The 144179-nt window shown below is 45.5% G+C and overlaps 6 protein-coding genes and 17 non-coding genes across 28 annotated transcripts in view; 13 read left to right on the top strand and 10 right to left on the bottom strand.

Annotated features, from left to right (window-relative positions):
• SNAPC2 (small nuclear RNA activating complex polypeptide 2) overlaps positions 1–815 on the bottom strand; it is a 5229-nt gene extending 4414 nt beyond the window's left edge. The window contains exons 1-2 of the mRNA XM_075276005.1: positions 785–815; positions 277–469 (exon numbers count right to left, since the gene is read on the bottom strand). Of these exons, the coding sequence (XP_075132106.1) occupies positions 277–459 (183 nt within the window). The 5' untranslated portion in view covers positions 460–469; positions 785–815. The remainder of the gene's footprint in view (positions 1–276; positions 470–784) is intronic.
• Positions 816–1223: 408 nt separating this feature from the next.
• Positions 1224–1305, bottom strand: TRNAL-AAG (transfer RNA leucine (anticodon AAG)). The gene has a single exon. It is a non-coding gene; the product is annotated as a tRNA-Leu (tRNA).
• A 339-nt stretch (positions 1306–1644) lies between these two features.
• Positions 1645–1716, bottom strand: TRNAW-CCA (transfer RNA tryptophan (anticodon CCA)). The gene has a single exon. It is a non-coding gene; the product is annotated as a tRNA-Trp (tRNA).
• A 2761-nt stretch (positions 1717–4477) lies between these two features.
• TRNAW-CCA (transfer RNA tryptophan (anticodon CCA)) lies at positions 4478–4549 on the bottom strand. Its single transcript has one exon. It is a non-coding gene; the product is annotated as a tRNA-Trp (tRNA).
• A 187-nt stretch (positions 4550–4736) lies between these two features.
• On the bottom strand, positions 4737–4808 carry TRNAP-CGG (transfer RNA proline (anticodon CGG)). The gene has a single exon. It is a non-coding gene; the product is annotated as a tRNA-Pro (tRNA).
• Positions 4809–8363: 3555 nt separating this feature from the next.
• On the bottom strand, positions 8364–8445 carry TRNAS-GCU (transfer RNA serine (anticodon GCU)). The gene has a single exon. It is a non-coding gene; the product is annotated as a tRNA-Ser (tRNA).
• A 415-nt stretch (positions 8446–8860) lies between these two features.
• Positions 8861–8993, top strand: LOC142205409 (U8 small nucleolar RNA). The gene has a single exon (XR_012716415.1). It is a non-coding gene; the product is annotated as a U8 small nucleolar RNA (small nucleolar RNA).
• A 488-nt stretch (positions 8994–9481) lies between these two features.
• Positions 9482–15516, top strand: AURKB (aurora kinase B). Of its 2 annotated transcripts, none has more exons than XM_075276003.1 (9): positions 9482–9563; positions 9782–9821; positions 9905–9992; positions 11773–11827; positions 12770–12967; positions 14374–14512; positions 14613–14761; positions 14847–15021; positions 15100–15516. In XM_075276003.1, exons 2-9 carry the CDS (start codon positions 9786–9788, stop codon positions 15271–15273), a joined length of 1014 nt encoding a protein of 337 aa, XP_075132104.1. In that variant the 5' UTR covers positions 9482–9563; positions 9782–9785; the 3' UTR covers positions 15274–15516. The 2 variants fall into 2 exon arrangements, with proteins under 2 accessions (XP_075132104.1, XP_075132105.1); XM_075276004.1 differs by having other exon boundaries at positions 9508–9563; positions 9785–9821.
• A 6324-nt stretch (positions 15517–21840) lies between these two features.
• On the top strand, positions 21841–49463 carry VAMP2 (vesicle associated membrane protein 2). Its single transcript, XM_075272457.1, has 5 exons — positions 21841–21937; positions 45258–45372; positions 45464–45622; positions 46343–46394; positions 48054–49463. Coding segments are annotated over exons 1-5 (345 nt in total). The 5' UTR covers positions 21841–21935; the 3' UTR covers positions 48071–49463.
• A 16085-nt stretch (positions 49464–65548) lies between these two features.
• On the top strand, positions 65549–95076 carry PER1 (period circadian regulator 1). 4 transcript variants are annotated; one of them, XM_075272448.1, is made up of 23 exons: positions 65549–65881; positions 79565–79857; positions 79956–80054; positions 80851–81005; positions 81694–81815; positions 81982–82183; positions 83767–83818; positions 86333–86475; positions 87518–87596; positions 87684–87790; positions 87892–88045; positions 88172–88280; positions 88543–88668; positions 89126–89234; positions 89318–89471; positions 89569–89684; positions 89775–89966; positions 90156–90365; positions 90461–91197; positions 91376–91532; positions 92297–92522; positions 92616–92766; positions 94543–95076. In XM_075272448.1, the coding sequence occupies exons 2-23, from the start codon at positions 79628–79630 to the stop codon at positions 94675–94677; spliced, it is 3765 nt and encodes a 1254-aa protein (XP_075128549.1). In that variant the 5' UTR covers positions 65549–65881; positions 79565–79627; the 3' UTR covers positions 94678–95076. The 4 variants fall into 4 exon arrangements, with proteins under 4 accessions (XP_075128549.1, XP_075128551.1, XP_075128548.1 ...); XM_075272447.1 differs by lacking the exon at positions 65549–65881 and adding an exon at positions 73375–73733; XM_075272449.1 differs by lacking the exon at positions 65549–65881 and adding an exon at positions 73376–73733 and having other exon boundaries at positions 92336–92522.
• Positions 95077–96435: 1359 nt separating this feature from the next.
• Positions 96436–113143, bottom strand: CTC1 (CST telomere replication complex component 1). Of its 2 annotated transcripts, XM_075272445.1 has the most exons (24): positions 113067–113143; positions 112882–112997; positions 110994–111252; positions 110713–110912; positions 107781–107916; positions 107387–107674; positions 107099–107227; positions 106805–107031; positions 106562–106730; positions 106324–106473; positions 104569–104680; positions 104331–104412; positions 103956–104250; positions 103781–103870; positions 103040–103141; positions 102891–102952; positions 102707–102810; positions 102221–102383; positions 98534–98605; positions 97941–98085; positions 97807–97868; positions 97569–97731; positions 97369–97495; positions 96436–97292 (listed from the first exon to the last, which is right to left on the bottom strand). In XM_075272445.1, exons 1-24 carry the CDS (start codon positions 113094–113096, stop codon positions 97138–97140), a joined length of 3438 nt encoding a protein of 1145 aa, XP_075128546.1. In that variant the 5' UTR covers positions 113097–113143; the 3' UTR covers positions 96436–97137. The 2 variants fall into 2 exon arrangements, with proteins under 2 accessions (XP_075128546.1, XP_075128547.1); XM_075272446.1 differs by lacking the exons at positions 110713–110912; positions 112882–112997; positions 113067–113143 and having other exon boundaries at positions 110994–111167.
• A 389-nt stretch (positions 113144–113532) lies between these two features.
• TRNAL-AAG (transfer RNA leucine (anticodon AAG)) lies at positions 113533–113614 on the top strand. Its single transcript has one exon. It is a non-coding gene; the product is annotated as a tRNA-Leu (tRNA).
• Positions 113615–113874: 260 nt separating this feature from the next.
• Positions 113875–113946, bottom strand: TRNAP-UGG (transfer RNA proline (anticodon UGG)). The gene has a single exon. It is a non-coding gene; the product is annotated as a tRNA-Pro (tRNA).
• Positions 113947–114102: 156 nt separating this feature from the next.
• On the top strand, positions 114103–128647 carry LOC142204697 (CD276 antigen-like). Its single transcript, XM_075276002.1, has 3 exons — positions 114103–114203; positions 124614–125003; positions 128128–128647. The coding sequence occupies exons 1-3, from the start codon at positions 114146–114148 to the stop codon at positions 128256–128258; spliced, it is 579 nt and encodes a 192-aa protein (XP_075132103.1). The 5' UTR covers positions 114103–114145; the 3' UTR covers positions 128259–128647.
• On the bottom strand, positions 125816–125887 carry TRNAP-UGG (transfer RNA proline (anticodon UGG)). The gene has a single exon. It is a non-coding gene; the product is annotated as a tRNA-Pro (tRNA).
• A 1126-nt stretch (positions 128648–129773) lies between the features above and the next one.
• TRNAP-UGG (transfer RNA proline (anticodon UGG)) lies at positions 129774–129845 on the bottom strand. The gene has a single exon. It is a non-coding gene; the product is annotated as a tRNA-Pro (tRNA).
• Positions 129846–130233: 388 nt separating this feature from the next.
• Positions 130234–130315, top strand: TRNAS-GCU (transfer RNA serine (anticodon GCU)). Its single transcript has one exon. It is a non-coding gene; the product is annotated as a tRNA-Ser (tRNA).
• Positions 130316–130865: 550 nt separating this feature from the next.
• On the top strand, positions 130866–130947 carry TRNAS-GCU (transfer RNA serine (anticodon GCU)). The gene has a single exon. It is a non-coding gene; the product is annotated as a tRNA-Ser (tRNA).
• Positions 130948–133100: 2153 nt separating this feature from the next.
• On the top strand, positions 133101–133182 carry TRNAL-AAG (transfer RNA leucine (anticodon AAG)). The gene has a single exon. It is a non-coding gene; the product is annotated as a tRNA-Leu (tRNA).
• A 742-nt stretch (positions 133183–133924) lies between these two features.
• On the top strand, positions 133925–134006 carry TRNAS-GCU (transfer RNA serine (anticodon GCU)). The gene has a single exon. It is a non-coding gene; the product is annotated as a tRNA-Ser (tRNA).
• A 1665-nt stretch (positions 134007–135671) lies between these two features.
• On the top strand, positions 135672–135753 carry TRNAL-AAG (transfer RNA leucine (anticodon AAG)). Its single transcript has one exon. It is a non-coding gene; the product is annotated as a tRNA-Leu (tRNA).
• A 755-nt stretch (positions 135754–136508) lies between these two features.
• Positions 136509–136590, top strand: TRNAS-GCU (transfer RNA serine (anticodon GCU)). The gene has a single exon. It is a non-coding gene; the product is annotated as a tRNA-Ser (tRNA).
• Positions 136591–141274: 4684 nt separating this feature from the next.
• TRNAL-AAG (transfer RNA leucine (anticodon AAG)) lies at positions 141275–141356 on the top strand. The gene has a single exon. It is a non-coding gene; the product is annotated as a tRNA-Leu (tRNA).
• Positions 141357–144179: the final 2823 nt, after the last annotated feature.

The following is a 144179-nucleotide window of genomic DNA, read 5'->3' as shown; positions in this document are numbered from 1 at the left end:
CTGTGACATCACTGTGTGTATTATCTCTGTACTGTGACATCACTGTGTGTATTATCCCTGTACTGTGACATCACTGTGTGTATTATCTCTGTACTGTGACATCACTGTGTGTATTATCCTGTACTGTGACATCACTGTGTGTATTATACTGTACTGTGACATCACTATCTGCCTCGGTACATCCGGCAGCTCTTGTTTGGTCAGTTAGTGTTACAATGCCCGGTCTGTGTGGTGTCATATGTGGTGCAGACATCATGGCGGCTGGCGCCCACTTACCTCGGCATCACTCCGCCCCTGGACTGTCACCTCTGGGGATTTTTCGTTGATCTGATCCTTCAGCCCCTTCAGCAGCTCCTTCTTCTCCCGCGTCGTCCACGCCAGGCGTATGTTGGCCCTATGTGCGGCCGCTGGAGGCTGATAGCGGCGGGGGGCCACACGTCTGCGAGTCGGGGGCTTCATGGTCTGCGGCCTGCCATAATGTATACGGATCAGTACATTATAATACACTCCTAACAGTCATGTGACCAAGGGAGCCCGGTACGGCGAGGACACTCTGGGTTCTGGGAAAGCTGGGTGACAAGGCAGTCTACACTCTTACCATACAATACTATATCAGTCACACAAATGCCAATGTTACACATCATCACCCCCAAACTACTCAGAGCAATGCTGGCACTTGTAGTTCTACCGATATACAGCGGCTGCAGGAGAACCACAAGTCCCAGCAGGCGCCTAGACCGCCCATAGACACACATGTACAGACATAAACACAGGCACAGCTTACCCTGCAGGCTCATGGCTGTCTTCTCGCGTGATTTGGTGAGATTTGAGCTCTTCGCTCCTTCCGACGCCCCGTACGATGACGTCACGGAAGGGCAGTGAAGCTGGAACTACTGAGGGCGGAAGTGGATTTTAATTGCGTGTTACAGCCTCAGATTGTGGGAAAACGGTGAAAAAAAGCGCTGCATTCACACGGAGTAAACGCTGGCGTTTTTTGTGTGTTTTTTGCACATAGCGCCGCGTTTACGCCGCGTAGCGCCGCGTTAACGCCGCGCTATTTAGCGGTGGCGTTGCCCGGCGTTAACGCGGCGTATACGCGGCGCTATGTGCAAAAAACACACAAAAAACGCCAGCGTTTACTCCGTGTGAATGCAGCCTTGTGTGGAACGTAATAAAGAAACAAAATAGATATAGATATACACATGACATAGGGAAAAAGTTACTGGCAGCGGTGGGATTCGAACCCACGCCCCCGAAGAGACTGGAGCCTTAATCCAGCGCCTTAGACCGCTCGGCCACGCTACCTGATGTTAGGTTATTGCCTAGACTCTGTAGAAATACCCGGACTGCCAGGAGTAGTAGTGTGATATGTGCTGAAGTACTACAAGTACCAGACTGCCCGTGTCAGGATCAGATATAGTATACCTGCCATATAGTATCACTACAGTAGTATAGTATATAGTATACCTGCCATATAGTATCACTACACATACACTGCTGTGTGGTAATGGGACCCCTGAGATGGAGATGATGAGAGATCTGCTCGTTATCTATAGACATCGGCAGACAGATCCGACAATCTTAGCACGAGGAGATTAGATGAGCAATAAAGAAAAAAAATAATAAATCGCAGAAGAAAAAGTTTGACCCCGACGTGATTTGAACACGCAACCTTCTGATCTGGAGTCAGACGCGCTACCGTTGCGCCACGAGGTCAGCTGTGAGGAATGGAGTCATCCCCATATCCAGCCTCTGGAGTGCCAGGCCTGGTGGACGTGACTGGGTGTGCAGGCTGGGGAGGGGGTGATGGTGCAGTAGACTGCCCCCCAGTGTCCTCCTCTGGTACTGACCTCAGTGGGGGGTTATGTAGTAGCTGCTGTATAATCATCACCCCCCCCTCCCATCTGCCCACTACGTCACATACACGAGGCCTAAGGGCCAGTTCACACCTTCTGCTTTACATACTGATTTTTCAGCTAACGTTACACAGACGTCCTCCATTACTCCACACTCTGCATTACAGTATATTATACTGCCGGGCCCCGACTAATATACATCTGCGTAATAGAAAGGGGCCCAGTGGTATGTGATGTTGTACATATTATACTGTGTGTCCAGCCACTGCGGAGGATACTATACTGTGTGGGGGGCACTGCGGAGCATATTATACTGTGTGGGACCACTGTGGAGTATATTATACTGTGTAGGGGGCCTCTCTGAAGCATATTATACTGTGTGGGGCCACTGCGGAGGATACTATACTGTGTGGGGGGCACTGCGGAGCATATTATACTGTGTGGAGGGGGCACTGTGCAGCATATTATACTGTGGGGGGACACTGTGGAGTATATTATACTGTGTGGGGGGCACTGCGGAGCATATTATACTGTGTGGGGCCTCTCTGAAGCATATTATACTGTGCGGGGGCCACTGTGGAGCATATTATACTGTGTGGGGCCACTGCGGAGGATACTATACTGTTGGGGGGGGCACTGCGGAGCATATTATACTGTGTGGAGGGGGCACTGTGCAGCATATTATACTGTGGGGGGACACTGTGGAGCATATTATACTGTGTGGGGCCACTGAGGAGGATACTATACTGTGTGGGGGGCCACTGTGGAGCATATTATACTGTGTGGGGCCACTGTGGAGCATATTATACTGTGTGCAGGCCACTGTGGAGCATATTATACTGTGTGGGGACCACTGCGGAGCATATTATACTGTGTGGGGCCACTGTGGAGTATATTATACTGTTTGAGGGCCGTTGTGGAGCATATACTACTGTGTACCCCCTCAGTACCCCTACATGCAGCATAATGACTCCTCATTACCCCCAAACACAGTATAATGCCCCCTCAGTTCCCCTACATGCAGTAAATTTGCCCCCTCATTGTCCCCATACGCCATATAATTCCCTCTACATGCCTTAGTAGAAACAACAGCGAAACAAGTCGCAACGTCAGAGGGCAAAAACAACCTGATGCTGGTGCGGTTGTCAAAAACACTACCCCTTCTGTATGGTCAAGTGGGTCATGTGACCTAAGTCACATGACACCAGGTTTGCACAACATAAGCCATTGGGCTGACCATATGAATACATGCTCAGCCATCCCTGCTCTCCCAATCCTCCATACACATGTACACCAGACTTAGCCGAGCATGCATGTGTTCTCAATCGGGTGAAGGAAGGAATCTGCTGCCAGACATCTCTGCTGGGGACTTATCCCCCTCGAGAACAAAGGATCAGACATATTGAAATCCATCCGTCCGATCCATCTCCCCCATATAGGTCCAGCCAACACTCCTCTAAAGTCTATGGCTCTCTGTGCTTAGTATAGGTCGTCAATGTTCAGAGCCAGAAGTGGACAGCTCCCCCATTGTGTAGTGGTCGTGTCAGGTTACTGCAGCTCAGCTTCCATTCACTTGAGTGGATTTGAGCTGCAGTTATAATGAATGGCCACTACTAAGTGGATGGCGCTATCTCCTCCTGATCCGTCCACAGTGTAGTTCCTACAGCCCCTAATCAGATCTCCAGAAGTTGCCCCAGTCATGGAGTCCAACTATGACTCTAAGGGGCTTTCCATATACCGATGACCAGTCCATAGGATAGATCAGCCATATGTGATCGAGGGCACCCAGGACCGCCACAGATCAGCTATTTGAAGAGGCCGCAACGTTCAGGTGAGCACTGCAGCCTCTTCCCTGAATACCAAGCACAGCACCGCACATTGTATAGTGGCTGTGCTTGGTATTGCAGGTCATTTTTTTTTTCTTGAACAGTAGGAGGTGCTGCTGTATCATGTGATCGCAGTAAGTGACATCATCAGCATAGTGAAGCGGTTGCACCGCTACTGATCAGTGGGTGTCCTGGTCTCAGCCCCCCACCGATCACATATTGAATATAACAAGTCAGACGGTCTACCATCACACCGATACGTTCTCTATACCCAGTGGAAGGGCAACTCACCAGCGCCCTCTGGAGAACCAAAGTGATGGGGGGCTGAATGTATCCAATTGTTAGTGAGTCCGAGGAGGTCGGTGTTGCTAGTACCCTTAAAGGGGTGGTCCAGGATCTGAAGACTTTTGATACCAATGACCTATCCACGCCAGTTCCATGCGTCACCACTAGAGCGTACGGGGCTCTGTACACTGTATACAGCTTTGGGTCCATACACCTGGAACTGCAGCCGCGATCCCATTCACTTGACTCTCTTATACTTAGTATACGGCTCCCACCAGCCGCATGAGCTGATCGGTTCGGGTGTCGGACCCCGTGGATAGGTCACCAAAATCTTCAGATCCTGGACAACCCCTTTAATATACATTAAGGGGATCCACGTAGACCTTTATATAGAGTGATGCCATAGAACCTGCAGATACAGGATAGCGGGTGAATGGGATTTCTAATTCAATGTTCTAAGAATAATAGAATAATGAGAGGCCTGTAATAAAAAAAAATAAAAAATACAATTGACCCCGACGTGATTTGAACACGCAACCTTCTGATCTGGAGTCAGACGCGCTACCGTTGCGCCACGAGGTCTTGTGCAGGAGTCTCTAGTCAGTGCTCTTACAGCCTGTGTCTCCATGCACTGCTCTGTCTGACTCTATGGGATAGTCATCCTGGTCACAATCTACACGGACGGTAATCAATGTAAACAGCAAAGAAACCGCAGCCAATAGAAACAAGCCGCACACACGTCATGTAAATACACACAAATAAAAAAATTGGGCTCGTCCGGGATTTGAACCCGGGACCTCTCGCACCCGAAGCGAGAATCATACCCCTAGACCAACGAGCCATGTGACTTCTCCTCTCGTCACCTGACTTCATAGCTCCTACGTCACAGACACATTGTATCCGATTTAGAACGTTGGGATTGTGAGAACGCTCTGAGCTCTGTGCTGGTGTGAATAGGGTGCTAGGAGGATGCGGATAGTGCACAGGGGGAGGGGGAGGGTTTCATCACATTGGGATATTTTGGCCTTTTCCAGCAAATTGTTTGTTGTTTTTATTTTTTTATGTATTTTTGTCTAAACCCTTCATAGGATCCCCTGCAGAAACTTCCATCACAACATCTATGACTGTATTCACACTCACTGTGACAGATACAAGAAATCCAGACTGACAGAACTCATAACAAATACTGACATAGTGACCGCCATAGAATACGGCCCCTCCCCCGCAGCTTGTAGGGGGGCACCGAGGCCATGGATTACCCCTGGACCATCGCAGCCAAAAACACCTCATGTGAACACGGCCTGAATACACTTTCTGGAAAACACCTTCAGTCTAGTGCGGCTGCTAAAGGGGTCGTACGATTAATGACCTGACCTCTGACCTATCCCCTATGTATGAGGTACGGCAGACCCCTCCTAATTCTCACCACCCAACATTCATGTGACAAGCCGCACCTCTAACCCTACACACGGCCCTGTGACCCCAACCAGTCTCTTGGAACCCCCCACAGTATAATTCCCTTTTAGAGTCCCCATATAATATCACGCACCCCAAGACAGTATTATGCCCCCTGTGACCTGAGAGGAAAGAGTTAACCAAAGATGAAGAACTCAAGGAGAACATTTTTGTCTTATCTGCTTTTTGCTATAGAAGAAGGTCACCCACGTAGGGCAAGGACTGATTAATAGTTTTTTGGCTTTGAACCACCAAGTGCAGATGGCTCGTTACCTTGAATATATTTTTGTATAATCAATCACTTATTGCATATTTTAGATAACGCTTAAGAAACTGTGTATAAATAAAGCATGAACCTTTTCTTAGGCGCGCACACGCCATCTTATGTGCAGATACAGTTGTCTGTGTCTTCATTTTAAGTATATGGTGAGGGAGTAGGGATCCGGACCCTAGACTCCAACTAATTTGGAAACAGTCAACAACAGCTGGCCTTCTTTAGGAAAGCCAACTTATCAGACCCACAAATAATATAATGCCCCCCGTAGTCCCCATATAGTATAACGCCCCCAGTGACCCCCCAACACTGTATAACATCCCCAGTAATACCCCACACAGTCTAATGTCCCTCAGTGATCCCCGCACAATATAATGTTCCCCAGTGGCCCCCAACCCTTGTGGCCCCCCATAATACAACGCCTGGTCTATTCTCGTCTAATCCGCTAACTCTCTTCTTGACCCCTTACAATCTGGTTTCCGCGCTCTGCACTCTACTGAAACAGCCCTCACAAAAGTCTCCAATGATCTCCTAAAGGCTAAATCCAATGGTGACTTCTCTCTTCTTATTCTTCTGGACCTTTCTGCAGCTTTTGACACTGTTGACCATCATCTCCTCCTCACTATGCTCCGCTCAGTTGGCCTCAATGACACTGCGCTCTCCTGGTTCTCCTCTTATCTCTCAGACCGCACTTTCAGTGTATCATTCGCGGGCTCTGTTTCTTCCCCTCTTGCTGTTGGGGTTCCTCAGGGCTCGGTCCTCGGCCCCCTGCTCTTTTCTCTCTACACAGCCCCCATTGGACAAACCATCGCCAGATTTGGCTTCAGGTACCATCTTTATGCTGATGACACCCAATTATACACATCTTCCCGTGACATCACCCCTGCACTCATACAGAACACCAGTGACTGTCTCTCTGCTGTCTCTAATATCATGTCCTCGCTCTATCTGAAACTAAATCTCTCTAAGACTGAACTACTACTGTTTCCACCATCTAACAGATCTGTCCCTGATATATCCATTGCAGTCTCAGGCCTTACTATAACTCCTAGGCAGCAAGCCCGCTGCCTCGGGGTCATGTTTGACGCAGACCTTTCCTTCACCCCTCATATTGAATCACTCGCACGTTCATGTCACCTCCACCTCAAAATCATCTCCAGAATACGCCCTTTCCTTACCAGAGATACACTAAAGACACTTATTGTCTCTCTGATTCATTGACTACTGTAACTCCTTACTAATCGGTCTTCCCCTCACTAAACTCTCCCCTCTACAATCTATTCTGAATGCAGCGGCCAGGCTCATCTATCAGGCTAGACGCTACAGCGATGCCTCTGGTCTGTGCCAGTCACTACATTGGCTGCCTATTCATTATAGAATAAAATATAAAGTTATCACTCTCCTCCACAAGGCTCACCATAATGCCGCACCTCCCTACATTTCCTCCCTCATCTCTGTCTACCGCCCAACCCGTGCTCTCTGCTCACTCAATGACCTAACACTCACATCCTCTATTATCAGAACCTCCCACGCTCGTATACAAGACTTCTCCCGAGCTGCACCACTTCTCTGGAATGCTCTACCCCGGACAATAAGATTAACTCCCAACTTCTACAGTTTCAAACGCAAACTAAAGACGCATCTTATCAGACAGGCCGATCACAATGTCTAACGTAAACCCTTAACCCTCCTCTGTCCCCACTCCCACATTACCCCACATGATATGAGGCCATCTCAGGCGGCTAATTTTATTTGTCACGGCCCATAAAGTCTTATGTTTGTGTAATGATAGTCACCTCTATTACAAAAGTGTCTGACCTCTGTATAAGTAATGCCGCCCCTGCTACCTCTTGTGTCACCCCCTCTACCTCATAGATTGTAAGCTCTTGTGAGCAGGGCCCTCAGTCCCATTGTGTGAAATGATTCTCTTTGTTATGTATCTTTCTGTCTGTATTTGAACCCTACAAATTGTACAGCGCTGCGGAATATGTTGGCGCTACAGAAATAAAATGTATTATTATTATATTATTACAATGCCCCCACCCTTGCTGCCCCCACACTGTACAATGCCTCCTTGTGACCCCCAGCACTTTATAAAGGTGGTAGTAACAGTATGGAGATATGATTTACCCCCCCCCCCCCCCCAATACCCCTATAAATGTCCTTTGCTTTGGAATCACAAGGCCCAGAGATGGCGCTATAGACATTTGGACACTCCAATATCCTGGTCCTGACACACCTACGACCACCTTCCTTCCAACCGCGACCAGGCTGTATAATCTACATCAGACCAAGCGAAGACACTCCGCACAGAGAACTAAATGATCCTGAGGTCTTCCTTCTTTCTTCTTCTCCTTAGCTGCTATGGACTCCTAGTATATCTTCTCTTCTCAGCTTATGTGTGTCCTGTAATATATTCCTGTGTATTATCCTGTATCTGTATTACTAGGCTGCTGTAACATACTGAGTATCCCCACTGTGGGACTATTAAAGGATTATCTTATCTTATCTTATCAGTAACTGTTTTATTTGACAACGTGATCCATTTCATGTGACCCGCTTGGCCGCTCGTACATTACTGGCAGGAGGGGGGATCATCTCTGGTAAATCTGATTTATTTCATCCAGTCAGTAAGAAAAGGCCATATAAAAAAAAATAAAAAACATCCGACGAGGATGGGATTCGAACCCACGCGTGCAGAGCACAATGGATTAGCAGTCCATCGCCTTAACCACTCGGCCACCTCGTCGCCATATAAGGTAATAGCCTTCTCTCATCCTGGTGTGGTTATTTATAAGGAGGTTCCGGGGCTACGACAAGATGGCGGCGGATCTAAGCCAATAGAAACTCAGTGCGGTAGCCATTTTGTTTTCTTCTTAGTCAAAGGGCTCTTGATAGAGAGCGAGAAGAGTGGGCGTGTCCGTGAGCATGTGACCAATCGGATGTCTCATCTATGCAAATGACCAGAGTGCATGCTGGGAGCGAGACGGCCGTTGTTATAAAGAGAAATATATGTTATGATTTTGCACAGTTACGGCTCTGGATCACGTGACTGATGACGTTGGCATACGGTGCCTCTCCGTGATGTGTATGGCGGGCGGCTCTCCCTCAGCTAGAGGAGGTGAGGCGGCGGTCCGGTCGTCCTCGGTGACTAATGCTAGTTATCATTAGTGAGGTTAATCCTTACCTGTTACTCCTCCGGGAGAAACAGACATGATGAATGGAGGAGGCTGATGTCTGATTACACCAACTCCCGCACCGCCCTGACTGACAACTCGGGGCGCGTGACATTCTGAGACCGCATCACTAATGATCACAAATTGTTCAAAAATAGACACATAAAGTTTTAAGATTCTAAGTCCTGCTATGTTCGGAGTCCCGTTATTAAATAAAGCTATACAAAGCTGAAGCATCCTGGGATATGTAGTTCATGGTCATTTACCCCCGGCGCTAGGACCCAGCGCCGACTCCCTTACATCGTGTTTACATCCCCAGTCTCATAACCTCCATTTCATTCAGCGACAAAATGGCGGCCGGCGCCCCCCCTTATCCTATAACAACAGCGGCGTCACAGCCTCGCCAACCAATCACGGAACAGGACGCCTCCCACGCGACAAAAGACACCAACCAATCAGCTTCGCCGACGTCACGTCTAGGAGGAGGAGGCGGAGCGCTGCTGAAGTTGGATTTAAACTGACGTCAACCAATCAGGGGAAGGGCTCGGTGTCGCCGTGCGGCCAATCACCGGCGGGAGGCGGGGTCAGGTGACCGGCAGGGGCTGTGGCGGTTTAGATTTGAATTTAGAGGGAGAGTTTAGTGTGCGAGCGGTGTCCGGAGAGAGAGGAGCGGCGGAGAGCGGACGTGCAGGTAAGCGGCCGGGGCGCGGGGGAGTGCTGCAGTATATGTATGTATACAGAGCCGTTATAAGCGGTGATACTATCCGATAGGGGGGGGATGTTATTATGACTGCCCGGGAGAGCTGGGTAGTCCCTGTTTATCCCCTATGGAGGGGGTCACTCAGCTTTCCCGGGCTCCTGCACGGCTCTCCCGCTCTGCTGTGTATTCATACTGGTCTTTGTCATCAGCAGGATGTCTTACAAGGAGAATCTGAACCCCTACTCCAAGGTGAGTGCCCCGGGGGTAGCTGCCTCTGTATCTGCCCCGGCCGCTCCCTTAATAACCCCCCTCCTCTCTCTTCGCCTTCACAGTTTGCCACCCCGACCAGCGCCCCCGGGCCCCAGAGAGTCCTGAGGAAGGAGCCCTACTCCGCCGCCACCTCCTGCGCCACCATCTCAGGTATGGAGCTCACCCTGCAGGCTGGACGCTGAGGTTCTGTCAGTGTGTCAGTCCGGGCCACATGCTGAGGTTCTGTCACAGTGTGTCAGTCCGGGCCACATGCTGAGGTTCTGTCACAGTGTGTCAGTCCGGGCCACATGCTGAGGTTCTGTCACAGTGTGTCAGTCCGGGCCACATGCTGAGGTTCTGTCACAGTGTGTCAGTCCGGGCCACATGCTGAGGTTCTGTTCCAGTGTGTCAGTCCGGGCCACATGCTGAGGTTCTGTTACAGTGTGTCAGGCCAGGCCACATGCTGAGGTTCTGTTACAGTGTGTCAGTCCGGGCCACAGGCTGATGTTCTGTTACAGTGTGTCAGGCCAGGCCACATGCTGAGGTTCTGTTACAGTGTGTCAGTCCGGGCCACAGGCTGATGTTCTGTTACAGTGTGTCAGGCCAGGCCACATGCTGAGGTTCTGTTACAGTGTGTCAGTCCGGGCCACAGGCTGATGTTCTGTTACAGTGTGTCAGTCCGGGCCACAGGCTGATGTTCTGTTACAGTGTGGCTGTCACACAGGATGGGCTCCCGCACTAATATCTCCAGTTAAAGGAGTTCTTGGGACTTGTTTGATGACTGGGGAGCAATGTGGTGTATATATAATGTATACTCTTCTGGGCAGTGACAGGAGGTATGTAGTGTATATAATGTATCTTCTACTGGTACTGACAGTAGGAGCCAAGGGGTGTATATAATATACTCTGTGCTGGTACTGACAGGAGGAGCTACAGTGCTAGCCAAAAGTATTGGCCCCCCTGCAGTCCTGTCAGATAATCCTCGGTGTCCCCCAGATAATGATCACAAGCACAAACTCTTTGGTAATATCTTCATTTATTTTTCTTGCAATGAAAAGACACAAAAGAGAATGAAAAAAAAAGTCACATCATTGATCATTTTACACAAAACTCCAGAACTGGTGCGGACAGAAGTATTGGCGCCCTCAGCCTAATACTTGGTAGCACAACCTTTAGACACAATAACTGCGCACAACCGCTTCCGCTAACCAGCAATGAGTTTCTTACAAGGCTCTGCTGGAATCTTAGACCCTTCTTCTTCGGCAAACTGCTCGCGGTCCCCCCTGAGATGTGAAGGGGGCCTTCTCCAAACTGCCACCAAGAGATCTCTCCCCCTCCCCCACAGGTGTTCTATGGGATTCAGGGCTGGACTCATTGCTGCCACTTTACAAGTCTCCAGGGCTTTCTCTCACCACCATTTTCTAGTGCTGACCTGAAGTGTGTTTTGGGTCCTTGTCCTGCTGGAAGACCTCTGAGGGAGACCCCGCTTTCTCACACTGGCAGTTTGGAGAAGCCCCCTTCACATCTCAGGGGGGATCTGGAGCAGGAGCCAAAGAAGAAGGGTCTAAGATTCCAGCAGAGCCTTGTAAGAAACTCATTGCTGGTTAGCGGAAGCGGTTGTGCGCAGTTATTGTGTCTAAAGGTTGTGCTACCAAGTATTAGGCTGAGGGCGCCAATACTTCTGTCCGCACCAGTTTTGGAGTTTTGTGTAAAATGATCAATGATGTGACTTTTTTTTTTCATTCTCTTTTGTGTTTTTTCATTGCAAGCAAAATAAATGAAGATATTACCAAAGAGTTTGTGCTTGTAATCATTATCTGGGGACACCGAGGATTATCTGACAGGACTGCAGGGGGGCGATACTGTATGTGCTGTATATATGTATCCTCTCCTGGTACTGACAGGAGGAGCCATGTGCTGTATATAACGTATCCCTTTCTCTCCTGTACAGTGACAGCGGGCCGAGTGGCGGTGACTGATAACCAGGCAGACAAGGCCATGGAATGGTAAGTGCCCGCTCTGTGTGGTATATGCTGTATACTCTGCGGGTAGGTAGGATGTACCCAGGGCGTATAACACGACACCTGTAACTATCCTGAGCCTTCTGGTCACACTGTATATGTAGTTGCCTCCAGTTATAGAGCACTGTGCACACTCATCTCTACACGTTACATGACACAGTCTAGTGGCAGTGCTCCTTGTATCCACTAGGGGCGCTAGTGCTGTAGTATCACCATGCAGGGGGCTGAGTAGTCTGCCATCTGCAATGTGGTCACTACACTATGGGATTGCTATGTAGCTGAGCCTTTTAGTCCTCATCACTACCTCAGGCCTATGGAGCGGACTAGTAGCCACAGACCGTAGCCCACTGCATTGCCCTATGACGCGGCACATGTTATTTTTTTTTGTTACTGGAGTTCGCAGTCACAGCTTCAATGCCGATCCAATCACTTAACTTGGTGAAGGAGCCTCAGGACAACACGGTGTCTGGCGGGTGTAGGTAACCTGCGCACTCATCGGTCTTCACTCTGCAGTTGTCAGCCAGGAAGTCTCATCCTATTATATGGCCTAGTGGTCAGAGTCAGAACTGCAGGATTTTTAGAACTTTTTTTTTTTTTTTTTTTCCCCCAAATGCAGATAGAAAAATTTGAAACTCACCAAAAATTCTTTAAAAATATGTTGATTTAGTGTATATACATTCCCTTTAATCTATAGTTGTGGCCCACCCTGGTAAAGTCTCTGCAACGTGTGAATAAGTTCTAAGGCTCTGTTCACATCTACAGCAGAATCTGCTTGAAATTGGTGGCTGAACAAACCCTGTACACACAAACGTTGCGTCCGGCGCTTTCAGCTTTAACAAACTGTGAATGGACTGTGTACGTGTCCATTGTTCTGATCCTCTGACTTGTGTCTGCCTTGGATTTATCCACACGCTTCTTGTCTCACAGCCCGAAAAGGAAATTTACCATTGAAGATTTTGACATCGGGCGCCCTCTGGGTAAAGGCAAGTTTGGCAATGTCTACCTGGCCCGGGACAAGCAGAACAAGTACATCATGGCCCTCAAAGTCCTCTTCAAGTCCCAGCTGGAGAAGGAAGGAGTGGAGCACCAGCTGAGGAGAGAGATCGAGATCCAGTCTCACCTCCGGTACGTCGTCCCCCTCCCCTTACTCTGTGGTCAGGGGTCTGCAGGGTCAGTGTGTTAGGTTTGTAGAAGGAGAGGGGGGGTCACCTGTACAGTTCTGGATGAATCCTTATCGGGGCTTGAACAAAGCGCATTAAAGTTCACCCCGAGTAGAAAATATTCCGGGACAGTCACTTTAAAGAGAACCTGCCGGGTCGATTTGGGACACTAAAGTGCGCACACATGTCTTTACAGTCAGGGGGAGTTAATGTTCCAAATCAGTGCGGGGTAGTATAGATATTTATTTTAATTCCAGCCCTGGGAGATTTAGGACACTAAACCCCCCACCCCCAATCTATAAGGGGGCTGTGGATGGTTTAGGGTAAGCTCACATGGTTTGGTTTTTTTTGGACCGGAACCTGAGGTGGAGGCCGCCTCAGGTTCCAGTCCAAAATACGGGTAGCCGCGACTGAATGCTGGTACACTGTACCGGCATCCAGTCGCGCACTCCGCTCCGGATTAGGCCCAATGAATGAGCCTGGTCTGAAGGAGGGAGTGTCTTGAGGCGAAACGTCCTGAAGAATGAGCACCTCTCTTCTTATTCCGAGAGCCGGAACAAACACCTGATTTCAATGGGAGACGACTTTTTGGTCAGGATTTTGAGGAAAATACGGCCTCAAAATCCTGACCAAAATAATTCGGTGTGAACTTGTCCTTACTGTTCGAAATTATCCTGACATTTTGCCATCTTGGTCTCGTGTCTGGAGCTGCCGTAGATGTAGAGAGATCGCTGGTTAAAGTGAAGCGGCGTATACTCACTCTCACTTCAACCAGCAGCTGACGGTGCAGGGGGAAGGCAAAAGGATTTTTATTCTCTTGTCCATTTAGATAACCCCAGGGGAGGGGGGACCATGGACTCCCGTTCATGAAATCGCCCCCTATTATTAGTCTGAAGTGTACCTGACAGTTAACCCCTTATGTGCCGCAGTCAATGCTGACTGCAGCACCTAAGTGGTTAGACAGAAAAATAAAGTACCCCAAAAATACAAAATCCTGTAAAGCTACGCTGAAATATGTTCCTGGTGTAAGGTTAAAATGTGTCCGCTAAAGGGTTAAAATGCACATAAGGCAGCGGAGTTATGTGTCAGGAATATTTACCCGAGACACCCTTTGGAGGGTTCCCCCCTCCCTATCAGAATGTCTTTGTAGTATGGAAGGAAATGCACGCAAACACGGAGAGAACATATAAACTCCTTGCAGATGTTGTTCCTTGTGGGATTCGAACCCAGGACTCCAGTGCTGCAGTGCTAACCACTGAGCCACCGTGTTGCCCCACTTTTTGGAGGGTTTTTGTAATTTTTATTGTGAGTCCAGGGGTTGATGTCCTAAATCCACCAGTGTATAATCTTCCTTGCTGATGCTTTCCACAGACACCCGAACATCCTGCGCATGTATAACTACTTCCATGACCGCAAGCGCATCTACCTGATGCTAGAGTTTGCCCCCCGGGGGGAGCTGTACAAGGAGCTGCAGAAATACGGCCGGTTTGATGAGCAGAGAAGCGCCACGGTGAGTGTCCAGCTTACAGTGCCGTTACACTAGGGGGCAGCACTGAGGTCTTACGGTTGGTACCTGATGTGGTCATTAATAATGGCTCTTGGCCCTGCAGTTCATTGAGGAGCTGGCGGACGCCCTCCAGTACTGCCACGAGAGGAAGGTCATTCACCGAGACATCAAGCCTGAGAACCTGCTGATGGGATATAAGGGGGAGCTGAAGATTGCAGACTTTGGCTGGTCTGTGCATGCCCCCTCCCTCAGGTATGTCTGACTGATGGGTACGGATGGTGGGTGGGGGTCACCACAAGGGTCCTATCACTCATGCCCATGTGTCTATGGATTCTAGGCGCCGGACCATGTGCGGGACTCTAGACTACTTGCCCCCAGAGATGATCGAAGGGAGGACCCATGACGAGAAGGTGGACCTGTGGTGTGCAGGAGTCCTCTGCTATGAGTTCCTCGTGGGCGTGCCTCCTTTTGAGAGCCCCTCCCACTCAGAGACCCACCGCAGGATAGTGAAGGTAACCGTCCTTCTCAGTCTAAATGTCGCCTGCAGCAGTGATGGCGGAAATCCTAATTCTCTTCTCTGCCCCCCTTAGGTCGACCTCCAGTTCCCGTCATTCCTATCGGAAGGATCCAAAGACCTCATCGGCAAACTGTTGCGTTACATCCCATCGCAGCGCCTCTCGCTGAAGGGGGTCATGGAGCACCCATGGGTGAAGGCCAACTCTCGCCGCATCTTGCCTCCTTCATACAGTTCCAACCTGAAGTAATCGTCAATGTAACGCACCCGCACCACTGAGACGTCAGACTGTGACGAAAACCTGGAGACCTCTTCTGTAACCCCTCCATGACTGTACATAGCACCGAGGAGGGGTCGACTAAAACAAAGGCCTGGTCGAGTCAAAGAGTTGATTTTCTATTATTCTGTTCCTCGGAAAGCTGGGTGGCAAGCGTAGCGTATGGGTGTGTGGCCCTCCAGAGCAATGTTTGTGACTGGCAGGGCATGCTGGGTGTTGTAGTGCAGGGGCGGGGTGTACATATGCAGTATTGTATGCGTGTCTATTTATACACTGAATACGTCTCCTCTCATCTGTTTTAGTGTGTCGGTTTCTGTTCTGTTTTGCCGTCACTTATATATGTGTTGGGTTTTTCTTGTAAATAAATTTCTTTTTTTAAAAAAAAAAAAATTTTTTTTTTTTTTTTTTTAATTTATTTAATTTGTGTGTGTGTGTGTGGGGGGGGGGTAGTGAATATTAAAGGGTCCGGTCCAACATGTCTCTCAAACTACTAATAGTGCCACAATAGGAGCAGAAACATACCTGTGGTCACGAAGTGATGGACCAGTGCTGAGAGATTCATCTTTTTATGGATATAGAAATCAGCCTTGAAGTGCACTGGGGGCGGGGCCTGGTTTACCAGATTTGCCTATAGGCAGCTACAAGTGCTCAGGCTGTCTTCTGCCCACTGCAGACCCTTTAGCTTTGAATGATGTTTTCAGCTTCTGCCTGTGTCACAGATGTGGAGGTAAATTTTGGCAAAATTAGACCCGCCCCCACTGCACTTGCTGGCTGATTTGCATATCCATAAAAAGTGTTTGATGCTTCATCGGTTTGCAGCTACAAACCTTTACTCTTTCTCCTGGAAATATGTAAATGACTGCACCTAGTTGCTAGGGATGAGCCAATCATTTTTAAAATCCGATTTATTTTATTTTATTTTTTTACGATCATTTTCCAGCCGATCCTGAAATTTGCTCGATCAACAATCGTCATCCGATCTTTCCCGATCGCTCAACCCTAATGTTAGCTTTCCCCGCAATGGTTGGCCAGTAGCTAAGCATTGTGGGAACTAATGTGAGACCTCGATCCCACCTGAAAAGATCGGGATCGGCGTTCCAATCGGGAAAGTTGCTCGATCGCCGATCAGAATCCAAGCTTTTCCGATCCCGATCGCTCAACCCTACTAGTTGCCAATTCCCCTGGTCAATGGGGCGTGTCCTTACAGTCAGCACTATTTGTATGGGGACACCATGATTGTATATGGAGAACACAAAGGCTTAAAGGGGTCTTCCAACCTCTAGCTGAATTTTCATATTGCTGACTTACCCACAGATGGATGATCCATATGTGATCTGTGGGGGGCCTGACACCGAGACCCCGTACTGATCAGCTGTTCTCGCAGTCTCCAGATATCAGAACAAGCAGCATGGCTCCAATATAAGTAATAGGAGCGGCACAGCAGCGCCCTCCTCTGCATAGTGGTGACTTTAGTGAATTGCAGCATGGCCGATTCCCGCACCCAGAGGTGGTTAGTTCACAACATATCACATACTAATGACCGGTCCTGTAGATAGGACATTACTATGACCACTTTCATGTCAGGGGTGCCACTTTTTGATGTGCCTAGTCCTCCACCCCCAGACAGTATTGGCTTATTGAGGTATTCCTGGGATCCTTCAGTTTGATCACGTGGTCTCATTCTGATCTGCTGGGAGTTGCATGTCCTTGTCCCCCTTGCACGGGATGGAATCTCCTTTCCTATGTGATGAAACAGCATGGACTGTACCACAAAGCCTCTCCACGGGGGGGTGACCAACTACTGCAGATGTTTAGCTGAACGGTCATCTTTGCCATCAGACAGAAGCCGATCTGCTTAGGGTCTCTTAGATTAGGCAGGAGACTATAGAGGACAATTACTCTGTCACGCAGCAGGTGCAGATGGAACTGTCTTATGCCGCCCATGTGCCTAGAGGAAGAGCAATCTATCAATCAAAATGGTGCCTTGAAAGGACATTATCGCTTCATTTGGCCCCCTGATAAAATGGTAACACTGCCACAGGGAGGGGGCTGCATAAAATCGCTTCCTGTGGCTGTAATGGATTGAGTGACGTTTTGTTTGCAAGCACATTACCCCTCCCTGTGAGCAGTTCAGACAGCAAATGAAACGTCACAGCAGCATAGGTGATCTCCTTGTCCCTTTAAGCTACAGATGGGAGTGATTTATTGCCTGGTCAGATATGTGAAGGAGCCCGAAGAAGTGAGTTAAGACAGACCCTGTAGCAGAGGGGGAATCTGCACTCCATGGAGAAGGGAGGGGGATACAGGCAGATGAATCCTGGGAAATGTAGTTTGTCCACAGATTCTCTGCATGTTACCAATGGTGGTGCAAGGAGCAAACAAAGGCTGCACAAGGGAACAGTGAGGATTCAGCACTGCTGGGGATGGATTTGCAGATAATTTTTGGACGTTTGATAACCCCTTTAAGCATCGCTATAAATCCTACAACGTTACACTTAAAGGGATATTTCCATCCCATGAATGGCTGTCTGACCCTGTCTTCTCTTTATTTGCCTCAGTGGGAATTCCCAAACTAGCCAGACCTCCCTGTAACACCCGAACTTGCTGCTGTTTTTGTCCCGGTCTCGTCCGTTGCCATTTGGGCTTAGTTCTAGGAACCACTAGCTTGGAAAGTCTGGAGGCTAAAACTTTAGGGCCCATTCACACGACAGTGGACAAAGGCCCATATCAATTTAGGCAACAAACGTCAAGTGGCCTCCATAATACAGTGTCCTAACCCACGTAGGCGTTCCTGTGGTGTTCCCGGCTTGGTAATTATGGCACCTCCCTGCCACAGACATCCTTAGCCGGAGGAAGGATTTGCTCCATTCCTACCATTGTCCCAAGGACTCAGAGTGGGAATCACGACCTGCTACCCAAAACAGAAGGACAGCACCTCAAACCAGGGACTGTTCTGCTTGTTTTCGGTCGGCTGAGGGGGGCGCTCTACTATAAGGCCCAGTGTAATACAGTTGATGCAAACGATTGCCGATCATCCCATTTCTCGTTGATCCGCGCTCAGCTGCAGGAGATCAGGGTGTCTCATACAACCTGAAAGGTCCTGTACCATTGTGAGTGTTAGGGCTAGTTCACACGTGGGCAAAGGGGAGGTTTTTGACAGCGGAATTCGCTTCAAAAACCTCTCCTTTAACATGGTGGTCTATGTAGACCACTAGCTTTTTTTTTCCTCCTAGCGTTTTCCGCCTGAAGAAGCGACATGACCTTTCTTCAGGCGGAAAACGCCTGAAGAATTGCATAGAAGTGAATGGGAGGCGAAAACCGCGCGGTAAAAAACCGCGCGGTTTTTTGCACACAAAACCGCGCGGTTTTTTGCAAAAAACCGCGCGGTTTTCGCCTGCAGTTTCTATAGCACATATAGGAAAAAAAACCCTAGCGAAAACCGCTAGCGAAAACCGCGTCAAAAACCTCGTCAAAAACCGCGTGGAATGCAAAAAAACAGCGTCAAAAAAACTCCTCGAGGTTTTTTACCTCACACAAATAAGCTAGGCGGTTTTCACGTGTGAACTGACCCTTAGGGTAAGTTCACACGGCGATATTTGGTCCAGAACCTGAGACGGAGGCCCAAAAGCCGGGTAGCCGAGACTGAAAGCCGGCGCACTCTGCAATGAATGGGCCTAGTCGGGAGGAGTGTCTCCACCTGAAGAATGAACATCTCGCTTCTTTTTCAATGGGAGCCATCTTTTTGGTCAGGATTTTGAGGCAGATACGACCTCAAAATCCTGATCAAATAACTCCATGTGAACTTACCCTTATATACTGTGCAAAGCTGACACGGCTGAATTTTGCTGGTATTTTCCCTGGTTGAAAAGATAACAGAACCATTAGTTTCGGTACCGATATCCCTGCACTGTCGTGGCTTTCCGCTCCAGATTAGGCGGAAATGAATGGGCCTAGTCCGGAGGGATTGTCTTAACACGGAATCTGCGTCAAGATAGGGCAGGTCACTTCCGGTCATTGAATTCAATGGGAGGCAGTTTGGGTTTTTTTTTACCTGGATTTTGACGTGGATTCCGTGGACTAGCCCTTATGTGGAGCTAGCGTCAGGTTTGCAGCTGTATGTAACATGATGTTACAGGACATGAGGCGCACTTCAAAGATATTTAGACAGAAGCCTCACCGTGTGAAGAGTTCCTAATAGTACAATTCCCTCTTTGGACACGTCCAATCTCTACCAGGCACCACTCGGTGCGAATAACTGGCGAGGGTGGGAAGCTACAGCGAAAATCGCTTTCATGTGCCACTTCTTGTCACCCATTTATAGAGAAGGTTATAATGGGTCGGCATGTGAAGGGAGTCTGTCACCAGAACCCAGCGCCGAAGAGAGATAGTTGGGGGTCACCTGGCCATCCAGACATGTTTGTTGGACCCCCCTCTCTGTATATGACGTCTCTGCTGTCAACGTATTGGAAATCTTATTCAGCCATTTTTTGTTTCATCTTTTTACTACTAAACAGATTTATGTTCAGGATTCTGGGAAAGTTGGGTAAAAGTTTTAATGAAGACTGACAGGCCCTTCAGAGGATTCCACCATACATATCAAGGTCATCCCCCATAGGCGCGTCCCCCATATGATATATGGTCATATAGTGCAAAAATAAGGCCCCCTCGTCACATCCAAACCCTAGACAGTACCCCTAAACTGTATCAGATCTAAGACCACACCCCTAAACTGTATCAGATCTAAGACCACACCCCTAAAATGTATCAGATCTAAGACCACACCCCTAAACTGTATCAGATCTAAGACCACACCCCTAAAATGTATCAGATCTAAGACCACACCCCTAAAATGTAGCAGATCTAAGACCACACCCCTAAAATGTAGCAGATCTAAGACCACACCCCTAAAATGTATCAGATCTAAGACCACACCCCTAAAATGTAGCAGATCTAAGACCACACCCCTAAAATGTATCAGATCTAAGACCACACCCCTAAAATGTATCAGATCTAAGACCACACCCCTAAACTGTATCAGCTCTAAGACCACACCCCTAAAATGTATCAGATCTAAGACCACACCCCTAAACTGTATCAGATCTAAGACCACATCCCTAAAATGTATCAGATCTAAGACCACACCCCTAAAATGTAGCAGATCTAAGACCACACCCCTAAAATGTAGCAGATCTAAGACCACACCCCTAAAATGTATCAGATCTAAGACCACACCCCTAAAATGTAGCAGATCTAAGACCACACCCCTAAAATGTATCAGATCTAAGACCACACCCCTAAAATGTATCAGATCTAAGACCACACCCCTAAACTGTATCAGATCTAAGACCACACCCCTAAAATGTAGCAGATCTAAGACCACACCCCTAAACTGTATCAGATCTAAGACCACACCCCTAAAATGTAGCAGATCTAAGACCACACCCCTAAAATGTAGCAGATCTAAGACCACACCCCTAAAATGTATAAGATCTAAGACCACACCCCTAAAATGTATCAGATCTAAGACCACACCCCTAAAATGTATCAGATCTAAGACCACACCCTTAAAATGTATCAGATCTAAGACCACACCCCTAAAATGTATAAGATCTAAGACCACACCCCTAAAATGTATCAGAACTAAGACCACACCCCTAAAATGTATAAGATCTAAGACCACACCCCTAAAATGTATCAGATCTAAGACCACACCCCTAAAATGTATCAGATCTAAGACCACACCCCTAAAATGTATCAGATCTAAGACCACACCCCTAAAATGTATCAGATCTAAGACCACACCCCTAAAATGTATCAGATCTAAGACCACACCCCTAAAATGTATCAGCTCTAAGACCACACCCCTAAAATGTATCAGCTCTAAGACCACACCCCTAAAATGTATCAGCTCTAAGACCACATCCCTAAAATGTATCAGATCTAAGACCACACCCCTAAAATGTGTCAGATCTAAGACCACACCCCTAAAATGAATCAAATTCCAGTGCAGACCCCCCATATTTAATCCAGACCAGACCCCTAAAATGAGTCAGATCCCAGACCACAGGCCCCCTGGCGGTTTTCCATGGCACCCCTATTGGTGATGTGTGGCGCCCCCTGCAGCAGAGGCAGTGGGTACAGAGGGTCCCCTAGAATTATATCAGCCTGGTCTATGACACCGAGCAACCATGATGGAGAATTAAGACTCAAGAGCTGACAATCTATCCTGAGAGCTGTGTACAGTCTGCGGTCCTGTACGTATATACAGCTAGCAGCTCAGCCATTTACTGACTCCTTACTGACGTGGGCTCCATCTGTCCTGCCATTGAGCGGGTGTAGTGATGGGTCACAGCCCTGCCCCCGCCATAACCCCCAGCCCATGTCACAATACCCTACTATTACACCGCAGCTGCAATGATATAAGTTATATATACGGCACACACAGTGACACATTGTATCTATGAATAATATATAACGCTCCAGTCCTCCCCCCCATCCCCCTCCCTCATCCCCTCCCTGCCCCCTCCCCCTCTGCAAAGCCCCGGATGTCAGTGACGTCATTGAGAGCCATCTTTTGTCAGAGCTGGAGAAGAAGGAGCTGCAGCAGCACCAGAGCCTGAACAGCACCCTGCAAGATGTGAGTGTCCTTCCCCATCCCCCTCCCCTGCACCCCACATACGTACACTGCACCCCCATAGACGTATAGAGTCGTATACACACACGGCATAGAGTGTCGCACGCGGCATCCAGCTAGGGACAGACGGGAACCATCCCAGATCCGAGCCCTGCACCCACCGCAATCTGCTGTTGTGTCACACACATCACACTCTGCAGGATGCTGGTGACACACATCCACACAGCGTACACTGCAATCTATAGGCGTATATATATGTATATCCCCTGCAGTGGGCGAGAGGCTGCTGGGACACACACACATCACACTGCAATCTATAGGCGTACGTATCCCCTACACACATCCACTGCAGCCCGCCGGGTGCTCCCATCACATGCACTGCAGCCCAGGAGAGGCCGATGTCACACTGCAGCCTGCTCTTGTGTCACACACGTACACGCACACACAGGCAGAACACACGCAAATGCTGCAGCCATCCGGATGCTTGTGTGACACACACTTACTGCACAATTCTAGAGGCCAATGTCAGACGTACACACAATAACACATACGGTGCACCTTACTGGTGCCGCACACTGCAACACTGTACGTGCACTGCACCGGGAAAGATTCTAGTGTCACACACAGCCATCTCAATACACACACTTGTACCGGGCTCGAGACTAATGTCACACATGACAATGTATGGGATGTAACACACCGATATATATCGGGTACACAACTGGATCCTAATGTTACCCCCTCTATATACAGTGCACACAACTAGATTGGCTGCACCAGCAAGTGCTTAATGTCATCCATATATATACAATACACCCAACTAGGGCCTAATGTCACCCATCTATATACACTGTACCAAACTAGAGTCAAATGATACACATACATGTACAGTGCAGGCAACTACGGCCTAGTGGCACATATCTATGTACAGTGCTCCCAACTCAAGCCTATGTCACAGATTAATATACAATGCAACTACCTAGAACCAAAAGGCACACATTGCTGCTCCAAACTAGAACCTAATATCATTCATCTACGTACAGTGCACCCAACTAGAGCCTCATGGCACACATCTATGTACAGTGCACCCAACTAGAGCCTAATGTCACCTATTATCTATCTATCTATCTATTGCACTATATACAAAGCACCCAATTAGTGCCTTATGTCATCCATCTTTATAGAGTTCACGTATCTAGAGTCTAATGGCACACATCCAGGTACAGTGCACCAAATGAGAGCCTAATTCTCGCATCTATATACAGTGCACTTTACTAGAGCCCAATGACACACAGTCATGCACAGTGCACCCAAGCAGAACCTATTGAAACACCTCTATATAAACTACACTCAACTAAAGCTTACTGTCACATCTATCTATCTATCCACTGCACTGAGCTTTTTGACACACATCGATATAACAGTGCACCCAATTAGTGCCTAATCTAATTCATTTATATACAGTGCACCCATCTAGAGCCCCACAGCACACATCTCTGTATAGTGCACCCAACTAGAGCCTAATGGCACACATCTCTGTACAGTGCACCCAACTAGAGCCTAATGGCACACATCTCTGTACAGTGCACCCAACTAAAGCCTAATGGCACACATCTCTATACAGTGCACCCAACTAGGGCCTAATGGCGCACATCTCTGTACAGAGTACCCAACTAGGGCCTAATGGCGCACATCTCTGTACAGTGCGCCCAACTAGGGCCTAATGGCACACATCTCTGTACAGTGCACCCAACTAGGGCCTAATGGCGCACATCTCTGTACAGTGCACCCAACTAGAGCCTAATGGCACACATCTTTGTACAGTGCACCCAACTACAGCCTAATAGCACACATCTCTGTACAGTGCACCCAACTAGGGCCTAATGGCGCACATCTCTGTACAGTGCACCCAACTAGAGCCTAATGGCACACATTTCTGTACAGTGCACCCAACTAGGGCCTAATGGCGCACATCTCTGTACAGTGCACCCAACTAGGGCCTAATGGCACACATCTCTGTACAGTGCACCCAACTAGGGCCTAATGGCACACATCTCTGTACAGTGCACCCAACTAGGGCCTAATGGCTCACATCTCTGTACAGTGCACCCAACTAGGGCCTAATGGCACACATCTCTGTACAATGCACCCAACTAGGGCCTAATGGCACACATCTCTGTACAATGCACCCAACTAGGGCCTAATGGCACACATCTCTGTACAGTGCACCCAACTAGGGCCTAATGGCACACATCTCTGTACAATGCACCCAACTAGGGCCTAATGGCTCACATCTCTGTACAGTGCACCCAACTAGAGCCTAATGGCACACATCTTTGTACAGTGCACCCAACGAGGGCCTAATGGCACACATCTCTGTACAGTGCACCCAACTAGAGCCTTATGGCACACATCTCTGTACAGTGCACCCAACTAGGGCCTAATGGCACACATCTCTGTACAGTGCACCCAACTAGGGCGTAATGGCACACATCTCTGTACAATGCGCCCAACTAGGGCCTAATGGCACACATCTCTGTACAGTGCACCCAACTAGAGCCTAATGGCTCACATTTCTGTACAGTGCACCAAACTAGAGCCTAATGGCACACATCTCTGTACAGTGCACCCAACTAGAGCCTAATGGAACACATCTCTGTACAGTGCACCCAACTAGAGCCTAATGGCTCACATCTCTGTACAGTGCACCCAACTAGGGCCTAATGGCACACATCTCTGTACAGTGCACCCAACTAGAGCCTAATGGCTCACATCTCTGTACAGTGCACCCAACTAGGGCCTAATGGCACACATCTCTGTACAGTGCACCCAACTAGGGCCTAATGGAACACATCTCTGTACAATGCGCCCAACTAGGGCCTAATGGCACACATCTCTGTACAGTGCACCCAACTAGGGCCTAATGGAACACATCTCTGTACAGTGCACCCAACTAGGGCCTAATGGCGCACATCTCTGTACAGTGCACCCAACTAGAGCCTAATGGCACACATCTCTGTACAGTGCACCCAACTAGAGCCTAATGGCGCACATCTCTGTACAGTGCACCCAACTAGGGCCTAATGGAACACATCTCTGTACAGTGCACCAAACTAGGGCCTAATGGCGCACATCTCTGTACAGTGCACCCAACTAGAGCCTAATGGCACACATCTCTGTACAGTGCACCCAACTAGAGCCTTATGGCACACATCTCTGTACAGTGCACCCAACTAGAGCCTAATGGCACACATCTCTGTACAGTGCACCCAACTAGTGCCTAATGGCTCACATCTCTGTACAGTGCACCCAACGAGGGCCTAATGGCACACATCTCTGTACAGTGCACCCAACTAGGGCCTAATGGCACACATCTCTGTACAGTGCACCCAACTAGAGCCTAATGGCACACATCTCTGTACAGTGCACCCAACTAGTGCCTAATGGCTCACATCTCTGTACAGTGTACCCAACTAGAGCCTAATGGCGCACATCTCTGTACAATGCGCCCAACTAGAGCCTAATGTCACACATCTCTGTACAGTGCACCCAACTAGAGCCTAATGGCTCACATCTCTGTACAGTGCACCCAACTAGGGCCTAATGGCACACATCTCTATACAGTGCACCCAACTAGAGCCTAATTGCGCACATCTCTGTACAGTGCACCCAACTAGAGCCTAATGGTGCACATCTCTGTACAGTGCACCCAACTAGAGCCTGATGGCGCACATCTCTATACAGTGCACCCAACTAGAGCCTGATGGCACACATCTCTGTACAGTGCACCCAACTAGAGCCTAATGGCACACATCTCTGTACAGTGCACCCAACTAGAGCCTGATGGCGCGCATCTCTGTACAGTGCACCCAACTAGAGCCTAATGGCACACATCTCTGTACAGTGCACCCATCTAGAGCCTAATGGCACACATCTCTGTACAGTACACCCAACTAAAGTCTAATGCCATCCATCTGTATTCAGTGCACCCAACTACAGTTTGTAGACACACATCTATATACAGTGCATCCAACTAGAGCCTAATGTTGCTCATCTACATACATTGCAGTGAACTATAGCCCAGTGACACACTATATATACACGCTACATCTGAGTATAGCCCAGTGACACACTATATATACAAGCTACATCTGACTATAGCCCAGTGACACACATATACAGTGCACATAATTAGGGCCCATTGTTACTCATCGATATATAAAGCACACAACTGCACCCAACTACAACCTGATGTCACTGTAACTAGAGTCATACTCTCCATATAAGAGAGCAGAGCCTTTGTCACTAATTTAAATAGAGTGCACCCAACTAGAGTCCCACATTACACATCCATATACAGCACCTGCATGCACTTGTGTCATACCCACCCTTCTCAAATAATATATCCAGTATCACTGTCACACAATGGTCCAGGTATACTATAGTGTCATATATCTGATATACACAGAGACCACTGTATAGGTGCCGCACACATACACACAGATCTACAGGTCACTGTCACACTCATGATGGTGTCTCACACTCACTCACCCTCTCGCAGCCCCTGATATACACAGAGATCACGATATAGGTCACTGTCACTATATTAATAAAAATCACACATACATGATGGTGTCACACTCCACCTTATAGGTGCCGCTCACATACACACAGATCTACAGGTCACTGTCACACTCATGATGGTGACACATACCACCTTATAGGTGCCGCTCACATACACACAGATCTTGGCTCTTTGCATTCACATGTCACGGTCACATGATGATGTGCACACCTACGCACTGATCCACCTGTCACATACGCAGCTCCCGCAGCCCCGGATATACACAGAGATCACCCTATAGGTGCTGCTCACTGTCACACAGATCCACGTGTCACTGTCACTATATTAATGAAAACCACACATGATGGTGGGGCATAACTACGATGGTAGCAGTGGTAATGGCTGCCACAGGGCCCGGGACATTAGGGGGCCCGTAGGGGCCGCTCACGTACACACTGATGCACATGTCACTGTCACTATATTAATAAAATACACACACGATGGTGTCACACAGAGCTGCACCAAAGACGTCACTATCCGGTCACGACTACACGTCCCTCTTAGTGCAGCACCTTGTGCCTATACCGCGTGTCACACACCGTACACAACCCCTGTATACGAAGCCCGGGCCTAGCTCTGACTCAGGGAAGCGTTCCCATCCCTCATTGATGTCACTTGGGTCACTGTTATGTATAGGGTTAAATTTACATGCTACAAGCGGCGGGATGCACACACATGGCACACCCTGACACCATTATACCGGGTACTGGGGTCGGCTGTAGGGCTCCTATAGCCAGACAGAGGGCACTGTGGGCAGTGCAAGGGCGTCTGTATAAGGGACAGGCTGGGTTACAGGGAGGGGGCGAGAAGGGTCTGTAGGGACAGTATACGTGCTGTACCATATATATATATATAGTCTGTGTAATATATATATATATACACAGTTACTATACATTGTATCACGCGTACAAATGTGCAGGCAGAGCGGAGTGGGGGGGATTGAGGGTATTTTTGATGATGTGTGATGAGCCGCACACCCCCCCCTGTATGCAGCATCATGGCAGGACATGCTCTTAAAGGGACATGACCGTACACCGCAGGATGCTATATACCCTAGGACCCTCTCCCCCATTCACAATGGATTCCATTTCAATTGCAAATGTTTATTTATTTTTATTTGTATATGTGTGTACAAGTATATGTGTTATCTATCTATACTATCTGTCCTATATCTCATATCTATCCATCTAATATATATGGATATATCTTTTATCTCATATTTATTGTCTATCTCCTATCTATCTATCTATCTATCTATCTATCTATCTATCTATCTATCTATCTATCTATCTCCTATCTATCAAATCAAATCAAATCTATCTATCTCCTATCTATCTATCTCCTATCTATCTATCTATCTATCTATCTTTTATCTATCTATCTATCTATCTATCTATCTATCTCCTATCTATCTATCTATCTATCTATCTTTTATCTATCTATCTATCATCTATCTATCTATCTATCTATCTATCTATCTATCTCCTATCTATCTATCTATCTATCTCCTATCTATCAAATCAAATCTATCTATCATCTATCTATCTATCTATCTATCTATCTATCTATCTATATATCTCCTATCTATCTATCTATCTATCTATCTATCTATCTATCTCCTATCTATCTATCTATCTATCTATCTCCTATCTATCTATCTATCTATCTATCTCCTATCTATCTATCTATCTATCTATCTATCTATCTATCTATCTCTCTCCTATCTATCTATCTATCTATCTATCTATCTATCTATCTCCTATCTATCTATCTATCTATCTATCTATCTCCTATCTATCTATCTATCTATCTATCTATCTATCTCCTATCTATCTATCTATCTATCTATCTATCTATCTATCTATCTATCTATCTCCTATCTATCTATCTATCTATCTATCTATCTATCTATCTCCTATCTATCTATCTATCTATCTATCTATCTATCTATCTATCTCCTATCTATCTATCTATCTATCTATCTCCTATCTATCTATCTATCTATCTATCTATCTCCTATCTATCTATCTATCTATCTATCTATCTATCTATCTATCTATCTATCTATCTATCTATCTCCTATCTATCTATCTATCTCCTATCTATCAAATCAAATCAAATCTATCTATCATCTATCTATCTATCTATCTATCTATCTATCTATCTATCTATCTATATATCTCCTATCTATCTATCTATCTATCTATCTATCTCCTATCTATCTATCTATCTATCTATCTATCTATCTCCTATCTATCTATCTATCTATCTATCTATCTATCTATCTATCTCCTATCTATCTATCTATCTATCTATCTATCTATCTATCTATCTCCTATCTATCTATCTATCTATCTATCTCCTATCTATCTATCTATCTATCTATCTATCTATCTATCTATCTCCTATCTATCTATCTATCTATCTATCTATCTCCTATCTATCTATCTATCTATCTATCTATCTATCTCCTATCTATCTATCTATCTATCTATCTATCTATCTATCTATCTACCTATCTATCTATCTATCTATCTATCTATCTATCTATCTCCTATCTATCTATCTATCTCCTATCTATCTATCTATCTATCTATCTATCTCCTATCTATCTATCTATCTATCTATCTATCTATCTATCTATCTATCTACCTATCTATCTATCTATCTATCTATCTATCTATCTCCTATCTATCTATCTATCTATCTATCTATCTATCTATCTACCTATCTATCTATCTATCTATCTATCTACTATCTATCTATCTCCTATCTATCTATCTATCTATCTATCTATCTATCTATCTATCTATCTCCTATCTATCTATCTATCTATCTATCTATCTATCTCCTATCTATCTATCTATCTATCTCCTATCTATCTATCTATCTATCTCCTATCTATCTATCTATCTATCTATCTATCTATCTCCTATCTATCTATCTATCTATCTATCTATCTCCTATCTATCTATCTATCTATCTATCTATCTCCTATCTATCTATCTATCTATCTATCTATCTATCTATCTATCTCCTATCTATCTATCTATCTATCTATCTATCTATCTCCTATCTATCTATCTATCTCCTATCTATCAAATCAAATCAAATCTATCTATCATCTATCTATCTATCTATCTATCTATCTATCTATCTATATATCTCCTATCTATCTATCTATCTATCTATCTATCTATCTCCTATCTATCTATCTATCTATCTATCTATCTCCTATCTATCTATCTATCTATCTATCTATCTCCTATCTATCTATCTATCTATCTATCTATCTATCTATCTATCTATCTCTCTCCTATCTATCTATCTATCTATCTATCTATCTATCTATCTCCTATCTATCTATCTATCTATCTATCTATCTATCTATCTCCTATCTATCTATCTATCTATCTATCTATCTATCTATCTATCTATCTCCTATCTATCTATCTATCTATCTATCTATCTATCTATCTCCTATCTATCTATCTATCTATCTATCTATCTATCTCCTATCTATCTATCTATCTATCTATCTATCTATCTATCTATCTCCTATCTATCTATCTATCTATCTATCTATCTCCTATCTATCTATCTATCTATCTATCTATCTATCTATCTATCTACCTATCTATCTATCTATCTATCTATCTATCTCCTATCTATCTATCTATCTCCTATCTATCTATCTATCTATCTATCTATCTATCTATCTATCTCCTATCTATCTATCTATCTATCTATCTATCTATCTATCTATCTCCTATCTATCTATCTATCTATCTATCTATCTATCTATCTATCTATCTATCTACCTATCTATCTATCTATCTACTATCTATCTATCTCCTATCTATCTATCTATCTATCTATCTATCTATCTATCTATCTATCTATCTCCTATCTATCTATCTATCTATCTATCTATCTATCTCCTATCTATCTATCTATCTATCTATCTATCTATCTATCTATCTATCTATCTCCTATCTATCTATCTATCTATCTCCTATCTATCTATCTATCTATCTATCTATCTATCTATCTCCTATCTATCTATCTATCTATCTATCTATCTATCCCTCTTTCTCGCCGGTTTCTTGTTATCTCCATGGTATAAGATTACCGATGTCTTATTAATATATAATCAGGGATTATCATACTTACCTCACTACAAGGCGCTCGGCGTCTCCTCCTCCTTAAACCTCCTTGGGCCTAGTGAAAATGAGTCTCCATATTGTATTCTTGGTGTATATCTGGCGTTATATTCCTTTAATCCACTATAATCTGGAACCTTTCAGAATCTGCACAGAATTGTAAAATACTGACAGACCTCACAGAGCCAGGAGTGATATGCTGAGCATTGTAGTACATCACTGGCAGTGGTATAGACGTTATACATGTGATATACTCCATGTAGTATTTGAATCAGTCTGTATAGGCATGAAATATTCTGTATATCCCAGGGTGTATGTGTATGAGCAGTATATTTCACATTAAATGTGTTTGGGGCACTATATAAATTGTATATTCTATATACTGCATGTTGTATGTCTATGGGTCAGTATACATGTGATATACGCTACATACACCCTTGTGTGTATGCATGGGGCAGTATGAAAACTTCATAATATGTATACTCCATGTTGAATCTATATGGAATTGGTGTACTTGTATATCTTACATAATGTATCATGTTGTTTAGGGCAGTATACACGCTACATTATCTGTATACTCCATGTTGTATATATGGGGCAGTATACACATTACATAGCCTGTATAATTCATGCTATATATGTTTCGGACATTACACACATTGTATAGTCTGTATACTCCATGCTGTATGTTTATGAGGCAGTACCCACATTGTATATTCTGTATACTCCACATTGTATATGTATGGGCAGTATACACATTGCATAGTCTGTATACTCCACGTTGTATATGTATGGGGTAGTACCCATGTTACATAGTCTGTATATTCCATGCTGTATATATATGGGGCAGTATATACATTGTATATTTTGTATACCCCATGCTTTATATGTACAGGGCAGTAAACATGTTACATAGACTGTATACTCCACACTGTATATATTTGCAGGGCAGTATATACATTGTATATTCTGTATAGCCCAAATGTAAAGGACCATGGAACTAATGGTGGTTACATAAATAAACAATAGTAATAATAATAATAATAATTGTGTATGGGGTAGTATACATGTTACATAGTCTGTATACTACACGCTGTATATGTACAAGGCAGTATACACATAACATAGTCTGCATACTCCTCGTTGTATGTGTAGAAGGCAGTATACATGTAACATAATCTGTATACTCCACGCTGTATAAGTATGGAGCAGTATTCAAGTTAATATTGTGAGAAAAAAGAAAAATTTAAAGCAGTAGCTCACCTATGACGCAATCTTCAGGGTGCACGGCTGTGTTGTCCCGGACTCCAAGGGTAGACAGTAAGTCAAATAGCAGAAAATATGTTCCAGTCCGCACTCCTGAGATTTTCTTAAAAATTAACTTTTAATTTTCCATGTAAAAAATGGGTAAATCCAATACAAAATAAACGTGACAGTGAAGAACACAAAAGTGCGTTTTAAAAACCCATAATGAAGGTCCGGCTGACGCGTTTCTGGGTATGCTTTACCCCTTAGTCATAGCCTCCTATCCAATTTTTGTATTGGATTTACCCATTTTTTACATGGAAAATTAAAAGTTAATTTTTAAGAAAATCTCAGGAGTGCGGACTGGAACATATTTTCTAGTATTCAAGTTACACAGTCTGTATACTACATGCTGTATGTCTGTATACTCCGCACTGTATATGTATAGGGCAGTTATCACATTACATAGTCTGTATACTCCGCACTGTATATGAATGGGGCAGTATACACTCACCGGCCACTTTATTAGGTACACCATGCTAGTAACGGGTTGGACCCCCTTTTGCCTTCAGAACTGCCTCAATTCTTCGTGGCATAGATACAACAAGGTGCTGGAAGCATTCCTCAGAGATTTTGGTCCATATTGACATGATGGCATCACACAGTTGCCGCAGATTTGTCGGCTGCACATCCATGATGCGAATCTCCCGTTCCACCACATCCCAAAGATGCTCCTCTATTGGATTGAGATCTGGTGACTGTGGAGGCCATTGGAGTACAGTGAACTCATTGTCATGTTCAAGAAACCAGTCTGAGATGATTCCAGCTTTATGACATGGCATTGCATTATCCTGCTGAAAGTAGCCATCAGATGTTGGGTACATTGTGGTCATAAAGGGATGGACATGGTCAGCAACAATACTCAGGTAGGCTTTGGCGTTGCAACGATGCTCAATTGGTACCAAGGGGCCCAAAGAGTGCCAAGAAAATATTCCCCACACCATGACACCACCACCACCAGCCTGAACCGTTACCGATACAAGGCAGGATGGATCCATGCTTTCATGTTGTTGACGCCAAATTCTGACCCTACCATCCGAATGTCGCAGCAGAAATCGAGACTCATCAGACCAGGCAACGTTTTTCCAATCTTCAATTGTCCAATTTCGATGAGCTTGTGCAAATTGTAGCCTCAGTTTCCTGTTCTTAGCTGAAAGGAGTGGCACCCGGTGTGGTCTTCTGCTGCTGTAGCCCATCTGTAGCCTCAAAGTTGGACGTACTGTGCGGCGTTCAGAGATGCTCTTCTGGCTACCTTGGTTGTAATGGGTGGCTATTTGAGTCACTGTTGCCTTTCTATCAGCTCGAACCAGTCTGGCCATTCTCCTCTGACCTCTGGCATCAACAACGCATTTCCGCCCACAGAACTGCCGCTCACTGGATGTTTTTTCTTTTTCGGACCATTCTCTGTAAACCCTAGAGATGGTTGTGCGTGAAAATCCCAGTAGATCAGCAGTTTCTGAAATACTCAGACCAGCCCTTCTGGCACCAACAACCATGCCACGTTCAAAGGCACTCAAATCACCTTTCTTCCCCATACTGATGCTCGGTTTGAACTGCAGGAGATTGTCTTGACCATGTCTACATGCCTAAATGCACTGAGTTGCCGCCATGTGATTGGCTGATTAGAAATTAAGTGTTAACGAGCAGTTGGACAGGTGTACCTAATAAAGTGGCCGGTGAGTGTATATGTTACATAGTCTGTATACTCCGCACTGTATATGTATGGGGCAGTATACATGTTACATAGTCTGTATACTCTGCACTGTATATGTATGGGGTAGTATGCGTGTTACATAGTCTGTATACTCTGCACTGTATATGTATGGGGTAGTATGCGTGTTACATAGTCTGTATGCTCTGCACTGTATATGTATGGGGTAGTATGCGTGTTACATAGTCTGTATACTTCGCACAGTATATGAATGGGGCAGTATACACATTACATAGTCTGTATACTCCGCACTGTATATGCATACCTCCCAACCGTCCCGATTTCCGCAGGACATTCACGATTTGGGTGACATGTCCCGCGGTCCCAGTTGGAGGGAGGTATGTCCCGATTTCAACTCAGATCTGCGTCCAGAGGGCGCAGATCTGAGTTGAACACATATGCGGCTGAAGCAAGGAGCTGACACAGGTCAGCTCCTAGCTTCAGCCGCATATGTGTCAGCGAGAGGCGCGCAGAGAGCAGCGAGGGAGCGGAGGAGAAGGTAAGTGTAATGTGGAGGTGGAACGTGAATCTGGGAGCAGATGAAGGAGAGGACGGCATGACACTGGGGGCAGAGATGTGGAGACATGAATCTGGGGGCAGAGATGGAGGGGACATGAAACTGGGGGCAGAGATGGAAGGGGGACATGAAACTGGGGGCAGATGAAGGGTGTATATGAAACTGGAGGAGAGATAGAGGGGGGACATATAATTTACGGGTGACTGTAGGAGGATTATACTGTGTGCGGGCACATGAAAAATTAATGAGTGGGCGGAGTTAACACAAAAGTGCGTGGGGATAAATTTGCCGCGGCACGCTACACACGCCGCACATTTTGTCCCTCTTTCAGTTCTTCAAAAGATGGGAGGTATGTATATGTATGGGGCAGTATACATGATACATAGTCTGTATACTCTGCACTGTATATGTATAGGGCAGTATACATGTTACATAGTCTGTTACTCCGCACTGTATATGTATAGGGCAGTATACATGTTACATAGTCTGTTACTCCGCACTGTATATGTATAGGGCAGTATACATGTTACATAGTCTGTATACTCCGCACTATATATGTATGGGCAGTATACATGATACATAGTCTGTATACTCCACACTGTATATGTATGGGACAGTATACATGTTACATAGTCTGTATACTCTGCACTGTATATATATGGGGTAGTATGCATTTTACATAGTCTGTATACTCTGCACTGTATATGTATGGGGCAGTATACACGTTATATAGTCTGTATACTCCACACTTTATATGTATGGGGGTTCTGCATTATTTCTGGGCTCACGTAGGATGAGCTCCATGGCTGCCGGGTACTGAGCGCAGGCTACAATGAGTCTGCAGATGTGACTCCGCTAACCTGACGTTAGATTTAATCACATTAGAGGCGTCTGACTCTCCTGCCAAAAAATCAGATCTGCGATCACTGCCGAGTATGCAGCATAGGCGCCCCGGGGCAGGATTTAAAGGGGAACTCCACCAAAGGATTTTCTGAGCTACATAACAGTGACAGGTATCACAGTCCGTTTTTGGAAATGTTTGGTGACAACCAATATCATGGCTGCCTTTACAGCTTGTTTTAGAGGGTGTCCATGTTGTGGGATGGTAAGAGGGGCAATCTCACTGCATCGCTGGCAAATATACCATTCAGAAGTCTGGAAAGCTGGGTGACATCAAATATGGCTGGCATTACTGCGCCATATCATCATACTTGGTTGCCTTATATTTTAGGTCACTATTGATGAGAGCGGCCATTTTGTGTGGGCCGGACTACTAATAATGAAAACAAAACCAATCAATATCCAACCCCCGCCCCGTAGGGTCATCATCCCTGCGCCTGCCATCATTATCCACAAATCAATATGGAGATGCTTGTAGCTCACAAAATGGCCGCCTCCACTGTCAGGCAGAGACATAAACTACAGGGATGTGTGAGGCCGCGGAGCTCAGGAGTGTGCGGGGATAGGACGCGCTACGGATTTTGGAAATACAAATTTAAAGGGACATTTCCTATATTTTAAAGTGATTGGTTGCCAGGGACTTTCTTTAGTAGTCATTACAGTGTCATAAATATAACAGCCCTGCTGCTCCGACAGGGGAGGTCACCCAGCTTTCCCAGAATCCTAAACAGCCTTGTGCGGTGAAGGACCAGGAATAGATAGGTTAGCTTGTCATTCAGAAATCTGGGAAAGCTGGGTGAACACTCTCTGTCGTGGCCTACCTATATTCGGGGACAACAATGGTGGAGCAGGAAGCTGACAAGGTGAATCTGGGGACAGAGATGGAGGGACATGAATCTGGGGTAGAGATGTAGGGACATGAATCTGGGGGCAGAGATGGAGGGGACATGAAACGGGGCAGAAATGTGGGACATTAATCTGGGGGCAGAGATGGAGGGACATGAATCTGGGGGCAGAAATGTGGGACATTAATCTGGGGGCAGAGATGGAGGGACATGAATCTGGGGGCAGAGATGGAGGGGACATGAATCTGGGGGCAGAAATGGAGGACATGAATCCAGGGGCAGAGATGGAGGACATGAATCTGGGGGCAGAGATGGAAGGGACATGAATCTGGGGGCAGAGATGGAAGGGACATGAATCTGGGAGCAGAGATGGAGGGACATGAATCTGGGGCAGAGATGGGGGACATGAATCTGGGGGCAGAGATAGGGGGACATGAATCTGGGGGCAGAGATGGGGGGGACATGAATCTGGGGGCAGAGATGGGGGACATGAATCTGGTGGCAGAGATGGGGGGACATGAATCTGGGGGCAGAGATGGGGGGACATGAATCTGGGGGCAGAGATGGAGGAGACATGAATCTGGGGGCAGAGATGGAGGGGACATGAATCTGGGGGCAGAGATGGAGGGGATATGAATCTGGGGCAGAGATGTGGGGACATGAATCTGGGGGTAGAGATGGGGGGACATGAATCTGGTGGCAGAGATGGGGGGACATGAATGTGGGGACAGAGATGGGGGGACATGAATCTGGGGGTAGAGATGGAGGGGACATGAATCTGGGGGCAGAGATGGAGGGGATATGAATCTGGGGCAGAGATGTGGGGACATGAATCTGGGGGTAGAGATGGGGGACATGAATCTGGTGGCAGAGATGGGGGGACATGAATGTGGGGACAGAGATGGGGGGGCATGAATCTGGGGGTAGAGATGTGGGGACATGAATCTGGGGGCAGAGATGGGGGGACATGAATCTGGGGGCAGAGATGGGGGACATGAATCCGGGGGCAGAGATGGAGGGGACATGAATCTGGGGGCAGAGATGGGGGACATGAATCTGGGGGCAGAGATGGGGACATGAATCTGGGGAGAGAGATGGGGGGACATGAATCTGGGGGCAGAGATGGGGGGGACATGAATCTGGGGGCAGAGATGGGGGACATGAATCTGGTGGCAGAGATGGGGGGACATGAATGTGGGGACAGAGATGGGGGGACATGAATCTGGGGGTAGAGATGGAGGGGACATGAATCTGGGGGCAGAGATGGAGGGGATATGAATCTGGGGCAGAGATGTGGGGACATGAATCTGGGGGTAGAGATGGGGGACATGAATCTGGTGGCAGAGATGGGGGGACATGAATGTGGGGACAGAGATGGGGGGGCATGAATCTGGGGGTAGAGATGTGGGGACATGAATCTGGGGGCAGAGATGGGGGGACATGAATCTGGGGGCAGAGATGGGGGACATGAATCTGGGGGCAGAGATGGAGGGGACATGAATCTGGGGGCAGAGATGGGGGACATGAATCTGGGGGCAGAGATGGGGACATGAATCTGGGGAGAGAGATGGGGGGACATGAATCTGGGGGCAGAGATGGGGGGGACATGAATCTGGGGGCAGAGATGGGGGACATGAATCTGGTGGCAGAGATGAGAGGACATGAATCTGGGGGCAGAGATTGAGGGGGCATGAATCTGGGGAGAGAGATGGGGGGACATGAATCTGGGGGTAGAGATTGAGGGGGCATGAATCTGGGGAGAGAGATGGGGGAAATGAATCTGGTGGCAGAGATGGAGAGGACATGAATCTGGGGGCAGAGATGGGGGACATGAATCTGGGGGCAGAGATGGGGGGACATGAATCTGGGGGCAGAGATGGAGGGGACATGAATCTGGGGGCAGAGATGGAGGGACATGAATCTGGTGGCATAGATGGGGGACATGAATCTGGGGGCAGAGATGGAGGGGGGACATGAATCTGGGGCCAGAGATGGGGGGACATGAATCTGGGGGCAGAGATGGAGGGACATGAATCTGGGGGCAGATTAAGGGTGTATATGAAACTGGGGGAGAGATAGAGGGGGGACATATAATTTACGGGTGACTGTAGGAGGATTATACTGTGTGGGAGAACGTGAAAAATTAATGAGAATTTGCGGAGTCAACATAAAAGTGGCAGCGCGCCGCACATCTTGTCCCTCTTTCTATTTTTCAAAAGTTGGGAGGTATGGCTCAACTGTGAATGCAGCTCTGGATGTGACTAGAGTCCTCACTTTCAGAAAACATCCCGATGGGGTCAGGTAAGCGAGAATGTTGTATTAGGTGGGTGCCTGCCCTGTCAGCTTCTAATAATTTCTGATCGACTAGGGTTAAAGGGAAGCTCTACTTATGGTATGTTACTCGATGGTATGCATTGTCCGTGATGCCCCCTAGAGGAGTTCCACGTAAGATTATTTCCTGACGGACGTCTCGATTGTGATTGATTGTATGCAGGGATTGTATTCGGTATATGGCGATACATGGACTTTCCCTTTAAGAGGCTTACGTCTATTAGCATACCTCACAACTTTCAAAGGATGGAAATGTGCGGTGCGCCATATGCGAAAGGCAAATTTAGCTACAATGACATAGCCCGGACCAAACGCGGATGAGTTGAAACTGGGACATACCTCCCGCTGACCAGGACAGGGCCCAGAATCCGGGACTGTCACACTGAATCCGGAACGGTTAGGAGGTATGTATTAAGCAGGGTATAGGTTGGGGAGGGGGGTGACTACCAGCGTCTAGCCTGGAAGCTGATGTTCGCAGTGTTTACTACTTAAAGGGGTTGACGTCGAAAACATGGCTGCTTTCTTCTTCTCAGGAAGTGACATCATGTCCGTTGGTCACTTAGCAATGCCACATCTCCGTCCCAATATGGAACTGACCTGCAGCATGGCCATGTGACCGACAGACATGAGGTCACTCCCTGATAAGATGAAGGGGATATTGTCACTTCTTAGGGAGAGACCACCATATAGGTGTGTGGAGACTTATTAAGCCTTTAGCACTCCACTTCGCAAAGGACCATAGGAAGAATATGCAAATCTGTCTTCCATGATGTAATTAGGAAGTCAGCTGCCTCAGTATTGCAAACCAATAGAGGGCGCTCACTGGAATGTGTACATCAGGGAAGACAAGCTTGCACATTCCAGTGAGCGCCCTCTATTGGTTTGCAATACTGAGGCAGCTGACTTCCTAATTACATCATGGAAGACAGATTTGCATATTCTTCCCATGATAAGATGAAAGCAGCCATGTTTTTGGAGTCCTACACAACCCCTTTAAAAGCTTTCATTACCTAAATGTATTGCTACAAAAATCTGATTACTAAGGCAATAAGAGACCAAGAAAAGCTGTGCCACCCCATTGCCTTAGTAATCAGATTTTACATGACATGTAGGCAGAACGAGTTCACCGCCGATGCCTGATCATACCATTTAATATGGCAGGAGGGGGCCCTACATCATACTGGGGCCTTATTGGTACAATGGACCAGATTTATCAGGCCTTGTACGCCGGTTTTGCGAAAAAGACACAATTGTTTTGCAGATTTACGTCAGTGAAAGCGGGACAGGACCCAGAATCCGGGACTGTCCCACTGAATCTGGGACGGGATTTATGAGGAGGAGTGCACTTTGTCAGAAATGAGGTGCACCCACTATTAGCATAGGAGACATGGATACTGGGGCAGATTTATGGTGTCTCTTAATATGCGTCTCCTTAAAAATCTGGCACACACTCCTCCTGGCCATGCGCCTGCACTTGAATCTACAGCTAGGGGGCGCAGTGATAGCAAACCCTACCGGGCCCATGAGTCTCAGGGGGGCCCAAAGGCGACATTAGTATTATAGATAGTACATGAAAAGTGGGGCCCTGTTACACATTTTGCTCTGGGGCCCGGGAGCTTCCAGTTACGCCTTCATACAGCGTAGATTTCGGGGATCGGTTACCTGGCGTACATGATCACAACGCTGGTGTGGCAAGGGAGGCGCCAGTTTTTGCTCGGAAACGCAATAAGCACAAAAATTTTCACCACTCTACATGACATACACGTCATGTCACAACTTGCGAAGCACAACGCAACCAAATTCACACTACTTATGATGGTAGGCGACACTACGACCTTCGCGGCCATAGTTGCCCAGTAGCCCTAGTGCAATTCGACGCTGATATTCTGAGGTACAAGTTGCAGTACGGCGCAGGCCTTATAAGAAGACAAGGCAGATATTGACACAGGAATGCGTCATCGGTCGCTGCAGGTTATTTATAACCGTGACTTTCTTGCCGTGTCGCGTTGTCGCCGCCACTGCTGTACGTTTTTCTACTAATTCTTCGTTACGCAGCAAATCTTTTCGGTTTTCCCTGACTCATTAGAAATTACATTTTTCGCCACCTTTCCCTGCCAGCGCGTCCTCCTGATTCAGCTGTTACCAGTCAGGGCCAATAGTGAGACATCCAGATCTCCGTGGCGCCATGTCCTGGCTGCACCACTAGAGGGCGCTGCACACTGCAATATGGAGCAATGCAGAGAGTAAGCAGTGCTGCTGGTCCGCGTAGTAAGGTGCTGGCAGCGTGGGAAGACCGTACGTGTTTTCAGAAAATCGTAGGAAATTTAAGTCCTTGAGTCGCCCTCTACTGTCAGCTTTTATTTAACCCCTTATCGGTCATATGTGTTTCTAGGAAAGAGGGGTGACGATTGGGGTTCATCCGATCTTGAGATTTCAGGATCGTTTTTAAAATCCGATCATTTTCCAGCCGATCCCGATTGTGAAATTTGCTCGATCGCCGATCGGGATCCGATCTTTCCTGATCCCGATCGTGAAATCAAACCAATGGCCAGTAGCCAAGCATTGTGGGAAGTAACATGAGACCTCGATCCCACCAAAAAAGATCGGGATCAGAATTCCGTTCGTGAAATTTACTCGATCGCTGATCGGAATCTAATCTTTTCCGATCCCGATCGCTCAACCCTAGTGACGACTAACATGGCAGTGGAACAGTCACCCAGCTTTCCTAGACTTAGCTATATGACCAGGCGGTGCAGGAGTCTGGGAAAGTTGAGTGGCGGCCTTCATCGGAGCAGTTCCGTCTTCTGCTGTCATGTCATGACCATATATAGGAGGCTTCCGCTGCGTCGTCACCGGCAGGCTGTCACACAAGCTGTCAGATGAATCAGATCCCACACCACTAAGGATATTTTTACATTCCCACTTTTTCTGAAGCAGACTGACATTGATCGTCTCCTGTGCGATATACGGGGTGTCAAGGTTTTTTAGAGCTTTCAAGGGAGCCCAGATTATCCCAATTTTACATCATTATTCAGTCTTCTGGATTTCCTTAAATGGAATTGTCATCCTGCTTTCCTTGAATCCTGAATGGAGATATTAAAACATCATTGTAAATCTGCATTTTTTTTTTTTTTTTTTGAGAAACCCATAGAATTTGATCTGCTGTCCCCATGATAACACTTCTTGTTACTACAAGAGGTGCCTAGCTTCACAGCAACCTATTGGAATCAGTCTTTCATATTTCTAGCAGAGAAGAGATCTGATTGGTTCCTGTCATAATACTCTATTATTCATGCATTGGAGCAGAAAGTGTTGTCATAGGGACATGAGGCTGGGTGGTTGTTTATACGTGTCTTAAAGGAGTTGTCCTTAGGGGCCGTCAGCTGGGCCCTGCACATATTAGCTATTTGGTTGCATTTGGTTTGTGTACTACACAGTACACAGAGCTGGTAGCAGTTGGCTCAGTGCACTGTATAGCAGCCAAGCCAGTTGAGCTGTAGTACTGGTGCCTGACCACTATACAGAGTATGGCGCTATCTGCTTCCAGCTCTGTGCACTGTATAGCAGCCACTACTTCAGTAGGAGTTGAGCTGTAGTACTGGTGCCTGACCACTATACAGAGTATGGCGCTATCTGCTTCCAGCTCTGTGCACTGTATAGCAGCCACTACTTCAGTAGGAGTTGAGCTGTAGTACTGGTGCCTGACCACTATACAGAGCATGGCGCTATCTGCTACCAGCTCTGTGCACTGTATAGCAGCCACTACTTCAGTAGGAGTTGAGTTGTAGTACTGATGCCTGACCACTATACAGAGCATGGCGCTATCTGCTTCCAGCTCTGTGCACTGTATAGCAGCCACTACTTCAGTAGGAGTTGAGTTGTAGTACTGATGCCTGACCACTATACAGAGCATGGCGCTATCTGCTTCCAGCTCTGTGCACTGTATAGCAGCCACTACTTCAGTAGGAGTTGAGCTGTAGTACTGGTGCCTGACCACTATACAGAGCATGGCGCTATCTGCTTCCAGCTCTGTGCACTGTATAGCAGCCACTACTTCAGTAGGAGTTGAGTTGTAGTACTGATGCCTGACCACTATACAGAGCATGGCGCTATCTGCTTCCAGCTCTGTGCACTGTATAGCAGCCACTACTTCAGTAGGAGTTGAGTTGTAGTACTGATGCCTGACCACTATACAGAGCATGGCGCTATCTGCTTCCAGCTCTGTGCACTGTATAGCAGCCACTACTTCAGTAGGAGTTGAGCTGTAGTACTGGTGCCTGACCACTATATAGAGCATGGCGCTATCTGCTACCAGCTCTGTGCACTGTATAGCAGCCACTACTTCAGTAGGAGTTGAGTTGTAGTACTGATGCCTGACCACTATACAGAGCATGGCGCTATCTGCTTCCAGCTCTGTGCACTGTATAGCAGCTGGGTGCCAGCTCTGTGCACTGTATAGTACACAGATTGAATGAACAACTGAACAGCTGATCCGTATTGAAGCCATCTGTCGGCCTCCAAACTGTCTAAGGGTTGGCCATAAATAAAACATTTCTGGACCACCCCTTTAACTTTAGATACAGGAATGAGAAAAAACAAAGGAAAGTAAAAACACTTCTTACTCCTGTGTTACATCAGGTCAGCGTTCTCATGGGCGCGCTAAACATCTTCTAACACCCTGAACCCATCTTATCAATATATAGAAATAAAAGCTGGATTCTGATTGGTTGTTGTGAAACCCATTGTCCCATGAGGAACCAGAGCTGCCAGGAAGTGTTGTCATGGGGACACAGATAGACTTCACACAAGAATAAGATACTTATAACTACCTGAGATCATCTGTGTGTTCTCCTTTAAATGATGTCCCCCCCCCACACACACACACACACACACTTGTCTTATTTCACTCCCATCCCCCCACTAATCACAGGGAAGTGAGAAGAGGATTTACACCTCTGGAGGGATGTGAGATATAATGCAGCTGTGAGCGCTCCGAATCACACATACCTTATTAGTTATATTATTAACCCCATCATAGGATATAACAGGAATATATATGTATATGTGTGTATGTATTCATATACAAGGAAGACAGACCTGAGGGCACCACATGGGACATAAGTCTATGTGATTCCATACATCATATCTCTATGAGATAGATATTTTTTAGCATAGATATAAGATAAGATAGATATAAGAGACATGGATGACATGGATAAGATATAGATAAAACGATAGCTATGTGATTGATACAGACATCCAAATATGTAAGATAGTAGATATGAGAGAGACAGATATACCATAGATAAATAAATAGGAAATAACCCAAATTATAACGTAAATGGACAGATATGGTACAGACTGATAGATAGAAGATAGATAGATAGATAGAAGATAGATAGATAGATAGATAGATAGATAGATAGATAGGAGATAGATAGATAGATAGGAGATAGATAGATAGATGATAGATAGGAGATAGATAGATAGATAGATAGATAGATAGATAGATAGATAGATAGATAGATAGATAGGAGATAGATAGATAGATAGATAGATAGATAGATAGATAGATAGATAGGAGATAGATAGATAGGAGATAGATAGATAGGAGATAGATAGATAGGAGATAGATAGATAGATAGATAGATAGATAGATAGATAGATAGATAGATTATTTCTTCAATATATAAAAGAAATATGAACTAGATAAGTATACGGATACACAGATAAATCACTTCCTTTTGCAGTCTTAGTTTTTCTCTTTATCACCTTCTTTTCCTCTTGGTCTTGGTTTTCCTTTTCCCCTCCATCCTCTTTGTTGCCCTCTGCTCCTTTTCTCACCTCCTTGTCTTCTATAACCTTCCTATTCTGTGTCTTGTTTGGCGTCTTCTCCTACTTCTTCATATTGTCGTTCCTCATATCCATTTCTTGTCCTTTTCCTCTTAGTCGCTTTCACTTTCTTTTTTATATTTTCCATCTCCGTTGATCTCTGATCATCATCTTCTCATTTTCCTTGCCTCCATTTCCTTCATTGTCACATTCTCTACTCCTTCTCCATCATCTTATCCTCTTCATCTTCAAGGTTTTGGTTTTTTTTTTTACCTTCTTTGTTGTCTCTATTTTGTGTTGTCTTTTATTTTATTTCTTTTTTGTTGTCTCTTTATTCTTTGCTATTTATTTTGATGTCATTTCTTCTTTTTATTCTCTATTTTCTGCTTTTTTGTTTTCTTTTTAGTTGTTTTTTTCCTTCTTCTGTTGTTCTATTTATTTTTGTTTGTTTTTTTTTTCTTCTTTTTATCTTCGATTTCTTTTTGTTGTCTTTCTTTTTCTTCTCTTTTCCTTTATTGTCTTCATCTGCCTCTTTTTTTTGTTTGCCCTTCTCTCTCTGTCTTCTTTTTCATCATATTTTTGATTCTTCATCCACATGGTCCTCGTCTTCCTAATCTCGCTTTTCTTCTTAATCTTTTTGTTGTTTACGACCTTGGTTTCTTTTTCGTTTTCATTATTATCAACAATGGCATCAGATGAAATATCTGTATGTGTTGTATATAAATGGTCCTCGTTGTTGGCCATTGGAGGTCACGACGTTCCCCGTGTGTGGTGGCCTCTGATGTGTGCCCCTGACACGCACTACTGTTTACTCCATGTGCTGCGAGTAATTATATCTCGTGGATTACAGGTCACATATAGCCCTGTGTATAAACGTAGTCAGATTATCCCAGATTATGTTTATTCAGAGCTGTTTTTGTGACTATTTTTGCCCCTGCTGCAAATGGTCATACCATCACTAGGCTAGAACGTCATCTCCAATAGTGTTGCCATCTTTTGGACCTTTGGTGCCCTTTAGTCACTAGTCTGACTCCGTCTCCACGAGTATCATATTCCGCGTTCACCAAAGTTTTTGACCATCTCTCTCTTTTTCAGGTCTGCCCCAGCTGCTGGCCCCCCCGCTGCCCCCGGAGAAGGTGGAGCACCCCAAGCTCCCCCCAACCTCACCAGCAACAGGAGGCTCCAACAAACCCAGGCACAGGTCGATGAGGTGAGTCCTAAGGAGAGGTGGCAGGTGATAACATGTAGACGTATCCATATCGCAGACATCGTGCCCTCAATGTCTATTCTCCTCCTTATAGGTGGTGGATATTATGCGTGTGAATGTAGACAAGGTTTTGGAACGAGATCAGAAGCTGTCCGAGTTGGATGACCGCGCGGACGCTCTGCAGGCCGGAGCCTCGCAGTTTGAAACCAGCGCGGCCAAACTCAAGCGCAAGTACTGGTGGAAGAACCTCAAGGTGAGTGTGAAGGTTATTTGTCGAACCCATTATGGTACCTCCATTATAGATAAAGTGAACTGTCCAGGCACCATTAGGGATGGTTGGAGGAACTGGTGCAGTTTCTATTCATTTTTTAGGTTCAGCTCCCCAAATCTAGTCATAAACAATGGGCATATTAGATATCTACTGCCCCTTCCAGCCATGTTCACCACATCTCCAGACCATGGGATCACCTAATTTCAGCCTTTGTCATCAAACTGACAACAACTTGGGTCTAGGACTCTTGGGTTGTCTATCTTGAGTCTTCAAAATCAAGATGATCCACCTTGGGTCTTTGACATTTGGACTGTCAATCTTTGGCCTCTGAGACTGAGCTGATCCCCCTTGGGCTTTATGATCAGTTGGCCAACCAACACCTACAATACCAGAGTATGTCAGACATTACGGCCCACTGTAATCTAATGTCATATCATCAACTGTAGTTCTAGACTGACCACAACTTTTTTTAACACCATCTTAACCCTATTGCTGACCGTATTTGTACCGATTTTGGTAGTTATTGACCTTTTAAAGCGTGTTCATTGGCCATACAGTGAGTATAACACAGAGTAATGGCCCCACAGACGATGACCCAAATGGGAAACCTCTACTGTACAATGCTACTACCATCACTATTTCACCCCCTGCTATAGATCAGTCCGGCTCGCCATCTCTTACATGTTTCTGTTCTCTCCTCAGATGATGATCATTATGGGAGTGATATGCGCTATCATCCTCATCATAATTATTGGTGAGTGCCCTGTGTGCGGTGTATATATAGTGTGTGTATACCTGCTTCTGTGATCTGTGCTGTATATACATGGCTCACTGTACTAACCTCTTCTTTTTCTCTTGCTTTTTTTTCTCTTCCATCCCCTTCCTCCCATCATCATTCCCTACAATTTCCATCCCCTATTACCTAAAATATTCCATCACCTAATATCCCTATCCCTCCTGTCATCTTCTGCTCCAATCTGCACCCTCTGTCCATTCCATCATCTGCTATAAATTTCCATTCCATCACCTACTTATCCTTGCGTCCTCTTCCTGTTCTATCACCTATCCTTGCGTCCTCTTCCTATTCCATCACCTATCCTTGCATCCTCTTCCTATTCCATCACCTATCCTTGCGTCCTCTTCCTATTCCATCACCTATCCTTGCATCCTCTTCCTATTCCATCACCTATCCTTGTGTCCTCTTCCTATTCCATCACCTATCCTTGTGTCCTCTTCCTATTCCATCACCTATCCTTGCGTCCTCTTCCTATTCCATCACCTATCCTTGCGTCCTCTTCCTATTCCATCACCTATCCTTGCATCCTCTTCCTATTCCATCACCTATCCTTGCATCCTCTTCCTGTTCCATCACCTATCCTTGCGTCCTCTTCCTATTCTATTACCTATCCTTGCGTCCTCTTCCTATTCTATTACCTATCCTTGCATCCTCTTCTTATTCCATCACCTATCCTTGCATCCTCTTCCTATTCTATTACCTATGCTTGCATCCTCTTCCTATTCCATCACCTATCCTTGCGTCCTCTTCCTATTCCATCACCTATCCTTGCGTCCTCTTCCTATTCCATCACCTATCCTTGCGTCCTCTTCCTGTTCCATCACCTATCCTTGCATCCTCTTCCTGTTCCATCACCTATCCTTGCGTCCTTTTCCTATTCCATCACCTATCCTTGTGTCCTCTTCCTATTCCATCACCTATCCTTGCATCCTCTTCCTGTTCCATCACCTATCCTTGCGTCCTCTTTCTATTCCATCACCTATCCTTGCATCTTCTTTGTGTTTCATCACTTACTATCCTTGCATCCTCTTCCTATTCCATCACCTATCCTTGCATCCTCTTCCTATTCCATCACCTATCCTTGCATCCTCTTCCTATTCCATCACCTATCCTTGCATCCTCTTCCTATTCCATCACCTATCCTTGCATCCTCTTCCTATTCCATCACCTATCCTTGCATCCTCTTCCTGTTCTATCACCTATCCTTGCATCCTCTTCCTATTCCATCACCTATCCTTGCATCCTCTTCCTATTCCATCACCTATCCTTGCATCCTCTTCCTGTTCTATCACCTATTCTTGCACCCACTTTCTGTTCCACCCCTTACTGTTCCTTCACCTCTTTTTTTGTTCCATCACCTACTATCCCTGCACTGTCTTTCCATTCCATCACCCACTATCCCTGCACCCTGTTTCCATTCCATCACCTACTATCCCTACACTGTCTTTCCTTTCCATCACCCACTATCCCTGCACCCCATTTCTGTTTTACACTTATTTTCCCCGGACCCCTATTCTTTTCCCTTCCTGTCTTTAACCCCTACCTGTCCTCCCTGCCATTGTACTCTCCCCTTACCCCCAATCCACCCTCTATGTTTTGTGTTTTTTTTGCTTCCAGTTTACTTCAGCACCTAAGGACAGTGTATCTCTCCCCGTCTCTCTGTCTAATTTTTCTCCCCCCTTCGCCGGATCTATCATCTATACCCCCAGCTGGGACCAGACAAAACTCAACATAATTCCCCCTTTTTTCCTGCCTCTCCCCCCCCCCTCCCCTCCTAACACAGGGAAGTGGGGACATATTGTGTAGAAGCTGTCCCTTCTCGCTCTCTCTCCCATGTAAATACCCAATGACTGGAGATCTCCCCTAACTTATATATACACACATATATATATATATATTTAATTTGTCCGTGTGCAGGTTTTTCTGTTCCCTTGTTTCCCGTGACGCTGTGTGTCCGTGATGTTTATACACTACCCCCTGCCCCAAGGGGGGGAGGGAGGGGCAATTACCCCGAACTGGTCTCTTATTTACGCCCTCATGAAATGAGTCAGGTTTTTGGCTTTTTTTTTCTCTTAATTTGAGGATTTAATGGAGGAGAATTGTGTGTGTGCGTGTGTGCGTATGTACAGTATGTGTGTAAAAATAAAATACAAATATATATAATATATAAATCCTCAGATACCCCCTCCCCCACCTCAATATGCCAATTTCTCACTATAGATTTCATTTATGGGGTGTTATAGATATGGCTCAAGTGATGGACCCCTGGCCCTAGGATTTACCAGAATGCTCCACTGCACTGCTCATAGGGCATTAAAGGGGAGACCCCCTGTTGCTTCCACTAATCTGGAGGGATTTGGTGTAAGGATAGGGGTGATACTTACCTCCCCTTGCCTTTGTATTCTGCTGATATGCCTTGCAGGGGGCACATTTAGCAGGGGGGGCAGATGGAGAGAGAGAGACAGGGTCAGGAGCTAATAGCAGAGGGCAGGTTAGCCTCCCGGCCCCCCTTGCCGCTTAGGAGGGAGGTGGCACTGGGAGGTGGCATGGGATGCTACATGGTAATACCCATTATGGGGTATTTTTCCTAATTAGGATTAATTACACTGCCCCGCTACCACGTAACGAGATGCCACATCGGTAACTGTGTCAAATCCCAACTTTTACCACTCCATGACTGTAATAAGAGAGGACGCCCTCTACCCCCGAGGACCCGCCTTCTTACATCCGTTACATCCAAACCCTGCATGGGAACAGCCATTATGTAGCTGCAACCAGCCGGGCAATGAGGCACATACATAGCTGAGAGTCCACCCGACCCCCCCACCCCTCCGCAGAACTCCCCGTGTGCCTGGTTGCCCTGTTTGCCTGCAATGTATCATTAGGAGGGAGGGGGCGAGTGTGTCCAGGGGCAATAGGGTAAATCTCCCCCTCTCTCCTTGTTACCCACCTTCTGAATTTCCCCTCCCCTCCTCCTACCCCCCACAACATAAATATTAAAATAAATGTTGTTTAACCAAAAACAAATGGTGTCCTGACTGGTTATTCTTGGGTCTGGAGGCAGCTGGTTTTCAAGGAGAACTCCGCTACGGTGGCCGCATACACATATTGTATTAGGATTCGGCAAAGGTAGGTAATTCTGTTTCCATTAACTTCTTGTAGCTCCCCCCCACCCCTGTATTCTGCAGACTTTGTTAGCTTATGTTGCCTAGCAATTACGTGACTTCCTGTCTGGGTGACCACCAATTCTGTACAAGTAGTCTAGAAACTACTTCACTTCCTGTCTGGGTGACCACCAATTCTGTACAAGTAGTCTAGAAACTACTTCACTTCCTGTCTGGGTGACCACCATTTCTGTACAAGTAGTCTAGAAACTACTTCACTTCCTGTCTGGGTGACCACCATTTCTGTACAAGTAGTCTAGAAACTACTTCACTTCCTGTCTGGGTGACCACCATTTCTGTACAAGTAGTCTAGAAACTACTTCACTTCCTGTCTGGGTGACCACCATTTCTGTACAAGTAGTCTAGAAACTACTTCACTTCCTGTCTGGGTGACCACCATTTCTGTACAAGTAGTCTAGAAACTACTTCACTTCCTGTCTGGGTGACCACCATTTCTGTACAAGTAGTCTAGAAACTACTTCACTTCCTGTCTGGATGAGAAACTCTAGGAAAGAAGATGGCGGCTGTACCTCAGACTGCCTCCCCAGATACACAGACCTGCTCTTCCTTCTCAATAAAATGACAAGTATCATGATAAGAGGGAGCAAGAAACGAGGAAGACCAGCGGGAAACGAAGTGAAACACTAAATAACAAAAAAAAAAGCCCTGAACATTGTTTGTGCTGTGTTTTATATTTCACTACTATCATGTAACATCCAGTCCAATCTTTCTCAAAAATGCTGTGTGTGAACCCACCCCTCGGATTTGGTCATAGATGTCTTTTTTGGGCGTTGTTTGTAGGATCGGAAGAAACTCCATTAAATGTATACCAGTATGTATTTTACAAGTGTTTTCTGCACTACACATCTTACGACATGCAGTTTCTTCCCTATAGAGAGGCCTGTGTGAAAAGGGCTTAGGCCAAATTCACATGCAGCAGCTTTGTTGCAGAAATTTTTGCAGCCGTCTCATTCATTTGAATGGAGCTTGCACAAATCTATGCGCTTCCTGCCAAAACACCCCTATTTAGAAAAGCGAACCGATTTACAGGTGCGACACCACCCTCCCGACTAGGCCCATTCATTTAGGCCTAATCCGAAGCGGAATGCCGTGACTGGATGCCGATGCACTGTATGCCCTGCACCGGCATCCAGTCGCGGCTAGCTGATTTTTTGACCAAATTTTGAGGTGGCCTCTGCCTCAAAATCCGGGCCAAAAAGCTTCTGTGTGAAACCAGCCTAAGGCTGGTCTTACACGAACGTAATTTAAGTACGTAAATGGTCCGTAATTGTGGGTTTTCAATTGCGGACACGTTATATTCAGTGCGGCCTCTTACACCACCGGATATTTTATCCATGGTGTGCCGTGACCGAGGTCCGCACTGAATACCGCAGGTCGGCAAAGGCTGTGATTACACGGCACTGCACGGACTCGCCCATAGAACTCTATGGGCGCGTGCGGCAGGACATGGACGTCTGCGGCATGTCTATTTGGAGTAAAATAGTAGTGTTGCTGATCAGCAACTTGCGGACCGTAAAACCAATACAGTCGTGTAAGGGTGATTTCACACACAGTAATTTTTGGAAATTTTTTTGGAAAAGCTGTTTTTTGAGTCAATGTCACAGGGAACAAAGGGGGTCTCATATGCCTTGAACCTATGGATCGTTATTTCTATAGGAATGCCAGAGATGAACTTTAGGGCACAGGGGACCCCTTTCTTGTGATCAGAAGGGGATCAGTAAATAATCCTCTATCCTGTTACTACAGGATACAGAATTCTTGACATAAAAGTTATAGCCGGAAACCTCAGAAAACCCCTTTAAGTACAAGGTGACACCCCAAAAGGGCGAACACCAATCACACAGAGAGACCTTTTGCTTCCAGAATCGTGATGAAACCCGAGTATCATTGATACAACTTCAGCCCACAAGATGCTTTTCTCATCCTGCGTGGGCGACACACTGCCAAAAAAAAAAATTACCGGTAAATTGAATGAAAAAAAAATTTGAGATTTATACCATCACCGAATGTAAAATACACCTGCAGATTAGTTTTTGTATTTTTGAATCTTTTTTATACTTAGTGTGTCCCCAGCACCCCTTCTTCTCCAATTAATTTTGTCTAATTTATTTCCTTTATTTATTTTTAATTTTTAATATCTTTCTTTTTTTTAACCTTTTTTTATTTATTTTTCTCAGCTGTTTGCCAGATTTTTTTTTCTAATCTATTCTTATTATCTTTAATACAATGACAATATTTTAATTATTTTTTTATATTTAAATTTATTTTTTTATTTTCTCAGTACCATTTTTTCTAGTCTATTATGTTTATTCATCTATATTTATTTTTTTATGCTTGACCCTGGACTATTTTTTATTACTTTAAAAATTTTCTGCAATGTTTTTCTTTGTGACATATTTGCCACATTTTATCCAAATTGCTAATTTTTATTAATAAATATTATATTTATTTTGAATGCACAACCCACAACTTTTATTTTTACTTTTCTGCAATGTTTTTTTTCTGTGTCATTTTTGGCATTTTTTCTATTGTATTATGTTGATTCATATATATTGTATTTATTATTTATGCTTAAAGGGATCCTCTCATTAGAATCCCTTTTTTCTAACGAACACGTAGGAATAGCCTTAAGAAAGCCTATTCTTCTCCTACCCTTAGATGTCTTCTCCGCGCCGCCGTTCGGTAGAAATCCTTGTTTTCGTCTGTATGCAAATGAGTTCTCTCGCAGCACTCGGGGCGGACTCATCGCTCAAACAGCACTGGGGGCGTCCCCAATGCTGCGAGAGAACTCCTTAGGGCCGCCTCCATCTTCTTCAAAAACCAGCCTCTACGCGTCATCTTCTGGCCTGGCTTTCAATCTTCTACGCATTCGCAATTGACTCTGCCAGCGGGCCTCAGGCAGAGCCGATGGCACCTGCTTGCGGCCATTTTTTTGTGGCTGCTTACGCGAGCTCTTGTAGTAAGCGGCCACAAAAAAATGGCTGCGCACAGGTGCAATCAGCTTTACCCAAGGCCCGCTGGCAGACCGGAATGCACATGCGTAGAAGATTGAAAGCCAGGCCGGAAGATGATGCGTAGAGGCCGGTTCCTGAAGGAGATGGAGTTGGTGCTGGAGAGTTCTCTCGCAGCATTGGGGACACCCCCAGTGCTGTTTGAGTGCTGGGGACCGCCCCCAGTACTGCGAGAGAACTAATTTGCATAAAGATGGAAAACCGCATATATACCGAACGGTGGCATGGAGAAGACATCTAAAGGTAGGAGAAGAATAGCCTTTCTTACGGCTATTCCTACGTGTTAGTTAGAAAAAAAGGGATTCTAATGATAGGATCCCTTTAAACACCCCCCCCCCCAGCTGTTATTACTTTTATTTTTTTGCAATGTTTTTATCTGTCATTTTTTGTTGCATTTTTTTCCTAATCTATTGTGTTTATTCATATATACATTTTATTTATTTTTTATGCATAACCCCCAACTATTTTTATAACCTTTGTTTTTTTTCCCTATGCCATTTGTGTGCGGTTTTTATTCTAATTTATTATTTTAACTAAGATATACTTATTTTATGCGTAATCACCACTATTTCTTTATTCATTTTAAATTTTAGAACATTTTTTCCTTTATGCCTTTTTTCTATTTTTTTTTTTTTTTTATTAGTATTATTTTACTTCCTTTTCTGCTACCAGCGGTAGGAAACCTCTCCAGCTGTTGCAAAATTACAATAGCATGCATACTTGCAACTCCCATGGAAGTGAATGGACTATGTTGGGAGTTGTAGTTTCACAGCAGCTGGAAATTGTGAACTACTTTCCTGTCCACATGTTCCCTGCAGAGATATGACGGCAAGCACACGGACCCAATTATAGTCTATGGGGTCGGTGTGCTTTCACTGGCACACCACTTGCAATTGCGTTCGGTATTCCATTCAGGAGAGTCCCCATGCGGACTCCCCCGGACGGAATATCAACACAGATGTGAATGAGGCGTTACAAGGCTTTGTCATCTGCAAAAAAAAAAGTTTGCGCCATCAGGACGACCTACAATGAATGTAAAATATGCTGCAGATTAGTTTTTACCCTTTTGTGGATCTCTTCTATACCTCACAGCATCAGTCACGGAGTGACTAAGCGTTAGATCATTCCGGAGACCCCGACACCGCCACCTACTCTCTCTCATCTGAGATTGTTTTTCTATTCTATTTCTATCATTCTGATTCTTATTATTTTCATTACTATATTATTTTATTGTTTTATTTTATTTTTTTGTTTTGAACCCCCAATTTTTTTTATCCTCATCACTTTATTAAATTTTTTGCACATTTTTTTTTTTTATACACCATTTTTTTTCTATAATCCTCTCATAAAACATATTTCCTATCCTCTTGTTCTAATCTATTTTTGCTCCCCCTCACTTTTCAATCTATTTTTTCTATCCTCTTCCAAGGTTTTGTCCTCTGCAAAAAGAAAAAAAAAAATCTACTTTTTTTTTTTTTTAAATCTATTATTGCAGGCCTTTGTCTTCCTTGTTTGCTGCATCACCTCTCACATTCACATCTGTGTTTTTCCAGCTGACTGCTGGTGCCATTCATTGGCCGTTGCTTAGTCACTGGTACACAATCAGTCGTGTGACGCACAATCCAGTTGTGAGTCATCAGTAAATATTCTCCATGCCAGGGACTCATTTATTTCTCGTCTATTATTATTATTATTAAATGTATTTTTACTGCAGAGTGATTTTTTTATATAAATATATTAATTGTGCCAATGTTATGTAATGGAGTGCAGGAATGTCAGATTTTTTTTATGTGAATATTAATTAAGATTTTATTTAGACTTTTATGTAAAATTTGTTTGTGTGGGATTTATTTTTAGGGTGGTATATGACACTATATTAGGCAAAAGTACAGTATAGTGTAAGGGGAAGTTTACATAGAGTTTTTTGGTCAGGATTTTGAGGCTGTATTCGCTTCAAAACCCTGACCAAAAAGACGGCTCCCATTGAAATCAATGGGAGTCGGTCAGGAGCTCACGATTCAGCCTGAAGACTAGGCCCATTCATTGGGCCAAATCCGGAGCGGAGTACGCGGCTGTGAGCTGGAACAAACCGCTCCCAGAAAAAGAAGCGAGATGCTCATTCTCTCAGGCGGAGCCGCCTCGCAACATTCGCCTGAAGACACTCCCTCCTGACTAGGCCTATTCATTTGGGCCTAATCCGGAGCAGAGTGCGCGACTGGATGCCGGCGCAGTCATTGTAGGTCCTATTCATGCTTTGCATACCCTGTTCCTCTGAAGATGGTAGAGGGTTGTCCTCGACTACTTAGTTTGACTCAACCGGAATAATTCTTCAATCACTCGACCCTCGGAACAGGCTTCTTGGTCCAAATACAACTACATTGGACGTCCATAGGGAAGGATTACGTGTCTCCACCAAGATTCGATTTTGGTGGTCTGGTTCTGCATGGGAACCACAACTGCAAGCTTTCTAAAATAGTCGATGATTGTCAGGAAGTGTTTGTACACCTTGAGACTCCACCACGGTGAGATGGTCTATCATGTTGACTCGTGGGGGGTACCGAGTATAGATCAGTTGATCTGGTCTTCTACTGTAATTTTGGCACTCCTTGCACATGCTAATCATCATGTTTTTCAGGGACGATGGAGCCAGGCAAAATGTCTTACTTAGATGGGCATGCACTATTTTTTTTAGAACTCAACTGTGTTTCTTGCAGGCAGTATTTCCAGCCACTACGCAGGACAAAGCATCAGAGTTGGCGTTGTCATGTCCTGCCCAATACTAAGGAAGGAAGCCAACGGCTGGAGATGGACGTCTGCGCTCTCTGGTCCACAGATTGGAGTGTCGACCTGGCAAGTAATTGTGCACCTTAAGAAGAGCTTGTGGAGCTTGAAACGCGTTGTGCAGTACGTTTTTGTCCAATAAAGACCATATAGTTTATTCACCTTGTCGACACTCCAATCTGTGAACCAGAGAACGCAGATGTCCACCTCCAGCCGCTGGCCTCCTTTCTTCCATTACTGTCTGGTCCTCGGTGACCAGTCTGTGGATTCTGCAGCCACCTCAACCTCTGTGCTTCTATTGGTGACTTATTTACAACACCTGAAGGTGAAGGACCAACTGGTCGATTTCTCTATACATTTTTATTTCCAACATCCATTGCAAACTCATCTACACTATAAGCACGCTTGGTGTTCTCCCCCTTTTTTTGTTCTGCCCAATACTAAAGCTTGAACAAGAATTTGATCAAGCGGGATATCCATCGCTGTTTGAGAGAGCCCACCTTGGCCGTGTCCAAATGTACCAATGGATAATTATCAGTCAACAAAGTAAACTCTGTTCTGATTAAGATGTCTGTGAACGTTTCTGTAAGAGCCCACACTACCACCAGCAGCTCCAGCTTTAATGATCTAAGTTTAGTCATCTGGGCTCATTTCACTTTCGTGAAGGGTCCGAGTATCGTACACAATACCTGACCGTCCAAAACTTGCATCATCACAACATCCAGTCCCTTCAGGCTCCAGTCAGTTTTAGGAGAAAGGGCTTAGTGGAGTCTGCATTGGTGCAATGGTTAACAAGTCTCTTCAACATGAGAAAGGCCTGATTCACCTTGGCATTCCTTCTCTAATCTTCCACTGGAGAGCGATCTGCTGCCTGCAACATCCTTCAGCATGACCAGTTTGGCAGAGGGTCAGTAATGGTGTGGGGCCACAACAGCCCTCCATGAGCTCACCAGAGGTAGCCTGACTGCCATTAGGTACCGAGATGAGATCCTCAGACCCCTTGTGAGACCATATGCTGGTGCGGTTGGCCCTGGGTTCCTCCTAATGCAGGACAATGCCAAACCTCATGTGCCTGGAGTGTGTCAGCAGTTCCTGCAAGATGTAGGCATTAAAGCTATGGACTGGCCCGCCCATTCCCCAGACCTGAATCCGAGCACATCTGGGACATCATGTCTCGCTCCATCCACCAACGTCACGTTGCACCACAGACTGTCCAGGGGTTGGCAGATGCTTTAGTCCAGGTCTGGGAGGAGATCCCTCAGGAGACCATCCGCAACCTCATCAGGAGCATGTCCAGGAGTTGTAGGGAGGTCATACAGGCCCGTGGAGGCCACACACACTACTCAGCCTCATACTGACATGTTTTAAGGTTATTACATCAAAGTTGGATCAGCCTGTAGTGGGTTTTCCGCTTTAATTTTGGGGTGACTCCACATCCAGGCCTCCATTGGTTAATAAATGTGATTTCCATTGATGATTTTTGTGTGATTTTGTTGTCATCACATTCAGCTTTGTACAGAACAAAGTATTCAATGAGAAGATTTCATTCCTTCAGATCTAGGAGGTGTTATTGGAGGGTTCCCTTTATATTTTGAGCAGCATATATTAATGTACAGAGCACCATGAAATTATTATAATACACCTCATTCAAAATTATTATGCAAATTATATTTTTCGCTGATTTCCTAAATGGATGAAATCAGTCAGTATAGTGTTCAAATCTTCAATCATTAGTTCACACAATGGAAAATGAATAGAAATTTTTCTCCTTTGTCCGCCGCCATATTTGGCTGTGGAATTTGGCGCTGAATTTGAGGAGGATGTCATCTGAAAGCAGCCTCCATTTACAGTCCTATGAAAAAGTTTGGGCACCCCTATTAATCTTAATCATTTTTAGTTCTAAATATTTTGGTGTTTGCAACAGCCATTTCAGTTTGATATGTCTAATAACTGATGGACATAGTAATATTTCAGGATTGAAATGAGGTTTATTGTACTAACAGAAAATGCGCAATATGCATTAAACCAAAATTTGACCGGTGCAAAAATATGGGCACCTCAACAGAAAAGTGACATTAATATTTAGTACATCCTCCTTTTGCAAAGATAACAGCCTCTAGTTGCTTCCTGTAGCTTTTAATCAGTTCCTGGATCCTGGATGAAGGGATTTTGGACCATTTCTTTCTACAAAACAATTCAAGTTCAGTTAAGTTTGATGGTCTCCGAACATGGACAGCCCGCTCTCAAATGATCTGAAAACAAAGATTGTTCAACATAGTTGTTCAGGGGAAGGATACAAAAAGTTGTCTCAGAGATTTAACCTGTCAGTTTCCACTGTGAGGAACATAGTAAGGAAATGGAAGACCACAGGGACAGTTCTTGTTAAGCCCAGAAGTGGCAGGCCAAGAAAAATATCAGAAAGGCAGAGAAGAAGAATGGTGAGAAGAGTCAAGGACAATCCACAGACCACCTCCAAAGAGCTGCAGCATCATCTTGCTGCAGATGGTGTCACTGTGCATCGGTCAACTATACAGCGCACTTTGCACAAATAGAAGCTGTATGGGAGAGTGATGAGAAAGAAGCCGTTTCTGCACGTACGCCACAAATAGAGTTGCCTGAGGTATGAAAAAGCACATTTGGACAAGCCAGCTTCATTTTGGAAACAAAAATTGAGTTGTTTGGTTATAAAAAAAGGCGTTATGCATGGCGTCCAAAAAGAAACAGCATTCCAAGAAAAACACATGCTACCCACTGTAAAATTTGGTGGAGGTTCCATCATGCTTTGGGGCTGTGTGGCCAATGCCGGCATCGGGAATCTTGTTAAAGTTGAGAGTCGCATGGATTCCACTCAGTATCAGCAGATTCTTGAGAATAATGTTCAAGAATCAGTGACGAAGTTGAAGTTACGCCGGGGATGGATATTTCAGCAAGACAATGATCCAAAACACTGCTCCAAATCCTCAGGCATTCATGCAGAGGAACAATTACAATGTTCTGGAATGGCCATCCCAGTCCCCAGACCTGAATATCATTGAACATCTGTGGGATGATTTGAAGCGGGCTGTCCATGCTCGGCGACCATCTAACTTAACTGAACTTGAATTGTTTGTCCAAAATACCTTCATCCAGGATCCAGGAACTGATTAAAAGCTACAGGAAGCAACTAGAGGCTGTTATCTTTGCAAAAGGAGGATCTACTAAATATTAATGTCACTTTTCTGTTGAGGTGCCCATACTTTTGCACCGGTCAAATTTTGGTTTAATGCATATTGCACATTTTCTGTTAGTACAATAAACCTCATTTCAATCCTGAAATATTACTGTGTCCATCAGTTATTAGATACATCAAACTGAAATGGCTGTTGCAAATACCAAAATATTTACAACTAAAAATGATTAAGATTAATAGGGGTGCCCAAACTTTTTCATAGGACTGTACTTCAATGAGAGTCAGATGCTGATTTTTCCTGGATTTTTTCAGCTAGCCGAAAAATAAGTATCGCCTTTAAACAGGAAGTTCACAGAGTGTTTCTGTTACCATTATATCTACGGGGAAGCCGCCGGCCACAAAACGGTTTTGGAAATCACATCGTGTCTGCATTGCGGTTTTTACTGCAAGGTGGGCATGGGATTCGCATGAACTTGTGAGTTTTTGGATAGTTTCTGCTTGAATGTCTTTGCAGGATGTCAAAAACGCCTCTGGAGCTGCTGTTCTGATGTGAACTACCTTCCACCCTCATAGATCTTTTACTTGAGGATACTCCAAAGGTTCTCCATAGAGTTGAGGTCAGGGCAGGATGGTGACCACACCAGGAGTTTCTCTCCTTATATGCCCATAGCAGCCAATGACTCCAAGGTCTTCTTTACAGGATAAGATGGTGCATTGTCCTACATGAAGATGATTTTGCTATGGAAGGTTCTTCTTTGTGTACCATAGAAGAAAGTGGTCAGTCAGAGGTAATTTTTACCTTCAGGGACCCTAAAGGGGTCTACCTTGCTGACTTTGCAGTCTTGTCAGGACATGGTGGCCATCTACTACTCCATCCATCTGGACCATCTAGGGTTGCACGACACCCATCAGTAAACAAGACTATTTCACAATTAGCCTTCATGTATGTCTACTTGTGAACACTGTTTAAGGGTGGCCAAATGGTAGGTTGATGCACAACTGCAAGCCTCTGGAGGATCCTACACCTTGAGGTTTGAGGCACCAACATCTTCACATACCTGTTTACTGCTTTGTAATGGTATTTTAGCAGCTGCTCTCTTAGGGTCCATTCACACGGTGGAAAATGCTGAGGAATTTGGTGTAGAATTTCAGCGCTGAAAAAAAAAAGCCTCCCATTGACTTCAGTGGGTTCCTTTTTCTGCTAGCATCCTTCATTCTATATTCTCTGATCCCCTGAGGAGTCTTTAATTCCCATTTTGCATGGTGTAATACCGACAACTGTCGGGGAGGGAGAAGAGGAGGATTATCAACTCCTAGGGTCATAGTAGGGCTAGGGTTGGGACCACCCTTGTATGGGCGGGAGCTTTATTTGTGAGACGTTATGGTGGTTATTCAGGAACATTTTGGCAAGATCCCGCCCACTAACATTGATTTCCTACAACAACTCCACTAACTGGGGTAAGACTAATTCTTATATCTGTTTTTCTATTTCGGTGGGCAAGAATACTTTGTTCACCTAACTTTTGATATTTTGCATTTATACTAAATATGTTAAGTTTAAATCTGTATATTGATACTGTATCACACACAATTGGAGCAGCCTGTACAGTCATGGCCAAAGGTTTTGAGAATGACACAAATCTTCTCTTGTCACATGATCTGCTCCCTCTGGTTTTTCTGTGTGTTTGTCAGATGTTTTTATCACATACAGAAATAGAATTACAATCATATTATGAGTAATAAAAGCTTATACTGACAGTTAGAATGAGTTAATGCAGCGGTGTAATATTTGCAGTGTTGACCCTTCTTCTTCAGGACCTCTGCAATTCTCCCTGGCATGCTCTCAATCAACTTCTGGACCAAATCCTGACTGATAGCAGTCCATTCTTGCACAATCAATGCTTGCATTGTGTCAGAATTTGTAGGTTTTTGTTTGTCCACCCGTCTCTTGATGATTGACCACAAGTTCTCAATGGGATTAAAATCTGGGGAGTTTCCAGGCCATGGACCCAAAATCTCTCTGTTTTGTTCCCTGAGCCATTTAGTTATCACCTTTGCTTTATGGCAAGGTGCTCCGTCATGCTGGAAAAGGCATTGTTGATCGCCAAACTGCTCTTGGATGGTTGGGAGAAGTTGATCTTGGAGGACATTCTGGTTCCATTCTTTATTCATGGCTGTGTTTTTAGGCAAGACTGTGAGAGAGCCGATTCCCTTGGCTGAGAAGCAACCCCACACATGAATGGTTTCAGGATGCTTTACAGTTGGCATGAGACCAGACTGGTGGTAGCGCTCACCTCCTCTTCTCCCAATAAGCTGTTTTCCAGATGTCCCAAACAAACGAAAAGGGGATTCATCAGAGAAAATGACTTTACCCCAGTCCTCAGCAGTCCACTCCCTGTACCTTTTGCAGAATATCAGTCTGTCCCTCATGTTTTTTCTGGAGAGAAGTGGCTTCTTCGCTGCCCTCCTTGAGACCAGGCCTTGCTCCAAGAGTCTCTGCCTCACAGTGCATGCAGATGCACTCACACCTGCCTGCTGCCATTCCTGAGCAAGCTCTGCACTGCTGGTAGCCCGATCCCACAGCTGAAACACTTTTAAGAAACGGTCCTGGCGCTTGCTGGTCTTTCTTGGGCGCCCTGGAGCCTTTTTGCCAACAATGGAACCTCTCTCCTTGAAGTTCTTGATGATGCGATAGATTGTTGACTGAGGTGCAATCTTTCTAGCTGCGATACTCTTCCCTGTTAGGCCATTTTTGTGCAGTGCAATGATGACTGCACGTGTTTCTTTAGAGATAACCATGGTTAACAGAAGAGAAACAATGATGCCAAGCACCAGCCTCCTTATAAAGTGTCCAGTGATGTCATTCTTACTTAATCATGACAGATTGATCTCCAGCCCTGTCCTCATCAACACCCACACCTGTGTTAATGGAGCAATCACTGAAACAATGTTAGCTGGTCCTTTTAAGGCAGGGCTGCAATGATGTTGAAATGTGTTTTGGGGGGATAAAGTTCATTTTCTAGGCAAATATTGACTTTGCAAGTAATTAAGCTGATCACTCTTTATAACATTCTGGAGTATATGCAAATTGCCATTAGGAAAACTGAAGCAGTAGACTTTGTAAAAATTAATATTTGTATCATTTTCAAAACTTTTGGCCATGACTGTTAGTGTCAGGTTACCTCACATACTATATTATCACACACAGTTGCAGCAGCCTGTAGTGTCAGGTCACCTCATGCACAGTTGGAGCAGCCTGTAGTGTCAGGTTACCTCATGCTAACCCTTCCGTTCTTGATGCCTTTTCAGACTAACATAGTTGTCCAAGCTCTATCCACATGTTAAAGGACACGACTAGTGACAGCTCACAAAGTTTTGTTTGTGTAATGACTGTAACCTCTATTACAAAATTGTCTGAACACTGTATAAGCAATGCCGCCCCTGCTACCTCTTGTGTCACCCCCTCTACCTCATAGATTGTAAGCTCTTTTGAGCAGGGCCCTCAGTCCCATTGTGTGAAATGACGTTCTTTGTTATGTATGTCTGTATCTGAACCCTATAAATTGTACAGTGCTGCGGAATATGTTGGCGCTATATAAATAAAATGTATTATTATTATTATGCACAAGTGGAGAAGCCTGTAGTGTCAGGTCGCCTCATGCACAGTTGGAGCAGCCTGTAGTGTCAGGTCGCCTCATGCACAGTTGCAGCAGCCTGTAGTGTCAGGTCACCTCACGCACAGTTGCAGCAGCCTGTAGTGTCAGGTCACCTCATGCACAGTTGCAGCAGCCTGTAGTGTCGGGTCACCTCATGCACAGTTGCAGCAGCCTGTAGTGTCGGGTCACCTCATGTACAGTTGCAGCAGTCTGTAGTGTCGGGTCACCTCATGTACAGTTGCAGCAGCCTGTAGTGTCAGGTCACCTCATGCACAGTTGCAGCAGCCTGTAGTGTCGGGTCACCTCACGCACAGTTGCAGCAGTCTGTAGTGTCGGGTCACCTCATGCACAGTTGCAGCAGTCTGTAGTGTCAGGTCACCTCACGCACAGTTGCAGCAGCCTGTAGTGTCAGGTCACCTCATGCACAGTTGCAGCAGCCTGTAGTGTAGGGTCACCTCACGCACAGTTGCAGCAGTCTGTAGTGTCGGGTCACCTCATGCACAGTTGCAGCAGTCTGTAGTGTCGGGTCACCTCATGCACAGTTGCAGCAGTCTGTAGTGTCAGGTCACCTCATGTACAGTTGCAGCAGCCTGTAGTGTCAGGTTACCTCATGCACAGTTGCAGCAGCCTGTAGTGTCAGGTCACCTCATGCACAGTTGCAGCAGCCTGTAGTGTCGGGTCACCTCATGCACAGTTGCAGCAGCCTGTAGTGCCGGGTCACCTCATGTACAGTTGCAGCAGCCTGTAGTGTCGGGTCACCTCATGTACAGTTGCAGCAGCCTGTAGTGTCGGGTCACCTCATGTACAGTTGGAGCAGCCTGTAGTGCCGGGTCACCTCATGCACAGTTGCAGCAGCCTGTAGTGTCGGGTCACCTCATGTACAGTTGGAGCAGCCTGTAGTGTCGGGTCACCTCATGTACAGTTGCAGCAGCCTGTAGTGTCGGGTCACCTCATGTACAGTTGCAGCAGTCTGTAGTGTCGGGTCACCTCATGTACAGTTGCAGCAGCCTGTAGTGTCGGGTCACCTCATGTACAGTTGCAGCAGCCTGTAGTGTCGGGTCACCTCATGCACAGTTGCAGCAGCCTGTAGTGTCGGGTCACCTCATGTACAGTTGCAGCAGTCTGTAGTGTCGGGTCACCTCATGTACAGTTGCAGCAGCCTGTAGTGTCGGGTCACCTCATGTACAGTTGCAGCAGCCTGTAGTGTCGGGTCACCTCATGTACAGTTGCAGCAGCCTGTAGTGTCGGGTCACCTCATGTACAGTTGCAGCAGCCTGTAGTGTCGGGTCACCTCATGCACAGTTGCAGCAGCCTGTAGTGTCGGGTCACCTCATGCACAGTTGCAGCAGCCTGTAGTGTCGGGTCACCTCATGCACAGTTGCAGCAGCCTGTAGTGTCAGGTCACCTCATGTACAGTTGCAGCAGCCTGTAGTGTCGGGTCACCTCATGTACAGTTGCAGCAGTCTGTAGTGTCGGGTCACCTCATGTACAGTTGCAGCAGCCTGTAGTGCCGGGTCACCTCATGCACAGTTGCAGCAGCCTGTAGTGTCGGGTCACCTCATGTACAGTTGGAGCAGCCTGTAGTGTCGGGTCACCTCATGTACAGTTGCAGCAGCCTGTAGTGTCGGGTCACCTCATGTACAGTTGCAGCAGTCTGTAGTGTCGGGTCACCTCATGTACAGTTGCAGCAGCCTGTAGTGTCGGGTCACCTCATGTACAGTTGCAGCAGCCTGTAGTGTCGGGTCACCTCATGCACAGTTGCAGCAGCCTGTAGTGTCGGGTCACCTCATGTACAGTTGCAGCAGTCTGTAGTGTCGGGTCACCTCATGTACAGTTGCAGCAGCCTGTAGTGTCGGGTCACCTCATGTACAGTTGCAGCAGCCTGTAGTGTCGGGTCACCTCATGTACAGTTGCAGCAGCCTGTAGTGTCGGGTCACCTCATGTACAGTTGCAGCAGCCTGTAGTGTCGGGTCACCTCATGCACAGTTGCAGCAGCCTGTAGTGTCGGGTCACCTCATGCACAGTTGCAGCAGCCTGTAGTGTCAGGTCACCTCATGCACAGTTGCAGCAGCCTGTAGTGTCAGGTCACCTCATGTACAGTTGCAGCAGCCTGTAGTGTCGGGTCACCTCATGTACAGTTGCAGCAGTCTGTAGTGTCGGGTCACCTCATGTACAGTTGCAGCAGCCTGTAGTGTCGGGTCACCTCATGCACAGTTGCAGCAGCCTGTAGTGTCGGGTCACCTCATGTACAGTTGCAGCAGCCTGTAGTGTCGGGTCACCTCATGCACAGTTGCAGCAGTCTGTAGTGTCGGGTCACCTCATGTACAGTTGCAGCAGCCTGTAGTGTCGGGTCACCTCATGTACAGTTGCAGCAGCCTGTAGTGTCGGGTCACCTCATGTACAGTTGCAGCAGCCTGTAGTGTCGGGTCACCTCATGTACAGTTGCAGCAGCCTGTAGTGTCGGGTCACCTCATGTACAGTTGCAGCAGTCTGTAGTGTCGGGTCACCTCATGTATAGTTGCAGCAGTCTGTAGTGTCGGGTCACCTCATGTATAGTTGCAGCAGTCTGTAGTGTCGGGTCACCTCATGTATAGTTGCAGCAGCCTGTAGTGTCGGGTCACCTCATGTATAGTTGCAGCAGCCTGTAGTGTCGGGTCACCTCATGTACAGTTGCAGCAGCCTGTAGTGTCGGGTCACCTCATGTATAGTTGCAGCAGTCTGTAGTGTCAGGTCACCTCATGTATAGTTGCAGCAGTCTGTAGTGTCAGGTCACCTCATGTATAGTTGCAGCAGCCTGTAGTGTCGGGTCACCTCATGTACAGTTGCAGCAGTCTGTAGTGTCAGGTCACCTCATGTATAGTTGCAGCAGTCTGTAGTGTCGGGTCACCTCATGTATAGTTGCAGCAGCCTGTAGTGTCGGGTCACCTCATGTATAGTTGCAGCAGCCTGTAGTGTCGGGTCACCTCATGTATAGTTGCAGCAGCCTGTAGTGTCAGGTCACCTCATGTATAGTTGCAGCAGCCTGTAGTGTCGGGTCACCTCATGTATAGTTGCAGCAGCCTGTAGTGTCAGGTCACCTCATGTATAGTTGCAGCAGTCTGTATTGCTCCCCCGTCATTGTGTTATTATGTCACTGTATCACACACATTCCTTGTCTCGTGTCTCCTCACCTCGTTTTGTTCCCGCCCAGCGCTCCTCCAATCACTGCCTAAGGGGCGTGGCCGAGATCTCGGACGACCAATCAGCGGTGGTGGGTGTGACTCAGCGCTGCGCTCTCACGTGTAGCTGGGAATGGAATGAGAAGCAGCAACACCGACCCCAAACACTGAAGTAGTGACAGCGGGTGTGAGGGGAGAGGTGACCCGGAATACAGCTGTAGTCACTGCTCGGGTGTGAGGGGAGAGGTGACCCGGAATACAGCTGTAGTCACTGCTCGGGTGTGAGGGGAGAGGTGACCCGGAATACAGCTGTAGTCACTGCTCGGGTGTGAGGGGAAGAGCCTGAGGTGACCCCAAAATAGACTTATTCGTGTTCAGAGGCGGACCCCATGGATGGTGAAATCGATCAGAAGTTATTTACCCTACACAGACCCTGCCGGGCGACCTGGTGACCCGATAGATCAGCCGCTGTCCAGAGACACCAGGTAGGTGGGCACCATATAATGCAGTTACACAAGGACTACCCTGTATGAGTGACCCTGTTCTCATGTACGACCATGTCGCACCAATATTAATCTGACCGATCAGTACATGATGAGCTGATGACCAATGCAGCATCTCCTTCATCATGGAAACCATCATCAGGTAGGCATAGGATGGCGCTGCCATGGCCACATCCCTATACTGTAGTACATGACATGTATGATGGGAATATATTTCTCTTCCTCTCTTGTGCTCACTCTTTCACTGTCTGGTTGTTATCACAGCAGAGGGTTTGTTACAGTTGCCTCTACTATAATGTGCGAGTGGAACAGTCTGGTCTTGTGCTATGTCTTCCCTGCACAGATACAATGTAACAAGCTGCTGATGGCTCCTCATGTCTAAGCAGGATCCAGCTGTAACAAACCTTCAGCGGTAAGGCTCTGTGCACACAGCTCAATGCAGTATTCAGTCACAATGGGGCTAAACAGCGGTAGTCCCTCACTGAGGGTTCTGGAGCTGAATCACAGGCAAAATTCGTGGGAAGATCAAGCAGGGCGATTGTTTTTTTTCATTGTCCGTCACTGCCTCACATTGAAAACAATGAGAAAAAGCTTCTGGTGGAAATTTGGAAGTGATTTAGAGGTGGAATCCATCTCAGAGTAATCTGCCAATACCATATGTTACCAAACCGTAAGAGGGCGTCATGAGCCTCTGTGTATGAACAAGAACCAGCCCATTTACTGAGAGCAAACACAAACCTAGAAAATGGTGGGAAGTATGTCATAATACTGCAAGAATTACATAACCTGATTTTATTATGGTGTATATAAAACTGTCATATATGTACATTAGTATAACTATAATACTGCCCCCTATGTACAAGAATATAACTACTATAATACTACTCCTATGTACAAGAATATAACTACTATAATACTGCTCCTATGTACAAGAATATAACTACTATAATACTACTCCTATATACAAGAATATAACTACTATAATACTGCTCCTATGTACAAGAATATAACTACTATAATACTGCTCCTATGTACAAGAATATAACTACTATAATACTACTCCTATGTACAAGAATATAACTACTATAATACTGCTCCTATGTACAAGAATATAATTACTATAATACTGCTCCTATGTACAAGAATATAACTATTATAATACTGCTCCTATGTACAAGAATATAACTACTATAATACTACCTCCTATGTACAAGAATATAACTACTATAATACTGCTCCTATGTACAAGAATATAACTACTATAATACTGCCTGTCATGTACAAGTATATAGCTACTGTATTATTGCGCCCTCTGGTGTCAGTGTGCAGCTGTTATTGGTTGTTATTACTGGTTACGTTTCATGTTGTTCTCCTCGGTGTCTTGGTCCTCCTCTTCCTCCTCTTCCTCCTTCGTCTCTGTTCTTATGTCACAGTCTTCTTACATAACTCACTCCTGACTCAGATAGGAGAATATTATGTGTTGCGATCGTCCTCACCTTGCTGCTCACTGACATAATCTATTTCTAGGAATTTCTTTGTGTTATATAGCTATAATGTGCTTTGGTTCTTCTTCTGGATAGGACATCTCTTACAACATTATATGGCTCTACTCGTATCTGCTCAACCACTATAGGGCGCTGCATAGATTGGGTTGCATGGTCATACAGCGACTTTTGTGTAGTCTTCCATCTGTAATGTGTGTGGGGTCCTCCCAACCGTCTAACGCCTATGGGGTCCTCCCAACCGTCTAACGCGTATGGGGTCCTCCCAACCGTCTAATGCCTATTGGGTCCTCCCAACCGTCTAACGCGTATGGGGTCCTCCCAACCGTCTAACGCGTATGGGGTCCTCCCAACCGTCTAACGCCTATGGGGTCCTCCCAACCGTCTAATGCCTATGGGTTCCTCTCCCCTCTCCCCCGGTGGCACATTGAGGAGGTATGCTACCATTTCTGTACACCCTTTATCACCACTTCCTGGCCCGTGAGAAGCTATGGCTCGCAAATTGCACCGCCATGTTTACCGCAGTTCTCTGCCGTCTCAATATTTCCGGTTATTTTTTACGTCTTTAGCTTCTCTCCCACTCTCCTTCTCTCTCCTCATTCATGCTCGCTGTTGGCCTATTGAACATTAAATCCATGCACTGACGCACGCTTTATCACCGCATGTTCCCCACCCCCACATGTGCTCCGCTCATGTGCCATTGTATTTGGATGATATCCCGGCAGAGCTCTCATTGGCTGCCCCACTAACCTAGCTAATGCCCCGAAGCCGGGGAGAGGAACATGACGGACAAGGAAGGCGTGTAGAAACGGAAAAGTATGCAAGCTCGTGTGTCGGAGTGTGCGGTGCAGAAAACCACGCCCCCCGATGTTCGAAGCAGCCAATCGCGTATGGACGCCGCCTCCTCATAAAATAATCTCCTACCTGTCAGGTCCCCTGAGGTCATGGGCCAGTGACGTCTGGAGGAGATTAATTGCTCCAAGGCTTCTTTTTTATAAATTTTCCGTAAGCTTTGTTTATTCGTGATTCGTGCGACCGGCGGCGGCCCCTCACCGCGCCAGACCTTTTATAAATCCAGGATCAGCTCGGTCTGTCTTCTGCAGAAGTGAAGAAACAAGCTGCCGATGGCGACGTTCTCGTTTTTAGGCCAGTTGGTCACATGTGCAGAGCAGCAGTGGATCGCTCCGATGTCCTAGACAATCTTCTGTAGTGGAGCAGGATAGATAGTACCGTGCAAAAGTTTTAGGCACGTGTGGAGACAATGCTGCGCAGAAAGAATGCTTTCAGAAATGGAAGGGTTAATAAAGGTTTGGCCACAATTTTTCCATGAAGACCACTTTTGGCCAGACGGGTGGCCAATTCTGATCTGATGGCCCCGCTGGACATCTTCAACTATCAAAGTGAAGTAAGAATCCATGTCTGTTATATACAGGCATATACAACTGTCCTGATCGTGTACACTGTAACGGACCCTACAACAGCGTCACCTGGACGTGACCAATACAGGTTTCAGCCTCTTTATACACAGTCCACCTGTCAAAATCCAGAATAACCCCCTTTGGCAGAGCGGAGCGCTACGAGACGTGCAGGAAGAGAGGGGATGGTGTGATGATGGTCACTGGGATGTTGAGCCATGCCGACTCCAGTGCTGTGATCCACCGATGGAGGTGATCCCACAGATTCTCGATTGGGTTCAAGTCCTGGGAATTTGCTGGCCAAGGGAGTGCGGTAAACTCCTCCTGGTGCTCCTCGAACCACGCACGTACACGGCGAGCTTTATGACACGTGGCATTGTCCTGCTGGTAGACGCCATCATCCTGAGGAAAAACAATTCGCATGTAGGGGTGAACATGGTCCGCAAGGATAGATGAGTGCACCCAGATGGCTGATGACACACGCCTTCTGCCATTGGTTATATAACGTTGACGTCAAAAGTAGGCGGCGGTCACATTAATATGACTGGACTAGTACTGAGTAAAAGTGGTCCAAGGAAGGGACTACTGGAGAACCAATAACCGGGTGATGGGCGCCCAAGGCTAGCTCATCTGGTTTAGGACCCCCGTGAATAAACAATAACATTTACAATATAATAACATCATCTCGTTGGGGATCTTCGACCTCTGGGGGGGAAATCTAAACTGGAAATCTGCATTCAGCATCGACAAGTGACCACAATGGTCTCCGGTTTTGGTGTCATGGAGAGCTGGATCACTACCCGGACCCAGTCAACAGAAAAGTCCGAGAGGTCTCTAGTTTATTAGTCGTTGGTTGAGCGGGGCCCTGTTGGCTAATATTGATGCCCGGCCGTACAGGCCGTACTTCTTCACAACCATGCGGAATTGCCCTTTAATTGAACAGATCTCAACATTTAACTGGTATCTTCCTAAGCAGTCAATGCCGGAGTGACTCACCCCCCCCCCCCCCATAAGCCCTCACACGTATATCCTAGCGGTGCGATGTGTCTCCAGACCACTCTAATTATTACTGACAGGCAGCGGCGTAGTGATCGGAGTTGCACACGTTGCTATCGCAACCAGGTTCCAGTGACTGTCCATGTTGGCGGACAGAGGTGGTCGGTGCGTAGGCACGATGACTTATGATCCTGGTTACGAAATGATGAATTCTCGATGGATTGAACAATCTAGGCAATGCCACATTAGTTCGTATCAACCTTATCCACGGGTGGACGTCATCATATTTGAGTGGTGGGGCCAAGGTCAGCTGCGGCACCAGGTCCTGGATGTTTAAGTTACGAGCACGAACCTCCAGCTTGAATCCACTTGACCCAATGGCATGGGTTATGAGGTTACCCACCACCAACCCCCATTATGTAATCGTCATTAAAGGGATTCTACCATTAAAATCAAATTGTTTTCTCAATAACACGTAGGAAGAGCCTTAAGAAAGTCTATTCTTCTCCTACCTTTAGATGTCTTCTCCGCGCCGCCGTTCGGTAGGAATCCCGGTTTTCGTCTGTATGCAAATCAGTTCTCTCGCAGCACTGGGGGCAGTCCCTAGCACTCAAACAGCACTGGGGGTGTCCCCAATGCTACGAGAGAACTCTCCAGCGTAGCCTCCATCTTTTTCAGGAACGGACTCTCTGCGTGTCTTCTTCCGGAGCTGGGCTGAAACTTCTAGGTCTCGGGCACAAGACCCACGGCCACAGTAAGCTGTGTAAGCAGCCATTTTCTTGTGGCCTTTGGGCATTCTCAGTGGGCTCTGCCCGAGGCCTAGAAGTTTGAACCCATCTCCGGAAGAAGACGCGCAGAGAGTCCGTTCCTGAAGAAGATGGAGGCTTCCAAGGTGACGACCGAACGGGAAGGCAGAAGAACTTTGAATATGTTGTCAGGACCATGTAAGTGGCTGCGCCTTGTATGACCCGTCTGGAATACTCTCATTTTCCTCCTTGCTGATATTTTCCACCGTCACGTCACTCTGACCCCCCCCCTGTTTCCACTCCAGGACATGCCGTGGCTTGGACATGGTACTAGAAGTCTTGGTTGTGTATTTGGCAGAGTGTTGATGCTATTTCACCTCCTTGCGTAATAAGAGCTATTTTGAGGGAGAGCAGAGTCCTCGCCAGGTCCGGGTAAATTGCTCTATTCTTTTTGTCTCCCTATGATGATGTGAAGCTGGCAGTAGATGATACATGACATTGTATGGGCCTGAGGGGGTTATAAATAGATGCTCAGGCTGGCACGGGGTGAGACGTCGGATATTCGACATGACTGAGGGTAATGAGGCGTTCCTGTGCTGGCGGCACGCTACTTCTTTACACACAGGTTGTCTTTTCGGCGGCTGGTTTTGCAGAAGATGGACACCCACCCTGATCCTCTGCTGGGCATATTAAGGGCATTGACGTACCTTGTGGATCCATTTGTACAATGATCTGCTGCACCCACCCGCAGTAGTCTTATTGGAAGACATGGGGGTGTAGGGCCCTCTCACTACTTCAGGAAAGTTGGACTTGAAGGCTTCACCCCTATTTCAGATAAATGTGGAGGTTGAACATTTGGCAAATTTTGAACATCTGTATGCTGGAACGTGTATCGTCATGTGTTTGGAGACCGGATCCTTGTATTTCTATATTGAATTGGACACCTATGATTTGCAAGGTTGCTGGACCACTACACGCTGCCGGAGTCTCCAACTGAGAAATTCCTACAACCATTGAGAACATTTGGTGGCTGGACCCCTGGTTTTCAGAGGTTGGACCCCTGTCCACTTTGCATGCACTTAGTGACCGGACCCTTGTGCATTCATTTAGTGACCGGACCCTTGTGCATTCATTTAGTGACCGGACCCCTGTGCATTCATTTAGTGACCGGACCCCTGTGAATTCATTTAGTGACCGGACCCCTGTGCATTCATTTAGTGACCGGACCCCTGTCCCCTGTGCATTCATTTAGTGACCGGACCCTTGTGCATTCATTTAGTGACCGGATCCTTGTGCATTCATTTAGTGACCGGACCCTTGTGCATTCATTTAGTGACCGGACCCCTGTCCCCTGTGCATTCATTTAGTGACCGGACCCTTGTGCATTCATTTAGTGACCGGATCCTTGTGCATTCATTTAGTGACCGGACCCTTGTGCATTCATTTAGTGACCGGACCCCTGTCCCCTGTGCATTCATTTAGTGACCGGACCCTTGTGCATTCATTTAGTGACCGGACCCCTGTCCCCTGTGCATTCATTTAGTGACCGGACCCTTATGCATTCATTTAGTGACCGGACCCCTGTCCCCTGTGCATTCATTTAGTGACCGGACCCTTGTGCATTCATTTAGTGACCGGACCCCTGTGCATTCATTTAGTGACCGGACCCCTGTGCATTCATTTAGTGACCGGACCCCTGTGCATTCATTTAGTGACCGTATCCCTGTGCACTCATTTAGTGACCGGACACCTTTCCCTTTTGCATTCACATAGTGACCAGACCCCCGTCCCATTTGCATGCATATGCTGATTGTGCCCCTATTCCATTTGCATGTATTTAGTAGCTGGAACTTTTGTTCCTTTTGCATTCATTTGCTGCCTCCCTTTCCTCATTGCATGTATTTGGTGACCAGACCCCTGTATCCATTGCATGCCCATTACTTCCACCTTCTGCCTGTTATACTAACCCTACAGTATGTAGTAGGGGCTTTTATTACCCTTATTGCCTTGTTTGATAGCTAAACACTGGATACTTCTTGCAGCCATGCCGGGCCACTTGACCATTACATTGTATGGTTAGATAACCCCCTCCTCTATTACAGAGGTACTCCAGTAAGGGATCACTAGAAATCCCCGAACTCCCCGGCTCACACTGCCTTGCACACTTTTACATAATAAGTCTTTATATAAGCCACTATCATGACATTGTGCTTTTATGTAAGGAGGCAGTAACCTGATAGAGCGCGACTGTCGCTCATTATCCCTGTGTATGGGGGTCTATTACGTGCGGGGTTGTGATGTCATTCGAGGGATCCCTTGGATTTCCTCTTCTCCCCTCTGCACTCTTTCCTGCCCGGCTTCTGTATCTCTCTCATCCCTCTCACTACCGTCTATGTTTGCCGAAGCTAGAACATTATGTTCTTGGCACGCTCGCCCTGTCTGGGTGTGTTCCTTGCGCAATTCGACATCTTTCTAATTACGATTTGTTAGAGATAAAGGAGATAAAGGTACCCGCTGCTGAATTTCCTGCAGATACATAGGTGTTGAAGGGTTAATGTCAAGATATATATATTTTTGTATTCCCCAATCACGCATGGGTTAACTTTTTCCTTTTACGGTTCAGTATACCTATAAGTCGATCAAAAGGGCAACCTATACGTGATGTAGCTGAGCTGGGGTAGTTTTGTGCAACGTTAGGTGTCGCAGTCGTCGTGTAGTCCGTGGTCTTGTGACGTGGTCGTAGAGGATGTGTCGCTAGGGGTTTGCAAGATTTTGACTTGGAAAGGGTTAATAGTATTAATAATCTCCAGGCATCTGGCGAAAGAAGCCAATTACCTAAGAAGGTGAAAGGAGTTTGGGGAAAAAAAACGTCATGCAGCAGAAGAAGGGTTAATTTATGACAGGAACATGCTCCATATTTGCATGTTATGCAGGAGCCGCGCCGCCATTGGTCGCTTTAGCGCCGCCAATGGGAGCACTCAGAGGAGGGGGGTCAGCAGCACTGTGTTCCACGTGTGGGGCGATTACTTCACTGGGTGGATTAGTGACATCACAGGATGAGCAGCCAATGGTATGCCGGGATGGGAGGAACCAAAGACCTGAAGGTAGTGGAAAAGAAGACAACGAGGGAGAGCGAAGGAAGAGGCGAGACGCAGCTGAGGATGAGACAGACAAGGTGAGGAGGGAGGATGTGTAAATACACAATTGGGATTTAAATGCCATGAAGGTTCGGTGCCAGAGGCGAGCGGGGGGGACGCTGCCCGGGGCGTCTGTGCCAGGTGGAGATGTCAGGGACACGGGCTGGTCAGAAACATACCTGGACTGCCGTATGGACTTTAAAAGTTTTACTTATTGACGTCAAAAGAGCAAATCGGATGTCTCAAAGAGAGAGAGTGAGGATAGGCCACTAAAAGAGAGACTTAGAGAGTGTCAACGAAAGAGAGAGACAATCGTCAAGTAGTCTGAGAGAGTACTAGAGAGGGAGAGTATGTCACCGAAAGAGAGACTGGGTCATCCTTAAAGCTGAGAGACTGCGAGAGAGAACATAGGTCATCAAAAGAGAGAGCGGGTCATCCTGTGTATGTCACTAAAAGAGAGTAAGCAAGTGCCCGTAGGATGGGAGAGCGAGCGGGTGAGAGAGTTTAGTGAGCGGAGTGTAAGAGAGAGAACGTCCTTCAGCGAGCGAGAGAGCAACTGCGCCCGTCATGTAAGGTGAGAGGTGCGACTCCTGCTAAATTAGGTCAAGTAATGTGAGTGCTCAATATGGCAGACCTGTCCCAGCCCGACCTGCATTTCCTGAAGCATGCGACTGATGGACGGTACGTGGAGAGAGCGCCGTGTGTGGTTGGCACTCGTACAGGGGTTTGGACTTTGATCAAGCGGCGCATCAGATGATCTAACCCGAGTCCTAGTTATCATGTAATGAAAAGGTCTGCGATTTTTCTATATGCTTTGGGTGCCAATTTTTTACCATTTTCATGATCTCTGCTTGCTGTCAGTGAATGGAGAAGCAGCATTGGCTTGGTTTCGGTGGAATATAGTAGGTATCTAGAGGGCGCTGTGGATGCCGCATGGTAATAGTCCTGCTTATGCGTTGTGAGATGTATCGAGTGGGGTGTTCGGACAGACAGCCCTTGGTGGGTTAGATGGTCTACTGGTCTGTTGTATAGCCGAAGGATTAAAATGTTTTGTCTTGTTAGAAAACTTTTTGAGATGCTCTATAGGCGAAATATAGGATATCTTAGGGCAGTGGACTGCAACCTGTGCTACTTCCAAGACAGAGACTGTCACAACATGATGGGGGTTGCAGTTTCCCGGTAGTTTGAGAGCCGCAGACTGCCGTCTGCTGACCTAGAAGGTATATCATAGTGCGTCTCAAGAGCATCTCAAAAAGTTTTCTAACAAGACAAAACATTTTAATCCTTCGGCTATACAACTCTGCTGGAGTTCTGTATTTCATAACCTCAAAGAGTAGGAAAGAGTACAGCATCCCATATTGTGAGAGAGAAGACTTACACATGAGAATCTTATAGCCCAATACTAATACTAAAAGTGATCTGAATATCCCATACAGATCAGAAAGCTGTGCGCATCTATGAAAGGATGGTGAGCATACCCCAAAAGAGTAGTGGACATCCCAAAAAAACGAGACTGGTGAGCAACCCATAGACTCGTCGCTAGAGTGGTGAGCAGTCCATAGACTGGTCGTGAGAGTGGTGAGCAACCTATAGACTGGTGGAGAGAGTGGGGAGCAACCCATAGACTGGTCGCTAGAGTGGTGAGTAGTCCATAGACTGGTGAGCAACCCATAGATTGTCGAGAGAGTGGTGAGCAGTCCATAGACTGGTCGTGAGAGTGGTGAGCAACCTATAGCCTGGTGATCAACCCATAGACTGGTGGAGAGAGTGGTGAACAACCCATAGACTGGTCGCTAGAGTGGTGAGTAGTCCATAGACTGGTGAGCAACCCATAGATTGTCGAGAGAGTGGTGAGCAGTCCATAGACTGGTCGTGAGAGTGGTGAGCAACCTATAGCCTGGTGATCAACCCATAGACTGGTGGAGAGAGTGGTGAACAACCCATAGACTGGTCGCTAGAGTGGTGAGTAGTCCATAGACTGGTGAGCAACCCATAGATTGTCGAGAGAGTGGTGAGCAGTCCATAGACTGGTCGTGAGAGTGGTGAGCAACCTATAGCCTGGTGATCAACCCATAGACTGGTGGAGAGAGTGGTGAACAACCCATAGACTGGTCGTGAGAGTGGTGAGCACTCCATAGACTGGTCGTGAGAGTGGTGAGCAACCTATAGACTGGTGAGCAACCCATAGACTGGTCGTGAGAGTGGTGAGCAACCCATAGACTGGTCTAGAGAGTGGTGAGCAACCCATAGACTGGTTGAGAGAGTGGTGAGCAGTCCATAGATTGGTGAGCAACCCATAGATTGGTCGAGAGAGTGGTGAGCAACTTATAGACTGGTCTAGAGAGTGGTGAGCAGCCCATAGACTGGTCAAAAGAGTGGTGAGCAACCAATAGACTGGTGAGCAACCCTTAGACTGGTCTAGAGATTGGTGAGCAACCCATAGCCAGGCTGTGCAGACTGTGACGTCAGTATGTATGATACTCTTTAAGGCTAAGGCTACACATTGCAGGAGCTGCTTTTTCTGTTTCAGATTTTACTGCATTTTTTTGAGCCAAAGCCTAAAATGACTACTAAAGGATTGGGAAATCTATAGGAAGCCGTTATACTTCTCCCTTCTGCTCAATCCTCTCCTGGCTTTGGCTCAAAAAACCGCAGCAAAATCTGCAACAAAAAAAGTTGCGTTTCTGCAACATGGGGCTTCAGCCTAAAATAAATTTCATCCCCTGACAGAAAATCTGCTTATTTCTGATAGATTGGAGAAGTTTTGTTATACTTTCCCTTAAGTAAGTCTCTCCTTGTGGCCTGTCTATAAACACCAAGAAATCTCCCATGGCGCCCTCCGTGTGTGATCATGTACTACTGCGCGCTGGTTGGGGGTTACATCTGTTATTGGATAGGACATGAGCGCACACGTAGGGATGCTGAGAGACATGAGCAGTAGTGACTGAGCCGTCTCTGGTACTACAATTATAAACTGGTTTAGCCAGTCTTTATGGGGAACATTTTGACTCCAGGACGTGAGCTGTTATATTGGGAGTGGTCTATACCTGTCCTTAATTCACCGGGACTAGGAGAGGTAATACAGGGTCTCGTCCATATAGTGAAAAGACTGCTTCATGTAACCTACACAGTCATTTTATATAAGGTATCTGATATAGTGCAGTACTAAAAACAAAAAGGCTTAAAAAACAGAGTCTAAGTTATCTGAAGGGGTTATCTAGGGACCTGGAGCCTGAGTCCCTCCTCTTCCATAGTCTCTGTGTTTAGTGGTATTACAGTTGCTTGTTTTACTATTGCAATGATCTAGTCTGGCAGTCCCCATAGTACATGTAATACCACCGAACACAGAGGGGAGCAGGAGATGATTTTCATTACCAGGTGCCCTGTTGCTTGAACCACTCCAGAAACCCAAGGTTCAGCACATAAAGAGTCTACACAGGAGGTTAGTCAAATAAATTCCTGGAAAACCTGTAATATAACTACTATAATACTGCTCCTATGTACAATTATATAACTACTATAATACTACCTGCTATGTACAAGAATATAACTACTATAATACTACCTGCTATGTACAAGAATATAACTACTATAATATTACTCCTATGTACAAGAATATAACTACTATAATACTGCCCCTATGTACAAGAATATAACTACTATAATACTACTCCTATGTACAAGAATATAACTACTATAATACTGCCCCTATGTACAAGAATATAACTACTATAATACTGCTCCTATGTACAAGAATATAACTACTATAATACTCCTCCTATGTACAAGAATATAACTACTATAATACTACTCCTATGTACAAGAATATAACTACTATAATACTACTCCTATGTACAAGAATATAACTACTATAATACTACTCCTATGTACAAGAATATAACTACTATAATACTACTCCTATGTACAAGAATATAACTACTATAATACTACTCCTATGTACAAGAATATAACTACTATAATACTACTCCTATGTACAAGAATATAACTACTATAATACTACTCCTATGTACAAGAATATAACTACTATAATACTACTCCTATGTACAAGAATATAACTACTATAATACTGCTCCTATGTACAAGAATATAACTACTATAATACTGCTCCTATGTACAAGAATATAACTACTATAATACTACTATGTACAAAAATATAACTACTATAATACTACTCCCTATGTACAAGAATATAACTACTATAATACTACCCCTATGTACAAGAATATAACTACTATAATACTGCTCCTATGTACAAGAATATAACTACTATAATACTACCCCTATGTACAAGAATATAACTACTATAATACTGCTCCTATGTACAAGAATATAACTACTATAATACTACTCCTATGTACAAGAATATAACTACTATAATACTGCTCCTATGTACAAGAATATAACTACTATAATACTACTCCTATGTACAATAATATAACTACTATAATACTACTATGTACAAAAATATAACTACTATAATACTACTCCCTATGTACAAGAATATAACTACTATAATACTACCCCTATGTACAAGAATATAACTACTATAATACTGCTCCTATGTACAAGAATATAACTACTATAATACTGCTCCTATGTACAAGAATATAACTACTATAATACTACTCCTATGTACAAGAATTTAACTGCTATAATACTACTATGTACAATAATATAACTACTATAATACTACCTCCTATGTACAAGAATATAACTACTATAATACTGCTCCTATGTACAAGAATATAACTACTATAATACTGCTCCTATGTACAAGAATATAACTACTATAATACTACCTCCTATGTACAAGAATATAACTACTATAATACTGCTCCTATGTACAAGAATATAACTACTATAATACTACTCCTATGTACAAGAATATAACTACTATAATACTACTCCTATGTACAAGAATATAACTACTATAATACTGCCCCCTATGTACAAGAATATAACTACTATAATACTACTACTATGTACAAGAATATATAACTACTATAATACTACTCCTATGTACAAGAATATAACTACTATAATACTACTCCTATGTACAAGAATATAACTACTATAATACTACCTCCTATGTACAAGAATATAACTACTATAATACTGCCCCCTATGTACAAGAATATAACTACTATAATACTACTCCTATGTACGAGAATATAACTACTATAATAATCCATGACAAGTCCATAGCATTAGTCACACATGTAATATACTGCTGGTATTCTCCAAACTCCGAGTGCTAGAGAAGTTTGAGTGGTCACTGCGCAGAACGTCTCCTCCTGAGTCCAGTGTGTCCTGTGTTTTACATCGCCCCGTCCGATGTTTGGTGATATAAGTCTTACTTCACCAAACATGAGATGGGTGATATTATGTGTCCCTGCAGAGTATATTAAATGGTCCAGTCTGATGTATTATATAACGATGAGGGTGATACCGTTATCGTGAAGTATTACATAACAGCCGGCGTCTGCAGAAGGCGCTTCCTGATGACATAACCACTCTGGGATTATACGGGAGAACATAAGTACGGTATATAGATCTCCACAATGTGTGCAGAGCGGTGATGAATATTCTCTGGAATAAAGAGGAAAAAATCCAAAAGACAAAAATATAACAAGAACCCAAGGGGATTTCAGATGAGGGAGGTCCTAGGGCAGGTCAGATTTGTGGAGGAAACCAAGTGTTGTCCCTAAAAAAAATAAAATAAAAATACCGCTCTAGTTTAATGATTTTCGGTCGTATCAAGACTATAAAGGGTTATATTGCTGATGCTTATGTGCATTGTACCATAGAAGGCTCTTCTACATCCGCCATCTTCTCTTTTGTCTTGCAGAGCGTCTCCCTTCTTCGTTTGGTCTGTATTTCTTCACACCAGTGATCGGCCAAGACGGAGGGGATGAACGGGCCTTGTGAACCTCCTCCTCCTCTTGGGGAGAGGGGGAGGAGAACACGGGGCGCTCGGGAGATGGAAGGAACCCAACAGGATGAAACGGACACCAACAGCCACGGCTCCAGCGGCAACGAATCTAATGGGAACGAGTCACGGCAAAGCCGGAGTTCCCACAGCAGCACCAGTGGTAATGGCAAAGATTCGGCCATGCTGGAGGCCACAGAGAGCAGCAAGAGGTGAGCAAAGGGAATGGGTGGCAACCCGTCTCTAAAAATGACCCCGTGGTAGATGCATGATGCAGATAATACAAATGTATTGTTCTCTCCCTTTACAGCACAAACTCTCATAGTCCGTCACCTCCGAGCAGCTCCATTGCGTACAGCCTCCTGAGCGCAAGCTCCGAGCAAGACAATCCCTCCACCAGTGGCTGCAGGTACATCCAATAAACCATACTAAATCCTCTGCTTATCTTGGACCAGACTTAAAGGGACACTCCAGTGTTTTGTTTTTTTCTTAACGTGTCTGAAAGACCGGTCATAGTTGTGTCCTCAGTGTCTTTTCCACTTCTGCTCTCACCTTTCATAAGTTTCATGGTCACTAAGCAAGCAGGAAAGGACAGGGATGTGCACTCAATGCCAGTAGGCAGCCAGCTGAGTATTAAACATGAAAGAACTCAACAATATCAATGCACTTACTTGGCCTGATCTCATCTAAACATTGCTATTTCATTTAGTCTCACCTTAAAGGGGTTGTCCAGGCAAAACTGGACAACCCCTTTAAGTATTAAATCAGCTGGGGGCAGTGAAAAAACATGCATACTCGCCTTTCCTGGATTCTCCGGTGTCCTCCCAGCGTGTCCCAGATCTTCTGCTTCCGAGTCTCTTGCTGAAGCCTGCTGAATGGCCTCAGTGGTCACGTGAGGAGACCCGTGATGGTATTGACATCGCACGCTCTTCGCTAATTGGCCTCAGCGGTCACATGATGGCTAAGGCCAATCGGTGGCTTCAGCAGATCTGTGGAAGAGACCCATTGAGCAGAGGGATCGGAACGTGTCAGGAGGACACCAGAACATCTGGACAGGTGAGTATGCATTTTTTTTCACTTCTTCTGCAGATTTAAAAGTTAATAGGGTTGTCCATCTTTGTCTGGCCAACCCCTTTAATATACATCCTGCACCTATCCAAATCCTGCCTCCACTTACCTCACCGTTTCCTTGCCTCCGCCTGTAGTAGTGAACAGTCGGTCCGGGAGAAAAATCAGAAAGAGCTATTGAAGGCCCTGAAAGAGCTGAAGATCCGTCTCCCATCAGAGAAGAGGGGAAAAGGGAAATCGGGGACTCTCGCTACGCTTCAGTATGCACTCTCTTGTGTCAAACAAGTCCGAGGTGAGTAGACATGAAGCACATGGGTGTCTGAGGAGGGGCGGGATCATAACAACCAATCACATTTCAGCTTGACTGCACAAAGACGTTAAAAATGGGCTGTGGTTGTCATGTGACATCTGCGAAAAGTAGGCTCCACCAAAAAACACCTTCACATTGTGTCCTCCTGCAGGCGGGAGGTCTCCATCACCTCAGTGTAGACCTGGAGTACATGGGCCAGCAAGGGAGTAGGGCTTGACAACTGATTGTCTTTTGACAACAAAATGCAACCTTAATGTTTTGAGGCTTTCTGAGCTGCTTATTGACATTGAGCTACATATTAGAATGTTTTTTAATTGGTTCAGCCCAGGTCTGAAATATATGGAAGAGTACCCATGTCCTCCACAACCAAATGGGATGCAAGGGTCGCCACCAAAATTTTTTTTATTTAATTGGGTCAGATCTTGAAAATTGAAGGGATTGGTATAGCCGCTTCCTGCGGGGAGGAGGTCTCCATTACATCAGTAATGCTTTCACCATGTCACTATGCGAGTAGACCGGCCGATGGCGGTGCAAGGATTGCTTGTGTGGTATGGCCAAGCAGCCTCCAAGTCGTAGACTGCGATGGTGTGTAACATGTATAAAGACATTGGGACAGGGGCAAGGGATTTGGAGATTGACTTATGACTCTATTGCTTCATTCTCCTCTCAGCCAACCAGGAGTATTATCAACAGTGGACCATTGATGAATCTCAGCCCTGCAGCCTGGACATGTCCAGCTTCACTATCGAGGAGGTGGAGAGCGTCACATCAGAATACACTCTGAAAAATCCTGTAAGTGTGACACGGCTTGTTGTGTTCTGTTGTCTCTATAGTAGGAAGCCCTTCCAGTATCATTGGGGTCTCAAACTACAAAGAACTGGTGGCCAGAGGATGGCCTTGAGCCAAAAAAGTTATGTTCTCTTCGGCACGGCCTTGACTTTCCTGTGCTGTCTTATAGGATACCTTCTCGGTGGCCATCTCCTTCATCACTGGGCGCATCGTCTACATCTCTGACCAGGCCTCATTTATCCTGCATTGCAAAAGGGACGTGTTCAAAGGAGCCATCTTTGCAGAGTTTTTGGCTCCTCAAGACGTGAGCGTCTTCTATGGATCCACTGCACCATATCACCTTCCTTCTTGGAGTAGCTGCACATCTGGAGGTAAATCTAAGAAGACGTATGTCTACCCCATCTATGGGTATCATATATGTGGAGTTCTAGAGGGTGATGATCCTATACCTGGTAGTCTAGTGGGTTGGGATATTTATGGTGGTTTAGTGGATTATAATCATTTGCCCAACTGTCTAGCGGATTATAATTTATCTGTGGCCTTGTGGATTATGATATTTTACCTGTTCAAATGGTTAATGATAGACCTGGTGGGCTAGTGGGTAATGATAATTCTACCTGGTGGTCTAGTGGTTATGATAATTCTACCTGGTGGGCTAGTGAGTTATGATAATTCTACCTGGTGGTCCAGTGGGTAATGATAATTCTACCTGGTGGTCTAGTGGGTAATGATAATTCTACCTGGTGGCCTAGTGGGTAATGATAATTCTACCTGGTGGTCTAGTGGGTAATGATAATTCTACCTGGTGGTCTAGTGGGTTATGATAATTCTACCTGGTGGTCTAGTGGGTTATGATAATTCTACCTGGTGGTCTAGTGGGTTATGATAATTCTACCTGGTGGGCTAGTGGGTTATGATAATTCTACCTGGTGGTCTAGTGGAATATGATAATTCTACCTGGCGGTCTAGTGGGTTATGATAATTCTACCTGGTGGTCTAGTGGGTTATGATAATTCTACCTGGTGGTCTAGTGGGTTATGATAATTCTACCTGGTGGTCTAGTGGGTTATGATAATTCTACCTGGTGGTCTAGTGGTTTATGATAATTCTACCTGGTGGGCTAGTGGTTTATGATAATTCTACCTGGTGGGCTAGTGGTTTATGATAATTCTACCTGGTGGGCTAGTGGTTTATGATAATTCTACCTGGTGGGCTAGTGGGTTATGATAATTCTACCTGGTGGGCTAGTGGGTTATGATAATTCTACCTGGTGGGCTAGTGGGTTATGATAATTCTACCTGGTGGTCTAGTGGGTTATGATAATTCTACCTGGTGGGCTAGTGGTTTATGATTTAACTGGTGGTTTATGATAATTCTACCTGGTGGTCTAGTGGTTTATGATGATTCTACCTGGTGGTCTAGTGGGTAATGATAATTCTACCTGGTGGGCTAGTGGTTTATGATAATTCTACCTGGTGGTCTAGTGGGTTATGATAATTCTACCTGGTGGTCTAGTGGGTTGTGATAATTCTACCTGGTGGGCTAGTGGTTTATGATAATTCTACCTAGTGGTTATGATAATTCTACCTGGTGGTCTAGTGGGTTATGATAATTCTACCTGGTGGGCTAGTGGGTTATGATAATTCTACCTGATGGGCTAGTGAGTTATGATAATTCTACCTAGTGGTTTATGATCATTCTACCTGGTGAGCTAGTGGGTTATAATAATTCTACCTGGTGGTCTAGAGAGTTAGGGAGCAGATCCTGGTATGTTAGCAAGTAAACATCTGTTTGTTTAGTGGGTTAATATAAGTGTCCTGGTGGGCTTGTGGATTCAGTCCCTGTAATGGTGGGCAGAAGTCTATATATGATTCTGTGTATAAAAGGGAACGGAGGGGCTGTTTATTCTAAATCCCTTAATCTCTGCTCTTGTTTTCTTCCCCACCCCTTACAGATACAGCGTCCATGGACTACACGCAGGAGAAATCTGTGTTCTGCAGGATCAGGTGGGTATTGTACAATTGGGGGAAACCTAGAAAATCCATCTACTAATTTATTTATAATTATTTTATACAGAGAGGAGAGACGTGCTGCCCCATTTATACCGAGCGACAAAAAATATTACTGATAACACAAACCAATTGTATGTAAAGACAGTGTGGATGGACTGATCAGTACCAGAGTATACACAGTGAGATCAGCTACATCACAGTATACAGAGAGAGGATGGAGAGCGCATATGAGTAGCCATAGAGCCTAGATGGGGGATCAGGAACTGGGTTATAGGATTACCAGCCCTGGTGGACTAGTGGAATAATAATCTGGTAATGTCATGATATATAACTATATAATCCTGGTGATCTAGTGGTATAACAATAATGTTCTAGTGATGTAGTGATATACAATAATGATGGCCAAGTGATAAAATTTTAAAATCCTGGTGGTCTAGTGGTATTATATGAAATTCCTGGTGATCTAGTGGTCTAATGGTATAACAGTAATCCTCTAGTGGTATAAAGAAAATCCAGGTGGTCTAGTGATACAATACTAATTCTCTGGTGGAATATTAATTAGTTCCTAGTGGTATAATAATCCCCTGGTGGTCTAGTGCTATAATAATAACATCCTTGTGGTCTGGTAGATATAATACTAATACTGTAGTGATATGATATCGAATTCCCAGTGTTAGAATAATCCTCTGGGGATTAAATGGTAGAACAGAAAAATCCTTGTGGTCTAGTGGTATAATACTAATTTTCTAGTGACTTAATATTTCTCTAGTGGTATAATAATATTTGATAGTCTATTAGTATAATATTAAAATCCTGGTGGTCTAGTGGTATTATATTATCTTGGTAGTTTTAGTGGTATAACAATGATCCTTTGGTGGTCTAGTGGTATGATAAAATCTCTATGGTCTAGGGTATAATGGTAGAATCCTGGTGGTCTAGTGGTATAATAATAAAATCCTGGTGGTATAGTGGATTAATACTTATCCTCAAGGGGTATGATAATAAATTCCTAATGGTATAATTATTCTACCATTGGTCTAGATGTACAATAATAAACTCCTGGTGGTCTAGTGGTATTATAATGAAATCCTGGTGTAGTGGTATAATAATAAAATCCTGGTGGTATAGTGGATTAATACTTATCCTCCAGGGATATGATAATAAATTCATAGTAGTTAAATTTTTCTACCATTGGTCTAGATGTACAATAATAAAATCCTGGTGGTCTAGTGGTATAATAATGAAGTCCTGGTGGCATAGTGGATTAATACTTATCCTCTAGGGGTATGATAATAAATTCCTAGTGATATAATTATTCTTTCTGTGGACTAGTGGTGTAATAATAAAACCCTGGTGGTCTAGTGGATTAATACTAATCCCCTAGGGGTATAATAATAAATTTCTAGTGAAATAATAATGAAGTCTAGGTGGATTAATGGATTAATACTTCTCCTCTAAGGGTATGACAATAAATTCCTAGACCATTGGTCTAGGTGTATAATAATAAAATCCTGGTGGTCTAGTGGTATAATAATAAAATCCAGTGGTCTTGTGTTATTCTAAAATCTTGGTAGTCTACTGGTGTAATGATGATTCCCTGGTGGTCTGTAGCTATAACTATAAAATCCTGATGGTCTAGTGGTATAGTAGAAAAATCCTGGTGGGTTAGTGGCATTCTAAAACTTTGGTAGTGATCCTCTAGTGGTTCATTGCTATAATACTGCAATCTTAGTGGATTAATCCTAATCTTCTAGTGGCATAATAAATTCCTAGTGGTATAATATTCCTCCAGTGGTCTAATGGTATAATAATAATATCCTGGTGGTCTAGTGGTATAATACAAATCCTATAATGGGTTAAAATGTGTGGATGGACTGATCAATATCTGAGCTCTATATACATTGCATTGTGAGACGAGTGATCACATACAGAATGACAGGAAGTAATTCACACTTGCATGTACATATATAGGATGGGCTGTAGACGTATATACATACAGGAGCGCTCACCCACGTTCCGGGAGACCCACTTAATGTGCAGCGACACAAAAGACCCTTTAATTACATCCTGACAGGGCCTGCGTCACTCTCCCACACATCCCCCGCTCTGCAGAACCGCGATGAGTAACCTTCTCTCTGAGGCTTGCCATGTGTGGGTATGTGTGTATTCACCGTCATACAGTAGTGATTACAGTATGATTCCAGGTTGACAAGTAATACCGCCATACTGCCCAGCGGATGTGTGTATGTGACAGTGACCGGACCGTCTCTCAGGTAATGGTTTGTAGGCAGCTGCGTGTCTGTGTGTGTGAATGGGCAAAACTGCATCCAGAGGTCACACAAGCTGTTTTTTTTTTCTTTTTTTAGACGCGGCAGCGGGCATACATACCCCTGTCCACCCCCATAGCCCACGTCCCCGTCTCTCCTCCGTAGTTATACATTATCGTGCCCCCCATTTTGTTGCTGTGGTCTCCCCGGCTCTGGTCTTATTGCAGGTGTGTGTTTTCAGTGGGGGCCGAGAGCGGGATATGAACCTCCGCTATCACCCGTTCCGCCTCACCCCGTACCTGATGAAGGTACGAGACTCGGACAACACAGAGGGGCAGCCGTGCTGTCTGCTATTCGCAGAGAAGATACACTCTGGATATGAAGGTGAGAAACCGTTCACTGCATGCTGGGCGGGGGATGGGGGGAACAGGGCCAAGAAGGGGGTCATAACACAAACTACACTCATAGGGAGAAGTCTCTGATCAGTGGGCATCTGACTGATCACAAGAACTGGGTCCTCAGGATCGGGGTTGGACTTGGGACACCGAGTGTCTAGGACAGTGATGGTAAACCCTTTAGAGACCAAGTGCCCAAACTGCAACCTAAAACCTACTAATTTATCACAAAGTGCCAAAACGGGAATTTAACCTTAATAATGTGCGGATCCACAATTGCAGACATTTACGGACCCGCAAAATATGGTCATGTGAATGTGGCTTTATAGAACACCCCCACACAGTCCAAACTGCTTCACAATGATCCCCACACAGTATAATCTGCTGCACAGTGGCCTCCACACAGTATAATCTGCTGCACAGTGGTCCCCACACAGTATAATCTACTGCACAGTGTCTCCCACACAGTATAATCTGCTGCACAGTGTCTCCCACACAGTATAATCTGCTGCACAGTGGCCCCCACACAGTATAATCTGCTGCACAGTGGCCCCCACACAGTATAATCTGCTGCACAGTGTCTCCCACACAGTATAATCTGCTGCACAGTGGTCCCCACACAGTATAATCTACTGCACAGTGTCTCCCACACAGTATAATCTACTGCACAGTGTCTCCCACACAGTATAATCTGCTGCACAGTGACCCCCACACAGTATAATCTGCTGCACAGTGTCTCCCACAGTAGTATAATCTGCTGCACAGTGTCTCCCACACAGTATAATCTGCTGCACAGTGGTCCCCACACAGTATAATCTACTGCACAGTGTCTCCCACACAGTATAATCTGCTGCACAGTGACCCCCACACAGTATAATCTGCTGCACAGTGACCCCCACACAGTATAATCTGTTACACAGATGTGTACCCAAAGAGAGGGCTCCGATATACATTAGGAAAGTGAAAGTGATATACAATGGGGAAGATTTGGGATCTTTCTTTTCTGTGTGACCGGTGCCTTTCTTTCTCAGCCCCCCGCATCCCTCCAGATAAGAGGATCTTCACTACCAGACATACTCCAAGCTGTGTATTCCAGGAGGTGGATGAGCGGTGAGTCTATTACCCCCGTGTCCTCCGTCTGCCTGTCCTGCGGTCCCTGGTCCCACGTACGATAACGTCCTTACTCTTTTGTTGCAGAGCTGTCCCTCTACTCGGATACCTCCCGCAGGATCTTAATGGGATGCCCATCTTGTTCTTCATCCATCCCGAGGACCGGCCGCTCATGCTGGCAATACACAAGAAAGGTAAATATGGAAAAATCTGCCTAGCCGGGCACCTATAAGTGCCGCACGTAGTACCACCCATCACGTCGCCCATCTTTTCTAATCTCTTTACCCTCCTCCAGTTCTACAACAGGCGGGTCAGCCTTTCGATCACACGCCCATTCGTCTGTGTGCCCGCTCTGGAGAGTACGTGACCATCGATACCAGCTGGAGCAGTTTTGTGAATCCCTGGAGCAGAAAAGTTTCCTTCATACTTGGAAGACATAAAGTTCGGACGTAAGTAACACGGCCCGCTCTGGCCAGAGGTTAGTCATGACCGACGCCTCTGCCACACTGCCCATAACTATGCGCCCTCTCGTCCTACACTCACGTCTGTTCCTTTACCCACTTGTCCATCTGCAGGAGTCCACTCAATGAGGACGTTTTTACAGCCCCCAAAGGAGCAGAGATGAAGCCGCTGGATCCTGATATTCAGGAGCTGTCCGAGCAGATCCACAGGATACTGATGCAGGTATGGATGGCTTAAAGGGGTCCTCCACCTACTGTTATTTTGGTGAACGGTGCAGTACAAGATAAGGAAAGTAGCTCACCTGTCATGTTATATAGAAGCCGTGGCTACCAAATGAATGTAATGGAACTCCTTTGTGCTGTGGACATCTCATCATTGAGGCATTGTGTGATGATCTATGAGGCCTGCCCGAAACCATGGCTATGGGACCAAAGAACAGCGTGTATTGATTTTCATAGTTTCTGACTGTAACCTTGTCTTACAGCCTGTGCACAACACCGGTGGTAACGGCAGCGGCGGCAGCAACACATCGCAGGAGCCGTTTCACTGCAATGCCTCATCCAGTGATAGCAACGCCATGGTCACTGAGGATGGGACAGACCCCAAACCTGTAAGTGGGACGATTGTAATCCATTGTATGAACCTTATTTCTGTGACTTTGTATAGTTTCATGTGCTGGAAGTGTGAGTCTGCCCCTCCTCCTATAGGGTGATATAGACAGAAGGGAGCTATGAGTCTGCCCCTCCTCCTATAGGGTGATACAGAAGGGAGCTATGAGTCTGCCCCTCCTCCTATAGGGTGATACAGAAGGGAGCTATGAGTCTGCCCCTCCTCCTATAGGGTGATACAGACAGAAGGGAGCTACTCTGCCCCTCCCCCTATAGGGTGTTTATACAATGTCTGCCCCTCCTCCTATAGGGTGATACAGGAGGGAGCTATGAGTCTGCCCCTCCCCCTATAGGGTGTTTATACAATGTCTGCCCCTCCTCCTATAGGGTGTTTATACAATGTCTGCCCCTCCCCTTCTCAGGTCCAGATTGATGTGTGATGTGTTTTTGTCTGATCAGATGACATTTCAGGAGTTCTGCCAAAACGTCCATAAAGTGAAGAGTCAGGGTCAGCAGATGTTTCTGGGATCCCGGGTGATTCGGCCGCACCACAGAGGACATTTTCAGGGTAAGTTACCTATTGGTCAGAGCTCAGGTAATTGTTTTCTTTGGGTAGAAGACGTTTCCTTACACAAGTTTCTGTTCCTGTAGCTCTTGCTCCTCCTCGCACAGTCCTCACCAGTGTAGACAGCTCTCCACCCGATACTGGACCCAAACGCCCGCCATGTATCCCGGAGGAGTTGACACGAAAGGAGACTTCTAACTTCTCGTACCAGCAGATCAACTGCCTAGACAGCATCATGCGGTGAGACGTGACTCCATAAAACTCTACCCCATTTCCTTTGTGTCCTTGTCTCCCCTCGCTGGATCTTCAGCTCACACCCTCTTTGTCTTCACATTAGGTATCTAGAAAGCTGCAACCTCCCCGGCACCGTGAAAAGGAAATGTGGCTCGTCTTCATACACCTCTTCAACCTCCGAAGAGGAGAAACAGAAAACCGGAGAGAGCGACAAAGAAGGTGACTATCCGCAAATTGGGTGAATTTATTGCTAGTGATGGTGAAGACGGTTTTTAAAGGTTCGGTTATACAGATCATATCTTTTTTCAGACCCCTCGAACGGTCCACCTCAACAGCCGGAGCTGCCTCCCCCTCCTTCGCCCACCACAGTAGGCGCCTCTCCTCTTGCTCCTTTGCCTCCATTACCCCCCAGCAAGGCGGAGAGTGTGGTTTCCATCACCAGTCAAGGGAGCTTTAGCAGCACGATCGTCCATGTAGGAGACAAAAAGCCGCCAGATTCGGGTAAACCATTAGATTAATGACGCGGAGTGGGGGGCAGTGGAATATGGATATGGAATATGGACGTGGTGGACGCTGGACGCTTGGTGGGGGTCTACGTTGGTAGAGAAGTGCAGTGGTTTTGTGGAATCCATCTTGTTTCCATTGTCATCTAACGTCTCATCTTTTCTTTTGTCGCAAATTTGACCACAGCTGAAATGGTTCCTTTGGAAGAGCCATCGTGTCCTGCGGCACCAGCGCCGCCGTTACGCCCGCTCGGTCTAACCAAAGAAGTTCTGTCAGCCCATACCCAGCGTGAAGAGCAAGCCTTCCTCACCCGGGTACACAATCTTAGCCAGCTCAGGGTCTTTGACCCCATCCCTGTTGGTGTATGGGACGAGCAGAGTCAACGTGTGACGAGAGGTCAGTTCACCACCTGGTTGGAATTTTTCTTACATTTCGGCAGGATTTTATGGTTTCTCGTAGCATAATTTCCTTTTTTCTCTCTTGTTCTCCAGGTGCTAAGCCTTCACTTTCCCATCAACAAAATAATACCACAGCTAATAACCCTTCTGCCCCATCGAAGGAGGGTACAAATACAGGGGGCCGTCGGAGCAAGAGTAGGAAATCGAAGGCCAAGCGACCCAAGCAAGGCAAACCTACATCCCCAAGTACTATTCCGACTCCCCTTCATCAGGAGACGCCTCTCCTTCCTCCTCCTCCCCCAGGCATGCCTGGCTATCCCCTGCCGATGTTTCCTCCTCGGCCCCCTGCTCCTGAGCCCACCCCGTCACTCCCAAGATACCCTCTTGTTACACCCATCGTAGCCCTAGTCCTCCCCAACTATCTGTTCCAACCTCCACCAGTGGCACCGCCTTTTTACCCTGGAGTCTCTGGGTTTCCGCCCTTTAATCCTACGCCCGAAGCTCCGACAGTGGCTTCTGAAGCACCTACTCCGACTCCCGCTCCCCCTCCTGCACAACCCATGGCAACGTGCCCACCTCCATCGAGATCCTCATCCCCTCCCCAGCGTTTATTCCCTTCGAGGTGCAGCTCCCCACTACAATTAGACTTGCTGCAGATGGAGGAGTTACCCCAGCCTAGTAGTGGGGGAGCGGGAGGTGCAGCTGTAGGAGGGGAATGGGAGATCGAAGAGGACAATAAAGGAGGAGTGGTCCCTGGGAATACAAATGCTGGAGGACCCAATGCAGTGCCTGGAAATGGAGAAGACGACAGGCAGCCTGAGAACTGTATGGTGAGCATATTGTATTATGGAAGCTCTCCGACTGTTTTGTATAATGATCCTAGTTGAAATTTGATTAAACTTGGTGGCTGGTGTATGAGCTGTCCGAGATTGGCACCATAGATGACTCTTCTGGCCACCATAGTCTTTCACGTCTTAACTGTATGACCTTCTCTCTTCTCCATATCAGGGTGATCCTCAAGAGTCATCCTCACACAACGACGCTCTCTCCAGCTCCAGTGACCTTCTGGACTTGCTTCTCCACGAGGATTCCTGCTCCGGTACGGGATCTGCCGCCTCAGGATCCATGGGGTCTAATGGAGGCAGTACGTCTGCTTGTGGCACCAGTGAGTATTGACAGCGGATAAGGACTGTCTATTGTAACTCTGAGTATCGTGACAGTGTTCGTCTGTTGGCCTTGCTTGGAAAAGACGTCTTCTGGTCCATTTATAGGTAGGTGCCCTGTAAGTCAAGGTCTGACCCATTAAAGAACGTTGGAACAAGACAATGGTTTTAGCTAATCTATAGACAGCTGCCCCTTGTCCGTACCGAGCAAGGTACTGGTTGGCTTGAGGAACACTTCTTTATCCAAGAGCCTTTAAGGCATACCTAACCTTTAAGCAATACATGGCGAATAACACTATTTCTGGCCATTATATGACTTGTATTGTTTATTACGTAGCAGTCTTCCCCTCTGTATGCTGTATCTGCCATAAACTGCACACAGTAAGTAGAGGAGAATCTTCTGTATAACTGTTTCTCACTCAAAAACAGACCTAGGACCGTGCTGTACTGACGAGGGGCAAGAACTTAGTAATACACTATAGATGGGTCTGTGGCTTGGCTAATATCCCCTGTCATGTTTCAGGGTCGGACATTGACTTTCTTGTGCCACCTTTAAGGTAGCTACATTGTGAGGAGAGTTACTTTTTCCCATGGAGTATGTTCTTCTACACCAACTGTATCCGCACTATGGGAACCGGGATTTTCCATGGCCTTGCATGCTATATTAATATGGAGCCCTGACCCCAAACTTTGCAGCTCATAAGATAGTCCGTGTGAACTGAATCCCAAAAATTATTTTACCTAATTTCATACTTTGATTTTCTAGACCTTAACTACAATCGAATCCTTTCTAATTTCCCGCCAGGAAGCAGCGAAAGCAGCAACACCAGCAAATATTTTGGTAGCATTGACTCCTCAGAGACCGACTTAAGAGTCAAAAAGGCGGAGAGGGAGGAACAGAAAGTCATCAGATACGTCATGCAGGATCCACTCTGGCTGCTGATGGCCAACGCTGACCATGAAGTCATGATGTCCTATCAACTCCCATCGAGGTCAGATCATTAGAGTATTCATACATGTAGGCGTCCGTCGCTGGTCTGGTTCCTTCTTATCTAAGATCACTTCTCGCTGGTTTATCCTTACAGAGATCTTGAAAGTGTTCTTCAGGAAGATCGAGAGAAACTTCGACAACTCCAAAGAAATCAACCCAAGTTCAGTGAGGAGCAGAAGAGGGAGCTGGGAGAGGTCCATTCTTGGGTCCGGAAAGGGCGTTTACCCCATGTCATCAATATTACAGTGAGTGTATAGATATTTCAAGATTACTTCCAGCTTTACCATTTTAAGGCATTGCTCATAACCATTACATGACTAATGCTTTTGTAATGTGTCTGCCTCCTGCTGATACGGATGGCTGCACATTTAGCACCTCTGATGTCACTGCCTCCTGCTGATACGAATGGCTGCATATTTAGCACCTCTGATATCACTGCCTCCTGCTGATACGAATGGCTGCACATTTAGCACCTCTGATGTCACTGCCTCCTGCTGATACGAATGGCTGCATATTTAGCACCTCTGATATCACTGCCTCCTGCTGATACGAATGGCTGCATATTTAGCACCTCTGATATCACTGCCTCCTGCTGATACGGATGGCTGCACATTTAGCACCTCTGAAATCACTGCCTCCTGCTGATACAAGTGGCTGCACATTTAGCACCTCTGATGTCACTGCCTCCTGCTGATACGATTGGCTGCACATTTAGCATTTCTGATATCACTGCCTCCTGCTGATACGAATGGCTGCACATTTAGCACCTCTGAGCTCACTGCCTCCTGCTGATACGAGTGGCTGCACATTTAGCACCTCTGATATCATTGCCTCCTGCTAATACGAATGGCTGCACATTTAGCACCTCTGAGGTCACTGCCTCCTGCTGATACGAATGGCTGCACATTTAGCATTTCTGACGTCACTGCCTCCTGCTTATATGAATGGCTGCACGTTTAGCACCTTTGATTTCACTACCTCATGCTGATACGAATGGCTGTACATTTAGCACCTCTGATATCACTGCTGATACGAATGGCTGCACATTTAGCACCTCTGATGTCACTGCCTCCTGCTGATACGAATGGCTGCACATTTAGCACCTCTGATATCATTGCCTCCTGCTGATACAATTGGCTGCACATTTAGCACCTCTGATGTCACTGCCTCCTGCTGATATGAGTGGCTGCACATTTAGCACCTCTGATATCACTGCCTCCTGCTGATACGAATGGCTGCACATTTAGCACCTCTGATATCACTGCCTCCTGCTGATACGAGTGGGTGCACATTTAGCACCTCTGATATCACTGCCTCCTGCTGATACGAATGGCTGCACATTTAGCACCTCTGATATCACTGCCTCCTGCTGATACAAGTGGCTGCACATTTAGCACCTCTCATGTCACTGCCTCCTGCTGATACAAGTGGCTGCATATTTAGCACCTCTCATGTCACTGCCTCCTGCTGATACGAATGGCTGCACATTTAGCACCTCTGATATCACTGCCTCCTGCTGATATGAATGGCTGCACATTTAGCATTTATGATGTCACTGCCTCCTGCTGATACGAGTGGCTGCATATTTACTATGGCTGATGTCACCGCTTTTTTTAAAGTTTGAGATGTCCGCTATCATCTTTAACCCTTTCTCGACATTTGTCATGCATTATTGCATCATGCTTCACATATTAAGAGGATGGTAGGAACTAATACCCACTCTATATACAGAAGGTATACTGTATACGTCACACCTGCCTGCTGTGGAGAGCACTCCAGTTCTGATCATGTAACCCCTCACAGGCAATATGGACCGTACCATTTAAGTGATAAGATGGGGAAGGGGGCTCCTGCTGGACAGTAGTGAGGACGATCAGGAGACAATTACATGGAAATGAGGGGGCCATCATAGCAGTTCATCTTCTTAGTCACTCCCAAATTTTAGCAAAGAGCCCGGTCTACTTGTTTACATCATCACACGGCCTTTCTGCATCTTATTAACTCTCTGTTGTCCTCTTCAGTCCTGCACAGGCTGTTCCCCCGATGCCCCCAATTACGAAGAAGATCTGGATTTGTCCATCATGATGGAGGATGGAGAAGAGTGCAGAGCGGGAGGTGAAGAGACCCCCGGGGAGACGGCGGTGGTCACCAGCTGAACCCCGCTACATCTCACTGACAATTCTAAGCTGCCTTATGTATAACCCTGCCACAGTGATTCACCCCAAGGAATGACTAGAGGACCCACATGGGGCGGAGGGGAGGGGAATAAGGATTTCTCTTCCCCCACTGTGACTCAAACAAGGGAACAAGGGGCCCGGGACCAACTGCGGGTCATGGGCCACAATACATGACTGCCACAAGTCATCTGCCATATCTACGGAGAGACGACAGATGAGGATATAACGGGATCCATCATCTTTATATATATTTTTGTAAACTCTCTTAATTTATCTCGACCACACGTGAAGGGAAGGGGGCGGGGGATGTTCTTAGTTGTGCGATATTTGTACCGTGCTGTAAATAAAATCCTCCCCTTCTGTTTTTTATGCAACAAAGTGGATTTGTTTTTTGTATTTAACCCCATCATGAATTGAATATCCAGCCCTTAAAGGTAGGGGTGGGGGCATAATAAGGAGGTGAACCCCGTATCAAAAATTGGTCAAGAGGTTCAAATCGCATTTCTGTCTTAAAAGGGTTGTACGATTAAGGACAGGGAATAAGTGTTAGATGGTTGGGGTCAGACCATTTGGATCTTTCAGAAATCAGGAAACTGGGGGACCGAACATCTTCCTAAAACTTCTTGTGAATGGAACATCAGTTAATGGGCATGAGTGCTGAAGATTATAGTCCTGGCAGCCCCATAGAAGTGAATCTAGTGCCAGTCATGCCTGGTCACAAAAAAGATTTGCGAGCGATCCAGTGATCTCACACTATTCCCTATCCTTTGCATAATGGTACAATCCTTCTAAAAGGGTGGTCCAGGACAACATTGATTACATTGGACGATGAAGATTTTGCTTCCTGAACACTTATGAGTGTTTTTAGGCATACATACATATGGGTAGTCGCTGCCTGCATCTGCTTGCAAAGATTCTGCAAGTTATTTCAAATCTAAGCAGCTATAAACTACTCTTGCATGATCTGATCTAGCTAAAATCTCTAGTCAGTGTTGGAACAGTCACAATGTTACATGTTACATTTGTGGAGCGTACATGCTTAAGCCTCAGACGCACAATGACAGCTCTTATCATGAAAACCTATGAGCTGTACTTTGGAAGGAAGATTGATCAAGAGAACGTCTAGGCTCCTCACCTCTGTTGTGCAAGATGTGATGGTGATCTTAGAGGTTTGCTGTCTCAATGATATGACAGCAACCGAAGGATTGTGTGTCCGACTGTTACTTCTATCTAATAAATGTGCCTGGTTTCTCTAAGAATAAAAAATGCATTGAATATCCCAATCTGCCTTCAGCTAGGCCAGTGTCACATGATGACACTCTTCCAGTACCAAAGCCACCAGAGCCATGGAGTCTAGAGGAGGCAGCCAATGAAGATGTTGCAGTCCGTAGGTCAGAGATGGGGAACGACGCTGATTCAGACTTAAAGACTTGTATGTCTGCTAAATCTCATCTTTTAACACAGCCAGAACTGAATAACTTGGTCTGGGACTTACATTTGCCAAAGGCAAATGCAGCGTTACTGGATTCAGGCGTCAGGGATGGCACTTGCTTTCACCTGGTACAAAAGTTTCTGTCTTTCGAAGCCACACAGATCAGGATGACATTGGTGGATTATGTAGTTAATTTGTTTTCCCTTAGTCCTAATAGCGGCACAAGGCTTGCTTTGTGTCGCTGGTAGGACGACAGGGAACCTGTGTTTCTGCACAGACATTGATGGGTTATTCGCAGCATTGGGTTGTGTGCATGAGCCGAATCAGTGGCATCTCTTTATTGACTCAGTCTCAAGGCGGTCTTGTTACATAATGGTAATATTCAACCTTCACTACCTATTGGCTACGCCGCACACATGATAGAAACATATGAGAACATGGAACGCGTCAAGGACATCAACTACAACTGTGGAGATGTAAAAGTAGTGGCACTGCTGCTTGGATATACCAAGTACTGCTGTTTCTTTAGGAATGGGACAGCCATGCTAAGCAGTCACATGATAGTAGAAGGAAGTGGCCGATCCGTAACCAGTTGACCCCCGGGCAGAATAATGTTGCACATAAGGCACTTGTGCACCCAGCAATGATATTTCTGCCTCACTTCACATAAAACTCGGGGCTGCTGAAAATTTTTGAAGGAAGCAGAAGGTTTTTCGTTACTTGACACAAATGTTCCCAGGAATGACCTACGCCAAGATTAAGGAAGGCATTTTTGTTGGTCCACAAATCCGACACCTCATAAGTGACAATCACTTCGAAGAGCTGCAGGTGGGGCCTGAGAAATTCGCTTGATCATCTTATAAGGATGTTTCGGAGAATTTCCTTGGCATCCATCGAGCACCAAACTACAGCGACTTGGTTGACGACCCTTCTTGAAGCTTACAAAGCCACTATTATAAAAATAATTCATTTATTGACAGTGTATAAGATGCTGCATCTGGAATTATTTACTTAGAATCTGATTGGTTGCGGTCTCTAATCATGTGACACAAGGTCCGAGGCTCCGCCTCCAGGAGCTGCACGCAGGTGACCACAGGGGTTGCAGGAACGCGGGTGACGTACTCTCTCTCCCCTCGCTTGAAGCGAGTCAGCTGCGATAACGCTAAAGACAAAAACTTGCAAGTTGTACCTGCACTGATACATTGTACCGAATGTACATCGATAGTGGATGGTCTTACCTGAAGTCATGGCTCCGGAGGATTCCATTAGCTGCTTGAAGGTGAGGACAAAGGGGCGGGATATGGCAGGACGGGTCATGAGGAAGGTCAGGTGGTCTAGCAGAGGGTCACTGCTGTCCTCGTCACCCTGCAGGGCAGGACTGATGTAAATTTAAGCAACACCATCTACACTGACTCGCTATGCTAATGTGTACACTTACCGACAACTCACTCCGCCCCCGGCTCTTCACTACTATTTTACCCCGCGACAAGACCCGCCCCTGCAGAGCCTCCCATAGACTAGGTGAGATCCCCAGCATCAATGAGACAGCCTGGTCCTGCAGGTGGAGCTGCACCTCTCCAGATCCGTCCTCTGCTTTCACCCTGACGTGGACAAGAGCATGTTAACCCTTCATGTACTCTGCCGTCCCAACATGTAAAACGTAGCTGTCCACTCACCAAGCTTTTGCTCTGAAGACCCCAGACTGAGAGGTGCAGGAGGGCGAGCGGTCACAGGAACCCTGCAGGTCAAAACAGATCTTAGCCAAGTAGTATTTGGGAAGTGACGGACTGGAAACGTCCAGCAGACTGACCTGCATGAAGGCGCTGCCGCACATGGAGCAGTCCCAGTGCAACGTCATGGTAAGGACACAGGTCACGGAACATAAGGCACGCTGTGGGGTTGGGGTCCCTGCGAGCTGTCTGAACAACACCAGAGGGGGTGCAGAGGCATCATCACTGTAAGCAGAGGACAAGATCAATCTACAAGATTCTAATATACTTTGATCTGGTAGTTTGCTACAATGTATCAGTGCAGGTAAGGTGTATGAGCCTCTAGTGCAGGGGTAGGAAACCTTCGGCACTCCAGCTGTTGCAAAACTACAACTCTCAGCATGCATACTTGCTCTGCTGCTCTTGGAACTCCCATGGAAGTGAATAGAGCATGCTGGGAGTTGTAGTTTCACAGCAGCTGGAGACCCGAAGGTTCCCTCCCCCTGCTCTAGTGTTTGGACACAGGATTGTTCTCAGCTACTGGGTGTAAATAACAATCCTATTTACTGACAACTAGCAGAGATCTTGAGGAACTGAGACAAAGCAAGTACGAAACTTGAAGAACTTTTCCATCGTGTAGTTTTATGTAAAGAAATGAGCTGTGGTAGTTACAAGACATAAGAAAAATACTCACAAATTCTCTACTGGGGGGTTCAAGATGCTTATGTGGGTGGTGGGCACACTGCGGAGATAGACTCTGCCAGACCTTACGGGGAAAGCAGAAAGATCAGCTCTTCATATACACATTATACAATATGTAAACCAGCAGAATAGTGAGCGCAGCTCTGGAGTATAATACAGGATAAGTAATGTAATGTATGTACACAGTGACTGCACCAGCAGAATAGTGAGCGCAGCTCTGGAGTATAATACAGGATAAGTAATGTAATGTAATGTACACAGTGACTGCACAGCAGAATAGTGAGCGCAGCTCTGGAGTATAATACAGGATAAGTAATGTAATGTATGTACACAGTGACTGCACCAGCAGAATAGTGAGCGCAGCTCTGGAGTATAATACAGGATAAGTAATGTATGTACACAGTGACTGTACCAGCAGAATAGTGAGCGCAGCTCTGGAGTATAATACAGGATAAGTAATGTAATGTATGTACACAGTGACTATACCAGCAGAATAGTGAGCGCAGCTCTGGAGTATAATACAGGATAAGTAATGTATGTACACAGTGACTGTACCAGCAGAATAGTGAGCGCAGCTCTGGAGTATAATACAGGATAAGTAATGTAATGTATGTACACAGTGACTGCGCCAGCAGAATAGTGAGTGCAGCTCTGGAGTATAATACAGGATAAGTAATGTATGTACACAGTGACTGCACCAGCAGAATAGTGAGCGCAGCTCTGGAGTATAATACAGGATAAGTAATGTAATGTATGTACACAGTGACTGCACGAGCAGAATAGTGAGCGCAGCTCTGGAGTATAATACAGGATAAGTAATGTAATGTATGTACACAGTGACTATACCAGCAGAATAGTGAGCGCAGCTCTGGAGTATAATACAGGATAAGTAATGTATGTACACAGTGACTGTACCAGCAGAATAGTGAGCGCAGCTCTGGAGTATAATACAGGATAAGTAATGTAATGTATGTACACAGTGACTGCGCCAGCAGAATAGTGAGCGCAGCTCTGGAGTATAATACAGGATAAGTAATGTAATGTACGTACACAGTGACTGCACCAGCAGAATAGTGAGCGCAGCTCTGGAGTATAATACAGGATAAGTAATGTAATGTATGTACACAGTGACTGCACCAGCAGAATAGTGAGCGCAGCTCTGGAGTATAATACAGGATAAGTAATGTATGTACACAGTGACTGTACCAGCAGAATAGTGAGCGCAGCTCTGGAGTATAATACAGGATAAGTAATGTAATGTATGTACACAGTGACTATACCAGCAGAATAGTGAGCGCAGCTCTGGAGTATAATACAGGATAAGTAATGTATGTACACAGTGACTGTACCAGCAGAATAGTGAGCGCAGCTCTGGAGTATAATACAGGATAAGTAATGTAATGTATGTACACAGTGACTGCGCCAGCAGAATAGTGAGTGCAGCTCTGGAGTATAATACAGGATAAGTAATGTATGTACACAGTGACTGCACCAGCAGAATAGTGAGCGCAGCTCTGGAGTATAATACAGGATAAGTAATGTAATGTATGTACACAGTGACTGCACCAGCAGAATAGTGAGCGCAGCTCTGGAGTATAATACAGGATAAGTAATGTAATGTATGTACACAGTGACTATACCAGCAGAATAGTGAGCGCAGCTCTGGAGTATAATACAGGATAAGTAATGTATGTACACAGTGACTGTACCAGCAGAATAGTGAGCGCAGCTCTGGAGTATAATACAGGATAAGTAATGTAATGTATGTACACAGTGACTGCGCCAGCAGAATAGTGAGTGCAGCTCTGGAGTATAATACAGGATAAGTAATGTATGTACACAGTGACTGCACCAGCAGAATAGTGAGCGCAGCTCTGGAGTATAATACAGGATAAGTAATGTAATGTATGTACACAGTGACTGCACCAGCAGAATAGTGAGCGCAGCTCTGGAGTATAATACAGGATAAGTAATGTAATGTATGTACACAGTGACTGTACCAGCAGAATAGTGAGCGCAGCTCTGGAGTATAATACAGGATAAGTAATGTAATGTATGTACACCGTGACTGCACCAGCAGAATAGTGAGCGCAGCTCTGGAGTATAATACAGGATAAGTAATGTAATGTATGTACACCATGACTGCACCAGCAGAATAGTGAGCGCAGCTCTGGAGTATAATACAGGATAAGTAATGTAATGTATGTACACCGTGACTGCACCAGCAGAATAGTGAGCGCAGCTCTGGAGTATAATACAGGATAAGTAATGTAATGTATGTACACAGTGACTGCACCAGCAGAATAGTGAGCGCAGCTCTGGAGTATAATACAGGATAAGTAATGTATGTACACAGTGACTGTACCAGCAGAATAGTGAGCGCAGCTCTGGAGTATAATACAGGATAAGTAATGTAATGTATGTACACAGTGACTGCGCCAGCAGAATAGTGAGCGCAGCTCTGGAGTATAATACAGGATAAGTAATGTAATGTATGTACACAGTGACTGCACCAGCAGAATAGTGAGCGCAGCTCTGCAGTATAATACAGGATAAGTAATGTAATGTATGTACACAGTGACTGTACCAGCAGAATAGTGAGCGCAGCTCTGGAGTATAATACAGGATACGTGATGTAATGTATGTACACAGTGACTGTACCAGCAGAATAGTGAGTGCAGCTCTGGAGTATAATACAGGATAAGTAATGTAATGTATGTACACAGTGACTGTACCAGCAGAATAGTGAGTGCAGCTCTGGAGTATAATACAGGATAAGTAATGTAATGTATGTACACAGTGACTGCACCAGCAGAATAGTGAGCGCAGCTCTGGAGTATAATACAGGATAAGTAATGTAATGTATGTACACAGTGACTGCACCAGCAGAATAGTGAGCGCAGCTCTACAGTATAATACAGGATAAGTAATATAATGTATGTACACAGTGACTGTACCAGCAGAATAGTGAGCGCAGCTCTGGAGTATAATACAGGATACGTGATGTAATGTATGTACACAGTGACTGCAAGAGCAGAATAGTGAGCGCAGCTCTGGAGTATAATACAGGATAAGTAATGTAATGTACGTACACAGTGACTGCACCAGCAGAATAGTGAGCGCAGCTCTGGAGTATAATACAGGATAAGTAATGTAATGTACGTACACAGTGACTGCACCAGCAGAATAGTGAGCGCAGCTCTGGAGTATAATACAGGATAAGTAATGTAATGTACGTACACAGTGACTGCACCAGCAGAATAGTGAGCGCAGCTCTGGAGTATAATACAGGATAAGTAATGTAATGTATGTACACAGTGACTGCACCAGCAGAATAGTGAGCGCAGCTCTGGAGTATAATACAGGATAAGTAATGTAATGTATGTACACAGTGACTGCACCAGCAGAATAGTGAGCGCAGCTCTGGAGTATAATACAGGATAAGTAATGTAATGTATGTACACAGTGACTGCACCAGCAGAATAGTGAGCGCAGCTCTGGAGTATAATACAGGATAAGTAATGTAATGTATGTACACAGTGACTGCACCAGCAGAATAGTGAGTGCAGCTCTGGAGTATAATACAGGATGGGTGTAGATTATTCAATAATATTAGGAGGGTACATGCATTTTTTATTTATTAGGATATTGTTGGGGGTTTGGTTGGCTGTAACACTACCTGGACACTTTCCTTTCCAAGCCTTGCAGCATTACTGTGGTCCCCGGTAGAAGGCCCAGAGGGTAGGGGCCCCCTGAGACATCCAGATATACAGATGCAGATGACAGGCTCTGTGGCTGTGTTAAGGTCAGTTTGATGGAGGCTCCGGGAGGCAGGAAGGAGTCTGGAGGAGGACAAGGGGTTAACATCATACATGAAAATGGAGCAGTAAGGCTGTGTTCACATGAAGGAATTTGCTGTGGATTAGGGGCATATTCCTTTCGGAATCTGCCTCCCATTGTTTTAATGGGAGGCCGAGATCGCAGCGGGACTTGGTAAAAAGAAGGATCTTGCCGTGGATTCCACGTCTCGAGACTCCCTCCTGTTTTTGCCCATTCGTGCACTACATCGGCATCCCATTGTGGCTAGACAGTAGCGGAAAATGAAGAGGCATTCCTCCTCATTTTCTGCTGTGTGAACATACCCTAAAAAGACAATCCTACCTACCAGCAGTGCTGTGTGTGCTGTATGACACGGCCTTTGTACTCTGTGTGTCACACATGGAGCGGCTGGACACCACGCCGGTCACAGACAGTAGACAGTCAGCAGAGCTAGAAGAAACACAGTCTAAGTGAATGAGGATAAAACATGGCAGCTCTGACAGCAAATCCCATACTGAGGGGCAGCTCACCTCTTCCTCAGAGCTTCTTCTACAGACAGGACATCGGCCAGGCCTGGTGACAACGCAGAGGTCTACATACACAGACAGGACAGATCAGAGGGCGAACGTGGGAGGATGAGTAGTTCTAGGCATAAAATCCAACAGCAGGGACACCTCACCTCAACATCTTCTAATGTCCAATCCACGGGCACCTGCAGACAGTGAGGAGTGGTGACCATGTTTAGGCGAGGAGCAGATAAATGGTCAAATATCTCCGAATTCTGTGTAAAGAAAAAAGGGAGCAAATGGTGAAATGTCATCAGGAAGGAATAGTCTGCCCCTCCTCCTATAGGGTGATACAGAAGGGAGCTATGAGTCTGCCCCTCCTCCTATAGGGTGATACAGACAGAAGGGGGCTATGAGTCTGCTCCTCCTCCTATAGGGTGATACAGAAGGGAGCTATGAGTCTGCCCCTCCTCCTATAGGGTGATACAGACAGAAGGGAGCTATGAGTCTGCCCCTCCTCCTATAGGGTGATACAGACAGAAGGGAGCTATGAGTCTGCCCCTCCTCCTATAGGGTGATACAGAAGGGAGCTATGAGTCTGCCCCTCCTCCTATAGGGTGATACAGAAGGGAGCTATGAGTCTGCCCCTCCTCCTATAGGGTGATACAGAAGGGAGCTATGAGTCTGCCCCTCCTCCTATAGGGTGATACAGAAGGGAGCTATGAGTCTGCCCCTCCTCCTATAGGGTGATACAGAAGGGAGCTATGAGTCTGGTCCTCCTCCTATAGGGTGATACAGACAGAAGGGAGCTATGAGTCTGCCCCTCCTCCTGCAGGGTGATACAGAAGGGAGCTATTAGTGCGCCCCTCCTCCTGCAGGGTGACAGGAGTACTGCAGGTCACATCGCCTCTCACCGTCTCTCCCGTTGCAGTCAGACGATACAACTTGCGGAGTTGCAGGAAATGAAACCATCGTACTGCGGAGGAGGAGAACATCAGTGTGACCTGCATGGAGACAACACAAGAGGTTACTCGGGGTCACTGGCAGATAACACAGAATGTCAGGACAATGGCTTCCTCCAGCTCGGACCTTAGAAACCCTTTTCTGTGCTGTATCTGATCGGGCCCCTCCGTCCCCTTCTTCAGGTTTTGCCTCCCTGACCCATGACGCTGTAGCCCGGAACTGGAGCTCCTTGTTCTGCCCCGGTTTCCTGCACCTCCCCTCTATTCTCTCTACCACCAGGAGGCGCTGTGCCCAGGAAGCCTCCATTCGTGGTATTTTCTCTGGGGGTTGAACCCCAGATAATGAAACGGGGCAAGAAGAAGAGGAGGGATGGGAGGAGTGGAGGATTCTGACATCCTGAGCCAGGAACATAGCGTACGTCCTAGGACAGAAGGAGACAGGAGACATGGAGATTTCTGCACATTCGTCTCATGTAGTCGTGAGACATGGAGAGATCGTTACTTGCTGCGTCGATGTTCATTGTCGTCTTTAATCCGTACGTTTTCTGTCACCAAGCGATAGCGGCGAACTTCGAGGACGCAGCCTGCAAGACACGAGCGCCGAAACATGATGAAAATCAATGTAGGATGTTTTCCATTACTAGCACATGAGTCTCTGCGCCGTGTCCAAGGGCCTGCGCTCTCTAGAGACCTCCTATTGTGAAATCCGCGGCGATCAAGAAGCGGGGACATGTACCTACCGATCCAGGTGATGGGAGGAGCCGGCAACACCAGGCAGGGAAGAGAGGACGACTGATCCTTTAATAGCAGAGACCCCGAGGAGGAGGAGGCATGAAGAACACCGAGCAGGACCTGGAGAGAGGGTAGAAGATGAGTCCAGGACAATGACGTCTGTGATGTCACAGCTTAAAGGGTCCCAAATATCCAATAACTAACACAAAGCGATGGCCCAAAATCCTGCCCCCTATAGACCAGCATCAATCTGAGTACTTAACCCCTTCCCACCGATGGCATTTTTTGAATTTCGTTTTTCGTTTTTGACTCCCCTCCTTCTAAACCCCATAACTTTTTTATTTCTCCGCTCCCAGAGCCATATGAGGTCTAAATTTTTGCGGGACAAATTTTTCTTCATGATGCTACCATTAATTATTCTATATAATGTACTGGGAAGCAGGGAAAAAATTCAGAATGGGGTGGATTTGGAGAAAAAATGCATTTCTGCGACTTTCTTACGGGCTTTGGTTTTACGGCGTTCACTGTGCAGCCAAAATGACCTGTCCCCTGTATTCTGTGTTTCGGTACGGTTCCAGGGATACCAAATTTATATGGTTTTATTTACATTTTGACCCCTTAAAAAAAATCCAAAACTGTGTTAAAATTTTTTTTTCTAAAAGTCGCCATATTCTGACCGCTGTAACTTTTTTATATGTAAGTGTACGGGGATGCATAGGGCGTCTTTTTTTGCGGGGCTGGGTGTACTTTGTAGTTCTACCATTTTCGGGAAATGTTATTGCTTTGATCACTTTTTATTCAAATTTTTATCAGAATCAAAACAGTGAAAAAAAGGCGGTTTGGCACTTTTGACTATTTTTCCCGCTACGGCGTTTACCGAACAGGAAAAATATTTTTATAGATTTGTAGAGCGGGCGATTTTGGACGCGGGGATACCTAACATGTATGTGTTTCACAGTTTTTAACTACTTTTATATGTGTTCTAGGGAAAGGGGGGTGATTTGAACTTTTAATTCTTTTTATATATTTTTTATATTTTTTTGTACTTTTTTTTTTTTCCATTCATTAGACCCCCTAGGGGTGTTGAACCCCAGGGGGTCTGATTACTAATGCAATGCATTACAATGCTAATGCATTGCAATGCATTGCAAAAAAGCATCCTTTCTTTTGCAGGCTGCATAGACCAACCTGCAAAAGAGAGGATTTGCAGACAAGCCTGGGAGTCTGTACAAGGCTCCCGGCTGTCATGGCAATGGGACGTCAGCCCTGGAGCATGCTCCAGGAGCCGGCGATCCCGGCAAAAATGGCGGCACCCATGCGCCGCCGGGAAAATGGAGCCTCTGGCGCCTTTGACCGCGGCGCCGGAGGGGTTAATGCCTCCGATCGGTCCGGGGACCGATTGGAGGCATTAGAGCCGGTTGTCTACTGCTTAAAGGAGTAGACACCCAGCGGCTATGGCGGCCACCCGGCTCCCGGGCGGTCGCCATAGTTACAGACCCGACATGCGCCGTACTATTACGGCGCATGTTGGGAAGGGGTTAAAGGATCCCAAATATCCAATAACTAACACAAAGCGATGGCCCAAAATCCTGCCCCCTATAGACAGAATCAATCTGAGTACTTAAAGGAACAGTCCAGGCACACCTGATACCCAGTGCAAGACCTGAGGGGGTGGAGCATGACAAAGAACAGAGAGGTTATGCTCCGCCCCTTACACTATGTATCATACCTGATAGACCGCCATAACGGGGCAAGGTACTCACGTGAGGAGTCGGCAGGTCTTCTGATCGCAGGAGGTCACAGGACCAGTGAAGACGACGGTTTGGCTCCTCTTCCCGATTTAGAGAGGAAGTGACCAGAGAAGGAAACAGAGCGAGAGGAGGGAGGGACCAAGGAGGAGACAGCGGAGAGTACTGAGGGGCGAAGAGGAGAGGCCACCATTAGATCACAGCCGCTGCCCCCCGACCTGTCCTAGCCCTTCTTCTTCTCCGTGGTACTTACCTCCCGCAGTGGACAGTCATGTGGATCTCCAACCATCTCTTCCTGTAAATCCCTTTCTCTCCTACCTGTGGGCCAGGTGGACAGCGTGGAGGATAACAACTTCTCTGCGGCGCTCCGTCCTCCATTATTGCGGGCGAGGCAGCTCAGTCGGAGCAGACGGGGACACAATCTGAAAGGACAAAATATCCAGTGAATAAGAGACAATGAATAGTAAGGGCTCCGGCCCACGCCGCCATCACTTACTTCTCCTGCAGCTTCTCGATGACGTCATACACCCACAGATACTCCGGCAGTCGCAGGCGGTATCGGAACAGGAGGTGTAGGTACAAGTTACTGGAGCCAGAGAACAGGGAGCATGGCGCGCTCAGATGAGAGAACTCTCCTATTCTGACCCGGCTTCTGAGACAGCACGAGAGGACCAGAGTGGGGAAGAGAGGGCAGGGAGACTGCTGCAGGTGGGCATCAAAGACCTGAAAACCAGGACCATGAACAACCCGGATGTCATCGTATTACACCTCACCTCGTATGATACCTCACCTCAATTCTGGCGCCGACTCTCAGTCCTCTCCCTCCGTTCTGTAGTTGGGTATATGCTGTGCAGAGAAGCAGAGCCCCGTCCAGCTCATACAGGCCTGCAGGGGCACTGAGGACCCGGGTCACCACACCCTGAGGGAGAGAACAACTGACACATCAAATATGGAGGAGATAAGCGGATACTGGACACTAAGCAAGGAAAACCTTAGGTGTCCCTTGACGGACAATAACTCCCAGCATGCCTGTACAATCTCCACTGCGGCCTCCACGTGTCCCATGCCCACTCCTTACCTTGTAGTGTAATGTCTTGGACACTTTGTTTCGCCTGCCCACCGCTTTCTCCTCAGAATATCCATGGGAAGCTTTAGGTTCAGCAGGTTCTGTTAAGTTTTCAGAATTCTCCATAATAGGGGTGGAGGGCGAGGCGGGCGAGAGCGGGGGGCGTGGGATGAGAATCGAAGAGGAGGTCACAGCAAACACCTGCTGAGGTGACCCACGAAGACACGACAATGCGAGTGACGTCACTTCATACGTCTCCCCAACGTCTAAGACTTGGTACCAAGAGAGCTTGGAAGGAACCTGAAAAAGAGGAGGAAACAGATAGGGCCCGAAAATGAGGCTGATGGGGGCGATACTGCTGAAGGGAGCTATGAGCCTGCCCCGCCCCCTGTAGGACGTTACCTACCTGTACAATCACAGGCACAGACCAGTTTCTGTACTGAAGAAAGAAGAAGAAGAATGTCTTACTCCGGACGGTGACCAGCGAGGTGACTAATGACAGCTCACCCACTACTGACACTCGGGATCCTCGGGGGTGATCCCTGCAGAGAGAGGGGACTGAGACGTGAGACACCGAGAGACCGAAAAAGATGGAGGCAGAAATCAAAAGAGGAGAGACCACAGGCTGAATGATACGAGGAGGGGGAAGAGGCTGCGGGACCGACAGGAGGAAGAGGGGGGAAGAGGCTGCGGGACCGACAGGAGGAAGAGGCTGCGGGACCGACAGGAGGAAGAGGCTGCGGGACCGACAGGAGGAAGAGGCTGCGGGACCGACAGGAGGAAGAGGCTGCGGGACCGACAGGAGGAGGAGGCTGCGGGACCGACAGGAGGAAGAGGCTGCGGGACCGACGCGAGGAAGAGGCTGCGGGACCGACGCGAGGAAGAGGCTGCGGGACCGACGCGAGGAAGAGGCTGCGGGACCGACGCGAGGAAGAGGCTGCGGGACCGACGCGAGGAAGAGGCTGCGGGACCGACGCGAGGAAGAGGCTGCGGGACCGACGCGAGGAAGAGGCTGCGGGACCGACGCGAGGAAGAGGCTGCGGGACCGACGCGAGGAAGAGGCTGCGGGACCGACGCGAGGAAGAGGCTGCGGGACCGACGCGAGGAAGAGGCTGCGGGACCGACGCGAGGAAGAGGCTGCGGGACCGACGCGAGGAAGAGGCGGCGGGACCGACGCGAGGAAGAGGCTGCGGGACCGACAGGAGGAAGAGGCTGCGGGACCGACGCAAGGAAGAGGCTGCGGGACCGACGCGAGGAAGAGGCTGCGGGACCGACGCGAGGAAGAGGCTGCGGGACCGACAGGAGGAAGAGGCTGCGGGACCGACGCGAGGAAGAGGCTGCGGGACCGACGCGAGGAAGAGGCTGCGGGACCGACGCGAGGAAGAGGCTGCGGGACCGACGCGAGGAAGAGGCTGCGGGACCGACGCGAGGAAGAGGCTGCGGGACCGACGCGAGGAAGAGGCTGCGGGACCGACGCGAGGAAGAGGCTGCGGGACCGACGCGAGGAAGAGGCTGCGGGACCGACGCGAGGAAGAGGCTGCGGGACCGACAGGAGGAAGAGGCTGCGGGACCGACAGGAGGAAGAGGCTGCAGGACCGACAGGAGGAAGAGGCTGCGGGACCGACAGGAGGAAGAGGCTGCGGGACCGACAGGAGGAAGAGGCTGCGGGACCGACGCGAGGAAGAGGCTGCGGGACCGACAGGAGGAAGAGGCTGCGGGACCGACGCGAGGAAGAGGCTGCGGGACCGACGCGAGGAAGAGGCTGCGGGACCGACAGGAGGAAGAGGCTGCGGGACCGACGCGAGGAAGAGGCTGCGGGACCGACAGGAGGAAGAGGCTGCGGGACCGACAGGAGGAAGAGGCTGCGGGACCGACGCGAGGAAGAGGCTGCGGGACCGACAGGAGGAAGAGGCTGCGGGACCGACGCGAGGAAGAGGCTGCGGGACCGACAGGAGGAAGAGGCTGCGGGACCGACAGGAGGAAGAGGCTGCGGGACCGACGCGAGGAAGAGGCTGCGGGACCGACAGGAGGAAGAGGCTGCGGGACCGACAGGAGGAAGAGGCTGCGGGACCGACAGGAGGAAGAGGCTGCGGGACCGACAGGAGGAAGAGGCTGCGGGACCGACGCGAGGAAGAGGCTGCGGGACCGACAGGAGGAAGAGGCTGCGGGACCGACAGGAGGAAGAGGCTGCGGGACCGACAGGAGGAAGAGGCTGCGGGACCGACGCGAGGAAGAGGCTGCGGGACCGACAGGAGGAAGAGGCTGCGGGACCGACAGGAGGAAGAGGCTGCGGGACCGACAGGAGGAAGAGGCTGCGGGACCGACAGGAGGAAGAGGCTGCGGGACCGACGCGAGGAAGAGGCTGCGGGACCGACAGGAGGAAGAGGCTGCGGGACCGACAGGAGGAAGAGGCTGCGGGACCGACAGGAGGAAGAGGCTGCGGGACCGACGCGAGGAAGAGGCTGCGGGACCGACGCGAGGAAGAGGCTGCGGGACCGACGCGAGGAAGAGGCTGCGGGACCGACGCGAGGAAGAGGCTGCGGGACCGACGCGAGGAAGAGGCTGCGGGACCGACAGGAGGAAGAGGCTGCAGGACCGACAGGAGGAAGAGGCTGCGGGACCGACGCGAGGAAGAGGCTGCGGGACCGACGCGAGGAAGAGGCTGCGGGACCGACAGGAGGAAGAGGCTGCAGGACCGACAGGAGGAAGAGGCTGCAGGACCGACAGGAGGAAGAGGCTGCAGGACCGACGCGAGGAAGAGGCTGCAGGACCGACGCGAGGAAGAGGCTGCGGGACCGACGCGAGGAAGAGGCTGCGGGACCGACGCGAGGAAGAGGCTGCGGGACCGACGCGAGGAAGAGGCTGCGGGACCGACGCGAGGAAGAGGCTGCGGGACCGACGCGAGGAAGAGGCTGCGGGACCGACAGGAGGAAGAGGCTGCAGGACCGACAGGAGGAAGAGGCTGCAGGACCGACGCGAGGAAGAGGCTGCGGGACCGACGCGAGGAAGAGGCTGCGGGACCGACGCGAGGAAGAGGCTGCGGGACCGACAGGAGGAAGAGGCTGCAGGACCGACGCGAGGAAGAGGCTGCAGGACCGACGCGAGGAAGAGGCTGCAGGACCGACAGGAGGAAGAGGCTGCGGGACCGACGCGAGGAAGAGGCTGCGGGACCGACGCGAGGAAGAGGCTGCGGGACCGACGCGAGGAAGAGGCTGCGGGACCGACGCGAGGAAGAGGCTGCGGGACCGACGCGAGGAAGAGGCTGCGGGACCGACAGAAGGAGGAAGGAGAGGTTGCAGGAATTACAGGAGGAGAAGGAGAGGCCATCAGACAATTACCTGTCACCCAGGAGCAGGACTGCAGCCTCTGGAGTGATACCTGAGGGATCTGTTGGGGCTTCTGCTCTGACCTCTGGCCGGGTGACAGGGATCGGAGGTGTCAGGACCTCCACATAACCTCCATTTTGATGAGTGGGGATATAAGTCCAGCAAGGAAATAAGAACAGCGAGCCCAGACATGAGCAATCAAACCGAGACATCTGCAGAGACAAGGATGACGTCACACAACCGCTCAGGGATTTGTAGTTTGGGGTCCTTGTGTCCCCATCACCGCACCTCACCTCACACGGTACACAACCACTGGCGTCGTGGATATACAGGTTCCCATCAGGCTCCCCGTTGCCAGCAGTGGGCCGGTCTGTGATGTAGCCCACCAGGAGGAGGCGTGCTCGGGGCAGTATGGTAGGGGGCGCACTGCTGGATTCTGTCCTGTGCTCCAAACCCTCACGGCTCCACTGCTGGAAGTGCTCAGTGTCCCAGCCCAGGAGGGAGACGCAGGGCGAGTGCTGGAGGGCGAGGAGCTGCGAAATCGGGGTGAAGCTGCGAAGAAACAAGAAAGAGATCAGAAAACCCCAAGACAACCAGACACTGACCCCTACAGGACAGCTGCAGCACTGCTATAGGCTAAATGTACCAAGAGGACAGAACCTGGACACAATGGACCTCTAGGACTGGCAGCGTGGGTACTGGGCCTGTACGTCCAAGGCATCACTGGGCTGACTGATAGTGGGCCTGCACCTCTAGGACTGACAGATACTGGGCCTGCACCTCTAGGACTGAAGATATTGGGTCCGCGTCTCTAGAACTGGTGCTAAAACCACTTGGCCTATATCCTCTCGGATTCTGGACCCGCACCTCTAGGACTCTTACTGGGGACAGTGGGCTTCAACTTCTAGAACTCTAGGATTGTCACCAGCTTCACCTCTGGATACTGTCATCTGCCGCACCTCTAGGACTACACCGTCGGGGTACTGTCACCGGCCACACCTCTAGGACTGTCCGCACCTCTAGGACTACACCTCTAGGACTGTCACCGGCCGCACCTCTAGGACTACACCTCTAGGACTGTCACCGGCCGCACCTCTAGGACTACACCGTCGGGGTACTGTCACCGGCCACACCTCTAGGACTGTCACCGGCCGCACCTCTAGGACTACACCTCTAGGACTGTCACCGGCCGCACCTCTAGGACTACACCTCTAGGGCTGTCACCGGCTGTACCTCTAGGACTACACCTCTAGGACTGTCACCGGCCGCACCTCTAGGACTGTCACCTGCCGCACCTCTAGGACTACACCTCTAGGACTGTCACCGGCTGCACCTCTAGGACTGTCACCAGCCGCACCTCTAGGACTACACCTCTAGGACTGTCACCTGCCGCACCTCTAGGACTACACCTCTAGGACTGTCACCGGCCGCACCTCTAGGACTGTCACCTGCCGCACCTCTAGGACTGTCCCCGGCCGCACCTCTAGGACTGTCCCCGGCCGCACCTCTAGGACTGTCCCCGGCCGCACCTCTAGGACTGTCCTCGGCCGCACCTCTAGGACTGTCCCCGGCCGCACCTCTAGGACTGTCCCCGGCCGCACCTCTAGGACTGTCCCCGGCCGCACCTCTAGGACTGTCCCCGGCCGCACCTCTAGGACTGTCCCCGGTCGCACCTCTAGGACTGTCCCCGGCCGCACCTCTAGGACTGTCACCGGCCGCACCTCTAGGACTGTCCCCGGTCGCACCTCTAGGACTGTCCCCGGCCGCACCTCTAGGACTGTCCCCGGCCGCACCTCTAGGACTGTCCCCGGCCGCACCTCTAGGACTGTCCCCGGCCGCACCTCTAGGACTGTCCCCGGCCGCACCTCTAGGACTGTCCCCGGCCGCACCTCTAGGACTGTCACCGGCCGCACCTCTAGGACTGTCCCCGGCCGCACCTCTAGGACTGTCCCCGGCCGCACCTCTAGGACTACACCTCTAGGACTGTCACCGGCCGCACCTCTAGGACTGTCCCCGGCCGCACCTCTAGGACTGTCCCCGGCCGCACCTCTAGGACTGTCACCGGCCGCACCTCTAGGACTGTTACTGGCCGCACCTCTAGGGCTGTCCCCGGCCGCACCTCTAGGACTGTTACTGGCCGCACCTCTAGGGCTGTCCCCGGCCGCACCTCTAGGGCTGTACCTGTAGCTGACAGGCAGCTGGGGGCTGTGGCTCCGCAGACATGGGATGAGCTCTCTCCCGGCCTCTCTCAGCTGCTCCAGGACATGTCTCTGCGCCGCCTGCAGCCAGGAGGTGACCTGTAACGAGAGGCGGACTGAGCCCCAGCAGACAGGCGGCACCTCCCCCTCCTCACACCCCGCACCCACCTGCACCCCCTGAGGAGCCCCCGTCTCCATGGACACCCCCTGACCCAACTTCACTCCATTCTTTACAAACTCCGAGATGTTCTGGCAAGTGACGGAAGTGACGTCATAACCCGGCATCAGGTACTGGCGGAAGTCTATGCCTGTGCAAACATAGCCATCTAGCGTTCCAATTGTGAACTACACCCACTGCAGTCTCAATACGGAGAGAACAAGGGGGCGCTCGCCACCTGGTGTTTAATATGTGAATTGCATCTACTCCATTCTCAGTATTTCTGTCTCTTGCGCAGGCCACGCTGGGAGTTGTAGTATTACAGCTCCAGGGCGCCTCCTGCTGTGTGTTATGGGGCAGAACCACCGAATAAGACGCAAAATGACAGGAGGAGTAACAATCCTACCCCAATAGTAAAAGTCTGAGCCTCCTCTATCATATACTACTCATCAAGGTAGCGTGGCCGAGACTCATCAAGGTAGCGTGGCCGAGCGGTCTAAGGCGCTGGATTAAGGCTCCAGTCTCTTCGGGGGCGTGGGTTCGAATCCCACCGCTGCCAAAAATGTTTTTTTTCCTCTTTCCCACTTCATTAGTTGTGGTTTAGAATTCTGTTCACATTTCTCATCTCTCCTGCGACATGTAACACACCTGGACTTCAGTTCTGATATGAAACATGCAATTTCTGACACACATTACAAAAATGTATATTCTCACAGAAAAGGGAACAAAGACACCATATTAGGTCAGAAAGATGCCAAATAAGGTTTTATTTAAAATCGTATACGTTTATGGAAAATATACTTCATGAATGTAAAAATTGGGCTCGTCCGGGATTTGAACCCGGGACCTCTCGCACCCAAAGCGAGAATCATACCCCTAGACCAACGAGCCAGATGACGGACTTGGCTCCAGGACTTCTCTAGAAGTGTAATCATGGGAGAACCTCCCACTAAGGAACTGAAAGGATCACAGAAGACTTAGGAGACATTGCAGAGACCATCCTGCTCAGAGTGACAGCAGAGACACCATCCGGCAGAGTGACTGGGCACAGAGCTGACAATCTATAGGACACCCCTGACTCCGCACTAGGATGATAAGAGTAGTTGTTGTCACCCCCCTCATCCTTTGTCTGGTCAAGGATCTGGAAGGTAAGAAGTCTCCAAATGGTTTATATCTTGTGTATAGTATGGACCAGTATTTCCAGTCCTGCTCCGCGGCTATAGATCTGCACCTTCCATAACTCTGCACTAGGGCTGGGGGCTAAATATGACTCTCTGTGCCCATGAGGGGCTCCCATCCCGGTGCAGGTCCTTAGACCCCCAGTGATCAGACATTTATTGTTTTCAATCCCTATGTAATGAATGTTTAATTAAAGAGAATTGTGCAATAAACAAGTCCCTGGTGAGGGGCAGAAGGAATGGTACAATATAGCATTCCTCCAAACCTCCCCAACCCTACCAGCCAATAAGAGGAGAGAAAGGCTGGAGGGTGCGGTGGGAGAGCCAATCAGCTGTAGAGAATGTAACAGGACCAAAGTTACTTATCATATAACAAGCAAATGTGCCTTTAAGTAAGACATGACAAAGGAGCAATAACTTCACATCCTCTGCAGCTCACACATGACATGCCAGAAGTCATGTGACCAAGAATATTTCCCTGGCATAATTCATCCGAGCAAACAAAGGCAGACGGCAACAGTAACACACATAATATACACACACAACACAGCCTGAGACACGGCAGATACAGAAGTGGCCACTATAGATCGTATCCAGGAATAGAAATATATAGCACATATAATGTCAAGAATACAACTAATATAATACTGCTCCTATGTACAAAAATATAACTACTATAATACTGCTCCTATGTACAAAAATATAACTACTATAATACTGCTCCTATGTACAAGAATATAACTACTATAATACTACTCCTATGTACAAGAATATAACTACTATAATACTACCTCCTATGTACAAGAATATAACTACTATAATACTGCTCCTATGTACAAGAATATAACTACTATAATACTACCTCCTATGTACAAGAATATAACTACTATAATACTACTCCTATGTACAAGAATATAACTACTATAATACTACTCCTATGTACAAGAATATAACTACTATAATACTACTCCTATGTACAAGAATATAACTACTATAATACTACTCCTATGTACAAGAATATAACTACTATAATACTACTCCTATGTACAAGAATATAACTACTATAATACTGCTCCTACGTACAAGAATATAACTACTATAATACTGCTCCTATGTACAAGAATATAACTACTATAATACTGCTCCTGTGTACAATAATATAACTACTATAATACTACACCTATTTACAAGAATATAACTACTATAATACTACCTCCTATGTACAAGAATATAACTACTATAATACTGCTCCTATGTACAAGAATATAACTACTATAATACTACCTCCTATGTACAGGAATACAAATACTATAATACTACCTCCTATGTACAAGAATATAACTACTATAATACTTCTCCTATGTACAAGAATATAACTACTATAATACTGCTCCTATGTACAAGAATATAACTACTATAATACTACTCCTATGTACAAGAATATAACTACTATAATACTGCTCCTATGTACAAGAATATAACTACTATAATACTGCTCCTATGTACAAGAATATAACTACTATAATACTGCTCCTATGTACAAGACTATAACTACTATAATACTGCTCCTATGTACAAGAATATAAATGCTATAATACTACTCCTATGTACAAGAATATAACTACTATAATACTACCTCCTATGTACAAGAATATAACTACTATAATACTGCTCCTATGTACAAGACTATAACTACTATAATACTACTCCTATGTACAAGAATATAACTACTATAATATTACTCCTATGTACAAGAATATAACTACTATAATACTACTCCTATGTACAAGAATATAACTACTATAATACTGCTCCTATGTACAAGAATATAACTACTATAATACTACTCCTATGTACAAGAATATAACTACTGTAATACTGCTCCTATGTACAAGAATATAACTACTATAATACTGCTCCTATGTACAAGAATATAACTACTATAATACTACTCCTATGTACAAGAATATAACTACTATAATACTGCTCCTATGTACAAGACTATAACTACTATAATACTACTCCTATGTACAAGAATATAACTACTATAATACTGCTCCTATGTACAAGACTATAACTACTATAATACTACTCCTATGTACAAGAATATAACTACTATAATATTACTCCTATGTACAAGAATATAACTACTATAATACTGCTCCTATGTACAAGAATATAACTACTATAATACTGCCCCTATGTACAAGAATATAACTACTATAATACTACCTCCTTTGTACAAGAATATAACTACTATAATACTGCTCCTATGTACAAGAATATAACTACTATAATACTACTCCTATGTACAAGAATATAACTACTATAATACTACTCCTATGTACAAGACTATAACTACTATAATAATACTCCTATGTACAAGAATATAACTACTATAATACTACTCCTATGTACAAGAATATAACTACTATAATATTACTCCTATGTACAAGAATATAACTACTATAATACTACCTCCTATGTACAAGAATATAAATACTATAATACTGCTCCTATGTACAATTATATAACTACTATAATACTGCCCCTATGTACAAGAATATAACTATTATAATACTACTCCTATATACATGAATATAACTACTATAATACTACTCCTATGTACAAGAATATAACTACTATAATACTGCTCCTATGTACAAGAATATAACTACTATAATACTACTCCTATGTACAAGAAAATAACTAATATAATACTGCCTCTGTATACAAGAATATAACTAGTATAATACTGCTCCTATGTACAAGAATATAACTACTATAATACTGCTCCTATGTACAAGAATATAACTACTCTAATACTGCCCCTATGTACAAGAATATAACTACTATAATACTGCTCCTATGTACAAAAATATAACTACTATAATACTGCTCCTATGTACAAGAATATAACTACTATAATACTGCCTCCTATGTACAAGAATATAACTACTCTAATACTGCCCCTATGTACAAGAATATAACTACTATAATACTGCTCCTATGTACAAAAATATAACTACTATAATACTGCTCCTATGTACAAGAATATAACTACTATAATACTACCTCCTATGTACAAGAATATAACTACTATAATACTGCCTCCTATGTACAAGAATATAACTACTATAATACTGCCCCTATGTACAAGAATAACTACTATAATACTACTCCTATGTACAAGAAAATAACTACTATAATACTGCCTCTGTATACAAGAATATAACTACTATAATACTGCTCCTATGTACAAGAATATAACTACTATAATACTGCTCCTATATACAAGAATATAACTACTATAATACTACCTCCTATGTACAAGAATATAACTACTATAATACTACCTCCTATGTACAAGAATATAACTACTATAATACTGCTCCTATGTACAAGAATATACCTACTATAATACTGCTCCTATGTACAAGAATATAAATGCTATAATACTACTCCTATGTACAAGAATATAACTACTATAATACTACCTCCTATGTACAAGAATATAACTACTATAATACTGCTCCTATGTACAAGACTATAACTACTATAATACTACTCCTATGTACAAGAATATAACTACTATAATATTACTCCTATGTACAAGAATATAACTACTATAATACTACTCCTATGTACAAGAATATAACTACTGTAATACTGCTCCTATGTACAAGAATATAACTACTATAATACTGCTCCTATGTACAAGAATATAACTACTATAATACTACTCCTATGTACAAGAATATAACTACTATAATACTGCTCCTATGTACAAGACTATAACTACTATAATACTACTCCTATGTACAAGAATATAACTACTATAATATTACTCCTATGTACAAGAATATAACTACTATAATACTGCTCCTATGTACAAGAATATAACTACTATATTACTGCCCCTATGTACAAGAATATAACTACTATAATACTACCTCCTTTGTACAAGAATATAACTACTATAATACTGCTCCTATGTACAAGAATATAACTACTATAATACTACTCCTATGTACAAGAATATAACTACTATAATACTACTCCTATGTACAAGACTATAACTACTATAATACTACTCCTATGTACAAGAATATAACTACTATAATACTACTCCTATGTACAAGAATATAACTACTATAATATTACTCCTATGTACAAGAATATAACTACTATAATACTACCTCCTATGTACAAGAATATAAATACTATAATACTGCTCCTATGTACAATTATATAACTACTATAATACTGCCCCTATGTACAAGAATATAACTATTATAATACTACTCCTATATACATGAATATAACTACTATAATACTACTCCTATGTACAAGAATATAACTACTATAATACTGCTCCTATGTACAAGAATATAACTACTATAATACTACTCCTATGTACAAGAAAATAACTACTATAATACTACTCCTATGTACAAGAATATAACTACTATAATACTGCTCCTATGTACAAGAATATAACTACTATAATACTGCTCCTATGTACAAGAATATAACTACTATAATACTACCTCCTATGTACAAGAATATAACTACTATAATACTACCTCCTATGTACAAGAATATAACTACTCTAATACTGCCCCTATGTACAAGAATATAACTACTATAATACTGCTCCTATGTACAAGAATATAACTACTATAATACTGCTCCTATGTACAAGAATATAACTACTATAATACTACCTCCTATGTACAAGAATATAACTACTATAATACTGCCTCCTATGTACAAGAATATAACTACTATAATACTACTCCTATGTACAAGAAAATAACTACTATAATACTGCCTCTGTATACAAGAATATAACTACTATAATACTGCTCCTATGTACAAGAATATAACTACTATAATACTGCTACTATGTACAAGAATATAACTACTATAATTCTGCTCCTATATACAAGAATATAACTACTATAATACTGTTCCTATGTACAAGAATATAACTACTATAATACTGCTCCTATGTACAAGAATATAACTACTATAATACTACCTCCTATGTACAAGAATATAACTACTATAATACTACCTCCTATGTACAAGAATATAACTACTATAATACTGCTCCTATGTACAAGAATATAACTACTATAATACTGCTCCTATGTACAAGAATATAACTACTATAATACTGCTCCTATGTACAAGAATATAACTACTATAATACTGCTCCTATGTACAAGAATATAACTACTATAATACTGCTCCTATGTACAAGAATATAACTACTATAATACTGCTCCTATGTACAAGAATATAACTACTATAATACTGCTCCTATATACAAGAATATAACTACTATAATACTGCTCCTATGTACAAAAATATAACTACTATAATACTGCGCCTATGTACAAGAATATAACTACTATAATACTGCTCCTATGTACAAGAATATAACTACTATAATACTACTCCTATGTACAAGAATATAACTACTATAATACTACTCCTATGTACAAGAATATAACTATGTATGAAGGCAGATAGGTGGAGCGACACAACCGGTATTTTAAATAAAACGTGACTTTTATTGCATTCTTCTTAAAATTCCAAAGACAGAGACGTGGACATCAGAGAAGATAGTAGGAAAACATAAAGTGTTTTAAAATTGCATCACAGCTGACGCGTTTCGACACAACCGTGTCTTAGTCATAGCTACCAGTAAACTAAACTTCTGTTGTATATAAAGCCTAGTGGGACTAGTATCCTCCCACCTACTATCTTCACTGAAGTCCACGTCTCTGTCTTTGGAATTTTAAGAAGAATGCAATAAAAGTCACGTTATATTTAAAGTACCGATTGTGCCGCTTCACCTATCTGCCTTCATACATCGTCATGATAATGACAAAATGATATGTACAAAAATATAACTACTATAATACTGCTCCTATGTACAAGAATATAACTACTATAATACTACTCCTATGTACAAGAATATAACTACTAAAATACTGCTCCTATGTACAAGACTATAACTACTATAATACTACTCCTATGTACAAGAATATAACTACTATAATACTACTCCTATGTACAAGAATATAACTACTATAATACTGCTCCTATGTACAAGAATATAACTACTATAATACTGCTCCTATGTACAAGAATATAACTACTATAATACTGCTCCTATATACAAGAATATAACTACTATAATACTGCTCCTATATACAAGAATATAACTACTATAATACTACTCCTATGTGCAAGAATATAACTACTATAATACTGCTCCTATGTACAAGAATATAACTACTATAATACTACTCCTATGTACAAGAAAATAACTACTATAATACTGCCTCTGTATACAAGAATATAACTACTATAATACTGCTCCTATGTACAAGAATATAACTACTATAATACTACTCCTATGTACAAGAATATAACTACTATAATACTGCTCCTATGTACAAGAATATAACTACTATAATACCGCTCCTATATACAAGAATATAACTACTATAATACTGTTCCTATGTACAAGAATATAACTACTATAATACTGCTCCTATGTACAAGAATATAACTACTATAATACTACCTCCTATGTACAAGAATATAACTACTATAATACTACCTCCTATGTACAAGAATATAACTACTCTAATACTGCCCCTATGTACAAGAATATAACTACTATAATACTGCTCCTATGTACAAGAATATAACTACTATAATACTACCTCCTATGTACAAGAATATAACTACTATAATACTACCTCCTATGTACAATATAACTACTATAATACTACCTCCTATGTACATGAATATAACTACTATAATACTGCCTCTGTATACAAGAATATAACTACTATAATACTGCTACTATGTACAATTATATAACTACTATAATACTGCCCCTATGTACAAGAATATAACTATTATAATACTACTCCTATATACATGAATATAACTACTATAATACTGCTCATATGTACAAGAATATAACTACTATAATACTCCTCCTATGTACAAGAATATAACTACTATAATACTACTCCTATGTACAAGAATATAACTACTATAATACTGCTCCTATGTACAAGAATATAACTACTATAATACTACTCCTATGTACAAGAATATAACTACTATAATACTGCTCCTATGTACAAGAATATAACTACTATAATACTACTCCTATGTACAAGAATATAACTACTATAATACTACCTCCTATGTACAAGAATATAACTACTATAATACTACCTCCTATGTACAAGAATATAACTACTATAATACTACTCCTATGTACAAGAATATAACTACTATAATACTACCTCCTGTGTACAAGAATATAACTACTATAATACTACTCCTATGTACAAGAATATAACTACTATAATACTACTCCTATGTACAAGAATATAACTACTATAATACTGCTCATATGTACAAGAATATAACTACTATAATACTACCTCCTATGTACAAGAATATAACTACTATAATACTACCTCCTATGTACAAGAATATAACTACTATAATACTACCTCCTGTGTACAAGAATATAACTACTATAATACTACTCCTATGTACAAGAATATAACTACTATAATACTACTCCTATGTACAAGAATATAACTACTATAATACTGCTCATATGTACAAGAATATAACTACTATAATACTACTCCTATGTACAAGAATATAACTACTATAATACTACCTCCTATGTACAAGAATATAACTACTATAATACTACCTCCTATGTACAAGAATATAACTACTATAATACTGCTCCTATGTACAAGAATATAACTACTATAATACTACTCCTATGTACAAGAATGTAACTACTATAATACTACTCCTATGTACAAGAATGTAACTACTATAATACTACCTCCTATGTACATGAATATAACTACTATAATACTACTCCTATGTACAAGAATATAACTACTATATTACTGCTCCTATGTACAAGAATATAACTACTATAATACTCCTCCTATGTACAAGAATATAACTACTATAATACTACCTCCTATGTACAAGAATATAACTACTATAATACTACTCCTATATACAAGAATATAACTACTATAATACTGCTCCTATATACAAGAATATAACTACTATAATACTACCTCCTATGTACAAGAATATAACTACTATAATACTGCTCCTATGTACAAAAATATAACTACTATAATACTACCTCCTATGTACAAGAATATAACTACTATAATACTGCTCCTATGTACAAGAATATAACTACTATAATACTACTCCTATGTACAAGAATGTAACTACTATAATACTACTCCTATGTACAAGAATGTAACTACTATAATACTACTCCTATGTACATGAATATAACTACTATAATACTACTCCTATGTACAAGAATATAACTACTATAATACTGCTCCTATGTACAAGAATATAACTACTATAATACTCCTCCTATGTACAAGAATATAACTACTATAATACTACTCCTATGTACAAGAATATAACTACTATAATACTACTCCTATGTACAAGAATATAACTACTATAATACTACTCCTATGTACAAGAATATAACTACTATAATACTACTCCTATGTACAAGAATATAACTACTATAATACTACTCCTATGTACAAGAATATAACTACTATAATACTACTCCTATGTACAAGAATATAACTACTATAATACTACTCCTATGTACAAGAATATAACTACTATAATACTGCTCCTATGTACAAGAATATAACTACTATAATACTACTCCTATGTACAAGAATATAACTACTATAATACTGCCCTCTATGTACAAGAATATAACTACTATAATACTACTCCTATGTACAAGAATATAACTACTATAATACTGCCCCTATGTACAAGAATATAACTACTATAATACTGCTCCTATGTACAAGAATATAACTACTATAATACTACCTCCTATGTACAAGAATATAACTACTATAATACTGCTCCTATGTACAAGAATATAACTACTATAATACTGCTTCTATGTACAAGAATATAACTACTATAATACTGCTCTTATGTACAAGAATATAACTACTATAATACTGCTCCTATGTACAAGAATATAACTACTATAATACTGCTCATATGTACAAGAATATAACTACTATAATACTACTCCTATGTACAAGAATATAACTACTATAATACTACTCCTATGTACAAGAATATAACTACTATAATACTACTCCTATGTACAAGAATATAACTACTATAATACTACTCCTATGTACAAGAATATAACTACTATAATACTGCTCCTATGTACAAGAATATAACTACTATAATACTACTCCTATGTACAAGAATATAACTACTATAATACTGCCCTCTATGTACAAGAATATAACTACTATAATACTACTCCTATGTACAAGAATATAACTACTATAATACTACTCCTATGTACAAGAATATAACTACTATAATACTGCTCCTATGTACAAGAATATAACTACTATAATACTACTCCTATGTACAAGAATATAACTACTATAATACTACTCATATGTACAAGAATATAACTACTATAATACTGCTCCTATGTACAAGAATATAACTACTATAATACTACCTCCTATGTACAAGAATATAACTACTATAATACTGCTCCTATGTACAAGAATATAACTACTATAATACTGCTCCTATGTACAAGAATATAACTACTATAATACTGCTCTTATGTACAAGAATATAACTACTATAATACTGCTCCTATGTACAAGAATAGAACTACTATAATACTGCTCCTATGTACAAGAATATAACTACTATAATACTGCTCATATGTACAAGAATATAACTACTATAATACTGCTCCTATGTACAAGAATATAACTACTATAATACTACTCCTATGTACAAGAATATAACTACTATAATACTACTCCTATGTACAAGAATATAACTACTATAATACTACTCCTATGTACAAGAACATAACTACTATAATACTACCTCCTACGTACAAGAATATAACTACTATAATACTACTCCTATGTACAAGAATATAACTACTATAATACTGCTCCTATGTACAAGAATATAACTACTATAATACTACTCCAATGTACTGTACAGAATATAAATACCATAATACTGTAATTTTAGGATATGTTTCACCCTTACGGTGTAATATATTTTACCTCTCACTATTTTGCACATTGGATGTTTTACATCTTCTCATCCCAATATGTTTTTTTTTTAAATTGTCGTCTGTATTTACTCCCTTGTGTTGCGATGTGTGAATAAAGCCATAGTAGCCAGGGTGGGCTGGCTAGGAGTTAGTTCTCACTTTTCGGCCTTTGTCTCCTTGTTTAGGTTTTATGACCTGCCCCGTGTATGAACAGACGGTTTCCTTCCCGCCATCGGGCACGGCGACCCTTCCCTGCTCGTTCATTCCTTCTGAAGGGTTCTCAGGTCGGCGGATCAGAGTTTCCTGGCAGAAGAAACATGGCGGGGAAGAGTTAGTCGTCCACTTCCAGAATGGGAGAGACACGGGCGACATGCAGAATGAAGTGTTCAGAGGGCGAACTACAATGTCCAATAACTGGTTTGGTAAAGGAGATGCCACCCTGACATTGAGGCAGCTGACAATGGAGGATGCTGGGAAGTATACTTGTTGGGTCACGGTGTATCCGATCAGCCCGGGACTACAGAAGAGATGTTGCGTGGTCATGCTTAACATTTCCGCAGAACTGGCCTCACAAGGTAAGAGAGAGGTTTGGAGGATCCGTGCCATCTAACATTACACCAGGATGAGTCTCCCCATCTGAAAACAGAAGGTAATAGGTAAAGTTTGCCACCCAAAAATGTCTTTGATGTCTTGTGGGTATCAGCAAGACTAGTATCTGTCCTTATCGAAGTCCAAAAGGCAACATGTAGAACGAGGGTATAACTGTAAGGAGTTCGGAGCTCTTGGATCCCAAGGCACTTGACTTGGCCACATAAGGAGTCAACCCAACAACCTTTTTATGGCACGTGGTAGGTGGGATTATGCACCACGAGCGTCAAACTATGCCTGGACTGCAGAGTGGATCTACATACAGTGGTCGGGGGTCTTCCACTGTAGGCTCTTGTAGTCTCTGGGTTGCAGTTTGGGCACGCGGTCTTTAAAAGGTTTGCCATCACTGCCCTAGTCTATGCCAGAGGTGCCACCTACCGTGTCTGCACCTACCCTGGGCCCCTCCTATTATACTCATGGGTTTCAAGAGACCCTGGAACAATAATGATTCATGGGTGACGAACCCCAGAAATTTCAGGTTTGGCTGAATCCAAAATTTTTGGAAAACTGGTAACAAACATGTCTGTCTATGAATGGGTTTGTTGATCTCTAGTTTTGACCCTCGTGAGGTCTTCTTCTTCTGGTTTCATCGAGGTCCCTTTTGTTTTTAGTAGAAGACAACATCCTAGTGAAAATTTTTGGTCATTGGTTATGAGTAGGTGGTGCTGTGAGAGGTATAGTGTATGTTGTATCATGTATATTGTGTGTAACGTATACAACAAATATGAATCCAAAAATAGGGCTCGTCCGGGATTTGAACCCGGGACCTCTCGCACCCAAAGCGAGAATCATACCCCTAGACCAACGAGCCATGTGTTCTGGTTTCCTTGGTGGTGACTTCTTCAGGCAGGTATTAGTTATGACCGTTCTCTTAGATACTTTACAGCCCTGTGAACTTTTCCTCTTATATAACACCTGTTTGCATTTTCCCGTGCGGGGGAGGGGAGTAGTCAGGCCTGCTTGTACGCCATCTGGTGCTCTCCTCATGTGACAGGGCGCGCTCATAAGACGACTGTACAGTCTGTCACGCAGTGATTTATGGTGTCTGTCCATATACAGAATATCTCCTCTGACTTCGTGTATCCCAGCTTACCGAGTATGACACTGTATACAGTACTGAGCTGTGTATCTAATCCTATCCTGTGTGATACTGTATACTGAGCTGTGTATCTAATCCTATCCTGTGTGATACTGTATACTGAGCTGTGTATCTAATCCTATCCTGTGTGATACTGTATGCTGAGCTGTGTATCTAATCCTATCCTGTGTGATACTGTATACTGAGCTGTGTATCTAATCCTATCCCGTGATACTGTATACTGAGCTGTGTATCTAATCCTATCCTGTGTGATACTGTATACTGAGCTGTGTATCTAATCCTATCCCGTGATACTGTATACTGAGCTGTGTATCTAATCCTATCCTGTGTGATACTGTATACTGAGCTGTGTATCTAATCCTATCCTGTGTGATACTGTATACTGAGCTGTGTATGTAATCCTATCCTGTGTGATACAGTATACTGAGCTGTGTATCTAATCCTATCCTGTGTGATACTGTATACTGAGCTGTGTATCTAATCCTATCCTGTGTGATACTGTATACTGAGCTGTGTATCTAATCCTATCCTGTGATACTGTATACTGAGCTGTGTATCTAATCCTATCCTGTGTGATACTGTATACTGAGCTGTGTATCTAATCTTATCCCGTGTGATACTGTATACTGAGCTGTGTATCTAATCCTATCCTGTGTGATACTGTATACTGAGCTGTGTATCTAATCCTATCCTGTGTGATACTGTATACTGAGCTGTGTATCTAATCCTATCCTGTGTGATACTGTATACTGAGCTGTGTATCTAATCCTATCCTGTGTGATACTGTATACTGAGCTGTGTATCTAATCCTATCTTGTGTGATACTGTATACTGAGCTGTGTATCTAATCCTATCTTGTGTGATACTGTATACTGAGCTGTGTATCTAATCCTATCTTGTGTGATACTGTATACTGAGCTGTGTATCTAATCCTATCTTGTGTGATACTGTATACTGAGCTGTGTATCTAATCCTCTCCTGTGTGATACTGTATACTGAGCTGTGTATCTAATCCTATCCTGTGTGATACTGTATACTGAGCTGTGTATCTAATCCTATCCTGTGTGATACTGTATACAGAGCTGTGTATCTAATCCTCTCCTGTGTGATACTGTATACTGAGCTGTGTATCTAATCCTATCCTGTGTGATACTGTATACTGAGCTGTGTATCTAATCCTATCCTGTGTGATACTGCCTGCTGCTATTCTTTCCCAATAGTTCTGGATTCAGTGGGACAGTCCTGTATTCCGGGTCCTGTCCCAGTCAGCAGGAGGTATGTCTTGGCTCCAACTCATCTGACAATAAACTGTGGGCACCTGAAGGGGGGCATTGAACTGGGTGCACCAAGGGAGGGACTATACTGTGGGAAATACTGGAGGGGAATATGGAAGTTTGTATGATGTTATGGTGACTGTAGGAGCATTAAACTGTGTGAGGACACAAAGACAAATGTCTGTTCCCCTGCACGCTATGACATGATGCCTCGAAGACCTGCACCCCACATGAGGCCTATAAGTAGTCGCTGTTCATAGGCCTGTGGTGTCACTTACATACATCACCAGTTCTGTTCCAGCAACTGCTGAGACGGCTGCTTGGCCTGTGTCTCTCTGGAGTTTGTCTAATCCCTGGACAACCCCTTTAATTTGAGCCTTGAAGCTCGGTGTATGTCCCTGGCTTCTTTGAACCACTGCGCATGCGCCGGGGGCTCGGTGACATATTTCAGTCTGGCAGTGTCAGTGTGAGTTGCGCACATGCGCAGTGGTAGACAAGCTTAATTATTTACCTTACGGGGGGAGAGAATTCTCTGAAAAGCTACAATTTCCTCTGCCGATAAGAGACGTGGCCTCAGCATTAGTGGGCATGAAATGTTGGCAAGGACGGTATAAACAGATGTATCTAAGCAAAGTGTAATCGCAACGCCACCATTGACGACCGTGTCTTGTGTTACAGGTTCCGATCACGCGCACCCTCTGTGGGAGCGGGCCCTGGGACATTGTATTTTCATACTCGCCGTGGCACTTCTCTGTTTTCTGCCCTTCTTCTGGTTTTACAAACGTTACTTCAGATCATCGAACTTGTGACCCAAGTGATGCTGCCGACTCTACCCTGGTGCTGATTCACAAGGACTATAGTATAATGGCGCCCCCTGCAGTTTATGCGTGTGGGGAGTTGGCAGGAACTGAGAGGCGCAATGAGCCTATTCGCCAAATCGGTGGAACACGAAGCCACGTTTTGCCCTTTCCTCTGTGTCTAGGTAGCGGTGGTTGCACCCTGCACTGGTCAGATCTCTACTACAAGGCTATGGGCAGTTGCGGAGCTTTTTATTGTTTACTTTACGGTACAAATTCTGATAATTTATTTATATTTTTTAACATATAAAAATGTAAAAAATGTGTGAGTAATAATGGCTGGGTAATATAAGAGAATGTACATACATAATATCACATATATACTCGTACATATACACTTGTGATGGGGACACTGGTTTTATTAAATGTAAATTTTTGCAAAAATTTGGTCTTGTGTTTTTGTTTTTACTTTTAGATTTTTCTACTTTTTATTCTGTCCCATTGAGGACTTTTCCTCACAATATACGTCTCCATACCTTGCACAGATATCAGGGGCACACACAAGACATCATGCACCCTGGGGTCACCTCTGAGAGTGGGTATCAGCAGTCACATGGGATGTGTCAATGCTGGGTCAACGCACCGATGTTGTGAGGTCAAGCTCAAGATTTCTGAGCTGGATCAAAGTGTCTGCTGAAACGCGTGACATCCAGAAGATGCTGGAACAGGCCACTATTGAAGACCTGATCCCCAGAAAGAAGATTAGACACCCCGGAGAGGTGAGTATCAGTGTTTTTAACTTTGTTCGCACCTCCCCTGGGCCTCTATTTTTTGCAATTTGAGGTTTGAAGAGATCCCAGAACATAATCCAAACTTCTGAACATGTTCCGTCTGAGTCGAAACGTGCAGGTGAACCTCATGACTCCCTCCTCCCCTGGGCCCCTGATTATTATTCTCTGACATCTGACGAGACCCCAGAGCACAACGTAAACTCAGGGATGACAAACCTCCCAAATTTTGAGTTTGACTGAACCTGAATTTTTGGAAAATTCATATCAAGCTTGGCTCATTACAGACCGGTTCTCTATTGACCAGGCTTGAATCTTCTTGATTTTTAGGCCCATTGGTCTTTAGCCGGAGATTCCCATAAGACCATATCCTATTGGAACTTTTTGCAATGTGTCATGGTTTTGATGACCAGGGGGTGCCATTATACTTATGGGTCTGACCCCAGAGGACAATAATGATTTATGGGTGGTGAACCCCAGAAATCTCAGGTTTGGGTGAATTTTTTGGAAAACTCGTAATAAACCTGTCTCTTCAATGAACTGTTTCGTTGATCTCCAGTTTTGACTCTTGCAAGGTCCTCTAGTTTCATTGTTTTTAGCAGAGGATTCAGATGTGGCCAAATCTTTTTGGAGTTTTTTTACTTTTATGTGGTGCCCTGAGAGGCCTGGTGTTTGTTATATGATGTATATTGTGTCTAATATAGATGGCAAATATAAGTACATCCAGAAGAAAAAAATGGGGCTCGTCCGGGATTTGAACCCGGGACCTCTCGCACCCAAAGCGAGAATCATACCCCTAGACCAACGAGCCAGCTATTGAGCCTTTCTTCCCAAGCTCTGAAGGCCGGTATGAACATAGTTTTTGAATCCTTGTTTCTTTCCGTAGATATTTTACACTCCATGAACTTTTCCTCTTACATATCACCTGTTTGGATTTTCCCATGGCGGGGAAAAACTCACAGCTTGGGTGTAGACCTTCTGGTGCCCCGGGCTGGTTAGGAGCACAGGGGGTCGTGTCAGTGTCGGAACTTCTGCCTGCATACAAGTGTGTTAGCCAATCGGTGGCTGGACGCTATAACCGTCACTCACTTATTGGCTGACATGTTACGGTGTGGGTCAAAGGTCATCGACACCTGAGACCTGAATTGAGGCTCTCCACTGATCCTCGGATGAACGGACAGGTTAGTCTATAGCAAGTAGACGAGGTGGCCGAGTGGTTAAGGCGATGGACTGCTAATCCATTGTGCTCTGCACGCGTGGGTTCGAATCCCATCCTCGTCGAATCTTTTTCATAAAAGTGGCCCCCTGAGTGTTGTTATATCACATTTGATGGGGATTATAGCACAGCGTGCAGCACTATTCCTCCCAGTACACGCCACAATATAACCATGGCAGGACTCGTTTATAATGGGCTCTGTAGAGGAAGATCATTTGGGGGCCATAGGGTCCAACACACAATATATTGCCCCTTTTTTTTTAAAGATATGACATAGTGTTACATGTAAAATGAGCAAAAGCTCAGGCCAGGCAGAGGAGATTTGTCCACTTTTTGGGACTCTGCAAGGTCACCCTCTTTTTCTGACACCCTCCTGAATGGTTCTAAGAGAGTTGGTAGGTCTTTGGTTTTAGTAGCTCCGTCTTATTGTCATCTTATTGCTCCCACTATATTCCCTTTAGCCTCACACCCACAGCTCTATGGAGAAGGGAGAGGTTCAGTATGTTTCTTCTGCTGGCTTCATCACCTCATTCTGTGCAGTCCTAGCCTCTTAACTGCAACCTAGCCATGTTTAAAAATAAAAAAATGAAACACTGTCAAAACATAGAACAAGTGGACGAGGTGGCCGAGTGGTTAAGGCGATGGACTGCTAATCCATTGTGCTCTGCACGCGTGGGTTCGAATCCCATCCTCGTCGAATGTTTTTATAGGGTGGCTCTTTGAGTGCCTACCCTACACAGTACAATACCCCCTGTGTATTGCCCATTCATTGCCCTCTACACAGTGATGTCCAAGGTGTGACCAATGAGTTGTATTCATTACTTACCACTCTGTTCCACGCTTCTTCTCTGTTCTAGGGTCTGGTGTAGTGTCGGCATTCTCTGTCTGGAGCAGAGAGGTGAGTAATGAATCCAGCTCACCGCTCACATCCTGGAGCTCCTGTTCAGATAGAACTGAAAGTGAAATTATTATATTATAACAGATGAAGGCCCAGGGGAGGAGTAAAAAATAAAAAAATTATACTCACCTTCTGTTACCTGTTTTGGGCCTCCTCGTGGTGTCCGGCGCTCTCTCTTGGTGTCCTCAGAGACGTCACGATGCTCAGTGTATATGGAGACCCAATAACAGGCATCAGAAGTGACCCCAGGCAGGAGATTGTTGAAGGCCCAAAAGAGATGAGGGAAGGAGAGTATATATGTTTTTTTTTTAATTTTTACACCTCCCCTGGGCCTCCACCTATTATACTCTGCGGCCGTGGAGACCGGAGGGGAAATGGCCACTTGCCTCCTTTTAACTACATCGGCTTCCTAAGGAGAATCGCAGAACTCTGGGGACCAACGATGGGGAAGTGTGGGGCCACTGGGGAGATACTACATGTCAGGGGCCACTGGGGAGATATTACATGTCAGGGGCCACTGGGGAGATATTACATGTCAGGGGCCACTGGGGAGATACTACATGTCAGGGGCCACTGGGGAGATACTACATGTCAGGGGCCACTGGGGAGATATTACATGTCAGGGGCCACTGGGGAGATACTACATGTCAGGGGCCACTGGGGAGATACTACATGTCAGGGGCCACTGGGGAGATATTACATGTCAGGGGCCACTGGGGAGATATTACATGTCAGGGGCCACTGGGGAGATATTACATGTCAGGGGCCACTGGGGAGATACTACATGTCAGGGGCCACTGGGGAGATACTACATGTCAGGGGCCACTGGGGAGATACTACATGTCAGGGGCCACTGGGGAGATATTACATGTCAGGGGCCACTGGGGAGATACTACATGTCAGGGGCCACTGGGGAGATACTACATGTCAGGGGCCACTGGGGAGATACTACATGTCAGGGGCCACTGGGGAGATATTACATGTCAGGGGCCACTGGGGAGATATTACATGTCAGGGGCCACTGGGGAGATACTACATGTCAGGGGCCACTGGGGAGATACTACATGTCAGGGGCCACTGGGGAGATACTACATGTCAGGGGCCACTGGGGAGATATTACATGTCAGAGGCCACTGGGGAGATACTACATGTCAGGGGCCACTGGGGAGATATTACATGTCAGGGGCCACTGGGGAGATACTACATGTCAGGGGCCACTGGGGAGATACTACATGTCAGGGGCCACTGGGGAGATATTACATGTCAGGGGCCACTGGGGAGATATTACATGTCAGGGGCCACTGGGGAGATACTACATGTCAGGGGCCACTGGGGAGATATTACATGTCAGGGGCCACTGGGGAGATATTACATGTCAGGGGCCACTGGGGAGATACTACATGTCAGGGGCCACTGGGGAGATACTACATGTCAGGGGCCACTGGGGAGATATTACATGTCAGGGGCCACTGGGGGACATTATTAGTTGTCAGGGGGCCACTGGGGAGTATGTGTGGTGGGTTAATAGAGAGCATGATACAATGTGGGGCAACTAAGGGAGCTTGGTGATGGTAAAAGGTGAATATTTGTGTGTGTCGGGTGGTAGTCTAGTGTGATGTAGCTTTAAGGGCGTATTCACATGGTGCAGATACAATTGCATCAAAACTGTAACAGGACAACACATACAGTTTTTATGGAGTTTCAGCCATAATTTCAAAAACTGCGCCAAAATAACACATCAAAATCTTAGTTTTCTTGTCTTTTGGTAAAAATTATTTAGCATGGTTCCCCGGGTCTGAAAAGATTGGGAAACCCTCTCCCACACACACACAGTATAATAATTTACAATACTATATGACGCGTCGGCCATTTTACTTTGAGACAAGTCCCCAATTGAGTTGTAAAGTCCTCTTTAACCCCGGCAGAGAAGGCCAAAATTAAGTCTCTCAGAGGGTAGCGTGGCCGAGCGGTCTAAGGCGCTGGATTAAGGCTCCAGTCTCTTCGGGGGCGTGGGTTCGAATCCCACCGCTGCCAAGAATGTTTTTTTCCATTCCAATCCTTACTTGACTAGTCATTATGAACACGGCTGTGTATATAACATGTTCACCAATCACTGTATATAAGTATAGCATTATTTCTGTTGGATATAGAAGTGATCAGATATCTACAACCTGCATTCACCTTGTGTAAAGTATTTCTCTGGATATTACATCAGTCCTCCACTAGGTGGCAATATCAGTACACAAGATTCATAGATCTAGGCAAACAAAAATACTCACAGCTGATGCAATATTCCCCTAAGTAAGGTCAGCTTCACATGAATGGATTTGACCCGGATATTGAGAGTATTTTTTGAACCGAACCCTGAGCCGTGACCTGGACTCAAAGCATTATAGTGACCTATGAGGTCAGGAGCCCTCACTTCCCTGCAGCTCTAGAGTCGTGAGGTTCCAGGGACTCCTAACATTATAGGACCTTCTAATGCTGTGACTTTGAGTCATGACTCAGGGTTTGATCTAGAAAATAGTGCCAACGTCCAGTCCCCATCTTCCAGACCAGATCTATTTGGTTGGTCTTCAATCTGACTGCTGGTTTATATTATATTCCTCTCCGTATTCAGCCTGACACCCAGAGTTCTATGGAGAAGGGAATGGTTGAGTATGATTCTTCTGATGGCTAGATAATTGATTCATCGCCTCATTCTGTGCACTCCTAGCCTTTTGTCTACAACCTAGCCGTGTTCAAAAAAAAAAAAAGTCAACGTTCACAATAAGTAGACGAGGTGGCCGAGTGGTTAAGGCGATGGACTGCTAATCCATTGTGCTCTGCACGCGTGGGTTCGAATCCCATCCTCGTCGAGCTTTTTCATAAAGTAGCCCCCATGATACATGATGCAATACCCTCTCAGTGCCCCCCACACAGTGATGTCCAAGTTGTGAGCCACAAGCTTGTATTCATTACTCACCGCTTTGCTCCATGCTTTTTCTCCGGTCTAGGGAATGGTGTAGTGTCAGCATTCCCTCTTGATCTTCTCAGTGACGTCATGATGCTCGGAGTGTCTTTGTTACCACTGAGGCCCAATGACTGGCTGGAGATCAATAGATGTTGCGTGAAGGCCCAAAAGAGGTGAAAGAAAGTGAGTATAAGTGGGGTTTTTTGTTCACACCTCCCCTGGGCCTTCACCTATTATACTCTGGGAATGCGGAGACCAGTGGGGAAAATGGCCGCTTGCCTCCTTGTAACTACATCGGCTTCCTTAGGAGAATCACAGAGCTCCGGAGACCAACGATGGGGAAGGTGTGTTTGATTTTTTTTTTTTTTATATATATAGCACAATTACAGTGTTGGGCTACTGGGGTGATATCACTTGTCAGGGGCCACTGGGGGACATTATCACTTGTCAGGGGCCACTGGTGGGGACATTATTAGTTGTCAGGGGCCACTGGGGTGATATCACTTGTCAGGTGCCACTGGGGTACATTATCACTTGTCAGGGGCCACTGAGGGACATTATCACTTGTCAGGTGCCACTGGGGTACATTATCACTTGTCAGGGGCCACTGAGGGACATTATCACTTGTCAGGGGGCCACTGGGGAGATATCACTTGTCAGGGACCACTGGGGGACATTATCACTTGTCAGGGGCCACTGGGGACATTATCACTTGTCAGGGGGCCACTGGGGGGAACATTATTAGCTGTCAGGGGGCCACTATTAGTTGTCTAGGATTCACTGGGTGGATATTATCGCTTGTCTGGGGACATTACTAGTTGTCAGGAGGCCACTATTAATTGTCTGGGGGGCCACTGGGGACATTACTAGGTGTCTTGGAGCCATTGGGGAGCATGTACTGCATGGTTGGCCACTAGAGACCTATGTGGGGCTACTAAGGGAGCTTAGTCATGGTAAAAGGTGAATATTTGTGTGTGGCACCTGGCCAGAGGTGAACCTTCCCCTTTTGCTGCCCGAGGCGAACTACAGAAAGCCGCCCCCCCCCCCCGGAGGAGGGGGTGTGGCCGAGATGAGGGGGCGTGGCCGAGCGTAGGGGGTGGGGCTTAGCATCGTTCGCAGGCAGAGAGCAGGCACGGAGATGACCTGCTCTCTGCCTGAGCGTGAGGGGAGGCTGCTGGAGCAGCGCTGCTTCAGTGGCCTCCCCAATCCACCGCTCGGTGCTAAGCCAGTCCAGGACAGCTTGTCCTGGACTGGCTTAGGGAAGCAAAGATGTCGCCCTCCCTGGGGCCCTGGCATAGCGCCGCCTGAAGCGCTCGCTTCAGGTCGCCTCATGGGAGGTGCGGCGCTGCACCTGGCACATACACTTTGCCGGTGGCCGGCATCACAGGTGCTTCCATTCATTTCTATGGGAGCGTGCTGTTCGGAACGGCTGATCCAAACAGTGTTCGCTCATCTCTAATAGTAATACATGTCGTGTCAGCCATTTTACTTTGTCTGAGACAAGTCCCCAATTGATTTATAGAGTCCTCTTTAACCCCGGCAGAGCAGGGTAAAATTTTGGACTCTCAGTGGTAGCGTGGCCGAGCGGTCTAAGGCGCTGGATTAAGGCTCCAGTCTCTTCGGGGGCGTGGGTTCGAATCCCACCGCTGCCAAGAATTTTTTTTTTTTCACTCCAATCCTTACTTGACTAGTCAATGTGAACACGGCTGTGTATATAACATGTTCACCAATCACTGTATATAATTATAGCATTATTTCTGTTGGATATAGAAGTGATCAGATATCTACAACCTGCATTCAACTTGTGTAAAGTTTTTCTCTTGATATTACATCAGTCTTCCACTAGGTGGCAATATCAGTACACAAGATTCATAGATCTAGGCAAACAAAAATACTCACAGCTGATGCAATATTCCCCTAAGTAAGGTCAGCTTCACATGAATGGATTTGACCCAGATACTGAGAGTATTTTTTGAACCGAACCCTGAGCTGTGACCTGGACTCAAAGCATTATAGTGACCTATGAGGTCAGGAGCCCTCACTTCCCTGCAGCTCTGGAGTCATGAGGTTCCAGGGACTCCTAACATCATAGGACCTTCTAATGCTGTGGCTTTGAGTCATGACTCAGGGTTCAATCTAGAAAATAGTGCCAACGTCCAGTCCCCATCTTCCAGACCAGATCTATTTGGTTGGTCTTCAATCAGACTGCTGGTTTATATTATATTCCTCTCCGTATTCAGCCTGACACCCAGAGCTCTATGGAGAAGGGAGGGGATGAGTATGATTCTTCTGATGGCTAGTTAATTGATTCATCGCCTCATTCTGTGCACTCCTAGCCTTTTGTCTACAACCTAGCCATGTTTATAAAAATAAATAAATAAATAAATGTTTAAACACACACTAAGTAGACGAGGTGGCCGAGTGGTTAAGGCGATGGACTGCTAATCCATTGTGCTCTGCACGCGTGGGTTCGAATCCCATCCTCGTCGAAACTTTTTCATAAAGTGACCCCCTACACAGTACAATAGCCCCACAGTTCCCACCACACAGCGATGTACAAGCTGTATTCATTACTCACCGCTCTGCCCCATACTTTTCTGTTCTAAGGAATGGTGTAGTGTCAGCATTCCCTGTCTGGAGCAGAGAGGTGAGTAATGAATCCAGATCACCGCTCACATCCTGGGGCTTCTGTAATACCGATGAGTACCGGGTGCACTTGTATAGTATGGATGGTGCTCACTGTCGTTCATCATTGCTGAGCAGGGTTACAGTGTTCCCAGCCACGACATGAAGTGAGTTTAGTGTTGGGTGACTCAGAACCTTTATTCATTCGGGGTCAAACAAGTTCAGATAGACCTGCAAGTGTAATTATTATATAATAATAGGTGGAGGCCCAGTGATATCACTTGTCAGGGGCCACTGGGGGACATTATCACTTGTCAAGGGCCACTGGTGGGGACATTATCACTTGTCAGGGGGCCACTGGTGGGAACATTATTAGCTGTCAGGGGGCCACTATTAGTTGTCTAGAAGTCACTGGGTGGATATTATCACTTGTCTAGGGGACATTACTAGTTGTCAGGAGACCACTATTAATGGTCTGGGGGCCACTGCGGACATTACTAAGTGTCTTGGAGTCATTGGGGAGCATGTACTGCGTGGTTGGCCACTAGAGACCTATGTGGGGCTACTAAGGGAGCTTGGTGAATATTAAGGTGAATACTAATATAATAATAATACTAATACTAATAATACTAATAATAATACTAAGGTGGTTGTCACGGGATGGTTAGAGTGTATACTATAGGCCATGTGTAATATATATTTCATGTGGAATGTATTCTCTAACCTGTTGTATACATCAATGTGTAGTTGGCTGATTGGGGTCTAGTGTGTTAGCACATTGTATGCAAATACCTCTAACTAGTGAGGACCAGTGAGGACAATGGGTGGAGATAATCTGATCAGTGTCTCCAAGAAGATGTTGGACGGTGCATTGTCCACAGGAGACAGGGAGTCTGCTCTCCTTGGTATAGGTGAGGGGGGAAGGATCTGTGACTCAGCCCTCCCCACCCACAGATATAGGTGTAACAGTCTTAGTATATAGTATATAGCTAGCAGTTAGTATGTGTTAGCCGGCCTGTGCACAGCTCTGTAGAGAGCCAGGATTTAGTTACAGGACCAAGGAACCAAAGCTATCATTGGATTGTGACTTCTGTGGACTTATTGTTATTACGGTTGATGTGACCGCCGCCGGCTACTAACTTTGTGGATTACAATAAATTGCTGTTGTCTCCCGACCTCTTGCGTCCCTGTTGATTCAAAAGACCATCCGGAGGAAGACGTATACCTTTGCTCTGTGACAACTGGTTGGCAGCGGTGGGATCAACAGTGGACAGCGAGATGGACTACAGCAGCCCAGCGATTAATGGAGCCACAACCTCAGAATACAGGAACTGGACTATGGCAAGTCTACAAGTAAGGGCCCGGGAACTAAACCTGAGTTATCAGGGAAGAACGAAAGAGCAACTGATCGAGGCACTGGAGGAGATGACCCTGCAAAGCGACCATGAGGAGGGCTGCCCCCAGGAGACAGTAGAGATACGGGAGTGGCAGGTACAGACCCAAAAGAGCAGATGGGTTGTTTTGTATGAGGAGGAATTGGCAGTGCTGGGGCTAGGAGCAACTGCAGAGCAAAGGAGTAGAGCGTTACAGAGGGCTCAGGAAACGGAGAAGGAGGAACAGAGAATGGCGCATGAAAAGGAAAGAATGGCGCATGAAATGCGAATGGCTGAGATAACTATGAGGAATTATAATCAAACGTCGACCCCCAGCCCAACAGTGAGAGAACCACCATATGTCTCCCATAAACACTTCAAGACCTTTGATGAAGCGACTGGGGATGTTGATGGATATTTTCAGGACTTCGAACACCAGTGCCGCCTGATGGAAGTCCCAGAGAAGGATTGGGTCCGGTATCTGGTGGGGCACCTACGAGATGGGGCTGCGGAAGCTCTCAGAGCCATGGACCCTAGTGATCAGCGGGACTATGAGGCCATTAAAAGAGCGGTGCAGAAGTATTATGCAGTCACTCCAGAGTCCTACCGAGTTCAGTTCCGCTCTTTGTCTTACAATGGGGGAAGCTCCTTCCACATGTTCGCCCACAAGTTGAAGCAAGCATGCAAGCGCTGGCTAGAAGGAGAGGAGGCTGTCACAGTCGATAAGATCCTCCAAGTCATACTTAAGGAACAGTTCTTTTCCCAGTGCCCCGCTGAGATTCGTGAGTGGGTGCTGGAACGGAACCCAGCCACAGTGGAGCAAGCTGCTTCCCTTGCAGATGAGGGCCTGACCATCAAGCCGCAGTGGAAGAGGTTGTTTGCAGAGGAGCGGAAAACTACCACAGTCCGCCAGACACCCTTCATCCAGCCACCCACCTTTCGTGCCCGGCCTCAGGATTACAATTCCCCCTCTACCCCTGCCCCAGCCCATCGGCCTCCAGCTATGAACAACCCTGTCCCTAGACAACGACCTACTGGAAGAATGCTAGAGCGCAGATGTTTTGGGTGCGGGCGGCCTGGACATTTGCAAGCTAGTTGCCCTGTTAACATGGGGGCACGGGCCACCGTGGCATCCCGGCCTATTCACTACCTGGGAACCACCCCTAGGACAGAAAGTTTGGCCCCATTTCCAGATGACTCCATGAATGACCCATCTGTTCCACCTCCAGGGGTCTATGGGATTCAGCCTTCCGCCACACATCCCGCAAACCTTCAGCGGAAGCACTTGCAGGAGGTCCTACTGGATGGCCGAACAGTTGTTGGATTCCGGGACTCGGGAGCTTTCCTAACGGTAGCGGACCCCCGAGTGGTTCGACCCGAGGCCCTAGAGGAGGGCCCTGGCATTTCTATCAAGTTGGCAGGAGGTACTCGGAAACGTATTCCTAAAGCTACCGTGGAACTCGACTATGGTTATGGACCAAAACGATGCACAATTGGTGTGATGAGCGGGCTGCCGGCCGATGTTCTGTTAGGCAACGATGTTGGAAATCTACAGTGCCACTTTGTGGGAGCAGTGACCCGAAGCCAAGCTCAGAGAGACGCCAACATGGATCCACCGGATTTTCTGCCAGATGCCAGCCTTTCAACCCTACAACTTTACCATTCAGTACCGCCGAGGGAACCAACACCAGAACACAGATGGGTTATCCCGGCAGGAGGACATATGAGCTATAGAGACTGATGTGCATTCCCCAATTTACCTGTGTAGGCCAATTGTGTCCTGCACATGTTTTGAGAGGGGGAGGGGTTGTCACGGGATGGTTAGAGTCCATACTATAGGCAATGTGTAATATATATTTCATGTGGAATGTATTCTCTAACCTGTTATATACATCAATGTGTAGTTGGCTGATTAGGGTCTAGTGTGTTAGCACATTGTATGCAAATACCTCTAACTAGTGAGGACCAGTGAGGACAATGGGTGGAGATAATCTGCTCAGTGTCTCCAAGAAGATGTTGGATGGTGCATTGTCCACAGGAGACAGGGAGTCTGCTCTCCTTGGTATAGGTGAGGGGGGAAGGATCTGTGACTCAGCCCTTCCCACCCACAGATATAGGTGTAACAGTCTTAGGGTGCATTCACACTGAGTAAACGCTAGCTTATTCTGAACGTAAAACACGTTCAGAATAAGCGGCGTCTAAAGCAGCTCCATTCATTTCTATGGGAGCGGGGATACGAGCGCTCCCCATAGAAATGAATGGGCTGCTTCTTTCACTCCGTGCAGTCCCATTGAAGTGAATGGGGAGTGCCGGCGTGTACGCTCCGGCATGAGCAGAGCTTGCCGTATACGCCGGCACTCCCCATTCACTTCAATGGGACTGCACGGAGTGAAAGAAGCAGCCCATTCATTTCTATGGGGAGCGCTCGTATCCCCGCTCCCATAGAAATGAATGGAGCTGCTTTAGACGCCGCTTATTCTGAACGTGTTTTACGTTCAGAATAAGCTAGCGTTTACTCAGTGTGAATGCACCCTTAGTATATAGTTGTAGCTGGAGTTAGTATGTGTTAGCCGGCCTGTGCACAGCTCTGCAGAGAGCCAGGATTTAGTTACAGGACCAAGGAGCCAAAGCTATCATTGGATTGTGACTTCTGTGGACTTATTGTTATTACGGTTGATGTGACCGCCGCCGGCTACTAACTTTGTGGATTACAATAAATTGCTGTTGTCTCCCGACCTCTTGCGTCCGTGTTGATTCAAAAGACCATCCGGAGGAAGACGTATACCTTTGCTCTGTGACAGTGAATATTTGTGTGTGTCGGGTGGTAGTCTAGTGTGATGTAGCTTTAAGGGCGTATTCACATGGTGCAGATACAATTGCATCAAAACTGTAACAGGACAACACATTCAGTTTTTATGGAGTTTCCGCCATAATTTCAAAAACTGCAATAAAATATCATATTAAAACTTTAGTTTTTTTTGTATTTTAGTAAAAATTATTTGGCTGGGGTTCCCCAGGTCTGAAAAGATTGGGACCCCCCCCCCCCCACTATAATAATTTACAATACTGTATTATGTCGCGTCGGCCATTTTACTTTGTCTGAGACAAGTCCCCAATTGATTTATAGAGTCCTCTTTAACCCCGGCAGAGCAGGCTAAAATTAAGTCTCTCAGAGGGTAGCGTGGCCGAGCGGTCTAAGGCGCTGGATTAAGGCTCCAGTCTCTTCGGGGGCGTGGGTTCAAATCCCACCGCTGCCAAGAATTTTTTTTTCACTCCAATCCTTACTTGACTAGTCAATGTGAACACGGCTGTGTATATAACATGTTCACAAGTCACTGTATATAATTACAGCCTTATTTCTGTTGGATATAGAAGTGATCAGATATCTACAACCTGCATTCACCTTGTGTAAAGTATTTCTCTTGATATTACATCAGTCCTCCACTAGGTGGCGATATCAGTACACAAGATTCATAGATCTAGGCAAACAAAAATACTCACAGCTGATGCAATATTCCCCTAAGTAAGGTCAGCTTCACATGAATGATTTTGACCCAGATACTGAGAGTATTTTTTTAACCAAACCCTGAGCCGTGACCTGGACTCAAAGCATTATAGTGACCTATGAGGTCAGGAGCCCTCACTTCCCTGCAGCTCTAGTACCGGCACTAAAAGCACAATTACAGTACAGGGGCAGTAGAGTCGTGAGGATGCAGGGACTCCAGAGGTACCTATAATTCTGGGAGTCCGGGCCCCAGGTCAGGTTTTGATCCTAGAAATAGTTCCAACATCCGATCTGTATCTCCTGGACCAAATCTGTTTAGGTAGAGGCAGTCTAAGACCTCATTCAAAGGGCCATAATGTATTCAATATCAGTAACTTAAAGGGGTTGTTTAGGAATTTAATGGTGTGTGCTGAGAAGTCACCAGAAGTCCTGAGATGCAAGTGAGTTAACTGATTTATTACTCCATTCTGTGCACTTCTAGCCTCTTATCTACAACCTAGCATAGTTAAAACATAATCAAGGAACAGCAGAGTGTAACCGGAGCAATTATTTTAGTGTCTTTTAGATGACACACAAGCCGTATGGCAACAGCAACACCACAGCCAATGGGTGTCGCATGTACACCAAAGGGAAAGCACAGGTTGCCAGGGATAGGATGTAGCCATAGCGGCCTCCAGGTACATCATGTGTCACCCCCTTACCCCCAGAAGGAGCACCCTTATAATTTAGTCACTAGCAATGTACCCCACCAAGTCCTTCACATTACTGTTACTAATATGTGACAGACATGGAGGTAACAAGTAAGTATCCCCATCATTAATACCTCCATATGTCTCACAAACCTCTTTGGCACGAGCCGGGGTTGACCCCGATATCCCAATTTGTTTGCTTTTTAACAACACCAAACAATTGAGGCAAGTAAAATGGCCACAGTGACATTCATTGTGGTAAATTGTTATACTGCGGGGTGTCTTCAGACCTCAGAGTATATTAGGTGGGGGCTCATGGGAGGTGTAAAGAATAAAAAAAACAATCACTCACCTTCTCGCACCTCTTTGCAGCTCCTTAAAGGACGTTCCTTCTTCATTTTATACTTGCCAGTATCATATGCCACGTGTGCCTCTCCTGTCACGTGAGCTGGGGGTTGCCAACTCCTGGTATATATATACAGTCCTATGAAAAAGTTTGGGCACCCCTATTAATCTTAATCATTTTTAGTTCTAAATATTTTGGTATTTGCAACAGCCATTTCAGTTTGATATATCTAATAACTGATGGACACAGTAATATTTCAGGATTGAAATGAGGTTTATTGTACTAACAGAAAATGTGCAATATGCATTAAACCAAAATTTGACCGGTGCAAAAGTATGGGCACCTCAACAGAAAAGTGACATTAATATTTAGTAGATCCTCCTTTTGCAAAGATAACAGCCTCTAGTCGCTTCCTGTAGCTTTTAATCAGTTCCTGGATCCTGGATAAAGGTATTTTGGACAAACAATTCAAGTTCAGTTAAGTTAGATGGTCGCCGAGCATGGACAGCCCGCTTCAAATCATCCCACAGATGTTCAATGATATTCAGGTCTGGGGACTGGGATGGCCATTCCAGAACATTGTAATTGTTCCTCTGCATGAATGCCTGAGGATTTGGAGCGGTGTTTTGGATCATTGTCTTGCTGAAATATCCATCCCTGGCGTAACTTCAACTTCGTCACTGATTCTTGAACATTATTCTCAAGAATCTGCTGATACTGAGTGGAATCCATGCGACTCTCAACTTTAACAAGATTCCCGGTGCCGGCATTGGCCACACAGCCCCAAAGCATGATGGAACCTCCACCAAATTTTACAGTGGGTAGCATGTGTTTTTCTTGGAATGCTGTTTCTTTTTGGACGCCATGCATAACGCCTTTTTTTATAACCAAACAACTCAATTTTTGTTTCCAAAATGAAGCTGCCTTGTCCAAATGTGCTTTTTCATACCTCAGGCAACTCTATTTGTGGCGTACGTGCAGAAACGGCTTCTTTCTCATCACTCTCCCATACAGCTTCTATTTGTGCAAAGTGCGCTGTATAGTTGACCGATGCACAGTGACACCATCTGCAGCAAGATGATGCTGCAGCTCTTTGGAGGTGGTCTGTGGATTGTCCTTGACTGTTCTCACCATTCTTCTTCTCTGCCTTTCTGATATTTTTCTTGGCCTGCCACTTCTGGGCTTAACAAGAACTGTCCCTGTGGTCTTCCATTTCCTTACCATGTTCCTCACAGTGGAAACTGACAGGTTAAATCTCTGAGACAGCTTTTTGTATCCTTCCCCTGAACAACTATGTTGAACAATCTTTGTTTTCAGATCATTTGAGAGTTGTTTTGAGTAGCCCATGATGCCACTCTTCAGAGGAGATTCAAATAAGAGATCAACTTGCAATTGGCCACCTTAAATACCTTTTCTTATGATTGGATACATCTGGCTATGAAGGTCAAAGCTCACTGAGGTTACAAAACCAATTTTGTGCTTCAGTAAGTCAGTAAAAAGTAGTTAGGGGAATTCAAATCAATAAAATGATAAGGGTGCC

Source organism: Leptodactylus fuscus, chromosome 5, assembly GCF_031893055.1.
Source record: "Leptodactylus fuscus isolate aLepFus1 chromosome 5, aLepFus1.hap2, whole genome shotgun sequence".
Classification (NCBI taxonomy): domain Eukaryota; kingdom Metazoa; phylum Chordata; class Amphibia; order Anura; family Leptodactylidae; genus Leptodactylus; species Leptodactylus fuscus.
The sequence above is the reverse complement of the archived record's forward strand: the minus strand, read 5'-3'. Positions and strand labels throughout refer to the sequence as shown.

Coding starts and splice junctions, on each gene's coding strand:
- AURKB (XM_075276003.1), top strand. CDS start 9,786: ATGTCTTACAAGGAGAATCTGAACCCCTACTCCAAG. Junction 9,822..9,904: donor ATCTGAACCCCTACTCCAAG/GTGAGTGCCCCG, acceptor TCGCCTTCACAG/TTTGCCACCCCGACCAGCGC. Junction 11,828..12,769: donor GCAGACAAGGCCATGGAATG/GTAAGTGCCCGC, acceptor CTTGTCTCACAG/CCCGAAAAGGAAATTTACCA.
- VAMP2 (XM_075272457.1), top strand. Junction 45,373..45,463: donor CCCAGGCACAGGTCGATGAG/GTGAGTCCTAAG, acceptor TCCTCCTTATAG/GTGGTGGATATTATGCGTGT. Junction 45,623..46,342: donor ACTGGTGGAAGAACCTCAAG/GTGAGTGTGAAG, acceptor TTCTCTCCTCAG/ATGATGATCATTATGGGAGT.
- PER1 (XM_075272448.1), top strand. CDS start 79,628: ATGAACGGGCCTTGTGAACCTCCTCCTCCTCTTGGGGAGAGGGGGAGG. Junction 88,281..88,542: donor TCCACAGGATACTGATGCAG/GTATGGATGGCT, acceptor CTTGTCTTACAG/CCTGTGCACAACACCGGTGG. Junction 92,767..94,542: donor CCCATGTCATCAATATTACA/GTGAGTGTATAG, acceptor TGTCCTCTTCAG/TCCTGCACAGGCTGTTCCCC.
- CTC1 (XM_075272445.1), bottom strand. CDS start 113,096: ATGGAGACGGGGGCTCCTCAGGGGGTGCAG. Junction 104,681..106,323: donor AAGACCTGCCGACTCCTCAC/GTGAGTACCTTG, acceptor CCCTCTCTCCAG/GTCCTGCTCGGTGTTCTTCA. Junction 104,413..104,568: donor TCCTCCCATCACCTGGATCG/GTAGGTACATGT, acceptor CGTGTCTTGCAG/GCTGCGTCCTCGAAGTTCGC.
- LOC142204697 (XM_075276002.1), top strand. CDS start 114,146: ATGATAAGAGTAGTTGTTGTCACCCCCCTCATCCTTTGTCTGGTCAAG. Junction 114,204..124,613: donor TCTGGTCAAGGATCTGGAAG/GTAAGAAGTCTC, acceptor CTCCTTGTTTAG/GTTTTATGACCTGCCCCGTG. Junction 125,004..128,127: donor CGCAGAACTGGCCTCACAAG/GTAAGAGAGAGG, acceptor CTTGTGTTACAG/GTTCCGATCACGCGCACCCT.